At 43.8% G+C, this 144,179-nt stretch overlaps 2 protein-coding genes across 2 annotated transcripts; one reads left to right on the plus strand and one right to left on the minus strand.

Annotated features, from left to right (window-relative positions):
- The first annotated feature begins 23,337 nt into the window (after positions 1 to 23,337).
- CCKAR (cholecystokinin A receptor) lies at positions 23,338 to 47,701 on the plus strand. The gene is made up of 5 exons (XM_066632616.1): positions 23,338 to 23,458; positions 25,329 to 25,580; positions 40,923 to 41,184; positions 44,962 to 45,089; positions 47,178 to 47,701. The coding sequence occupies exons 1-5, from the start codon at positions 23,338 to 23,340 to the stop codon at positions 47,699 to 47,701; spliced, it is 1,287 nt and encodes a 428-aa protein (XP_066488713.1).
- Positions 47,702 to 59,737: 12,036 nt separating this feature from the next.
- RBPJ (recombination signal binding protein for immunoglobulin kappa J region) lies at positions 59,738 to 99,749 on the minus strand. Its single transcript, XM_066632199.1, has 11 exons — positions 99,718 to 99,749; positions 79,121 to 79,159; positions 75,644 to 75,739; positions 74,868 to 75,033; positions 72,519 to 72,693; positions 70,983 to 71,120; positions 70,730 to 70,842; positions 69,191 to 69,331; positions 68,172 to 68,327; positions 66,945 to 67,048; positions 59,738 to 65,969 (listed from the first exon to the last, which is right to left on the minus strand). The coding sequence occupies exons 1-11, from the start codon at positions 99,735 to 99,737 to the stop codon at positions 65,654 to 65,656; spliced, it is 1,464 nt and encodes a 487-aa protein (XP_066488296.1). The 5' UTR covers positions 99,738 to 99,749; the 3' UTR covers positions 59,738 to 65,653.
- Positions 99,750 to 144,179: the final 44,430 nt, after the last annotated feature.

A 144,179-nucleotide genomic window follows, 5' to 3' on the forward strand; every position in this document is an offset into this window, starting at 1 on the left:
ACGAAATGACGCACTGCCTGGTGCGTAAGATGCTGGGATTCTTCCCCCACACTCCGACTCCGTGGTTTTGGTCCCTAGTGACGTCACACACACACACACACACACACACACACACACGTGTCAACTTACTAACACCTTATTGCAGCAGTTCTCAAACTTTGAGCGCTGGGACCCACTTTTTAGTATGACAGTCTATCCAAGTCCCACCAGAAGTGATGTCATGGTAGAAGTGTCATCATCAGGCAAATTAAAATAAATAAGTATAAAACAAATAATTAAAGTATAAAACAAATAACAAGTAAAACAAATAAACAAGCAGAAGCCAGCAAGTGAATTTCCTCTGTAGCCTGCCTGCAACAACACCCTCTCTCCAGAACCAGTAAGGTTTTCAGCCCTACCCAGTGCCCAGTTCAATTTAAGAACTTCTGCTTAAACCAGATCACTGTCAGAATCCACCTGGCTTTGCAAGTCTCAAAAAAGTTCACCTTATCAGCGGAAGCCTCTGTTTTGATCCTTTTTAGTGGGGGGAGGGGAGGCTGCCTTCTGGAGCACTTGTTTAGCTGCAGGTGCATAGGATCAGGACCATTCTGGTAGCCTTGCGCTCTCCTTCACTTAATCTTTCACACCAGCCAAGGCACGTTTGCTTACTCTTGAGCAGGGGTGTCCAAAGTTTTTGGCAGGAGGGCCACATCATCTCTCTGACAGTGTGTCAGGGGCCGAGGAAAAAAAGAATTAATTCACATTTAAAATTTGAATAAATTTACATAAGTTTACATAAATGAATATATTAAAGATGAACTTAAATGAATGAGTGAAGGTCTTGCAATAGCTCAAGGCCTTGCACAAAGCAAGGCTGGCCTTTCCTTTGCTGCTGCTACTGCATCACAGATGTGAAACAACAATCAGTGGAAGCAGCCCTCATCCCACAGCTCACGTGGGAGATCAAACAGTCACACTCACGCTGAGAGCAGTTGTGTCGGGCCAGTGAGGGCTCCAACAAATCTCTGGAGGGCCAGAGTCTCATTGGAGACTGTGGGCTCCCTGAGGGCCGCATTGAGAGGCCTCGAGAGCCGCAAGTGGCCCCAGGGCCGGGGTTTGGGCACCCCTGCTCTTGAGTAAACGCAACCATGAGGCTTCGTTTCCATAGGGCTCAACGCATTCATCTGCTTGGAGGCAGGGACTTCCTTCTCAGGTGTTTTTGGGGGCTGTATTCATTGGATCAGGACCATTCTGGTGTCATTGGATTCCTCTCAGCCTGCCCTTTCCGACGGACTAAGGCAGGTTTGCCTATTCACGGTAAACGCTTAATACAGCTCACTTTCACTTTCCATAGGGATCCATGCATTTTTTGTTCTCCAGTTTTTTGGCCATAACTTTTGATAGAAAGGGGTTATTTCACTCTGGTTTTTTTCATTGCATTCCACTCAAAATTCCACATCCAACGGTATATAATATGATGGGGTTACTCCTAAACACCGTGATCTTAGTGCTTCAACCCCCCAGCGCACGTCACACACCCCCGTGCACATCACCCAGTGCGGCCCGCACCCCCCTAGCAATGCCACTGCCAGTGATATTTGTGATACTTGCTACCCAGCAGCCACACCAGGAACACAACATAACAGCAGTAGGAGGCCACAAAGCATCCTTTTCGGTGCTCAAATAACCCCTCCTGTCCACCTAAAACTCTTACTGGTGTTTGTCGTGGTGCATCTGGCCTCCCAACCCAGAAGTAAGGAGCAAAGACACCACTGCTAGTTATTTCCAGTGGTACTTTAAATAGGTGGACCATATGAAGTGGTACGGTGGAGGACAAATGTTGAGAAATAGCTGCTCTAGGAAGATTTCCTGCCAGGGGCAGAGGGTTGGACTACACAGCCAATATCCAGGAGGCATCACAGAATAGCCCACCCACCTGCCAGGTGCTACAGGGTGTGATTTCAGCAGAGTTTAATCCATATGCCACTAATACCATCTTGCTTCCCTGAGCTGAGCCACTCCTGGGCTCACTTAGCCCAACAGAGAGAGAGGGGTAGAGCTCTGGAGAAGTTAGCAATATGTGGTAGGATATTTGGCCATTTGGGACACTCTTTCTTAGGCTCCCAGAGACACTCAATGTAGGCAGCATGGCCAAGGATAATCAGTGCACAACACTACAAGGGAAACCTTTGCCCCAAAGAGGCATTCAACCATGCTCACATTGGGGTGGTTAGTGGGAAGAGTGGCAGATTTGGGGTGTCCTTCAACCCAAGTTTGCCACTCCCATTGCCTCCCTCCAGCTCACCAGAGATGTGAGCTACATTGTTCTGTTCCTTACATTCCTCCATCAGATGGTTCTTTCCCAAATCAGAGCATCAGTTTGCAAGTGTTTGCGCCATCTAGCCTTGACCTCAGACAGAGCTGCTCATTGTGGGTTTGGGGTCTTCTGTGTGTAGGACAGCAAGCCCCTTGCAGACAATGCTGAACATGCAGCCACCAAGAGGTTCTTGGTGTGGAAGCAAAAGTCCACACATACCAATCAAGTGCAGGATGCTGACACAATCAGTAGGTAAGCTATCATTTAGCTCCCAAAGTGTTCTGCTGCTACAGCCTTTTTCTTTAAAAAACAAAAACAAACAGAAGTCACAGCAAGTTCTCACATTTCACAGCTTAATCAATAGTTTCAGGATCACAGCTGTTAGTGGGCAATAGGTCTTCTGGGTATATTTTATTTTAAAGATTGCCTTTTGTTCTTCAGCATTATGGCACCATAAAAGAGTTTCAAAATGCCTCCATCTTTGCAGTGCTCCATAGAAAAGATTCCAAAGGTCAGGACGACTCTTAAGGAGATGTGGCAGATAAAAAGTGAAGAATTATGTTGCTAGAGCAGGCAGTTCTGACACCAGGTTGTTAGTGGCTCTGAGGCAGAGCCCTGTATGGGCTATCTGATGCCTGATGGCCCACTGGGTACTTTCATTGGTACTGGAGATTCAGAGAGTAGTGGGTAGCCACTGTAATAGGTATGTACCATAGGAATCTAATCAGTCACATAGAGATTGCTACAAAGTGATCCTGGAGATTTTAACAGGGCCTCCTTAGCTTAATTATATTGTCATACTGGGAAAAAAACAATCTTCAGGAATAGTTTCAGACAGACTTTCAGTCGGAGTTGGCAACCCTGATGGGCCCTCAAATGTTGGCCAATCTAGCCTACATCTGGCACTGCCCTTGTGATCAGGCTACAGGTTTAGCATTCTTGTCTCCTACAGCAGCCAGACAAGATGCCCCTGGAGACTGAGAAGCAGCACAGGCCCTGTATGTGACCATTCTAAGCTGTGACAATTCTCAGTTATTTGTCCACAACATGTGCCTCTGAACATGAAAGTTCCTGCTTAAAAGTCATCAAAGTCCTTAGACATCCTCCGTGTACTCGTCTAACCCTTTGGATGCCACTACATCTTGCAGAGATCAAGTTTACTAGTTATTAGGCAATATGTGAAGAAGTGTTAGAAAACCTAATACGCCTATTAAGGCTGCAACCGATACACACTTTCCTGGAAGTAAGCCTCATTGAACTAAAGGGGGCTTATTTCTGAGTAGAGATAGTGCTGTAAATTTCACTGGATGACCCCAAGTTATAATATTACATGAACAAAAAGCACTAACTTTATTCAGTCCATCCCATTTACTATTTTATTAATCTCTATCATGCCCTCACTTTAGTTGCTACCATCCCAAACTTTAAAGTCCAAACTTCATTAATCTTTCATTGCAAGAATGATTTGAGCTGCCACACTACATACTTACTAGCCCATAATTTTTATACTGATCTCTGCTTAACACCCCTTACTCGTCTGGTGATGACACCATCTCTCCTGTCCAAATATTCGAACTCCCTTCTAATGCTCACTTTTTGGCTACTTAATAGCCTCCTTTTCCAAGAACAGCAGCTGTGGTGTGCAAAGAAATGAACAGAACTCCTTATCAGTTGAGCAATTAACAAGAATTTATTGCTATAAACACATACACTCCCTGCAAGTCCTCTTGTCCAGAGGCTTTCCCTCCCCAAAACTCCACTTAACTCAGTGGGTAAAAGTCTGAAACCTCCAGTCTCCAAAGCACAGTCCAGTCATCAGCAGAGTGTCTCCTCCAGCAGAGTCCTGGCAGTCCCCTTCTCTCTTAGGTCTGGGTCAAGTAGCCTCTTGGGTCCCTCTGGTCAGATAGGATTTCCCTCTGGGTCAGGGTAGCCTTTAGTCTGGTCAGGTTTGTGCCTTCTGAAGCTGCCTTTTATCCTGCAGCCCCTTGTTAAGTCCAAATGCAGCTCAGCTGTGCACTACCTCCTTAGCTCATTCAAAGTCCCATCAAGGTCAAATGAAGCTCAGGTGTCCATCCAGGTCTCCATTGGCCTTGATTGATTACAGCTGTGGAGCCAGCCCTGCCCTTCCCAGAGCTGTCAAACAGCTGTCAAAATATGGAATTGCTGTCAACACCACATCATCCACCTGATGATCTTCTGATCTTCCATTACACATCCGATACTATATCATCTTCAGCTGTGGTGGCACAGAAAACAGGAGGCAATAAAAAATAACATTTCCAAAATCTGTTTTTACTGTGAACATTATGTTTCTGAGCTTTTTAAGCATCTTATAACAAAAAATGAAAAGCAACATACAACATGATGTTAAAATGGTGTTTAGAACAGTGGTTTCCAAACTTTTGAGCATTGGGACCCACTTTGTAAAATGACACTCTTATGACCCACCTAGCTTTACAAGACTTTAGAAAGGATCTAGAAAGAAGTAGTCTTTTTATTTATTTACTTTCAAATAATAATATTTTTATTTGTTTATTTATTTATTTACTAAAAACTTGATCCATTTCTCATAATGAAGCCCTAAATAAGTTCAACCCTAATGAACTTTAATGAATGCTCCCCTTCCTTTCTCACATTTTCTCCTAGAAAAATAAAAAATATATAAAATCTTCTGATTTAGGGGAATTTTTTATTAGGAGGCATCAGCTAAGACACATGTATCTCCCTATATTTACACATGCTTGCAAAGGAGCTCAGCTCCTTGCAAACCCCAGGAGCTGAGCACATTGCAGGGAAATTAGCAGCTATATGATTTTTGAATAGTCTCAGGACTTGAGACTATCTGAACTTGCCACTGCCTCTGCTTATATTGGAGACTCTGCCCAGCCCTTCACAACCCACCAAAAATCAGGTTACGACCCACAGTTTGGGAACCACTGACATATAGGATAAAGATGATTGTTAGATTAATGCACCAATCCTATCCCTTCCCTCCCTCACTGATGCAGCCGCACCGCACACTGTATCATGTGGGAGGGCAGACCTGCAGGTTTTCTCTGAGTAAGTGTCTGATGCTGGGGGCATATCTACTCAGACTTGTGCCAGCAATTTTGCTAGTGCAAGTCCACATGGGCCTGATAAGATGGATCAAAGTCTGGAAGGAGGATAGGATATCGGCAGTGCCACTACCACTGATACCATCTCCTTCCAGCCCTCATTCCACCCCCCATTCCACCTCATGTCCTCTTTGTTCTACCCACTCTCCACCCCATTCCTCCTCCTCCACTCCTCCCTAATGTGAGATTAGATTGTTAACTATCACTATTAACAATATGGATTGAGGCATTCTGTTCTTAGCTGTTCATATGGAAAGCAAAACCAAGCTATTGACATTTTTTGAATTCATACTGTAATATAAGACAACTGATTGTGATTATTTCACGATCTTGGGCAGTCCATGATAGTGGAGTGCCCAGAAGATCAAGGAAGAAGAGGACACTGAGAAGGGAACAGGAGGGAGCAAATTTGGGAACCACTGCTGTAAACATATAACTTTCCTATGAGGGCTGGTGTGACATAGTGGTTAAGAAAGTGAGCTATGTCTCAGGACTTCACTGATTCAAATTTTGCCTCTGCTATGAATTCAGTAAATGGCCTTAGGCAAGCCATTTCCTCTGAGCTAAAGGCTGCATTACTAGCCACACTTACTTAGGAGTAAGCCCCATTGACTATAATGGGATGTCTGAGTAGATATGCATGGGCTTAGACTCCTAGCTTCCCAACAGAATATGGGAATAATAATATGTTACAATGTTGTTATAAAATCAATGCCTAGATAATAGATGTGATTCACTTGCATACTCAGAAAGTGCTATACAAATGCTCAGTATGATTATTAAACAGTTCTTGCACCAAACTCCCCTCCATCTCCACCATGCAATACTGCCAATGAACAAGTACAGACTACAAGCATAAGGTATGAGACCACTGCCATAAATTATGAGCTTGAGGGCCCAAGCCTATCCAACTTGCCAGCACTGTTGCAGCTGCATTAACAGGGTATGCGCTGCATCCTGCGATGGGGGGCAGGGTGACCCAGATGTCATAACTGCAAAAGAGGACAAGATACCCAAAATGTAGGACATCCAAGAAAAATGTAGGACGTGTCAAAATAAAGCTAAAAATACTTTTATTTTGATTTTATGTGGTTAATTTAAACACTATGTTATTTATTATTAAATTTAAAACAATATTACATATAATTTATTACATATAAATAATTACAAGAAGGCTATGGAAATTTAGACAGGACTGGGCCCTAAGATATTTCTAGGGAAAACAATTCCCTTTGTCCGGATGCCATTATCTCTGTGGTCTGGCTGGAGAAGGCACAGTTCCATTTTTCTTATTTGGAAGTAATAGAATTATCTTCAAGTATAAGATAAAAGATGGAATGTTCACAAATGTTCCGTCTTCTTGCTGGGTTGGAACAATCTGTCTTCTCAAGGAGCAAAATGTCATAATGTTTACAACCCAATTTCCGTGATGGAAGAGAAATATGTAAGTTTACTCTGAATTCAAACCTCACACAGACCAAAGAGACAAGAGCCACTTGGGTAGGATGGGCAGAAGACTGGAAAGATGTCTCAGTAAGGAGGGAAGAAAGAGGCAAGGAGTCAAGAGGCAACGTATCTGAAGGAAGGCTACAGAGTAGACCACATACAGGAAAAGAGAGAATCTGTGGGAAGGGTAGATAAAAGAGGGTAGTGGTCTTGGTAAGAGAAAAAAGGAGACAGAGAATTGAGAAACAGAGGGGCTGATGACAAAGAAAACAGTTTACAAGTGAGGGCTCAAAACAGTAGGTCAAGGAGCATAAAGTTCCTATATATAGCAATTTTTAATGTTTTTCATCTCACAGCACACTGACAAGGTGCTAAAACTGTCAAGCCACACCATTAGTTTTTTGACATCTGAAAAGGCACACTGCGCTTCAAGTAGGGAGCTGTCATCCCCCAGTACCCAGGGTGACCAGATACAATGGAGGACAGTGTGCCTATACCTTTAAACATCGTATAGGAGAGGGGATGTTAGCAGGTGCAGCTCAACATGGAAGGGTTTAAAAAGTTACACCTGCTAAAATCCCCTCTTCTACACAATGGTTAAAGGTATAGGCACACTGTCCTCCATTGTGCCTCATCACCCTGCCAATGCCTGACTAATAAATGACCCTCCCTCAAGCATATGAGCAAAGATGGAAGTGTTGTTAAATGGGTGTGGCTAAGGACGCAGTCCTAACACGGACTTGGGCAGGTGCAAATCCCTTGCACCAGCCCAAAAATGTCGCAAAAGTGCCATAAAGCACTTTTGTGCCATTCTGCTGGGAGTTGGGCCAGCGCACAGATGTGTGCTGGCCACCCTGCACTGCCATGGGCCCCAGGATGAGTTGGGCCAGCCGAGCTTGGCTAGCGCAGGGGTCTGAGGGGGACGTGGGGAGGGTGGGGAGGAGGTGGGAGGGAGGAGTACCAGTGTGGGGGGAGGGTAGGCTTCCCAGGGGTGGGTGGGTGGGTGGGGAGTGCAAGGCAAGGCTAGGAGCTGGCAGTTATACTGGATCCTGACTTCTATTGCCAGGCAGTGTGGAGCAGCCTCTGGCTGCTCCATTCTGCTTGGATCTATGCCACCTTCTGAGATGGTGCAGACCGGATTGGACCAACTGGGGCTGCTACAGCACAACACATGGTAAGGGGAAGCGATTTCCCTTGCCTTGAGCTGCGCTGCTTTCAGTCTCAAACTTGCACTAGATACAGTGCAGGCCCAATGGCCAAGACCAACAGGACTTGCAAAGTACAGGTGTGCGTCACTTGAAAATGGTGATGTGTTCCCTTATCCATGTTGTTATGTGATTAGGTTGTTAAGCAAACATTCAGCCCAATCTAGTGCTTTTGTTATGTAAAAGACACTCCCTGCGAGACACCAGGTGGCTGCACAGGCTACTGGAGATGGATGCCTCTTCTTTGCATTAAGAGCCTCTTTGTTATATAAACAGACACTCTACTGCAGGCTATGGAAGTCCTGACTGCCTCATTAAGAGCCTCGTTGTTGTGCTTTGACCACCGCATATATATGCGGTCCATCATTAAGCCAGTGGCGTTGCTAGGGGGGTGGGCTGCACCAGATGACACACACTGGGGGGGGGGGAATGACATGCTAAAATCGCAGTGGTTAGGAGTAACCCCATCTCTATGGAAAGCGAAAGTGAGCCGTATTGCGCGTTGACTCACGAGTAAGCAAACGTGCCTTAGCTCGTCGGAAAGGGTAGGCTGCGAGGAATCCATCAGAATGGTCCTGATCCAATGAATGCAGCTCCCAAAAACACCTGAGAAGGAAGTCCCTCCCTCCAAGCAGATGAATGTATTGAGCCCTATGGAAAGCAAAACTAAGCATCACGGTCATGTTTACTCATGAGTAAGCAAACTTGCCTTGACTGGTGTGGAAGATCAAGTGAAGGAGAGTACAAGGCTACCAGAATGGTCCTGATCCTATGCACCTGGTGCTAAACAAGTGCTCCAGAAGGCAGTCTCCCCCCCCCCCCCGCCCACTAAAAAGGATCAAAACACAGGCTTCCGCTGATAAGGTGAACTTTTTTGAGACTTGCAAAGCCAGGTGGATCCTGACAGTGATCTGGTTTAAACAGAAGTTCTTAAATTGAACTGGGCACTGGGTAGAACCAGCTTTGTTCTATCAAAAAGTACAGCCAAAAAATCAGTGGGGCGGAGTGATGGTACATCACCACGCCCACCACCTGGGGTGTTGCCCCGCCCACTGCATGGGGGGTGACATGCTGGCATCCCACACCAGGTGACGCAAACCCTAGTGACGCCACTGCATTAAGCAGAAGGTTGTTAAGCGATGCAAGCCTATATTTTTTTTTCTACATATACCACTAACTCCATTCCACACCCTAGTTACCCCCGAATCGTGGTACAATCCTCCTGTCACTGTCAGTGAATCTGGGAGCTACACCATCTCAACGAGACATTATTAGTGCCCAGTGTGAGTCACAGTGCTTTACTGTGACTAACTTTTATGTCTGGCTGCTCACTACAATCCTAACCTTGTTTGGCATAACAGTTTTATTATCTTGAAGAGCCATGGCTTTAGCCCAAAATAGCTACAACAGATCCCACTGCAGATAACACAACATCATATCTTCTTAAATTCTAATACCTTCTTTAAAATAACCAGTTCATAGGTATCAGTGTAATGAAATTTTTATCCTATCAGTACAGATGTAATCTGCAAAGTATAGGAGGAAATGCATAACAAATTTTGACATATCAAAGCAGGAAAGATCTGTCATTGCCTGTTATTCTTTGTGAAAAGCAATACATATTTTATTAACAGTGGGATGCATTTGACAGCTAAACTTCACGGCAAAATACTTCTATAGTTCTTGAATTTAGAGAATTATTTTGCTTTAATTCCAGATTTTGAAATAAATAATAATTGTTGTATTCAGTGTTGTATTTTTTACAAAGTTAAGGTTGCAGCTTCCTAATGGAAATAAACTTATGGCTGTAGTTCTCAGTGTTTTGTCTGAAAAAATTTAATATGAACTTCAATTGGATTAGGAGAATGGTGATCAAAGACCACAAAGAGGTTAGATATTGGACCATTTTGCCTTGATCAATTGTACCATTTCAGATTTTAGTGGGGTGGAGGAAATAGATTTCGGTTTAAGAGAGGGACAAAGGAATATAGAATATTCCTTGTAGGAATATTAATACATATATTCCTTCAAGGAATATAGAATAACAAGAATTTCCTATACAAATGGTTGATCTGACATAGGATTATAAATATTCAAACTGCTGTCATATTGTAACACAGGGAAGTATACTGGGTCATAGCGTAGCAAATCACTAAACAATAACTACCAGAAGTCTTTTAGGTCTTTGATATTTCCAGGTTATTGAGTCCTCTCTGCTTAGAAAAGGGAACCATTTTTCAATAAAGTTTTTTCTTTATACCTATGGTTTGCTGCAGTTATGTCGCAAGAAAATATTATATTTTGCTATCTGAGCTTGCTTCTCACTGAAGACGTGTCTGGGCTCTTCCATCTCCAAACTATTTAAAATTTTGCAGGTGTCAGAAGCATATTCAATTGCCATTTGATTGATGGAACAGTGTCTTTGTCACGCTGTTCAAATAAGAGGGTCACAAGGTTCAGAGTAGCTTGATTTTCTGTAGCTGGTGATTTTCTCAAAATGTGTTGTTATTATAGGCAAAGTGACATATTTTTGTACGACACCAACAATGCAAAGGCAGATGATTCTGGCAAAAAGACTATCTACAGGAAAAAGCTAAAAGTTGTCCAAAAAATATTGGCCCCTCTGATAAATGGACTCTCTGACCACCACCCTTTCAGTAGCATCATTTCTGCCAAGATGCTAGAAGGGAGAACCGAAAGGAGCCCTCAGAAGGTGAGAAACAGTACAGGGGAAGAGGCAGAATGGCAAAATGGGTGAGAAAGGGGGAAGCTACTGCAGTGGTGTCACTGGGGTTTGCGTCACCTGGTGCGTGTCACCCCCATGTTGGGCCCCCTCCCATGCAGTAAGCAGGGCAACATCCTGGGCAGTAGGCGAGGTGATGCACCATTGTCCTGCCTCCACTGATTTTTTTTGGCTATAACTTTTGATAGAATAGAGATATTTCAATGCAGTTTGTTTCACTGCATTCTGTATGAAATTACGCATCGATTGATATATAACATGTTGGTGTTATTCAAAAATACCAAGATTTAAATTTTTTTTACCAGTAGTGGTGTCACTCTCATGCATGTGTCACTTCATGCAGTCTTCACCCCTGAACCCCCGTAGTGATTCCACTGCATTAGGAGAGTCCAATTATCACACAGGTTGCCCTTTCAGCAGCACCGATTCTGCTGAGGTGTCCCTTTACAGAGCACCTCTCAAATGCTAAGAAGGAATGCCTCAGCAGAAATGTCGCTGCTGAAAGGACAGCCTCATATCTTGAAAATATGATCAAGATTTGCAATTTTCACTTCTGTAATTTACAGTGAATGAATTCCTAAGTCAGGGGTGCCCAAACCTGGCCTGGGGGGCCGTCAGGGAGTCCCCAGTCTCCAATGAGCCTGTGGCCCTCTGGAGACTTGCTGAGCCTGTGCTGGCCCGACACAACTGCTCTCAACGTGAGGGCAAATGTTCAACCTCTCATGTGAGCTGTGGGACAAGGGCTCCCTCTACTGCTTGCTGTTTCATGTCTGTGATGCAGCAGCGGCAGTGAAGGAAAGGCCAACCTTGCTTTGTGCAAGGCCTTTTATAGGCCTTGAGCTATTGCAAGACTTTCATTCATTCATATAAGTTTCATCTCTAATATATTTTCATTTATGTAAATTTATTCAAATTTGAAATGTAAATTAATTCTTTTTTCCCCCTGCCTCCAATACAGTGTCAGAGAGATTATGTGGCCCTCCTGCCAAAAAGTTTGGACACCGCTTCACTTCAGCCCTTCACTTAGCTTTTCACACTAAGTGAAAAAGTGCTTATTTCTGCTTAATGACATCAGTTGCTGCTTGATGACATCACTTTCAGCCCTCAGCAGCTGCCATGAATGCTATTTTGCAGGATGTATGAAACAAGTTTGACACCCCCATCTTAGAGAATGCAGTTCTGGATGATAGATATTTCCACGATTACCAAGATTCACCTTGAGTAAGGATATATATATATATTCTAGAGCAGCCATTTTCAACCTTTTTCAGCTCACGGCACACTATCAAGGCACTAAAATTGTCAAGGCACACTCCCAGTTTTTTACTTACATTAAATTACTATATTACAATTAATTTTAATTAATATAATTAATACAATTAAATCATTACATGACAAAGGGCACAATCCTAACCAGGTCTACTCAGAAGTAAGTCCTATTTTGTTCAATGGGGCTTACTCTCAGGAAAGTGTGGTTAGGATTGCAGCCAAAGACTGGGGGGGGGGGAATGTGCCTGTGGGACTTACTTCTGAGCAGACATGCCTAGGATTGGGCTTTTGGTTGCACTCTTCTTTCTCAAATATAGGAGCAGGCAATTGGCACTTCTCTCTCCTCCTCTCCCCCACCCCACCCCCTCCCTCAGGCACATTCCCCCCCCCCCCCATCTCATAACTGCAGTTAGCACATCTCCTACTGTCCCTCCCCTCACTGGTCCATACCTTCCACAGGTTCAGAATCACTTGCCTCACATCCCCCCCCCCCAATTGCCTGCTCCTGTATTTCAGAAAAAAAGTGTGACTAGTAGACACTCTGCCCAATCCTAGGCATGTCTATTCAGAAGTAAGCCCCATATAGTGAATGGGGCTTACTCCCAGGAAAGTGGGGCTAGGAGAGGAACTTGAGAGCCCAGCCCAGCCCAGCTCAGGTGTACCTACTCAGAAGTAAGTCCCATTATAGTCAATGGGGCTTACTCCTAGGTAAAGGAGGATCGGGTTGCAGCCTTCCTCTTGCTCACAGCAGGAGATGCAAAGCAGCTACTTCTTCGCTGCTGCTCCTTTTTCACAGCTGCTTCTTCCGCCCATGGCTGCTGCCTGCCTCCTCTGGCCCCCGCAGCACACCTGAGGCTGCCTCCCAGCACACTAGTGTGCCACGGCACAGCAGTTGAAAACCGCTGTTCTAGAGGCTCTCAATCATAGCAAGCCGCAAGAGCTAATCAGTTGCTTACAGATTCACAGAAGGAAAATTAAGACTGCAATTCTATGTGTAGTTAACTGGCAGAAAAACTCATTGAACTGAATGGGATTAACACTTGAGGAGACAAATATAAAGCAGAAATGGATGTTTTGTAAGCAAAAGTTTTTCCTGACATGGCCGGCTCACCTTCTTTTCCCAAGATATTGGCTTTGTACATGTCAAGGTGATCTCAGTTTTCAGAGAGTAAATAGCGTTGATTTCCTACTTTTGTCTCAGTATTTGTCTAGGTCAGAAGCTCTGGAGAAGGGGTTGCTGAATAAGCCTTAATACTTTCTGACTGCTCTAATGTCAGTGCCAGTAGAGGTGTAAGGCTCTGGTGTCATTTTTGCAGACAGCACAGATGATAAATCTCTCCTGATACATGCGTTGGAAGAATCCCATAGCACCGTCTGACATGAGGTTGTGCACAAACTCAGTGGAAAACCCCTCAGCTTTCTTTCACCTATTGATTTCTAGAAACTTCATCTTTTAAAAGAAAAAGATGTTTAATCTGCAGGTTGATTTAGGGCACAATCCTAACCAGGTCTACTCAGAACTAAGTCCTATTTTGTTCAATGTGGCTTACTCTCAGGAAAGCATGGTTAGGATTGCAGCCTTAGTAGAAGGTTCACTTGTCCAAGCTGAGATCACTTTGTTTTGTGCACGGTATCAGTACTATCCATCTTCCACTCTCCATTACTTTCTACAAGGACTTTTGATGCAATGGTTACTTCCAGAAGAAAGGAATATTCCGTCTGCTTAGAGTTCAGCAACTCTCCCACAGAGTCCCATTACAGGATTAGGCTTTATGCTGAGCCTTTCTCGATAGTGGAAGTCGCTTCCACTGTCGTAAAATTAAGTAAAATGGCTGTCAGTAGAGCACAGCATTCTATCAGTGGCCATTTTGTGAGTGCTGCCCAACAGGTGGCAGTGCTGCAGCTTGGCCGACAGACCCCCCCCCCCCCAGACCACGTAAGAGAGTAGTGGGGGTGGGCAGGGAGAGACAGACTGGGGCAAAACTGGGCAGGGAGGGTGAAGGAACAGCGATAGGGGACAAAGCAATAGGGTATGGATCCAACAGCAACGGCATGTACCACATCCTATCCTCTCCATTTGGAAGCTCCCTACCCTTTTCTTCTCCTCGGACATGCAGCAGCAAAAGAGCTTGCTCAGGTCCAAGGAGACCCATTGGCAAGCAAGAGGCTTATGGTGGAGTAAGTGAAAATAATTTCCTTTTCCCCTCCTAAGGCTCTTTATCTACCTGCCCCCCTGCTGCAGTGCATGCCTTTTTTGGTGCAGCCGCATTGGTGGAGGAAGGGGAAAGGATGGGATTGGGCTGTCAATCTACTTTCTCCTGGTTTTAGAGGTGGGCTGCCTCTGTTTGCCAAGTGCAGGGGAAGGCACCGGGATACAGGTTGTGTCTGTTGTCTTGTGTGCTCCCTGAAGCATTTGGTGGGCCACTGTGAGATACAGGAAGCTGGACTAGATGGGCCTTTGGCCTGATCCAGCAGGGCTCGTCTTACGTTCTTATGTTTTCTAAATTTGATTTTAAATTTGCTTGGGACTGTGTTCCAGTCTGTGAATAGATTGAACATTTCATTCCAACCCCCTGTAATTTTTAGTGAATTGTGCAACATGGTTGTATGTGTGCCTTCAGACCATACATTGGGACAACTGAATGTACATTTTCATGACAATATTCTGCACACACAAAAAAAAGATTGTGAGTTTAGAAAGCAAAGCGCACAGGAACAGTTTGCATGTCACTTAAAAGAATCTTTGTTCCTTTGTGACTTAAAAATAAGCAAATAATCTGAGTTTCCCACAAGATTATGCTTTAGACCAGTGATTTTCAATCTTTTCCATCTCACGGCACACTGACAAGGTGCGAAAATTGTCAAGGCACATCATCAGTTTTTTGACAATTGACAAGGCACAACATGCTGCTGGCGAGTGGCTCACATCCCCCAATGGCTATACTGATAAATGACCCTCCCCCAAAGTCTCACGGCACACCTTTGACCAATTCGCTGTTTTCGACAGTAGGCACGCTAAAGAAGATTTACTTTTCACTGTCCAAGAGAAAAGAAAACATACCTGGAGAAAAGGCCAAATTAATTAATATTCTGGGTTGTTCTCAGAATATTCCTGATGAGAAAGTATCAAGGAAATGTACACCTTGAAAAATGACAGGATGCTGGCCAGAAATGAGAGTTATTCCATTTACATCTGTTAACCAGTAATCACCATTGCCAGACAGCAAGGAATCCATCAGTCCTTCAAGGAATCAGGTAAGACAATACATTTTGTGTAAGTCACTAAGATTTTGCATCTGTGAGAGGATGATAGGCCCACGTGCAGGTGCAATATCATTGCCTCAGTTTTCAACTGTGAATATATATGATCCACTGATACTTAACCCTTGCCCATGGACTAGTTCATACAGTATTTTGAATTTATGACTAGTCCACTTGGGTTGTTATTTTTTTTAACTGATCTGAGGAAAGAACACTTAAAGAGTTTTGCAGCGACACCTGTTCGCTATTACTATATCACTCTATCTGAGCTGGAATAGCAGACTAACAGCCCAATCCTATCCACACTTTCCTGGGAGTAAGCCCCATTGGCTCAAATGGGACTGGCTTCTGAGTAGACATGCATAGGATTGGGCTGTAAGATTGCAGTCCTAGACACATTTACCTGACAGGGCCGAACAATCCTACCTAAATCTCCACGTGGTGATGCAACAGTCCCCATGCTACCTCCCACACGGGATTTTTGGCTGTTGGAGGTCTCCTCAGAGTAAGGTGACATTTGTCCCCATGTCCAGAGGTAAGCCCCAGCAGCTGCATTGGGTCAATTTGGCCCTGCACCAGTGATATCACGTGCATTGCTCCACGCAGTCAAATCAGGTCTGGGGAGTCAGAATTCAGTATCCACCACTACCACTGAACCCATCACCCTCCCAGGCCTGATCCATCCACTCTGCCCCCTCTCCCATTCCTCCCTCTCCCTGCCCCTCTCTGCCCTCTGCTGGCCCGATCCAGCCCTGCACAGGGCTTACCTGGTCTGGCATGCATGGGAAGGTTCCAGCCTTCCCACCAGTGTGCCTACTCTCGGCACTGCCTCAAAGCACTTTATGGTGCTTCTGTGGCAGCCTGCACCATTGGAACATATGTCCTGCTAGTACAAGCCTTTGTTCGAATTGTGCCACTTGTGGGCTTTAGGCACCTCTCAGAAACATTTCTTCATACAATAAATAATAAAAAGTCTGAAAGGACACTACTGGCCAGTGTGGGTCACTTGGCCTCACCTGAACAGGGAGCTGAAGGACTATGTCACAAGTCCTGTCTTTATCATCTCACCTTCCGTTTGCTAGGTTTTTTTCCCCTATGCGTAAAAATACCAAAATATTCCCCTAACATTTATTAATGCTTATTCAGTTGGCAACATAGGAACTGCGAGATGGTAGATACTTCACTTTTCACAGTGTTGCTTGGAGAATTACCAGTCTCAGTAAATATCTGAGAAGCTATATATATGATGGGTAAGAAAAATATTTGTTCTTGCAAGCAAGTTTTTTCAGACATTCTCTGCTGCAAATCTAGAGTTAAAGTTGGACTTTCAAAAGGCATTAGAAACATGTGAAAGATTAACTTAAAAATGGAAACTCTTGGTGAATGAAATATTAGATATAGTAGTGTTTGCTTAAGGTGTTTTTGTTCCCTTCTTGGGAAGAGTGCTGTAGTGCTGTACAATGAATACAGCAAGTTGTCAGTGCAGCCAGTGAGCTATGACCTACAACACCCCTGGTTGCCTGTACTAAATCCTTGGACCAGTTCCTACAGCTAGTACTGCCACCCAGTGGCTTATGGAAGCACCTGGGGCTACTATCAATTGTATGACCTAGCTCAGATCATGGAGAGGCACAAGCTGTAGTTAACTGGTGCCTCTAAGGGATGATGATGAACAAGTAGTATGCCATATGCCAAGGGATGATGATGAACTATGTCGTTGCCATAGTTTGCAGGTCATTATAGTAGACTTTTTAAAGCTGATTTTGAAATATGAAAATTTTGAAGTTATATGAACCTGCTTGTTATCTTGTCCCATTTCTCTGTGCCTTATAGGCTACTATTAGGGCTGTGGACAATTTGTCTTCCTCGTGAACATCATGTAATAGTCTGCAGTCCACTCTACAATTCGAACTTCTCTGCCATTGCGGGCACCTGCTGGAACACCGTGACCAACAATTCAAGAACCGAATCCAACAAGACTCATTAAAGGAATATATCCAATGGAACAACTGGAAAAGTCCACTGTAAAAAGGAGTCCTTTTAACAGAACAGAAAAGAACAGCTGAACATCTCTACATTGTTCTTAAGTCCTGCTTTTCTTTTGTCATTGAGTGATGTGTATACCATTTTAGCAGCTTTAAAGCAATGTTGCTAATGGAAAGAAGTCAAAACTTGTGTCCTTTCAGTCTCGTTTATTCCCAACACAATATAATACTGTATAAACACAGAACACTGTCCAGACTATACTATATACTACTTACCCTCATTCTTCTCTAAAATGCATTTTCTTAAGGATAACGTAGACAAAAGTATTACTGTGAAGACTAATGGTTTAATCTGCAAAATTTATCCATAGTGAGAGCCTGGAAACTTTTGTTCTTGACAATTGGCAGAGAAAATTCTTTTATGATGTTATATGGAAATAGCTTGGTCTAATTTCTTTTTTTTTTTTTATTCCTACGTCTAGGAAACAGGCCCCTTTGTAGGACTAATGAGATGGCCATGAAATGGTGAAAATCCTTATAAATCCATAGCCTTAAAGATGGGCTGTGGATGAGTGGGATGGTATATCGATCCCTTTGTTGTATGTTAGTTGACAGTGTTTGAAAATTAATTTTTTTTTAAATTGTTGAATAAAAATGCAAAATGTGGTGTTTTGTGTTTTTGTTCAAATACAACTTAAAAATGCCAATTACTAGAAAAGTAATCTGTTTTAACCAGATGCACAGCTCAGTCCTAAGCTGCCTGGTACATGGGGCTGCCGCAGTGCCGAAAATGGCTGCCATGGTATCCTAAGTGCACCAGGCAGCCACAGACAGCTCCTTAAGAGAGGGGGATGACTTGATTCTGCAGCAATGGGGCTACTTGATTCTGCAGCAGCCCAAGAACCTCCATGGCGGGCCACAAGGCCCAACATGGAGCTCAGGATCCAGTGGAGCTGAGCTTCACTGGTTCTGCCCTCCTCCCGCCCTCTCCCCGCATCCCCCCAGAATGCCTCCTCCCAGCCTTCCCCATGCCTCCACCTACCTCCCTGCCACTGGGCTAGGCTCTGGCACTGGACCAGTGGTAAGGGCTCATGTGCTAAAAAGCATGTTTGTGAAAGTGTGTGCCAGTGGTGAACCGTTCAGAATTGGGCTCACAGTCCACAACCAGTAGAATGCCTTCTGGTTCAGACCGAGGCTGGAAGCTGCCTCTGTGGCCTGTGCCTACCTGCAGAGTCACACCTGAGCAGGCCTTGCAACCGCCAAAGCCAATGGAAGTCACATGGAAGAGGCCAAGGTCGGCACAATGTAGGGTAAAATTGGTAATATTTAGTGATATCCAAAGAATAGCTTTATTTTGTTTTATTTAGTAAAATCGGTTTTATTTGGCTTTATTTCACAATTACCAAAAACAAACTCTCTTAGACATACATGTTTACAGTATTAGACACAGAGCTGAATGCATCTATATCCTGTTCTTCCTCCATACTATTCAGGATAATGCACCTGAGTCCCCTCATTTCCCTTTAATCCTCACACTGACCTCACAACAGCTGTGAGAGTGATTGGCTTGAGTTTACCCAGTGAGCATGACTGAGTGGGAAATTGAACTTGGATTTCCTAAAGTTTAAACCAAGACTCTCACCAGAATACCACATAGCTCTTGGTTGCTTTGGACGCTCTTCTAATCTGTACATTCGGAATATCTGGATGTCATTATATAAGCATTGCTTTAATTTAATGGATCATAAGACCAGCAGTGGTCAGAAAATGTTTCCTGGCACTCTGAAGCAGGGCATGATGGCAGCAGCCATTCTCTATTGTTTCTCCAAAGTATTCTGCGTATGGAGGTTCCATTTAGCTATCATGGTTAAGAGCCTTTGATGAATTGATAAGATACATTTATCAATGTCTGTTAGCCATAAGAACATAAGAACAGCCCCACTGGATCAGGCCATAGGCCCATCTAGCCCACCAAATGCCCCAGGGAGCACACCAGATAACAAGAGACCTCATCCTGGTGCCCTCCCTTGCATCTGGCATTCTGACATAGCCCATTTCTAAAATCAGGAGGTTGCACATACACATCATGGCTTGTAACCCGTAATGGATTTTTCCTCCAGAAACTTGTCCAATCCCCTTTTAAAGGCATCCAGGCCAGATGCCATCACCACATCCTGCAGCAAGGAGTTCCACAGACCAACCACACACTGAGTAAAGAAATATTTTCTTTTGTCTGTTTTAACTCTCCCAACACTCAATTTTAGTGGATGTCCCCTGGTTCTTGTGTTATGTGAGAGTGTAAAGAGCATCTCTCTATCCACCCCCTGCATAATTTTGTATGTCTCAATCATGTCCTCCCTCAGGCGCCTCTTTTCCAGGCTGAAGAGGCCCAAACGCCATAGCCTTTCCTCATAAGGAAGGTGCCCCAGCCCAGTAATCATCTTAGTCACTCTCTTTTGCACCTTTTCCATTTCCACTATGTCTTTTTTGAGATGCGGCGACCAGAACTGGACACAATACTCCAGGTGTGGCCTTACCATCGATTTGTACAACGGCATTATAATCATGCAAATACTGAAAAGAAAGGGTGTGTTCCTCCAAGAAGCTCAGGAGAAAGCGGACTTTTCACATTTTCTCATAGCCATCACATTAAAAATAAAATAAAATGTGAAGACTAGACCAGAAATAGAATTGGAATTGGGCTCCAGGGACCAGTGGCATAGCAAGGTCATTTGGCACTCGGGGTCCATAAATTTTTGGCAAACCCCCCCCCCCCCGTGACAAAATTATTTTCAGCAATCGTTATGACATGAAATAGAGAATAATAATGGCCAGAGAATGAATATATATACACAGAAAATATATACACAGGTGTGCCCCCATATCTGTGGGGGTTCCATTCCAATCAATCAATCAATCAATCAACAGTATTTATATACCGCTTTTCAACTAAAAGTTCACAAAGCGGTTTACAGAGAAAAATCAAATAACATAAATGGCTCCCTGTCCCAAAAGGGCTCACAGTCTAAAAAGATGCAAATGAATACCAGCAGACTGCCACTAGAACAGACAGTGCTGGGGTGAGGTGGGCCAATTACTCTTCCCCTGCTAAAAAAAGGAGCACCCACTTGAAAAAGTGCCTCTTACCCAATTAGCAGGGGTAGAACCCCTGCTAATTCCAGAACCCTCTCTAGTAAAGTGAAACCATGGATACAGGCAAATGACTCCCCCCCTACCCTCCGGAGCAGAGGGGAGCCCTGGTCCCCTCGCCTCTGGAGAGTCCTCTAAGCCTTAAAGTAAATTTTAAAAAAAGACCTCTAATTTCTCAGTGAAACTGGAAGTGATATTTTTAAATCCTTATAAGGCAATAGGAGACCCCCAGAAGCCCACTGGGGAGAAACCAGAAGTTGCTTTTTTTAAAAAAATAAACCTTAAGGCCCAGTCTGAGCTTGGCAGAGCCCATGGATGTCCATCCATGGCTTCTGCTGTGCTCAGCAGACCCTCCCAAGGCAAGGGGAGCAGAGGTCCCATTAACTCCAGAGTGGGTGCATGGGGGGAATGCGCTGGGGTTCCCGCAGACCCAATCCTAATCATACCAATAAACAGGCTTCTCTTTTGGGTGGCTGCAGTCAGCACTAGCCAAATCGCATCTGCAGCGAGGGTCACTCCTGCTGTCACTGCCATCTTGATGCTGCCTCTTAGACACCTCCTTGCAGCTTGGCACCTACAGCTAGTTCCCCCCTCAGGCCACCCTCTTCATATGCTACTGCCAGGGTCTATGCAAGGGCACAAGTGGTGCCTTTCTGTGGATCTCTGTGTGCCAGTGTGATTGCAAAGAGGACCAGAGTTATTCCACTGATGAACAAGGAAGACGTTACTGACCCCTTCACATCAGTTAATACATTACGAAAGCTGTCCAGTTATTTGGAGGTATTTTAGTTAATAATCTGATGTTTAAACAATTAAATTTAAATGTAGTTGCATATTAAAGGTTATTGAAGTTAGTAGGAGATCCAACTTAATGAACAAATAGCTTTTAAAAATGTTAGAAGCAAAGGCTGCCTGGTATTGTCTATTAGATCCAGAAGTCTCCTCCCTCCCATTTTTATAGCAAGACTGTCCTCCAGTCTGAGCCGCACCAGGTACAGTTGGCTCTTACTTAAAGCTTTAGTGACTTACAGCACAAATCTGTGACTCTCTGCTTGAAAGTAAGTCCCATTGTATTCAGGTAAGGGCACAACCCTAACCAGGTCTACTCAGTAGTAAGTCCCATTTTGTTCAATGGGGCTTACTCTCAGGAAAGTGTGGTTAGGATTGCAGACTTCCAGCCCAAACCTAACTCCCTGCACAGCAGTGCAGCGGCTCCAGTGTGGCATCAGTTGCATCCTGTGGGGGAGTTTTGGTCTCCAGAGATCTCCTTGGGACAAGGGATCTTTTGTCTCCAGAGATTTAAGGAGGCTCTTGCCAGCCCAGTGGGTCTGCTTGGACCTGTACCAATGATATTGCTGGCACAAGTCCATGCAGACCCGTGAAGGCACATCAAGGCCAGGAAGAGGATTCAGCAGACGTAGCTGCACCTGTCCCTTTCCCAGGCCCAATCTGCTCTCCTCCCTGCCCCATCACCTCCCTTTTCCACCCACCCCTTCCCTGTCTCCCTCCCATCCCCTGCAAGTCCTACCCGGGGTGCCCAACTCATGATATGCCCCTGCTAACAATACAGATGAGGCTGCTTAGCCCTGGCGTCTCCCACTTTTTACCTGCTTAAAAATCACCCTTCCAAAGCTGCTTCACTCCCAGCAGGATAAAAGACTGGCAACTCTGATCTTTTTCCACTGCAGTTGGTGAAGCAGGTTGAGAAGAGAAGTTCTGAGGAGAAAATGGCAGGAAGGGTCAGTAGTGTAGCTGGAGGGGGGCCACGGTATGTACTGCAGGTGCTGTCCGCAACATGCCACTTAAGAGGCCCCTCCCACTCACCATCACTGTCAATGCCCCGAACAGCTCTGATGGTGAGTGGGAGAGGCTGTTCACATGGTGCCTTACTCTGCCTGCAGCACTTACCGTGCTGCCCCCCTCTGGCTATGCTACTGGGAAGGATTGCACAGCCACCGCCCTTCCTTCACTTCTCACTGCAGCATCTCTCAGCTGCTTTTCATTTAAAAAAAAAACAAAAAACAAAGACAACAGGAGATTGTTCACACATCTCCCATGCATCATCTGCTGTGGCCCTAAGGCCCACTGTTTTCTCTGGGAACAGAGTGAATCTTTAGAATTAATGCTAGCCTTAATCATTGTCCCTGGAGATCTTGGCTACAACCCAGCTCAGAATTAGGATTCTAGTATTCAACAGAAACTAGATTCTAGTGTGTGTTTTAAAAGCGACTTCACATTCGAATAGTTCACAAGCAGAAAGGGCTGTGAATCTCTGCACACTCCCTGATAGAGTAAGCCCCACTGAGCAGAGTGAGACTGACTTCTAAGTAAACCATGCTGCTCAAGTCTGGTTTGTTCTGAGTTGCCTTGCCGTTGATTTGCTTGATTCACGGCTGATAAATTACTGTGCCTGGGAAAGTCCTGAGCCTGTGAGCTCCGAACAACCACGCAAGGGTTAATTTTGTAATCATTATCCAGTATAGTTATGATCCCAGTGCTGGCTCGGTCAATAATAGAAAGGGGAGGAACTAGAAAAGGGGAAACAGAGAGAGCTGGGGTGAATGCATGCATTTCTGCCTGCAGCATCCAAACAGTTTCATGCCTTCTTAGCATTTGTCTGCAGCATCCAAATAGTCTCATGCCTTCTTAGCTACCGTCGTTCCCATGCTTCAGAGTGTTCTGTGGATGGAGCACTCCCTATGGGTGGCTGAAACAGCGCTTCCTTGGACAGCTGAACCTGTCAAAGCCACCACCACCACCCCCGCTGCAGGGTTTCTTAAGGCCCGTCTGCGTTCATCAAAAGAATGGACAGATAGTGCCCCGACAACACTTTTCCTCTTAGAAATCAACCTCTGGAGGGTGAAAGATGGATGTGGTTATTAATGACAGCCTACTTGGCATTAACACCAGCATTTCGAATTTGCTGTGTGATCTCGTGGGAAATGATACAATCTTCTGCATTGATCTTTCTTCTCCGTCTAATAAAGGTAAGTGCAACTTTCAAATATTTCCTTTTTTGAAAAAAATCAATCCATTTTACCTGCAGCTCTTCGGCAGAAAAACCAGTGGTCAGGAGCTCTGTGAAAACAGGCATTAGAGGATAAGTTCTGATGAAAGAGGAGAGCCAGAAATTAAATGTTCTGACTTTCTGATTATAGCTTTGCATCGACATGACAACGTGCAGGTTGGCTGGGAAATTAAATCCTTGCCATGCAGGGCAGAAAATGTTAAAGGCAGGAAGCTAAAAGAGTCCTAATCATTAAAGAAAAATTACTTATGCACCATTGCAGCTGATAGAAACGGCATGCAAAGGAATTAACAACGCGCCTCTCATATCATAGGTGTCAAAGCGTGCTGTGAGATATGAAGCGAGACGCTGCCACGTTGCCTCCCGCTGCCTCACAGAACGGGGTGAGCTTAGAGGTTGACAGGCGTCTTCACTCAGAAATACCATTACTGGGAAAGAGTACACAATGATGCTTTTGGAAGTGAATGTGCCAAGTGCTTCAGTTCGAGTCGTGCAGGTTCGATGAGCTATTTGGAGCTCTGTTCCTTCACTCTTTTCGGGCTGAGCCTCAGATCCAGCAGCAAACATGGGATTCTCCACTCCATCTTTGTCTCAGATGTGCAAAGTAGGGAGATCCTGGGAAGGAGCAACAGGTGGGGGGAGGATTGCTGAATTCTTCCCCCACTTTTTGTTTTTCCTGTGCTGCTCCATCATCACTACCACCCCTGCACCAAGCTTTTCCTGACTTGCCCATTATGCCACAGAATTGACCAATATGGCACAGGGGAAAAGTGGCCTAAAGTAGGAATTCCTGGCGACGGCCGATTGGGAGGAAGACGAATTCAGTACTCCTTCTCCTGCCCACCACTTCTATTCTCTTGCCCTCCCCTGCTATTGCTTTGCACGTCAGCAAACACGTATGGGGCATCACAGACATATATGTCCAAATTAAATGTTACATGAATTAAGAGTGTGCCGGGCTCCCATTATGTAAATCTTGCCTGTTGAGGCAAATAGCAGCTTGGGAGGGAAATGGAAAGGGTGAAGAGTTAAATCCAAACCTCCCTATGCTGTTTTGTCAGTCTTCGCCATCCTTCCCACTCACATGGTGAGTGCCAATCATGGGATTTCAACGTGCTCTAGTGGCATCTGGTTTGGCCCGTGGTTCCAGCCATAGTTGAAGGGTGTAAACCAACAGCCAGGAGGCTCAAAACTCCTGTGTCTTTCTCAGGGTGTAATCCTGAGGTGCCCTTGGGCTGGTGCAAGTCCCTTGTGCCGGCCCAGGAGGGTTGCAAACATGCTGCAAGGCACGTTTGCACCTCCTCATGAGTCGGTTAGGCCAGCATGCAGAGGCCACACCAACGGAGGTACAGAGCCTTGTGTCGGCCGAGCTTGGCCGCCGACCTTGGCGGGAAGCAGGAGGCAGGGCTGGGACCCAGCAGTTATGCCGGAACCCAACCTCGTTCCCCCGAGCAGCACAGGGCAGCTTCAAGCCACTCCACTCTCCTTGGACTTGCACCACCTCAAGACAGGTGGCACCCCCCTGCACTGCATGACACCCCCATACTTACCTGGAGTTACATGCGGTACCTGGAAGTAATTCGGTGGTGATGTAATGATGTCATTCTGTCCTTGTGTGCACTGCCAGATTGCTTACAGGGTGCCCATTCCCAGTCTTTTGGAGTCTTGGGGAGGGCTGGAGGGCTAAACATGGCATAGGCCTCTGCTTGGCGATGGCTGGGGTCATGTACCTGTCACCTCCCCACAGCATGTCACCTGAAGCAGACCACCCCCCTCCTGCTTGCTACACCACTGCTTTCAATGATAAGCTTTTCCATATTTGTTTTTAGATTTGGACCAGACAGTTCGGATTCTGCTCTATTCCCTGATATTTCTGCTTAGCGTCCTGGGGAACACCCTCGTCATCATCGTGCTAATCAGAAACAAGAGGATGAGGACTGTCACCAATATATTCTTGCTGTCACTGGCCATCAGTGATCTTATGCTTTGCTTCTTCTGCATGCCCTTCACCCTCATTCCCAACCTCCTGCAGGATTTTATTTTTGGCAGTGCGATCTGCAAAATTGCCAGCTACTTCATGGGTGAGTCTGTGAGCCACAACTTTTCTATTTTTGCTTCTATTCCAGTGGTTGTCAAATGTCAAACCTTTCAGTGAATCATTTCCCCATTGACTTCTCTGATGTGAACATCTCTGGATATTGCAGAGAACTTAGGGCACCTTTGAGAGTGCTCCATTGACATGGAGGTACTGACTAGGCCCATTGGGCGATAGCCTTCTCCTTATGTAAACAGAACACATTTCCACACATGCTGTACTGTATATAGTAGGGAAAGATCACTAGTGATGGGAAAGCTGCCCTTTGAAGGAAACCTGTCCACCATTAGTGATCTACGAATTGAGGTACCACTGATGTGTTTTCAAGGGATCCCAGTGTTCCCCAGAACTCAGTTTGGAAACCGCTGTTATATACAGTACCCTGTTTGCACAAGATGAAAGGGTGGAGTTGGAGAATTTCCTTCTAACTCCTGTGGTGTAGTTGTGTGATGTTGTTTGAAAGGCAAATACACCTGTATCCTGTTCAGAAAACTTATTTCTATAGGCATCCAATTGCCTGCTGATTCTCGAAAAGAAAGGTGTTCTGCATATCGTTCAGAGCACTTCACTCTTAAAACCTGATTAGCCTCTCTCTCTCTCTCTCTCTCTCTCTCTCTCACACACACACACACACACACACACAAGTACATTTCTGGGACTAAGTTTCTGTATTTATTCATTCAGCCTGAGGAGCCAGAATTTTTGAACAAAAATGTTTGCATTTTTTTTCCTGCTTTCCATACTAGCATGTCTGGAAAGGGGGAAGACAATGCAAAATGTTTTGTGGACACAAGGATTAAGACTTTTTAAAAAATGTTAAGATTGCAGTGGGAGAGCATAACTTGCTTTATTAAAAAGAAGAGATAATTTATATCTAAATGCATTTTAGGTATCTCTTCTTTAAGGAGCATGGGGATGTTGAATATCAATGGTAACAATATAAATGGTAGCAATTTTGGATTATATTGTCATATCCACCAAAGATAAAAGAAAATCAACATAGGGTGCAATCCAGAGGCGTCCTTGGGCTGGCCCAAGTCACTTACGGCACTCCTTGGGAGTTGGCAAGGCTGGCACGCAGAGGCATGCCAGCCTGCGGAGGCTAACACAAGCCTCCGTGTCGACAGAGACAGCGAGCCATCCATCAGCCCAGCTGGGCCGGCAGAAGGCTCTGGGGTGGGCAGGGAGGAGGCGGGAGGGAGGCGTTCCGGGGCGGGGGGAGGACGGGCAGTGGGCAGCCCTGGAGACAGGTGGGCGGGTGGGGAGCAAGAGGCAGGGCTGGGATCCAGCAGTTATGCTGGATCCCAACCCCCGTTCCCAGGGAGTTCGGAGCAGCTTCAAGCCTCTCTGCTCTCCCCAGATTTGTGCCACCTCAGGAGGTGGCATGAGTCCAAGGAGACGCATAGGGGCCAGTGTGCCTTACCCAGAGGTGAGGGGGAAAGTTTCCCCTTACCTCTGGCTGAGCCACTTTGGGCCCCTATCCTGCGCTGGATATAGTGCAAGCCTCTTGGCTTGCCTGTTCCAGCGCAGGGCAGGATTGCGCCCATAGTCAATCTACATACAGCCCAATCCTGAGCTTCCCATTGCGCCGGGGCTGCTGTGGCACTGAAACAGTTTCCACAGCATTCTGTGCACAACAGGGCAGCTGCCAGTTGCTTCTCAGGGGAAGGGGACTTCCCCCGGATAAGGGTAGTAGCCTCACAATGGAGCTACTCGATTCTGTGGCAGCCTGGTGCAGAATGAAGAAGGTTCCACCTCCTCCCAGCCCTGCTCCCTCCCCCAGCACGCCTCCTCCCCATCCTTCCCCCGCCTCCTTCTGCCCCGGAGTGCCTCCTCCCTGTCTTACCCCACACTCCTACCCACCTCTCCACCACCCTGCAATCCGCGCAACTGCCAAGTGACGTAGCACCAGCGATCCACCGATGGTAGCCCAGCGATGGCTGGCACTGAGCTACCTCCATTGCTGGACTGGTAGTTAGGACCAGAAATGTGCTTTATGCACATTTGCAACACTCGCCACTGGCAGAGTACTAGCGGCGGTACTAGCTCAGGATTGGGCTCATAGTCTCTACGGTATGTACTTAGACAACCACTGCACCTGCCTGGCTGTGCTAGATTGATAAAATCATGCATGGGATGGAGAGGGATTTTTCTTCCATTCTCATAATGCTAGAATGGGGTCCCAATGAAATAAATTGCCAGTATGTCCAAAATGAATGAATGAATGAATGAATGAATGAAAAATTAGTTTTCCAAATTCAGAAAGATCTCAACAGTCATTAGTCATGATAGTGAAATGAAGCCTTCATGCAGTGGCATAGCTAGAGGGGGTGCAAAGCGTAGCTAGAGAGGCTGCGAAGTTTTGTAGGTGCCTGAAGGTGCCGTGCCAGCGGCCCATTCCACCTCCGTTTTGCTCCCACCACCAGAAAGGCTCAGAAGGGAAGGGGCCGCTTGAAGGATGCATTCAGGCACATTCAAAGCTTACTGCTTTGCACCCCTTCTAGCTACAAGACTGTCTCCATGTTGCAAAGCAGAATACTTCTGAAAATCAGGTGGTAGGGATAAACAGTACTGGAAGACTATTGACTGTATGCCCTGCTTGAAAGCTTCTCAGACGCATCTGGCCGCTCACTTTTGGAAATGGTAAATGGTATACTGAACTAGATGGACTTTTGCCTTCCTGGAGGAAAGACCATTTCCTGCACTCCTTGGATGAGGACCACAATTATGTTTTTAGGTGTAGCAATTTTGGCACTGCTGCACCCTTCGGGGCCGGGGAGTTTAGGATTGGGCTGTCTAGCTATTCACATAGCATTGTGGGCGTCTGTTAACATAGTCTAAGTTTTTAATCCATAATAAAAGGAAGTTTATGCCAAGGAAGTTTATGCCAAGTTTAATCCACAATAAAAGGAAGTTTATGCCAATGTGAATAAGGGAAGAGTTGGGTTAGAGATGCAATCCTATATGTACTTACTTAAATGTAATTGTACTTTATTCTGAACAAAAATGCAAAAATGGATTGGCCAGTCAGCCTCATTTTTAAAAAGATGCATTAATTCTCACAACAGCATACAGATTTCTTTATAGAAAGAACAGCGCTAATAAATCAGATTTTACAGCACTTTAACTCTGCTCTGTAATAATGTCAATTGATTTTTATGGTACTCACTTCTAAGTAAATATGCTAAGGATTATAGCAGAAGAATCTAGTTCTCAACTGCGGCGTGCTGAAGTGATTGAGACTTAAAGTTGATTAATGTGCAATCTTATGCACATGTACTTGGGAGCAAGCCACATTCAATTCAGTGGGACATATCTGAATAAAATAGATAGGACTGGGCAATGGACCATGAACAGTTCTGTATTCTTGGGGGCCATATTATTCTCCAGTCAGGTCTCTGGGGGCAGGGGTACATTTTTTTTCTGCACAAACTGACCTTTCATTAATGGTCAGACTCCATAATAAAAAGTTGGTGCCATCTCACATTAAATAACTCAGTCATAGAGTCAAGGCATAGCATTTCATACAAATATATCTTAACTGACTGTGAACAATCAATTGAATCAAATATATCTATTTGTGTTTTGCACATAAAAATCCATGGATGGAACATTATGGAGTAGAGTCTATTGCTTACAACCTGAAAAGATTTTCTTCTTTTGAAATGGTGGAGAAATATTTTTCTCATACTGTAACTAAAATTTGATAAGGGGTGTTAGGAGTCCCATAAAATTGCTTTTAAGAGACAACTCTAGGCTGTGGGTTCTATCAGGACCATTGAGAAGAGGTGCTGGGGTTACATTGTACCCAGGCTCAGGGTCAAAAAGGGGGCCCATGACCCAAATGAGGGGGCCTGAAAATTTCCTGGAACCTTCCATTTTCCAATCCCTCTAGGGCCCACGAGAGGAAGTGCAGGGGATACATCAAACCTGGGCACAGGGTCAAAAAGAGGTTCAGGAGCCAAAGAATGGGAGCCAGAAATTTCCTGGGATCTCAAAAACATTTGCATATGTTGTGTGAAGATGAGCACTCACATTTTGTGTAAGCCTACATAATTTTATATACTGTGACTCATAGAAATTATGATTGAATGATTGTACAATCCAATGATGAAAAGAAGGGGCCCCAAAGAATTGTTGTACCCCCTAATAAAATTTCTCTCAGAGACCCTGAGTTCCATAGTTCTGTGCCATTGACACCCTTAGGCCAGGATTTTCAACCCTGGCACACTGGTGTGCAGTAAATGGTCCGCAGGTGTGCCATGGGAGTTTAGGTGAGGGTCATTTATTAGTAGGGCCATTGGGGAGTGTGAGCCCCCCCCCCATTGGCAGTGCAGTGTGCCTTGTCAATTGTCAAAAAACCAATGTAATGCCTTTAAGATTTTAGCACCTTGTCAGTCTGCTGTGAGATGAAAAAGATTGAAAATTGCTGCCTTAGAGCCCAGTCCTGAGCTTGGCGGTCCAGCTTTCCACCGGAGCGCATTGTCGCAAATGTGCCTGATGGCACATTTGCAAGGCTTACCGTCGGCGCCAGTTGTCCGCTACTCGGCTGTCTCATGGACTGCCGAGCCGTGGCACGGTAAGCGGAGTCGGGAAGGAGGCATTCCGGGGAGGGGGCAGGTAGGCGAAGGGCGGAGAGAGGGCGGGCAGGAGGCGTGATGGGGAGGTGGGGGCAGAGAGAGGGTGGGTGGGAGGCATGCCGGGGGGAGGGAATGGGGAGGCAGGAGGCGGGTCTGGTAGAGCTCCGCTTCTCCGGATCCTGTCCATGCAGGGCTCGGCACCCTACCTGAACACCTTTACTTTACCACCGACCTTCTGGTCGGTGGTAAAGTGAGTAGCCCCATTGGGTTCTGCTTCTCTTACCCGGGGGAAGGGGACAAAAGTCCCCTTCTCTTGAGGCACCCCCCTTGGTAGGCTGAGGAGTGCAGGATGCAGCAGCAGCTGTTCTTGGCACCGCTGCAGCCGTGCACCCCAGGCAATTCAGGATTGGGCTGTTAGGCTCACACTCTACTCCTAAATACATGGGCTTAATACTGTTTTCATTTCAAACACCAGCTTACTTTGAGGTCCACATCTGAGACATTGGGGATTTCTTTCACATGAGAAGCTTAAATTGGATTTTTCCTAAATCAGTCTAAGTGCACATGTAACACTAAGAACGTACATTAAATTTATTTTCTGCATGCTGACCTCCATTAATAAAGTTCACACAGTGCAAAACAGCCCCAGAGAGGCTCAAAGGCACTTTTGGTGTCTGGTGGGAAAGCAGTCAGTGTTTATAGGACTGCAAGATTTATAGGCTTAAAAACAAGTTGCTTTGGTTTAATGGAGTTATGGCATAACATCAAATAAGGACATCATCACAACTGCACACATGAAAATAGACTTCCAAACTCCTGCCCAAATGGTTATTTTTCACAGCTATATTTACAGGTACAATTAATTTATGGGACTGCCTCTTCCTCTAAGGTCTGACTCTCGCAGAGATGATCACACTGTTGGGCTGGGGCTTATGTGCTTGAACGTAGCTCTAAAAATATTTCACACATGGAAGGTGGAATGTCAGAGAAAAGAATTCAAACCTATTCTCCTGACATACTTGGTTTCTATGTTTAGGGAAGTGGCATGGTTTGTTCTCCAGAAAAGGAGTATTATGTCATACAAAGCTATAGTTGACATGGTGTAACCAAGACCAGGTTTATAGTAAGAACTAGGCATAAGGGATGAAACTGATATAGTTTTAGGGATCAGAAATTAGGTATGGATCTCTTACACAGGTTTAAATTTTTTGTAATTTTTCCCTGCAGAAAATGCAAAGAACTGTTAATGTAGCAGTGGGTAGTTTCTTTTATATACAACCTCCTCCTCTGTAACGATTAATACTCAGAATGGACATTAATTTTCTCATGGTATTCTGTTTCCAACAATAAACTGAAGAACTTTCTTTAAAAGGAAAGGACAGAAGAACTTAGTTTAATACTGCAATTCTAGCCTCAGTTTGCAAAACCCATATATTTGGACGTAACCCATAGTGAAATCACTCGGACTTACTACATCTAATTAATGTTTAGGATTAGTGCACAGATTTGACACGCAACTATTGCCAATTAATGCTATGCATTTTGTAAGGATCAGAAAGCTTGGATGATCACATCGCTAGAAGTAAATTTGAAGGATGAACTCAGTTTCTTTACTGCCTGCTGTTCATAAACATTTAGCACAGTGGTTCTCACACATTTAGCACCGGGACCTACTTTTTAGAATGAGAATCTGTCAGGACCCACCAGAAGTGATATCATGACCAGAAGTGACATCATCAAGCAGGACAATTTTTAACAACCCTAGGCTGCAATCCTACCCACATGTACCCAGGAGTAAGTCCCATTTTCTGTCATTGTTAAAAGAATATACATAGCAGCTTGTTAAAAGTACAGGTCTGTAACATTTCCCCAAATGCAGTCACATACCATGGTAGCATCGTCTAATATATATATATATAATATTGCAATGAATGGGGACCCAACTGAAATTGGCTTGTGACCCACCTAGTGGGTCCCAATCTACAGTTTAACGAAACACTGATTTAGCATGTATAATCATACATGTCTTTCTCTGTTGGTTTCTGAATTCTTTGCACCTAAAAATTTGTCTTATAAAAGCAGGCAGCTGAAAAACCAACATTGATCAATGTGTTCCTTAAATGGGTTCATTGGTTCTGCTGAGCAGATATGGCCCTGAAAAATGTCCAGGATAAAAAATAAGAGCCAAAGTTCATTTTTAATCACTCTTGATTCAATGATCAATAAATCACAGAAATATATATACAGGGTGACCCAAAAGAAGTGTGAACTCTTGTCTTCTCCCTTGGCAATTGCCATCATAAAGAAATGTCAAGGGCCTGTATCTGTGTGACATTTACAACCGCATCAATAACCCCTTGGGAATTTATACTGTAAGAGAAATAACGCAGTTGTGAAAAGTTACAGTCACAAACAATATGCTTTTTATCCCAGCACGTTGGTTGTCTCTTAAAGCCTGGCTTAGATTATATGGTAGGTGAAGTTAGGCAATGATAAATCACATGCTTCTCAGATGTTTTACATTTGCTGTTCCAAAACTTTACAGAGGCAAAATTGCAGTTGAAAAGGATGAAGCACATACCGCCTGACAATAAAAATCAAGAAACGGTTATTTGGGCCGTTCAGCAAATGCAGCACAGAACTGCAATCACAGAAAGGATGCTTTTCTCTCATAAAAAGATGCTTTACTCTCAGCAGTGGTTTTCAAATGGTGTTCTAGGGAACTGTGATATTCCTATAAACTTCTCAGGGTGAAGATTAGTAATGGCAGACCATTTTAAAAAACACTTGGTAATAAACGGTAGGATAATGTTGAGACCCAGTAGGCCTGGCTAGTACCTTGTGCTGGACTCAGGAAAAAGGCTTTATACCAACTCTGCTGGTTCATGTAACTCCGTATTACCTACACAGACTGGCAAAGGTTCTTTGGTATTTCTACGAGGGTTTTTTTCCCTAGCCTTACCCTTGACATGGCAGGGATTGAACCTGAGACTCTTGATATGCAAAGCATTCTCTCTGCCACTGAGCTACAACAAGAATTGTGTTCATGTGTAGCCTGGGGTGTACACTCTTCTCCATACACAGAAATGATAGATGAAGTCAGTGTAGAAACCAGTGTGTGCAAAGTAACCCTCGAAACACTGGAATTCTGCCCTCAGAATACTTTGGTTAAATTAGCAGGTCAGCATATGCATCTCATTGCACACATGGATTTATCTGTCAAATAGAGGTGAAGGGGAACTTCAAGGTTTTTGAGTCGTACCATATGGGGAAAATGAGCAGAGGAGAGGTCACTGATAAAACCAAGAAGGCATTCAGAGGCTAGTGGTCCTGCTTTTTATCTGAGGAGAGCCCTGCAGACATCTTCCATCAGTTGCTGACCGCATATTTTCAAGCTTTATTTCCTACCTCTGCGAACTAGGAATTTGGTATTTTAGAAAAAAAAAATCAGAAATTATCTGGGCTCTGTTATTGCATGCTAGGCATCTGTGGTTTGATCACAACTAAGTAATGTTACTTTGTTCTTGATGATAGCCTGTATTTTTGGCATTGTTTGTCCAGATTACTCCAGTGCAAGCAGACCACTGTACATAAGAAAAAAATTCTGAAACCACACAGTGACAATGTCTTCAGCCCAAAGAGGGGCAAATCTACCAGGCCCTCCAGGATAAATGTACAGTCAGTTCTTGTTATCAGCTAGAGTAAGGTTCCTGGAAAACCTAGTGGATACCTAGTTAGCAAGAGGGATCTGCAAGAGGGATCTGAAGGCCTTAGGGATGGACCTCAACAAGTGGGAAACCCTGGCCTCTGAGCGGCCCGCTTGGAGGCAGGCTGTGCAGCATGGCCTTTCCCAGTTTGAAGAGACACTTTGCCAACAGTCTGAGGCTAAGAGGCAAAGAAGGAAGGCCCATAGCCAGGGAGACAGACCAGGGACAGACTGCACTTGCTCCCGGTGTGGAAGGGATTGTCACTCCCGGATTGGCCTTTTCAGCCACACTAGACGCTGTGCCAGAACCACCTTTCAGAGCGCGATACCATAGTCTTTCGAGACTGAAGGTTGCCAATACAAAAAAAAATACCTAGTTAGCAGATACCAAATCATTGAGCCTATGGAGAAAATAGAGTTAGGTTCCAGGGACCCTCTTCACCATACACTCTACAAATATTATGAACCTGAATCTTAACTTGAAGTCTATAGGGCTGGGTAATAGCGAGAGCTCATCAATATCTCCAGCATCTGATGCTTCCTCCTCCATGCTGGATATCCCTCAATGCGTTGAAGGTTGCGACGTTGGCAATTTCTCCATACTGGCTATCCCTTGACTCACTGAAGATTGCTGGCCCAACAACAAGGCCTCAGAGTTCAGCACTGGGGAAGGGGGTTGCTTCACCTGTCCTCCTCCTCCACCTGTCTCTTGGCTCCTTCCCTTGGCTTGTAGCCTTTCAGTGACCTTTCGTCATTGTCTCTCATCATCTACAGGGTTGTGAAGTTTCAGCTGGAGTCCCTGAGATGGTGCCCAAGATGGTAGGGCAAGTCTGGAAGTAGACACAAATGTGTCCAACGATTGCCCGCAGGCCAGAACCAATGCCCGTTTGATGTCACACTGGCACAATATTCACAGATAAAAAGAACAGAGATAACGGGAGCTAGGTGTCGATTCTGCCCTTGCAGATAAATAAATTAGCTGATAGCAAATTTCATATAAAGAGAACTGACTGTATTGACTTCAGAGTGACCTGCTCCATTTCAATGAGATAATTCTGTGGTAAACCTGGAATAACAGTGATGAATCTACAAGGTTGCATCTGTGACTGATATTCTAATTTTCTGCTCTGTTAGCCACAAATTTTAGCTGAATTATGCAAGCATGCATCTGGAGAGTTACAGTAGTAAATCAGACCAGCTGTCAAAAATGTATCGACTCCTTCCCCATAAATAAGATGGAAAAGTTCATCTAATTTTGAAGGCAATTTGCTGACTTTTCATGAGTGTTGATATTGGTGAGAGCACCAAAATCTTTATCTCTCAAGAAAAGGAAAAACAGCTTACTGTTATTTAACCAATTAAGTTGTAATAAACATTTCAAAATAAAATTAAACAGCAAATGGAAACTTCCGCCCATTCAAAAAAAGCTAAACAATGTATGCTTGTACAACACTACATTTGTTTCAATGAACTTTGATCTTAGTTCTACGCAGCCAATGCACTTTCTTTTTCTCCCCCTCACAACAGCATTTCTCAAACTGTGGGTTGGGAACCACTAGGTGGGTTGCAAGCCAATTTCAAGTGGCTTGCAAAATGAAGCCATTAAAGAAAGCCATTTATTTCAATATGCATTGTATTTTTAATATATGACACTTGATGCTACCATGGTATGTGACTGCATTTGGAGAAATGTTACTGATCTGTACTTTTAACAGGCTACAATGTATATGCTTTTAACAATGATAGTCAATGGGGCTTACTCCCAGGTAAGTGTGAATATGATTGCTGCCTTTGGGATGTTTGGAGAATTTTTTAAAAAGATCAGTGACTACTTGGGAAGGTTCTTTTTATTTTAAATAAATATTTAAACTTAGATGTTGTAAACCACTTACTTAATTGATTTGATTTTGTTGTTTGTGGGTGTTAAAAAGTTTTTTCCTTGATGATGTCACCTCTGGCCACGCCATCACTTCCAGGCTAACTGCATCACTTCTGGTGGGTCCCGCAGGTTGCCATTCTAAAAAGTGGGTCCCGGTGCTAAAAAGTTTGAGAACCACTGAATTAGACCATTTATCCTGATAGGCAGCAGCAAAACAATTTTAAACAGATTGTCTGAAACAACTAGCTCAAGGAACAATTTTTCCATCAATGTCACTTGACCAAGTTCCTAGATGTGTTCTGTTAGAATGTGCTGGAAATTCCCCTCCAGATACTGAAAGGGCTTTATTTGGGCTCATGCAATCTAATGCTATATGTTATCCATGCATAGTAAGCCCAAATAATTGTGATCAAAATTCAGCTTTAATGTTAAAAAAAGGAAGTATGAATAGGAGAAAAATAATGAAAAAACAGCCTTCTAGGTGATGGTTAAATTTGGGGGTGGGGGAATTGATGCATTATTAAAAGAATAAAGTTCAGACTGTCTCCCTGCCCAGATGTCTGTTTTAATACCTTTTTTAATTACTCAGGGATCAAAAGTGTTGAATTCCAGGTATTGATATTAAGGGCCTGATTTATTTTTAATTCCACTAAATTATCCAGTTAATGAAAAGTTTATCATTTTCCTGTTCTAGGAAGTATTTTCCTGGTCATGCGCTCTCTTTGATTTTAAGCACCTTACAATAAAACTTCAACATGAGCATCAGAAAGGAACTCTACAGGCATGAATCTTATCTCTGTTTGGACGTGTGCTGCTGCACAGATTCCTGGTGGAGCAGATTGCAGAATCTTGTCATGCTGCATTTTTTTACTGTTTTGCCATCATCAGTGCCAAGAGTTTCAGGCCTATAAATTAACTGGAGAATGATTTTCCCAACGCGCAACTCTAAAAATGGGGAAATCAAATTTCCCACTTTGCTTCTCGCAAAACCAATGCCTTGCAAGGATGGCATAATTTTCAGCTTTTTTGAGGCTAAATAACAACCCCATTTACCTCCTTTTGAGTAATAATGGGAGTGACCTCACTGAATGTCCTCGAACAACAGAAAGTGTTAAATTGTCCAATAACTTACTCATTTAGGTTATTGAAACCAAATCACAATGCCAAAGACAGTTCCCAAAAGCAGCTACTGTAATTCAGTTTTATTCAGACATTTCAGTTTATAAAACTTTTATGCTGCCCTTTTCTTGAAAGACCCAAGGCGGTGTACAAAACAAACTACCACCATTACAATTAATTTTTAAAACTCAGTAAAAAACAAATCAAACAGTAGCAACAACGAATCAATTGCAGTAACAAAACATAGCCAACCAAGAGAACTAAATATCAAAATGCTTTCCAGAACAGCCAGGTCTTCACCAGCCACTGAAACATTTGCAGAATGGGTGCCTGCCTGGCTCCCAAGGGGACAACATTCCAAAGAGCTGGTGCCACTGTTCAGAAGGCCCTGCTTCTTGTGGATGCCTATCACATTTCTGATAAACCAGATACCTGAAGCAGAGTCTCGGACAATGACCTGAGTGTGCAGAGAGGAACCTATGGAAGAAGGAGGTCCTTCAGAGACCCAGAGCCCACTGTAGTCAGTGGGGCTTACTCCAAGGAAAGTGTGGATAGGATTGCAGCCTTAGAACCCAAACAATTTAAGCTTTTAAAGGTCAAAATTAGCACCTGGAGGTAGTGCATTACTAGAGTTGGTGTCACCCAGCGTGGTAACTCATGGTGTCACCCCCATGAACTGTGTCTACCCCCGGAGCTCTTGGTACACCCAATTTGCCTGGCCATCTCCCCCCCCCTTCTGTTGGGTAGACCTGACTGCAAGGAGAACAAAAAACAGAGGATGGGTCAACCAAGGGGGGGCAGGTCTACTGGATGGGTAGCCCTGGGCTTTACATTGAGAAGCCTGGTAGACCTGGACTCCAGAGACAAGTAAACCTCAGAGGAAAAGTCTGACTAGGTGGCCAGGTCCACCAGGCAGGTAGAGCTGGGCTGTAGGCCCCCCTGATAGTGTCACTTGGTGTAGTCCACACCCCACACATCTCCCTAGTGATGCCACTGCCTGAAAGTGAGCCCAAAAGCATACAGGTAGTTGGTGCAAACTAAATATGGTCAAAACTCCAGCAGCTGAAGCTGTTTTCAAGGTGAGCATTGTTTTCTGAACTGAACACTGTTTTCAGTTTTTGCATTGACGTTGGGTTGCTCTCAGATTAATAATCTCTCTCTTAATGACCATATCACTCTCATAGAATGGAAGGTTTACTTTATAAGCCAAGATAAAATTGGCACCGGAATACAGGTGGTGTTTTGTAATTCTGAAACCAAATTATTAAATGGAAAGAAAGCAATGGAATTCTTTAGGTTGTCCCTGCTTGGTTTGCCCTGCTTTGTAACAGGAATCATCCTAGAGGGCCGGCTCACTGTAATTCTTTCGCCTGTATACATTTTCTAACCAAGGCAAAGAATCATCCTGAAGCTTGTGCTCCATAATTTCAACACAGTTTATCCCAGTTAATCTCATCAAAGCCAGCAGCCAGTCTGACAAAAGCCATGTCTAACTGTTTCTTTGGGCCTTGAGTGCATTTGTTTGTAAATCGAGTCACCAGGGTCAATGCACTGACCCCCTTATGCTTCTCCTTCAGCCAAATCTTACATGCTCTTCTGATAGGTACTATTTAAGATAGGCCCATTATTCCAGTTTATGACAAAGAAACAGGGGATTATATCATCAGCAATTTACATGCCTGTCAGATATCTGAGGGTTTGAGTGCTCAGATGAGGTAAGACTGGGCCCTAGATCAGGGGTGTCAAACGTGTTTCATCCAGTGGGCCGAATAGCATTAGTGCCTGCTGAGGAGCTGAAAGTGACATCATTAAGCAAGAAGTAACACCATTAAGCAGATGATGCTTAAACAAGGCCAAAAACAAGCACTTTGTTCTCACACAGAAACTCATTTGCTGCAAATGACAGAAGAGAAAATGCGCAAATCTTGTTCATAATTTCAAGACTTGAGAGGACCCCATTGTCAAACTGGGAAAACCCAATTTTAATGGGGGGGGGGTAGGATAAATTGTTTCCAGGGGCCACATCTGGCCTATGGGCCAACGTCAACCCATGCCCTAGACTGTCTCCTGAGAGGTGGCCTTCCTCTCCGGGGCTTGTCCTTTCCTTGTTTGGCAGGCACGTTTAGACATAGGAAGACTACCAAAGGAAGAATGGTAGCATTGGAGAAGAGACTAGTGTGGCTTTTGCTATGGATAAACCCTCAGATGGTGTGGTTGTAAATCCCACATGGATTGACACCCATGGAACGTGACTCACAGATGTGACTTCCCATGAAGGTACTGCACATTTGGTCAGAGCCTTAGACTGCAATCCTAACCAAGCTTTCCTGAGAATAAACCCCATTGAATATAATAGGGCTTACTTCTAGGTAGACCTGGTTAGGATTGTGCCCTTGGGCTGAATCCTGTATATACTTTCTTGTATTATTGTCCTGAATACAATAAGACTTACTTCTGAGTAGACATGCATGGGATTGCACTGTTATATTTGTATGATGAATCTAAGTATTTTCTCCAGGGATTGGCATTAAACCAAAGGGGTTTACCGCAATGGTGTCACAAGGGTTTATGTCACCCAGTGCAGGAGGCCAGCGCATCACCCCCATGATGGACCTCCTCCCATGCATTGGTTAGGGCAACATCCCAGGAAGTGGGATACACCACACACCATCACCCTATCCCTGTTGATTTTTTGGCTATAACTTTTGAAAGAATTGAGAGTTGCATTCTATGTGAAATTACGCATTGATTGATATATAACATGATGGCATTATTCCAGAATACCAAAATTTAAAAATTTTTGGCCAGAAGTGGTGTCACGCCCCCCCCCCCCGTGCACATAATCCAGTGTGTCCCACACCCCTAGCGACACCACTGACTTACTGTTCCCTATTTTAATGTCCTTGGGAATCAAGAGTTAGTATTTCTTAACATTTTTCTGGTATCTTTCACCTTCATAACAACTTCTGTACGAACTTCCTTGTCTATATACAGTGTTTTGCTAGCGTCTCAGATGAATTATTTTTATCATTCTTCCCAAAAGCAGAGCCGCGCAGATGGAGGATATGGAAATTGCCCAACAATTAGGTTTAACGCAGGGACTGCATTCCTAAAAGGCATCTGTCTCAGCAATAACTAGATTAATGGACCAATTGCTATTGACTTTAAGCCCTAAAAGGTATTCAACAAGTAGTTTATTAGTGATAAATGTCTTAGGAGGATTCATAAAATGCCATCATTAAGGTTTGTATGCGGTTTGAGAAACAATCTCTTTTTCTCTCCAAAATTTTAGCCCCTGCTTTTTAGGCTGTCTAAGTAATTACCATATTAAATAAGGACAAATTCCCCAGGTATGAATACATTATGTCGAATTTTAAACAGTGCAAGCTTTTAGCACAGCTAAAAATGGTGTATGTGGCTCCACAGTTACATTGCAATATTTTGAAATAATGGGCAGCCTAATCCTTACCTGTGCTGGCTCAGCCAGGCCATATATCCTGCACTTTATCCAGTGGTTAGGAGGTGACTGGAGATCTCCTTGGGTTAAGGGGATATTCCCCCCCCCCCGAGTAATAACCCAGCCTGCCCTGTGGGGCTACTCGGATCAGCTATTTAGTTGGCAGAAGTCAGATTGGCCCTATGTAAACCTGGAAAGGAGACCTCTGCCAATCTTGCCCCCTTGGGCCTGATCCACCCTCCCTGTTCTGTCCCCTCACCCAGAAATGCCTGTTCCCTGCCACTTACCTCCACTGGGAACCAGAGCTTCAGATCCATTGCTGGCAGGCCATCCTGCCAGTGCTGCTTGCTTGTGACTTGGTATTTAGCACCTTACAGCACTTTTACAACGGCTCAGAGTTAGTATTTAGTATTGCTCTGTTATAGTGGTTGGACTGTGGGTGGGTGGACTGTGGGAAAACAGTCTGGATGAATTTGCATCTCTTGCTTTAATCCATCGACTTGATCCACCATCTACTAAGAATCAGCAACTGTCTGAAACAATAACCATTTGGTCTTCTGCTCTCCTTTCCCCCGTCTCACGCATAGGTGTCTCAGTCAGCGTTTCGACATTCAACCTGGTTGCAATCTCTTTCGAGAGGTACAGTGCTATTTGCAGACCATTGGAGTCCCGAGTCTGGCAGACAAAATCGCATGCCTTGAAGGTGATTGCCGTGACCTGGTGCCTCTCCTTTACCATCATGACGCCATACCCAATTTACAGCAAGCTGCTTCCCTTCACCACACGTCACAACCACACCGCAAACATGTGCCGACTCAGGTGGCCCAACGAACTGACACAACAGTCTTGGTAAGAACAGGTTGACTCTTTTTCTAAAAGTTAAGTAATGGGATTAGACGGTATTGAGTTGCCACGTTTTACTTACCCATTTCTGCCCAACGTTGCATATACACAACAGGGACCAAATGTGTACACCTGTGGGCTGGGCGAAAATGTGTTAATCTGCCATATTATGAGCAAGCCAGCCATTCACCTTGTCAATGGGGCAAATTAAGTGCAATACTAATGCTTACTGCAAATAATTATAACAGATCACCTTGAACATATTTGCCATTGGCCCATGGGAGCTGAGCTCTGTAATGATGGATATCAATCCAGATAAGACACAACCCATTTCGGCATGCACAGCTCCCAGAGTTGCACTCTAAGAATCAGTTGAACCATTGTGCTCCTTCCCATTGGGCTTGGGGTGCACACAGTGGCATCACTAGGGGGGTGCGGGCCACACTGGGTGACACACATGGGGCAGGGGGAGTGGCACAAATTTTTAAATCTTGGCATTTTTGAATAATATTATCATGTCAGAAATCAATCAATGCATAATTTCATGCAGAATGCAATGAAACAAACCGCATTAAATATCTCTATTCTATCCAAAGTTATAGCCAAAAAAACCAGCACAGGCAAGGTGATGGTGCATCATCATGCCCACTACCCAGGGTGTCGTCTCACCCAATGAATGAGAGGAGGTCCATCATGGGGTTGACGCATTGGCCTCCCACACTGGGTGACTCAAACCATAGTGATGCCACTGGGTGCACACACTACCATGGACTGACCATTACTAGCTATGGAACACTTGCACATAAGCGGACCTAACTGGCCCTGTCCTCCCCACAGCTCACAGATTACTCATGCTCCCAGCTCCTAGGAAGGGGAAGAGCCACAGGAAGCAGAGGTGGGAGATGTGTGCAAACCACCTCAAGTAGTCAAGTGTGCAGGAGAGCAGGCAAGGGATGCAGTTAATTGTGAAGGGGAAAATAGGCTTCACTGAATAATAGAGGAACCTCCTGCTCCTTCCGAGAGCATACCACTGGGATCTGTGCGCACGGGAGAGGTTAGAGGTAGGGACCATGTCCAAAGCTTCTGCTGCTTTAACCCCTTTAATGCTGTTTGTAGAACTGCTGGTCGCTTGATTACTGCAGTGCCTTAACTGACCTTTTATTGTGTTAATGTATTCATTTTGTCTGCCACTTGGGTTGCATCTGCAGAAAAGTGGGAACAAAAGAAAAAAAAATTCAAGGGCAACAGACAAACAAATGGTTGGACTGCATGTATAAATAGGGGTGCCACATAAATCCCCATGCAGAAAGCATGTATTGGCAACCTTCAGTCTCGAAAGACTCTGGTATCGCGCTCCGAAAGGTGGTTCTGGCACAGCGTCTAGTGTGGCTGAAAAGGCCAATCCGGGAGTGACAGTCCCTTCCACACCGGGAGCAAGTGCAGTCTGTCCCGGTCTGTCTCCCTGGCTATGGGCCTTCCTTCTTTGCCTCTTAGCCTCAGACTGTTGGCCAAGTGTCTCTTCAAACTGGGAAAGGCCATGCTGCACAGCCTGCCTCCAAGCGGGCCGCTCAGAGGCCAGGGCATGGTTCATAGCTAAACTCAAATGCTTGCTTTACATTGCACATCTTCCAAGAATAAAACTGTTTTTACGGCATTTGTTGTGGCGATGTTTCTACACCTCCTAATGCGATCAGCAAAATTCTATCATCCTCTCCCCACATATCTTTTTTTAATAAAAAATAAATAAAGGGATTTATACCTCTGACACACTCTTAAGGGATTTATAGCTCTGATAGGGATGTGTGTCAGATTTATACCTCTGACACACATCCCTAGTACAGAAACTCGTTTAATCATGTCTAAGAAGAGTCACTAGATATGTGGAACCAGAGAACTGGCACCTGTGGAACGATACCTTGCGGTCTGAAGCGCAAAGGAGACACAACTTACGTCACATGGCGTCTCTAGATGGTGCCCTGGTGATTTCAGCAGAAAGGTGGACACCAGGTCACTAATGCCTAACAGTTATTGCTGTCTTTTATTGTACCCTGCTGCAATTACGAATTGCCAAATGGGAATGACAAACTAACAACATGTTCCAGAGGCAGAATGATGTAAATCTATTTTAGCAAAAATAGCAGAGGGACTTGCTGCACTTAAGGGTCCACGAATAGTTTATTGAGGCACAAACTTCCATGGACTAGAGCCTATATGGGACTCTGTTGTTGTTTTTTAAATAGGCTGTGTGTTTTTAGCCACACACCCAAACCTTTTTAGCCTTTAGGATTTTCTGTGAAAATAAAAAAATAAAAAACAAATAGCTTACTTGATTTCATGCTTGGTTCCTCCCCCCAAGCCAAACTTTAATCTTTTTTTATCTCAAGCACAGCTCTTTGAAATGGGGAACAAACACTAAGGCTACAATCCTGCCCACACTTACCTGGGAGTAAGATCCATTGGCTATAATGAGACTTACTTCTGCATCCACCTCTGTTTTGCTCCCACTGCCCAGAATGACTCCCAAGGGGAGGGGCAGCTTGCAAGGAGCATTCAGGCACCTGCAAAACTTAGTGCTTTGCACCCCCTCTAGCTACACCACTGAATACAATACAACAGCTAGAGCCAACTAAGCAAGTGCATTTGAAAATGGACCAGACAAAAATGAACAAGAGCACACACACAAAAAAGACTGCCCCCTCCAAATAGTGAGCAAAATTCACAAACTGATGTTCAAGAAACTGAAATGTATTCTGGTGGTTGATATGCCCAATGTGTTTGAAAGGTTGTTTTGGAGAACAAAGAATTCTTTCACAAGCAGTAGAATGTTGCCTGACTAGCAGCACTACACAACAGGTTGTAAGTGAATTATTGCTTTGAATTAGCACAAGCTGTGACAATATAGCTGGCTGGCAGTATGAATCACCTGTACTAAATTGCTCAGGTAACAAGAGGCATTGGTTGTTTGGCATGATCTTTGCTGTCCACAGACATATTTGCTGCTCAACACATTAATTGGATTTTTCACCCGTCGCTCAACAGACGAGGCCAGCAGCTAAGGTTCTTGAGGAAAATAGCTCACATGCAACTGCTTGAATCTTGTCTGTGGGTGTTCATGGTTAGAAGAGGGCTCTGTGCCCGCACTGAAAGATTCCTTCAACAAGACTCAGGTCAGCTGATTGGATCTTTTTTCAGAGAACATGGCATGCTAGAGATGTTGTCCATTGTGTGCCCCCACAATTGTTTCTAGTCAAGCAAATATTACAGATTTTTGTAGCAAGCAAAAACCTGCCAAACCTATTGGACCCAAAACAATAGAGGGCCTAAAGAAATGAATGGCACACCATAGATAATGATGGAAGTGATGGAATGTCAACTCTGTTAACAGTGCAATACTATGTACATCTTCTCAGAAGTTAGCCCCATTGTCCTCAATGGGGCTTCGAGTTGGGAAAGTGTGCATAAGATTGCAGCCTAAATACTCGTATATCCACCTGTCTTTAGCCTGAGATACCAAAAGTAGTGGTGGCTCTGTGGGTTTTTGCTCACATTATGGGGTGGCAAGCACATTTATGGTGCTGAAAGTAGACTAGATATGGTCTTAGAGCAATCCTGACTCCCTACTGAGTATACATGCTTATTTTAAAAAGTCAAACTGAGAGAACGAGATGAGTCACTTCCTTGACAATCAGCCTTACCCTGCTCCTGTTTGGAGGCAAGTGAAAAGCTGGTAAGTACATGTAATGTCTTATCTGCTACTCTAAATCTCTCCTGTGGCTTCTCCAGGTACATCTTCCAGCTGCTCATTCTCTTCCTTATCCCAGGGATTGTAATGATGATTGCTTATGGCCTGATCTCTTTGGAGCTCTACAGAGGAATTAAGTTTGATGTCAGTCAGAGGAAGTCTTCAAGAGGTAATCTTCACGATTGAACCCGTTTGTTTTATGGCGTCTTACAATATAGAATGGTCAGTGGAGGTTATTGCGACTGTACCCTCCACAATAAACACACATGATGCAGATACTGAAGAAAATTGAAGGGCATGTTTATTGAAGTCTGTATGTTGGCTGTGTTCAGTTTGCAGTGGGTTCTGCCCAGATGGTTAACTTCAGCTGTGCAAACACCTAAATTGAAGGAGGCTATGAAAGCCTGAGTCAGGCTGCAATCCTAGACATACTTTTCTGGGAGTAAGCTCCATTGACTATAATGGGTCATGCGCTTCTGACATGCGTAGGATTGGGCTCTCAGTCCTTAGGCGTAGCTGTCCTGATTCAGAATTTAAGATCACCTCAAACAAGGCTGGTTTTAGCCCAATTGGACCAATTTGGTCCAATCAGGCCCTGCTCTTGGGGGCAGTGGCATGCTGCAGTGGAGAACAGATCTGCAGCCAGCACTTCACATGGAGGTAACCTTCCATGCAAGCAGAACTCTCACAGAACCCTTCTGCGCACCCCTGCTTCTTCTTGGACTGCAGTTGGGCCTCTCCTGAAGTGAGAGTGACATTAGTCCATCACCATCAATCTAGTTCCAGGTGCTGTGCTGGCACCCGGTGCCGCACCTAGCCCTGGCTGCCACTCGTCATGGTAAGCTGTGCGGGAGTGCACAAAATAAATGAATGGGGCCCTGCAAGGACCCACTTCCTAACCTGAGGCTCTCTTAACTTCTTCACAGCCAATCCCTGATAACAAGAGGGTAAGGAAGCCAAAATGCCTGGCCAGCCCGTTCAAAGTCCACATTGGACTGAGCAAATCTTCAGCATATTTTTGCAAGCCTCACGAGTTTATTAATGACTCATTGAATGATATATTTGTAAAGAATGACTGTAGACATTATTCCTAATATACACTGTTACCCAGCTACATAATTCTTTTTTCCCCTCCGCTATCTGTATTCAGTTGTACAAAGAACAGGTACAAGTTACAAATGAAATTACAGCTGTAGCCAAAGATAGCCATTAGAAACTGTCTCCCGTGTCCAACCACTTTGTAGCGCATCTGTGATACATAAACATATCCTGTTCCAGTTTGGGATGTCAGAGATAAGAATTAATGGGTCACATGCATAAACTATTTTGATTGGAAATTTCCTGAAAGTGCAGACTAGATTTATACAAATTATGACTGGCTTTTCCATGTTGAGAATACGATTATTTCCTGACTAGTGCAGGGCAGAATGAGATATGCTGTTAGCAAATACACATGCCTTATCCTTGTTTAACAATACTTAGCACTGAACTGTGTTTTTCACATGTAGTTTCTTGTTATAAAAACTATGACAATCACCATCCAGTAAGGAAAGTTAAAAGCATTATTATCCCCCTATCGTAGATTACGGGGCTGAAGTAGAGATTATGGGGCTGAAGTCTTTCCTAGGGCCACTGAGGTTGCTTGGGAGTAAGTCCCATTGAATTCAATTGAACTTCTTAATCAGTGGAACTACATGCTACAGGACGTGGTGGTGACATCTGGCCTGGACGCCTTTAAAAGGGAATTGGATAGATTTATGTCCATCACATGGCAATATACAACCTTTGGGTTTTAAGAGAGAGCCTATCTCCAAATGCAGATGTAAAGACACAGGTATCATCTTATGTCTCAGCTTGTAGAAACCTGAGAAACACTCTACTTGGGTGATGCTGCATATTGGTGTCCTGCCCATATCTAAATTCCTTCATGGGAGACGTCCAGTGATCGTTACTAGTCATGATGACTGTATACTACCTCCAGGGTCAAAGGCAAGATACCTCTGGGTACCAGTTGCTAGGGGGCAACAGTAGATGAGGGCTATTTTCCCAACATCCTGCTATCCACTGAAGGAAACAGGATGTTGGATGATAGATTTGGAGTCTGATCTAGCAGCTGTCAGACAAATATTCTTATGATGCATTTCTTTTGGCAGACTTCTGGTGAGTTTTGTGCTTCCTAGTAATACATATCACGAAAGCTTTGTCCGGGCATATTTCGTTACATGTTTATGTGGTCACTTCTGTCCTGTATACTTAGAAAGGAAAGCTAGCACTAGCAACGGCAAATATGAAGATGGTGATGGATGCTACCTGCAAAAAACCAAGAAGAAAAAGATGCCACTTCAACAACTGTCGGCAGACAACAGCAGCACCAAAATGGAGAGGCCCCGAAGCAGCTGCTCCACTGCCAACTTGATGGCCAAGAAGCTGGTCATCCGAATGCTGGTCGTGATTGTGATCTTGTTCTTCATCTGCTGGACTCCCGTTTTCAGTGCCAACACCTGGCGTGCCTTTGACCCCGTATCGGCAAACAGGCTGACGGGAGCCCCCATCTCATTCATTCATTTGCTGTCCTACACCTCTGCCTGTGTGAACCCCATTATCTACTGCTTCATGAACAAGCGCTTCCGCATGGGTTTCTTGGCCACTTTCACTTGCTGTGCCAAGCAAAAACTGCCAGTGGTCAGAGCAGAGATGGCAGAGGACGAGGAAGGGAAGACCACAGGCGCATCGCTTTCCAGGTATTCTTATACGCACATGAATGTGCCTGCTCCTCCATAAATGTTCCCAGTGGAGAAAAAAAATCACACATTTTCTCTCCTACTGTTATCTTGACTTGCATCTAACCCATCAAAAATAGCTAAATATGAAAATACTTCAGTTATGCAGGTATATGTAGATCTCTGGTTCCCAGATTTTCAGCATAGGATCCCCCTTTTTTAAAATGAAATTCTATTGGGACCCACCTACGTTTACTAGACTTTAAAGAAAAGATCTAGAAAGAAATAATATTTTTATCTATAAGTAATAATAATAAGCAGAAAAAAGCTCAAACACTTATCTTCCTATATTTGCACAGACTTGCAAACTGCAGGAGCTGAGCTCTTTGCAGGCCATTTAGCAACTATCTGATTTTTGAATAGCCTCCGGGCTTGAGGCAAATAGTTATCTGATCTTTCCCTCACTCATGATTTCATTGGAGACTCTGTTTCGCAACTCACCAAAAAAATTGGGTCATAGCCCACCGGTGAGTCCAGACCCACAGTTTGGGAACCACTGGTATAGATGAACAATACAATAATTTGGAACTCAAAAACAGAGAGATGATATCTCAGGTAGCAAGGAAAGGCTGGTGAAAATAGCCCTAAAGCTCCATACAGCTCATTCAAAAACACATCTATCTGTAAACTTACTCAACAAAATCTTCATGACCAGCAACAGTGAATGCTCTTCTCATAAGCAGGTTGACTTATATTCCCAGGCCAAAATTTTTGTACTTTTTGTATACTCCATTATATCGAGATCCTTCAAGGACCAATCTATGAGTTCAGGTTAGTATTGTCACATGAAATTGTTCACATGAAATTTACAATGAAATAAAAAATCTATTAGTCGCTTTGCTGCTGGGTTCAGTGCCTTGGAATCATCAACACAGTCGTGATGTAGCAGATTGGAAGGGTCATAACTATTTAGCACTTTTTATTTTCTTGTTTGAGGAATGAATAGCACAGGCCAATACACATTTTACTATCTTAAAAGTTACACCTATTCCTGGGTATTTTTGGGGTGCTGATTCCAAAAATGGCATCAATTTTGCCTTGTCATGTATAATTTCAGAGATATGCCATTTCCTCATTAGTGAATGGTTCAAGCAGCTTTCTCATGAGGAAGACTATGCCATGGTCTCCTCAAGAGGAAGCTGCTTGAGCCATTTACTAATGAGGCTATGCCATATCTCTGAAACTAGATGCAATAGGGCAAAACTGATGCCATTTTTGGAATTGGTGCCGCCAAATTAAAGACCATCATAAATGTTAAAATGTTTTTCTGACCCTCAGTTTTGCAGACCATTGATTGAGATAGCAGAAATCAGAGATGGGCAAATAAGGTCCAGGGGCTAAATCCATAGCAGCCTCAAGTCTAGTCCAGCAGTCTCCAAACTGGAACATATTTATTGGAACACGTATGCATTCTGGACCCGCATATTATTAACAGCATTTATATACCACTTTTCAAAAAAAAGTTCACACAGTGGTTTACAGAGAAAATCAAATAACTAATGGCTCCCTGTTCCAAAAGGGCTCACACTCTAAAAAGATGCGAAAGAACACAAGTAGACAGCCACTAGAAAAGACACTGCTGGGTTAAGGAGGGCCAGTTACTCTGCCCCTGCTTTCTAGCCATCAGCCCTAGTGAAATCACATGAGACTGGTCTGGGTCATGCTCTCCTGGCAATGCACGCAACATGAACATATGTAGACAAAATGTAATGAGTTTTTCATCCACAACCCCACCCCCCTGACTCCCAAAATGCTCTCCCTCTCGCCCTCTAACCAAAGTGGCTCAAGAGGACCATCACAAAAGCTGTGGGCCCTTATGCCCCCCCCACCATGTAATTTGAGCACTGTGCTGAATTATCTTTCCAGTAATTGGGGGCATGGCTTCAGGACCCACATAGTGCTGCGTTTAGCAAATACAGAAAATCATGTGAAATACAAGTTACATTTTGATTTCTTCATTCTGCAAGACATTATGAAAATGTCACATTTGCATGTGTTATAAAGATCATATTATCCAGCTTTTTAGAACAGAATTTGAATTGTCTAGGTCAGTGTTTCTCAAACTGTGGGTCGGGGCCCACTAGGTGGGTCATGAGCCAATTTCAGGTGGGTCCCCATTCATTTCAGTGTGCATTTTAGACTCAGTGTATGATGCATTTGGGGAAATGTTACAGATCTGCCTGGTCCACAGATGTACACATTTGGTCCCTGTTGTGTATATGCAACATTTGGCAGAAATGGCTTAAGTGTAGATAGGATTGCAGTGTTTGGGGATTTTCTTTTTATGAACAGATCTGCAATTGCCTGGGAGATTTAGGATGATTCTTCTTTGTTTTAAATAAATTTTTAAACTTATTGTAAACATTTAATTTACTTAATTAATTTGACTTTGTCATATGGGGGTGCTAAAATGTTCCTGCTTGATGATGTCACTTCCAGACATGACATCACTTCCAGGTTAATGACACCCCTTCTGGTGTATCATACTAAAAAGGGGGTTCCGATACTAAAAAGTTTGCGAACCACTGGTCTAGGTACAACATGGAAAAGAAAATTAGCAGAAAGGATACATACAAGGAAAGCAAAATACATCTTACAAGAGAAACCATTCAAAGCATAATGATGATCCCAAAAAGAGGGGGCAAAGGTGAAGACGGCAAGATGCAAACCCTCTGTTTTTTATGTACATTATTGACATGAGCGTATGTGTAAATATATGAATATACAGTTGTGTCATGGATTGTGTACTTACTTGTATTTTCTTAATCATTTTGATCTGTCTTAATTATTCTATGTTTTGGATATGCCGGGTAGTTTTCAAACAACGTTCTTCATTTTGCAGAAGACCACAAGGCATTAAGTGATCTGTTTGTTTTGTGAAAACTCACTGCTGAACATCAAGGTTTAAGACAATGTAATTTTAATATGCTTACTTTCATATTATGACTGAAAATGTGTTTATTAAAAAGAAGTGTTAAGATATTTCATACAATGTCACCTATTATTCCACTATAGATATAGTTCTTTTAACCATTTGACAAATAATTCTGATGTGTTATTTTAGTTAGATGTCACTGACATCTTATTGATTACTTTTGAGAAAACATGCCTGGATTATGCATTACCTGTGGTATGATAATAAAGCAGCCAGCAGGGGTCTTGTCAGGGGTTAGCAAAGCTGGACATAGACAGAAGGGATCCTCCTCATTGAGCCAAGGAGGCCCTGTTAAAATCTCCAGGATGGTTTTCATTGGTTAGCTTGGGATTGATACCAATTCCTGGAGGCTTGGCAATCATACCCATGGCCATCACAGTTCAAATGGTTGACCTCTTGCACCCTCAGTGGTAGCACCCAATGCGCCATAAGGGGATGGTTGCGGGGGGGGGGCATCACAGGGGTCGCAATATAGGACTTTGCACCAGGTAAGTCTGCGCACTGGCACCAGAATTGATAGCAAACATTTACTTTCATGTTATGTTCAAACAGCATTTCATTCCATAATGATTTTTGGTTGCTTATGAAACCACTTTTTAATATCCCATATTTGCTCCAATCAAATTATATAAAAATCAGATGCTAGATTTGATTATTCAGATTAGTGTTGGGGAGATTAATTCATATTCTTAATATTTACTTGAGTTTGGTCTGATAACAGTAACTACACAATTTTGTTTATGACAAACTGGTTTTTAAATATAAGCTGAAATTTAAATGGTGAAGATTTATATAGCACATTAGTATATATGACACTTTACAGAATAAAATAAGCTGAAGACAGGCCCCTGTCCCAAGGAACTTACAGTCTAAATCAGGGGTGTCCAAAGTTTTTGGCAGGAGGGCCACATCGTCTCTCTGACACTGTGTCGGGGGCCAGGGGGAAAAAAAGAATTAATTTACATTTAAAATTTGAAATAAGAACATAAGAAGATAAGAACAGCCCCACTGGATCAGGCCATAGGCCCATCTAGTCCAGCTTCCTTTATCTCACAGCAGCCCACCAAATGCCTCAGGGAGCACACCAGATAACAAGAGACCTCATCCTGGTGCCCTCCCTTGCATCTGGCATTCTGACATAACCCATTTCTAAAATCAGGAGGTTGTGCATACACATCATGGCTTGTAACCCGTAATGGATTTTTCCTCCAGAAACTTGTCCAATCCCCTTTTAAAGGCATCCAGGCCAGATGCCATCACCACATCCTGCAGCAAGGAGTTCCACAGACCAACCACACACTGAGTAAAGAAATATTTTCTTTTGTCTGTTTTAACTCTCCCAACACTCAATTTTAGTGGATGTCCCCTGGTTCTTGTGTTATGTGAGAGTGTAAAGAGCATCTCTCTATCCACCCCCTGCATAATTTTGTATGTCTCAATCATGTCCTCCCTCAGGCGCCTCTTTTCCAGGCTGAAGAGGCCCAAACGCCATAGCCTTTCCTCATAAGGAAGGTGCCCCAGCCCAGTAATCATCTTAGTCGCTCTCTTTTGCACCTTTTCCATTTCCACTATGTCTTTTTTGAGATGCAGCGACCAGAACTGGACACAATACTCCAGGTGTGGCCTTACCATTGATTTGTACAACGGCATTATAATACTAGCCGTTTTGTTCTCAATACCCTTCCTAATGATCCCAAGCATAGAATTGGCCTTCTTCACTGCCGCCGCACATTGGGTCGACACTTTCATCGACCTGTCCACCACCACCCTAAGATCTCTCTTCTGATCTGTCACAGACAGCTCAGAACCCATCAGCCTATATCTAAAGTTTTGATTTTTTTGCCCCAATGTGCATGACTTTACACTTACTGACATTGAAGCGCATCTGCCATTTTGCTGCCCATTCTGCCAGTCTGGAGAGATCCTTCTGGAGCTCCTCACAATCACTTCTGGTCTTCGCCACTCGGAAAAGTTTGGTGTCGTCTGCAAACTTAGCCACTTCACTGCTCAACCCTGTCTCCAGGTCATTTATGAAGAGGTTGAAAAGCACCGGTCCCAGGACAGATCCTTGGGGCACACCGCTTTTCACCTCTCTCCATTGTGAAAATTGCCCATTGACACCCACTCTCTGCTTCCTGGCCTCCAACCAGTTCTCAATCCATGAGAGGACCTGTCCTCTAATTCCCTGACTGTGGAGTTTTTTCAGTAGCCTTTGGTGAGGGACTGTGTCAAACGCCTTCTGAAAGTCCAGATATATAATGTCCACGGGTTCTCCCAAATCCACATGCCTATTGACCTTTTCAAAGAATTCTATAAGGTTCGTGAGGCAAGACTTACCCTTACAGAAGCCATGCTGACTCTCCCTCAGCAAGGCCTGTTCGTCTATGTGTTTTGAGATCCTATCTTAATTAATTTACATAAGTTTACATAAATGAATATATTAAAGATGAACTTATATGAATGAATGAAGGTCTTGCAATAGCTCAAGGCCTATAAAAGGCCTTGCACAAAGCAAGGCTGGCCTTTCCTTTGCTGCCGCTACTACATCACAGACGTGAAACAACAAGCAGTGGAGGGAGCCCTCATCCCACAGCTCACACAAAAGGTCAAACAGTTGCCCTCACACTAAGAGCAGTTGCATTGGGCCAGTGTGGGCTCCAACAAATATCCAGAGGTCCAGAGGCTCATTGGAGACTGGGGGCTCCCTGAGGGCCACATTGAGAGGCTTCGAGGGCCACAAGTGGCCCCAGGGCTGGCGTTTGGGCACCCCTGTCTAAATGTATAGTGCCATGTTTTCAAGCTGATTATAAATATTTATTTGCCACCCTTCCCTTGTCTATTAAAACATTCAAGGCGGCTGACATCATAAGATAAAAAAAGACATAAAAGTAACGTTATGCAGCCCATAAAACAAAAACTGTGAAGAGAACTGCAGCAATAAAAATAGCAGATTAAAAAACCAACCAACACAAGAATAATATTAAAATAACATCAAGTAAAAATAGAAGATTAAAAACAGCAAATAAAACACAATCTTAGAAGTAGGGTAAAATAAATCAATAAACGTTGCCCAGAGCAGGAAAGAATTGCAAGATAGAAGGAAGGCACATGTTTTGAAGCAGTTGCCAGCACTCAAGGGTAATACAGAAAAGATGAATGACAAAGTGCACAGACATAAAGTGTGTCTTAGTAGAAGCATAGATTCTGGGCAGGAGGGGCTTTATCTTTGAATGCCATGATGTACCATTCCATTCTTACCTGGTGTGCATCATCTATTGGGTGCTTCCCTGCATCTCAACTTGTATACACACTGCTATTAATGGTTTGGAGACAGGACAAAAAGGCTCCTTACCGCACCATTTGCCATGGTCCAGATGTCTTTGTTTGCTTTTGCACCAACAGAAGAGGAACTTTTCCATGTCTAGTTCTAACCGTCACCTTGTGGGGCTGCATAATGGGAACGTGTGTCCCTGCTGGTGTGGAATTCGTCTAGGTCTCCAGAGATCGGTTACTCTATGAACAGCATCTGGCATCCAAACCATGTCTGCGACAGAAAAACACAAGTTCCGAGGGAGCACTGCAGGACACCAGCAAAAACATACTCATTATAATCTGCAGGTAGCAAGATGTCCATGTGTGAATGGCCACCTGTCAGTTAAGTGCTGACCACTTTAGTTGCCCTTTAATCCATCACTAAGACCATGTCCAGGAAAAGCAACGATAGAGAGATTTGGGGGGCAACTGAGGTCGAATTTAAGAACAAGTGCAAAATTATAAGCCTGAAAAACAATAAGTTCAAGAAAATAATGACATTTGTAACACTTGAACGACTGAATGAAGAATTGTCTTTGGTTTGACTCAAGAAGACACTCTAAGTGTCTTCTTCTAAGTGCCCTTCTCTAAGTGGGGCATCCACATGCAGACATTCCAAGCACCTAATGTAGAGAATGCAGGCAAGGTAAGAATCTTTACTAACTGGGGAAGTTGTAATCTTTACCTGCCCTCTTCTTGGGGGGGGGGGATCAGATCCCACCCTCCCCAGTCACTGGTTGTGCATATGGCCTTCCTTGAGATCATCAGAGAAGATCCTCTGCAGCACAGGACAGGGACTCCACGATCTCATGGTCCTTCATATGCTGACTCAGCATTTTTTAACCTTTTTCATCTTGTGGCACACTGACAAGGCACTAAAATTGCCAAGGCACACCATCAGGCTTTTGACAATTGACAAGGCACACCATGCTGCCAGTGGAGGCTCACAGCCCCATTGGCCCTACTAATAAATGATCTTCCCCCAAATTCCTACGGCACACCTGTGGACCACTTGTGGCACGCTAGTGTGTCACGGCACAGTAGTTGAAAATGGCTGTGCTGACTGGTGGCAGGGTATCTGTTCCCCACTTTCATAGGCCCTGGGCAACTGGTAGTGGGCTTTCTGGCAGGCAGGGGCTTTCAGACGCCCCTCCAGCTGCCCCTCCCCTCGTCAATGGCCGGTACTGGGTAGGTCTTCTTTCTGTGGCATTTTGCAGAGGAGGAAGGGCCAGCTTTAGCCTGATTTCACCAATGGAACCCCACGCTGTGGTAGATCACAGATCTCCTGCAGTGGCAGCTGGCACTTTGCATGGAGGTAAGACTCCATGCAGAGGCCAGCATGGAGGAGCTCCCATGTTGCATGCCCCCTGTCCCTGGGTCCCTGGGCCAAAATCAGCCACCTGGAAGCAGTTGGTGGCGTACACATCATATCACTGCCATTACTTCTGGATTCTGCACTTTGTTCGGAGCGCCATCTAAGCTTACCTCTGCTCCACCGGCGGCTAGGGCTTCATCTGTGGCATTGACAGCGTAGGCCTCCCTGCAGGCAGGGGTGGCGCAAACGTGCCTTATGGCCTGGGGCTGCAGCACCAGTGGAGGGGCGCCACTGGATTGGGCTGCGAGCTGGTGTTGCAGCGATGCAGTTTTCTAACCAAGATAGACCCTGTGAACAAATCAATGTGACTAAATAAGATACACGACTGCTTCACAGACACTCACACTCGCTCCCTTATACCATAACTCAACCTGGGCAGTTTCCACCACAGAACTTCTCTTCACCTGCTGTGATTGCTCTCCAGGGGTCTCACTGAAGGGAGTGAGCTGTGAATGCAATACTGTCCTTAGCAAAGAAAAAACACAGAAGTGTTTTTAGCCTAAAATGTACACAAACTATAATGCTGCTTTAGGATCAAAATGATTTATCTAGTCATTTTCTATAAATCTATCTATTTGGGTTTTACCTATGTGACTAACAAGAAAAAAAAATCCTTTTATACACTCTGTGCATAGGGTGGCTATTTCACTCCCAGTCCCCTCTTTAGCTAAAGGCACCCACCTGTTTCATCTCAGCTTCTGCCTCCCAGCCAAAACTCCTTTGTTTGCTTTCGACTGTCCTTGGAGTCTTGTGCAAAAGTCTATTTGCACTTCGGTTTGCTTCCAGAATCTCCTCAGCAGCGGTGAGATTCTCCCCACCTGTGTGCGCTTTTTATCTCTGATAGCGGTGAACCACCATTTTGAAGGAGGTATCAGATTGGCTAAGTCAGACATTCTTTCAACATTTCTGCGGAAACACCTGCTTTAAAGCAACATGCTGGAATTAAGTTTTACTCCTTCTTTAGTAATTATTTTCTTTCCCATAAATTTATTACATTCCAGGACTCTCCTAGCTCCATCACTCTTCTCCCCTCATCTTACACATTCCATTCTTTCCACTGTCTATGATCTCCATCTTAACAGTGCCTGGGTCACAAGGGAACACTAAGCAAGCAATGGAGAAGTTTCAGCTCATACCCTCCAATATTTCATAGATGAAAAGCAATGCATCAAAAAAGAAAAAAAATCTGCTTGCAACACCCCCATGGTCACATCAAGGGCAATTGCTCACACCAGCATCTGCCCTCTGCCTTACACTGCTCAGCCTGCTTCATTTACTGTGAAAAATAACCTGTCTTGCACAAATTTAAGAACAAAAAGGGAATTTCTCATTTCAATTGTAAATGATAAGATGTATATAAAAACCTAACAATTCAAATTAATCAGACTGGCTGCAATGTGTAAAATGGGAGGCTCAGTGAGATGCAGTACAGGCATGTGCCACTTAACAAGCATCTGCTTAGTGACGGACCGCATCTGCAATGGTGGTCAAAGCACAACAAAGGGGCTTTAATGAGGCAGTCAGGTCTCCCATAGCCTGCAGCAGAGTGTCTGTTTATGCAGCAAAGAAGCTTTAATGCAAAGAAGAGGCAATCTATCGCAGTAGCCTATACAGCCAGCTAGCCTCTGCCAGGGGGTTATTTACACAAAGGCCCTAGATTGGGCTGAATGTTCACTTAACAACCTGATCACATAACAGGGATTGGAGAACATATCCCCGTTAAGTGGTGCACACCTGTACTTTGTGGTTTTCCTGCATGTGTGTTTATACGCATGTGTGCTTGAGCCAAAAGGAATCCACGCCACTTGGAGTTGTAAATTGTGAGATACAATTTTGGAGGAGATTTGGAGGAGAGAGGAAAGACGACCAATACCTGGAGAATTGCAGCTCCAGCAACTCACACTAATAATTTTCAAGAGGCACCCTGAAAATATACCAAGTATAACAAGGCAAAACAAGGACAGTGACTGCCCAGGAACAGATAACAGAAAACTGTCCTTGGTAAACATCGCTAGAACGTCAACCCAACTGGTCATGGTGTGCATGTAATCATGTCCTAAAATGGCCAGCTATCACCTCCTACCAAGCAGTGTAGAGATCTGACAAACACCATTCTGCATGTGCTGTGACAAAATTTCTCTTAACATTTTCATACAACCAGCCTCAGGTCTCTGTTGGGATGGTCTACAAAGTCCAGGTGAACACCCTTAAGTTCTTAAAAACCAATAAAACTAAGACAGCAGAGTGTATAAACTCAGACAGCTTAATTCATGCAAAGATAAAACATCAAAAGGAGTCCTCAAATTATATCTCCCCTCCCCCAAAAGTTATGACACAATGACCAGATGTGCTGTCAGATATGCGTGTGAGAGTATACGTTTTTCTTGGCACTATTCTGTCTAAAGATAGCCGTGTGTGTGGTGAAGTGGTGTGGTGCGATTCGAATTGAAGGTGGTGGTCATAGTATGGCATTGTGGAAATAACCCATTCCTCCTTATACAACACCCCAATTCAAATCCCTTCTTGAATGCTATTAGCCTTGAGCTGAAAACATTCAGTCACCCACATTCACTCCTTCACAGTTAATATTGCATAACAGCAACTCTAGAGGAGGCAATTTGAATCAGGGCTAGTGTGGAAAGGATTAATTCCTGTGTGACCATGATGGAAACAGGGAGTAGTCTTCCTTCCTTTGGTCTACTAAAGTGGAAAAATTCTGTTTGGAAGTGTTTGTTGAGTGGCATAAGGGAAGTTGGACACTGCTTCCTGGAGACTTTAATCCATTATGATTTTTACCTCATTGCTGTCCATGAGTGTTGGCAACCTTCAGTCTCGAAAGACTCTGGTATCGCGCTCTGAATGGTGGTTCTGGAACAGCGTCTAGTGTGGCTGAGAAGGCCGATTCAGGAGCGACAATCCCTTCCACACCAGGAGCAAGTGCAGCCTGTCCCTGTTCTGTTTCCCTGGCTATGGGCCTTCCTTCTTTGCCTCAGACTGTTGGCCAAGCATCTCTTCAAACTGGGAAAGGCCATGCTGCACAGCCTGCCTCCAAGCGGGCCGTTCAGAGGCCAGGGTTTCCCACCTGTTGAGTTCCAAAAATAGAAAACCGTGGCATCCTTTTATCACGCGAGTGTGCTCTATCAGTGTGGCACTGTTAAAAACTACCACTGTGTTACTTGTTTGTGGGTGAGTAGGATGTTGGCCTAATAGGGACCACTCACTGGACACTACCTTCTGCTTGGTACATGTTCACCATACTCCTTATGGTGGCCTCCACCACTTGGGGGCGGTACCCTGCAAGTCTGTGTGATGTGGGGCCACTACCCCATGACTGGTGGATATTAGTTTCTATCAACATTAGCAGAGTAATTACAAGGGCTACATTACCATGGAATTATTAAGGTTCATTTCGTCCTCTCCTTGTGTGCTGGTTGAACTTAGATATGATTGACATTGTGCAGCTTGTAACAGGGTCACCAGTGCTAGCAGGGAATAGGATCACACCCTTTGCCTGATCTTCGGTAATGGATGGTTAGCTCCACATTTCTAGACCCTTTTATTGGTCATCCTCTCATTACACCTATGTGCCCAGAAATCTGGAGATTTGCCCAGAAATCTGGAGATCAGAACAGCTTGCTCTCAGCAGCCCAGTGCAAATGCACCTGCGCAAAAGCACAATGGATGAACTGTGTCTATGCGAAAGCACCAACATGGCCAACCATGACTTAGAGACCCACTACAGAAGTGAAAATATAATTGGGGAAAGGAAAAGAAGTGAGACCAGAACTATGTGAATGCACTAAAATAGTGTATTTATTCCTGCTATGAAAATAGTCACAGAAAAATTATTGGGAGGATGGATGAGAGGAAGGGGGCAAAAATTCAGTCTATCTCCAAATGGTCTGATATGAGCCTGCAGGATGTGACACTAGTGTACATAAATCAAAGCCTAAGATCCATAAATCTCTTAGCATATGTCCATGTGGTTCACCAGAATTTCCACAACTTCTCCCCTTCCAACTGTAGGCCCTCATTCAGCTATTGTCAGAAAGTTCCCTGGTCCTTAGGGAGCAGGTTTGAGGATGACTTCAGTGCCAAGGAAGAGAAGGTGCCCCTTGGAGTTCCAGCCTACAAAATAGCGCCCCCCCCCATTAAATAATCATCGCTTTCTTTCTGAAAGAACTGCAGTACAAGAATAAGAGTAGATGATATTGGCCATCATTGTGCATGATGCAAATGTAATTATGTATCTTCATCAAGTGTTAGAACTGGTTACTAATCCCCCCCCTTTTTAAGTTGGCACCTGAAGTTGGAAAATACTGATGAATCCAACCCAGAACTAAACATTTGGTTTCAACGTTTCAACTACTTGAAGCTGACTAATTGCCTTCTGATTTAAACAAAATTAAAACAGGTCATTTTTCCTTATTTAATAAATAATATCAAAAAGTGAACTAGGTCATATTTACAATATTGGAATAAAAAACAAACAGTCTTGTCTAACTTCTGCAATTTTTTTTTACAAGTTGCAATAAGAGATTCTGTATCCAGTTTGTGTGGAGTCCAGCATGCACAACCGCACAGCTACTGGTGATATCTTGCAAGAGGCTTGTTCTGCTCATCCGGGTTGCTCAGATGCCCTCACCGTCTCCGGTCAGGAAAAAAAAATTCAACTGACTGCTTATGCAGAAGTGCATCAAAATCTCAAACCAGTTTGTTGTATCTCATCAACATACAGATGATTTTTTTTTTATGAATTAGTCACATGAGGAGTAACAGGACATTTAATTCAACCTTGACAAACTTTAGTGAAACGCTTTAAAACCAAATATTGAATGCACTAATTACACACACACAGTACACGTGACAACACAGTTAACATGGTTTACATTTCACCTTTATTTATTCCTGGAAACTGCTCATACCGCAGGCTTATTTGGGGGGTGGGGGAGAGGGCATGAAATATGGAACTGAGCAGATTCGTTTTCCTACAAAATTATGGTAAAGACTTGCTCAGTGTTCTATCTTATTGCTACGAAACCTTTACAGGTGTGCGGTTTGTAAAATATAACCCTTTAAGGACTGACTGAGCGCGCGCACACACACACACAGAGAAACCCGAGACCTGCAATCAATGGTCACTTCACCACCACCACAACAGCCTGGTGGTATGCAAGTTCACTTAGAAGTAAATTCCACTTAAACCAACAGGGCATACACTCATTTTGCAGCTTAAATGGATTACTCCTCATGTTCAAAGAAAACCCATCACAGCACTCTAGTTGCCTCCCCCTGCTCTTCCTGTTAGTGAGAAAGAAACTGACACTATCCCAATTTCCTCTAAATTAAATGTTCTTCAGCTGTTGCAGAGAACCTGTTTGCTTCAGTATCAGCCACTTTTAGAGAAGTTGCTGGCAGAACTAATATCTTTACAAAGAAAACTACACCCGCTGAGTGCTAGACAGACTGAATGACTGAAGGGGTGTACAGCAACAGTCAAGATTCTTTTTCGTCCTAGAAGAAAGTGTAAGCCAACATCCACACTTTGTGAACCTACATCACAGCGAGAACAGATCCAACGAACTCCGTAAGACTTACTTCCCAGTTGCATGTGTAGGCTTGAGCTGTAACTGAATCTCTGTCTTTCCTATCCAGTTGACCCATATGCTTTTCTGTGGCAAGGCTTCCCCACCAGTGGTGCAATACCATAAGGGAAGATTTACAATCCAAAGCAAAGAATGAAGGGAAGGTAGAAAAATCATTCACAATCCTGGAGGCAGTTACTCAGTACTGCAATTTCAATGGAAAGAGAAAAATGTTTCAGTCCTGAAAGGGTATCTATCACTGTTTCTAACACAAAGCTGCCACTCAATCCCACACTTACAGTGTTTGAAAACAAGTTAGTACATCTGGCACAGGGAAGTACACACATTCTGTACTCATCAGATACACAGCTGCTTTTGAAAGAAATAGTAAATGGCATGATAAAATAACTGAAGTAAGCATTTTGTTCCAGAATGGAAGCCGCTATGAAACTATTTTGTCTGAAATGGGATCGCACTGGTGTCAGAGGTACACTAAAATCATTCTAATTACCACTGAGATGCATTGAGCTATAGGCAGACAACCTGCACGATCCCCGATGACTCTAAACTGTAGAAAAAAATTTGGAACTGGGCAGTTTAGCAGTGGCTTAAGCTATTTCTGCCCAATGTTGCACATACACAACAGAGACCAAATGTGTGCACCTGTGGACCAGGCAAAAATGGCTTAATATGTAATCGCAATACTGTTTTCAAATTTCAGTGTATTACTATTTGCTCTTTTAGGATATCAGGACAGCTATTTAAAAAGCATGCTGAACCAAATCAGAATGCAGTATCCTCCCATCTCACTTGAATACACTACAAACTAAATCACTCAATTTAGGGGAATAAAGTGTTTTTCTGAACTGAGCCACTGCAGGTGGGAGGCTGTACATGTTTGAACGCTCTCCCATGGAAAAATCTTCTTGCACAGAGATACAAGTATGTCAGGGAAAAGGTTAAGCTGAATCCTTTTGCCAGACAAGGGAGTTTTCTAAATCTACATGCCTTCAGGTTTTAACACGCAAAACACGCAACCTCTCCCACTTGCCGTCTCCAGTGGTACAGTCTAGAAAAAACTTTAAGTGGATAACCTTGTCTGAAACAAGGTTCAAGAGCTACAACCATCTCACCACCTGCATGAACTGTTGCTGAAACAAGTCAGTTGCAATTCTCAGGCTTATTCTGAGGTAGCTCCATTAAGCAGGCTTATTCCAGAAGCAGTTTCAGAAGCGAAGCTTAATTTTCTTTTGAAGGACTTTACAAATGACTGCATGGAGGACCTCAGATTAGCTTACCTGGGCTTTTGTTATGGGCAACATATTATTGGAAATGTTCCTTCAGTTAATGAAATATATACGTGGCTAACAGCAAAAAAGAGTTAGAAAAGGTAACGTTATTCCAGCTTTGAGAACATTTCTCAGAAAGATAATGTTCTGGAAAACTACAGGTATTTCCATTTTAGATGTTCCTCATGAAGACAAAAAAATTACTAGACCAACAAAGGCTTCAAAAGCAAAGCATCCCAAGGTTATAAGATAGTGCTGAAAATTTAAGCAGCACTCTCCTCCCACACCACCCCTCTCATTAACCTGCAGCAAAGAGAAATGCCAAAATCAATAGGTTACTGTCCAGATTCCTCAAAAGATACAAATATGGAATATATGCAATTTGGGAAACCTGTGGCAAAGAAAGCAACTAACTAGAATCAGATGCAGCTATAAGCAAAAATGTCAACCTCCTGGACAAAAAATTTGCTAAAATATTCTTTGAAAATTGACTGGTTTTACCAACTGTGTATGTGATGATTTTTTTTAACGTTACTGAAAACCCCAAATGCTATCACTTTTCAATCTCCAAAGGTAGTCAGTGAAAGGCCTATAGTCCACAAGTTATTCAGTACTGCACAATACTCTTTACATCTTTAACATACACTGTGAAGTTATTTCTGCTACTGCACAGTAAGGAGAATGTTAAAGACAGAAACTTGTACAGGCTTGCAAGTAAAGGCCAGTAAATAGCTTAAACCAGAGATAAGGCCACAATGAATCCTGCCCTTGGTCACTGAAGAGGGATGAGGTGAGGCAGTAGTTGGCTAGTATTAAAAATCTGCAGTTTGCAAGGATGTTGCACAGAAATGGTTATATGGTATGAAAAAATAGCTGGAAGGCCAATAGTGGAATATAAGCACATTTTAAGACAGTGGTATTGATTTAACTGAACGCGTTAAGCAGCTGCTGTCTTCTATGAAGCATATAGCCTTCAGATGAACAATAATCTAGTGAGGACAAGCAATGGTCAACAGTATGCTGCTGATGCTGATGGAAACTGAAGACTAGGTGGAGGCTAGTGGAACCCATTCATGTTGCTTATTTATGAAGTCAAAGGCTGCCTGGCAAGAAGCCATGGTTCACACGAGTCACTGCACACCTGTCTCTTGTATACTGAACAATAAAGATGCACACAGAATGCAGTATTTCTCCTTTGGGGGAGCGGGAGGATTGCACATTGGGACTGCATCCTACTCAATTTATCGGTAGTTCGATGCTTGCAAACAGATCGGTGGTTTATAATAAAATTAAATTGTCCAAGGGGGGAGGGAAGGGAAAGTATAAGACATTGTACATTCCAAATAAAAGTACCACTAATATTCATCTAGTGCAACTCAAGGCCTAAATTAATGTAACCACTTTTTCTCTTCCACTAATGGGGTTTAGCATTCAACCCATGGCAATCCATGTGAGGGGAAACTTTGTGGCTGGGTCCACTATACATTGGCCTTCTGTACTACCTCATTATCCAAAAAACCTACTAAACTTCACAGAGATATAATGGCACAAAAACAAAATGGTCAGGATCGTGAAGGTTTGAGAGCCTCCACTACAGTGTTCAACCTGGCATTGAATCAGATGCCTCCCAATGCTTATGCAGAAACACTCTGAGCTTGTTTGGGTATTTTATCTCCTGGACCCACAAAAATTAAGTAATTATATGCTCATGACCTGATACCTCCCCTTGCTCCTCCCCACTCTCCTCTTCAATCTCCCTAATTGCACGGGGGGGGGGGAGAGGCTCATCTAAACTGCTCTCTTACACACAGGTTGGCATGTAAGAAAGTAGTTTGGACAAACTACCCTCTGCCCCACCAAGCAATTAGGGACATTAAAAGACCTGACAGATGAAGCAAGGAGAGGGAACAGGACATGCAAATTTCATAAATGCATGGGGCTGATCCAAACTTAAAAGTCTTCTGAATCAGCACTACAGACTATTTTGATCCTGGCCAATGTATACTGGACTCATTCACAAAGCTCCCAATGGAGCTCTTCACAACATGGAGCATTGAATTACTCTGGGAAGGAGAAAACAGCAGTGATGTAAACTGGCCCTCTGTTAATGTGCAATTGGGAGAAGATTTGTACATTGCACTAGGTCATTAGCAGGGAAGCGAAAGAGGGAAGAGTAGTCCACATCAGTGCTTTTGCAATCACCCTTTTCTAAGTACTATCATTTAACTGTACAATCACTTCACACGCAAAGAAAAAATATCATACAAACACTAGTTCAAGGGTTGGCCTAGCCTGAGGAAAGCCATGGTTAAGTTTGTGGTGGCTCCAATTAATCACAGAGAGATGCACCTACCAATCCCATGTGTGGCTAATGCTTCTCAAGAAAAACTGTGTCATTGGATAATGAGACAGAAGACATGCTGCCAAGTGAAGTTATTGGGCACAGTCCACTTAAAAAAAACACTCACACATATAACACATTAACTTATACAATTGCAAATTATGTACAAGATTAGCAATAAAAAAAATAAAAAAGCCAACCTGAAGAAATCCTGAAAATATTTTCTGATGCGCAAGCTGACTGTGAAGGAAAGGGAAGAACACCAACAGTTGCCGGTAATGTGAGCAGTCAGGAGAACTGCACAAGAGGCCACGTTTGTAATGTTAAAAAACATGAATCAACACTATAAATACATTTTTAAAAGGAACACATAGAAAGAACTATCCACAATGACCAAATAAAAGGAGCTCTAGAGTTAACATACATTGCATGTATTGCAGGCAAGGCAGAGGCATTTTTAAAGCTTTTGCACAAACTTCATATAATCTTAAAAAAAATATGCTGGCCTTTACAAGGTTCTACTTGCTGAAAATAAAAACAAAAATTTCAGTTCATAAAAAGTCACAAGACTTCAGTTTAAAAAATGCAACAGTTCCAGCCACAGACCAAAAATATATATATATATATTTTTAAAAAACTGGAAGAGTATGGTAGATTATACAAGCATGGTCAGGCTTGGAACCTGAATATACTTCAGAGCAAATGCTCAGAGGAAAAAAAAAATAAACTATTTGGTAACAAAAGCGTACTATATGTTGTGATACAAAAAGGTATGGTGAAAATGTACCTTTTATACTAAAGCATTCCTTGGTCCATAAAAACTATGCTATGTCCACATTTTCTAGTTCAGCTTGCATCCCAGCCACATTTTTATTTCGTGCTCATTTTTAAAGAGACAGCTAAAAATAGATTTTGAATAAAGGGGCAAACCCCTGTTTCGATTTTATTTTTTTGTTTTTTTATTGTGGCTTCTACTGAGATCAGCACTTGCAGGTGATAAAGGTTCAAAGCGTAGTGAAGAGGTGTTTTCCCATGAAACCACAAAAATTGTTCAATTTCATTGTTTGAAGCACTTGAAAGTCAGTTTTTAAAGAAGTTCCACACAAAAAGCAGTGGTTAGGAAACTACCGTTGCTGCTGATGACGTGACATTGGTCGGGTTTGTGCTGACACTTGTGTAACTTCCTTCGCTGTTTGTGTTTGTATCGCTGGATGCCAGGAGGCTTGAATTGGCTCTTAGGATTGCTCCAGCAGCGCTGCAGTGGGGTCGGGGCCCTGGCTCTGGTGTGTATGTAAACGTAAGGCTGGTGGAGTAGATGATGCCATCGCTGCGGACCAACGTGACGGGAACCTGTACCGGCTGACGAACCCACCTCCAGCCTTCCCGGAACGCAGAAATGTCAGGAACGACACAAAGCATGCTCTCTGCACATCTAGCGAAAATGGAAGAAAACCCATTAGCTGCCAGATACTTTTACTTCCAAGGCAGAACACATGTATTTTGCGCTGATCTATGTAAAAAATTAAAATTCTAAGCTCAGGCAAGTCAATTCTATGACCAATATGAATTACGCATACAGGTGGGGCCTCGGTGTCCGCAAGGGATCTGTTCTAGGATCCTCTGTAACTGAAGCTTCTGGTCCCTTAAGCCCTCCAAAGGGGACTGGAGCTCTGCTCCTGTTGCCTCTGAAGGGCTTTCTGAAGCCTGCAAAGGCCATGTGCATCCGCACAGGAGAAAATGGGCCAAATTATGGATTCAATGAGTAAATAATATATAGATAATTTTTTTCTTTGTTCTTGAAAATGCATTTTAGAATAATTAGACTGTTTAAGATACGATACCTAGTAATTTATATGATTATGCAGAATAAAGAAATGTAAGTTTAGAACTCCGCATTTGACAAACAACTTTCAATATCTGTTTTTATTTTCATTTATTCTTATTTTTTATTTCCAGCTTTTTGAGTTTGTATGTGTTGTTTTTTATTGTATTTTAAAATTAAAATTATAACATAAAAAAGAAAACCCTCTGGAGGCTGGTCCCCTCTGGGCCCCTTCGGAGTATTCAGGTTGAACCAGATCCACAGATGGAAAATCCATGGATAAATATGTCCAACTTGTATCTGCAAAATTCCACATGCCCACACCGATCCCACGTACATTATTGTAGTAAGGAATGAAACAACATTTTAAAGATGGCTTTCTAAATGATCATTCAAAACAAAAAATGTACTTATTCGGAGGTACACAAGTTATTTAAATTTTGATTCATTAAGTCAAAGTTAAAAGCCTGATAAGCTTATAGTGATTGACAGCCACAGTTTAGAGAGTAAAAGAAACAACAACACATAAAGCAACTTGTTCCAAAGGTATCACATAAAATAAAAGTCCCAAAGACTGTACTATACCTGTACATGGTTTCAGCTTCCACATCCCCAAACCAGACGCGTAAATTTGGAGTGAAGTTCTGCCCAGTTAGTTCCAGCATTGCTACGTCCCCACCACCGTTCAACTAGTGAGGAAAAGGAGATGTAAACCCAAGAGAAATTCACTGGAGCGCTATCATTCAAAAAACAACACACACACACAGCCCAGTAATATAATCACATTTGAAAGATGCCTCTAAAACGGTTTGCTATATTGAACTAGAATTGCCACCTAGCTCTCATTATCTGAAAATCAGTTATGTCATCTTCGAATACTGTGCCAGTGCCACTTCAAATGGGCATTGGTATTGGCCCATGGAGAATCTTCAAACACATCTGTGTCCACTTCCAGACATGCCCCACCATCTTGGGCACCATCTCAGGAACTCCAGCTGAGCCTTCACAACCCTGGTGATCATCAGAGGCCGATGATGAGAGGTCTCTGGAATGCTGTTGGGCTGGGGCAAGCCCAGGGAGGTAGCCAAGAAACAGGTGGAGGAGGAAGACGGGTGAAACAAACCCCTCCCCACTGTTAAGCCAGCAACCTTCAATGAGTTGAGGGATAGCCAGCAAGGAGGAGGAAGCATCAGATGTTGGAGATATTGATGAGACCTCACTATCACCCAGCCCCACAGACTTCAAGCTAAGATTCAGGTTCATAAGAGTGTATAGTGAAGATCATCACCTAGAACCTAGGTGACCTATTGAGCCTATTTTTTCCATAGGCTCAAGTATTCAATATCTGCTAACTGGGTATCCACTAAGCTTTCCAGGAACCTAACCTCAGTGGATAACAAGAACTGACTTGTGTGTGTAAGTAATTTTTACCTGTTTGTGGCTGTGTTAAATATATCTAAATTACATCTACATAAAAACAATGCAAAAGACACTAGGGAACATATTGTATTATCCTATGCAACTGAGAAACTGGAAGTGGGTCACAATCGATATTTTCCAGACAGTGCACTTTGGGGGGGGGCCTTGCGGAGGCTGGAGCGGGGCTCCCCACACCTCCGGGAGGCTGCAGGAGGCTCCGGTGAGCCCAGCAAGTCCCTGCACTCCTTCACAGCGATGCGATCCTGGCGATCATGTTGCTGCCTCCCCCATCCTCCACAAGGACTTACTGCAAGGCTCAAACTCCCTTGGAATTTGAGAATCACTGGGTTAAGGAACACATAAAATAGAAGCACACACAAAGAAATCACTTACTTGAAGACTTTCCACAACAGGCACAGGCGTTACTGGAGCATGGACCGGTCCCATTCCCTCATAAAACGTATACTCTGCCTTATCTGTGCTAATGATTGTCCAAGAAGCTCCATCATTAATCATCTCTTTATTTGGTTCTTTAGGACATGGAGTGGCCTTTTCAAGAAAAAAAAATATCAGAATTTTGATCAAATGTTGACAATGCCTCATGTAAAAAATACAACTTTGTTTTAATGTGATGAATATGTAAATTTTCCAAACTAACAAATATAACATATTGCCAGTGTCAGGAAGCCTTTGGTGGTCTTTTGGAAGGTGGAAGGTGGAAGATATTGCTCACTTCAATGTCCCACTCATTACACAAACACTTACTTTGGTTCACTCTGCTACAGGATTAGCAGGCTAGGGTCCTCAACAAAACATTCGGATTTACAGTACCCTCAACTGCCTTTCACAGTCCCCAAAATTAGACTGTCAAGCATTGTGTTGTACTGTACGTTAAAGATTAGACCTAATGTGGAATCACAGCAGTTTACACCATCTCCCCAATGTTCACTTCAGCAGGCTTTTCCCAATCAGGATCCCAAATCATCCACGTATCATCTAGACAGCTAGAGCAGCTTCTAATCCAATACAGCCCTGTATTACCCTGGTACCTTCAGGCAGTAGAATTAGTCATATTATACAAAAACCTTTCTACAACTACTTCTGAAATAGTTCAAAGAGCCTGAAATGAACTGAGTGTTATCAAACGGAGGACTCTATCTACCATGAAACAGTATGATGATACAAAGAGCTGTTCAAACACATATCCACTCTTGGTCTTCTCATAACTGCACACACCCTTGACAGATCTAGGATCCAAAAACTGCCTATGCCTGCTGCCATGCTCCCTGCAATGACAGTATTGTAGACAAGAGAAGCAGTTTCAATTATTCCTGGTCAGGAGCTTAAGCATCGTGCACTCTATTCCCTAGCTACGAATTGTTGTAATGTTAATGGTCTGTCAAATAACTCACTTGAAACTGAATAATTCTCTCCTGGGAAAGGCACAAGTACATTCGTTCAGTATCTTTAAGGTAAAATGCACACTTGTGGAGCTGCGACACAGGATCATCTGCATCTAGTAACGCTGTCTGTTTGTCCACTTTCCGAATTATCTATGAATGAAACACAAGCAAATACACTTAGAATTCAAACATACTGTATTTGCATTGAAATGTATGAGTTTACCACTGCTAGTTTTCAGTATACGATGCAATAAATATATTTGGGGTCAGTATAGAACAGGGCTCTCCAGACCCTGTCCTGCAGGCTGGATCTGACACCCTGCATTTTCCCTCCCCCACGTGAATGGCGCTTACTATTCCATGGGGAAGCTGTCCTTCCCCACAGCCAATCTCCCCCCAAATCGAGCTCTGGTTCGCTGCTTCCAGGTTCCATCACACCAGCAGCCACTGTGCCCAGATTTCTGGATAGGCACAGCAGGCTGGAGCTCAGTTTGGGGGGAGATTGTTGGTGGGGAACAATGGCTTCCTGTTGTAACAGTAAGCGTCAATCATGCCGGGAAAGCCTTTCCACTGTTTGGAAACTGCTGGTATAGACGCTGAGGGATTCTTGACCTGAACTGTCAGAGGCATTCAGCGCATATTCCTGTTGGTGTGCCTTAATACAACATCTGTGTTTATCTGAAGCTTTCAGACTTGGAATTTCAATATCTCTTTAAGACTTTCAAAGTGCTCCACATACATTATAACAGTAATATCTACAATAGTCTTGTAAGGTGGACCAACATTATTCTGTATTGCCGATTGGGCTGAACTTGAAATGTAACCCGGTGATTACCTTCTACTGTACCAGACCACTGGTCCATCTAGCTCAGTACTGTTGACAAAAATTTACAGCGACTCTTCAGGGTTTCAAACAGGACTTTATTTTTATTTTAATCTGCCAGGAGATACAAGAGATTGAACCTGGGGCCTTCTGCATGAGAATCACGCACCTTACTACTGAGTTATAGCTTGCATTTGGTTCATAGCAGAGACAAGGTTTTAACACTAACCCCTGTTAAGAAGGCAAAGAGGCGTCTTTAAATTGTGGTTCACTATTGAAAAGGCAGTCACTAGAGTCACCCTTATGGCTTTTTTTATGTGTGTGCACACACATGTGCACTAACTGTACCCTTTGGGACAGGAAACTTTTTTCACATCTTTGCTATGCTAACTCTTTTGTGACCTTGTTGAAAAGCAGTATACATAAATTCTACAATAGTAGTAATAATTGAGGTTGCCTAGTTCACAACCCATTTGAACTTTTAAACAGTGCCCTCTACTATTGTATGCTGATCTCTCTTATGCAGAACTGTGAATCAACATATAGAAAAGCATTACCCAATCTAACAGCAGCAACAGACACGAACAGTTTACTAGTTCTCGGAGTTACATTACCAAGCAAAACAAATCCAATATTCCTGGGATCACTATTCTTTAATAAGGTAAGTATCTCTCTTAAAATAAATGATTAGAAGGGAAGTGTTGCACCGAGTGAGTTAAATATACCAGTCTTGGGAGTGCCATGCCAGTAACTGAACAAACAAGTTTGACCGTCTGCCCGTAATGAATGTAGCCATCTCGGACTGTGAATTCTTCTCCTTCCGATTCATCATCATCCACTGAACAGAAAAGAAAGTTTTCAATATGTTACAATACCCATCTTCATACTGAATTCCAAAAACAATCATGCAGCTATGTTTTTTTCATGCAGATAGCAGAACTAAACCTATGGATTTGCAATAGTTTACAATTTACTTACAGAGATGAATGTAAAACGCTCCCCACTGCTGTGAGCTGGCATGGAAATTTCCTCCTTCTACATGCAAGTATCTGGTGCTAACTGTTTGTGACCGAAGTCTATTAAATAGTGCCACTTTTGTCCCTGATGCAATGCATACTGCAAGAAAAAAAAAGTTTTAATATTCCAGCTTTCAGAACAGAATAAGCATCACCTAGAGATAAAAAGTCTCAAATTCAGAGAAGAAGCCTCTTAAAAAATGCAAAAAACCTATGTACTCCTTGGCCAGATGGCAAGCTGCTCTTAAAACTTGTAGTTAATGCTTCTTGAAACAAAACACAAATAAAAATCCTTTGCATGTGGTTATAGCAACAGATTCCCAAAACAGCCACATTTTTTTAACTATGGACCTTCAGGACAAGGAACTGTGTTCTATTTTCCTTTCACTCCACATAAAGCAATCCAAACATAGACAATACTATGTAAAAAAATAATCTGCTGTTCATCATGGTAGGGAACTTGAAAACTGATTGCCATTCAGAGTTCAACACACTTGACATCTTATTGAAATGCCCAATAGCATAGAATGTAAACCAAGAATCCTGTTCAACTATCCTCTGAAAGTTTCACTCTTCATTTCCCTTAAACAGCACTGTTAAAAACTCCTATGTGCAGCTTTTCCTAGCTCTTTTCTCACAGCATCTGGGATCAACCAAGATAGAAATGTAACAGTATGTTACAATGTTTTGCATTGTATGACCTGGAATTTATTTCTATCCCACTTTAACGAATGCGAGAATAGATTCAGATGTCCACAGGCCTGGCTGAAACCAATTGCCCTTTTTTGCTACCCCTGGTTGTTATGTAACAGCAAGAATGTTATGGTACTTTATTTATATTCCTCTGCTTTCCCTTTCCTATAGTACCAAATATCTTGGAACAGAAGTTATGATGAAATGTAACCTGCCTTAAACGTTTCAACAAAAAGGTGGTATGTAAAATATAGGTGATAAGTAAATATACTGTATTAAAAAGCATAGTGGTTCTGCTTTTTTGCTTCTTCTATGCTGGAACTGAAGGAAGAAAAAAACCCAAAGCTCCATGAGATCATGATGCATGTTATCATGATGCACCATTTCAGACCAGGTAAGAGATCCAATGTTCTCCTCTCCCCTCCCTCCCAATTCTCCCCCCACACACAAAACTAGAATGCCAAGGAAAACAAGACTAGCCTTGAACTTTCCTTGTGCAGTTGTGTATGCGCATAAATATTTTATGGGGGAAAGCATTCAAACATCCATTTCTCACTGTAGTCTGGAAAGGTACAAACCAGGAACAAGCATGCATGGCTTCTGCTTGTCTGTTTCAGCCTTTAATTTTGACAATGTTGTAGCAGCAGCTGAAGGTGAAATCTCTTTTAACAAGGGAAAAAGTGTCACTGATGCAATTGTATGGTGCTTTATGCCCCAGACTAAAGGCATTTTTTATTCTTGTTAAAATTATGACATGTAAAGTTGACATTCTGTACAGAGACAAGACTTGAAAGTCAATACTTACAGTCTGCATTTTTCAGCGACTGTTTCTTTTTAGAAGGTTTGGAGATTACTTTGATCCGTTTACTGAGGAACACGCCAATATCATCGCTATTGCCATAGAACATTTTTACCGATAACATGAAGTGCTTTCGCTTGTCAGAATCGGATATGTACAAGGTTTTAGCTGTGCAATAGTTCTGTTGACAAGAACAGATTAAAAATAACAATTTCTCCTCCAATGAAACCCAAATATATGTCATTCTGTATCAGCCCATCAGAAGATTCCAGTAATAAAGATCAATGAGGGAAATTTTTCTAAGATACTTATACATCAGAATGTAATTAGAATTATACTAGAATGCAAAGCATAATACTAGCCTACAATCTTCTCCCTGGAGTTTTCAATCAAATTGCAATTCATTTCCCTCTGTATTTTTTTTTCCACACCACCCTGCCAATAGGCTTTCTTGGCAGCTATATTGGAAGGAACATTTAAATTAAAAGTATACTGCATTACTGAAGAAGTTACTGAGCAAACAATCATGACTATTCCATTCAAGCTAATTCATTCTAGGGAGTGCTCTCAACCTGCTATGAGTCTCAGGTGCTTACATCTTTCATGCTGGAAAGAAAATAATGAGTGAACTGAGAAAAATGCTGTCTCTTTGAATGTGATTTATCTCCTACATCACTCAATCTATTCCTCTAAAGATGGCAGGACTTCAACTGGGTAGTTATGTACACACCACAGCTATAGCAAGGCTAGAAAAAACTGGGGTGCCTCTTTCAATCAAGTGGCAATTCCCTTCTCCAAGCATGACTCATGGTATATTTATAATTTCCCATTGGATTAGAGCAGGGGTGCCCAAACGCTGGCCCAGGGCCACATGCAGCCCTCAGGGGCTCCCAATCAGGCCCTTGGGGAGCCCCCAGTCTCCATTGAGCCTCTTGCCCTCCAGAGACTTGCTGGAGCGCATGCTGACCTGATGCAACTGCTCTTAGCATGAGGACAACTGTTTGACCTCTCACCTGAGCTGTGGGATGAGGGCTCCCTCCACTACTTGCTGTTTCACATCTGTGATGCAGCAGTGGCAGAGAAGGAAAGGCTGGCCTTGCTTTGTGCAAGGCCTTTTATAGGCCTTGAGCTACTGCAAGACCTTCATTCATATAAGCCCCATCTCTAATAAATTCATTTCTGTAAATTTATTCAAATTTTAAATGTAAATTAATTATTTTTTCCCCAGCCCCCGACACAGTGTCGGAGAGATGATGTGGCCCTCCTGCCAAAATGTTTGGACACCCCTGGATTAGAGATAGGGGTAGGTCAAACAAGCATTGTTTTCTTTTCTCATTTTGATCTATTTTAGGCTTTGATCCCATTCCCCTCTTACCCTTTTATAAAGCGAAGTGTCCCTTCCTTTTTAGAGGAAGAGAATACGAATGAAGATGTAAACTGGAACATAATTGAGAGAGTCATTTCAACCAACTTCCATCTCTCCTTTGGAGCAGATCCCTAGACATGCACTGTACATTTACGAGCCCCTGCACATGCATATATTGCCAGAGCATGTGTGTTAACACAACTGCTTCAAAAACAAACAGAAAAACAAACTGGCAGGAGCAACAAGCAGCATCAGAGCATACTGCTCAATCTTTGCAGCATTCTAGTTCTTGGCCTTGTTTGAACAGTTTACTGAATAGTTTCCTCACCATTCCTTGTTACGCATACATCAACCAAGTATTTTTTCATATAGTCTTGTAGTCTGCTGACCTTTCAAAAGCATAAGGAAATCATATTACCCTAACTCTTAAAGAATTCCATATATTTATTGCTACTGATTCCCCAACTGATAAAAGCAACATCCTTATTTTTTTTAAATAAACCACAGTACAGCATGTTCAGCTGCATTCCTGTCTAAAATAGTAGTATTTAGAATGGTTTTAGAGGTAGCTAAACATAGAATTCTTATAATAATCAAGCTAATTTGAAAAAAAAAATTCACGCTCTAAGATTTAGAGGCACATATGGAGATTTTCAGGCAATGCTTTCAACAAATCAGGATCTGCACAAGCACTTGTCATAGCCACACATCTTTATACCCTGGAAATGTTAAAAGCAAGGCCAATAACTGCCACTTTACAAAGAAGGAAGTGCTAAGATAGTGACTTGCTTCAAGCACAGAATAATATTTAGAGATCTGTCCAATTCAATGCTTCAACCTCTCACTGGATCAGAGAATTACTCTTTCCCATCTCATTTTTGCGCAAGTTATTTTTATTTAAATACAGAAATCATATTTTAAAATAACTTAGATGGTCCTCGATACACCTGGACACTTGCCTATAAAATGCACAGTTCTGCTGAACTTACCTTTCCTTCTAGGTTCAGCTGCTGCATTTCTTGCTCACTATTTCCTATTCCAATAAAGGCGCATGGCTGGGACTCTTGTTCAGAGCAACCATCCCGTTCCATCTGTTCTTTTTTTTTCTTCCATCCACTCCCCATAAGGTAGACACATGGTGGAGGGCAAAAAAACCTGAATGTGAAGATTAGATTGATCATATAATAGATCATATTTCATGCTTTTTGTTCAGCCGTGTTCTATGCTCTATATACCCTATATTTTTGGGGGGGGGGTACATAAAGAAATGCTAGATATTTGTAACCTATATAAACTATGTGAAGGCAGGAGATTTGAAAATATTTTCTCTCTCATTCTCAGATGAGTAATGTCTAAGCTATGAATGGAAGCCATATAATGTGGACACTAGATGGCGCTCGAGACAAAGCATTAGAAGCAGGTTACAGACAAATTGGAACCATGGACATTTTTGCCTGGCGCACAGGTGCACACATTTGGTCTCTGTTGCATATATGCAATGTTGGACAGAAATGGCTTAAGCATGGATTTTTAGAGACACCTGGAACTAAAGTTACATTGCATAGAATCTTGAAGAAATTATTATTTTACATAATGTTTAATACTGTCTGACAAACAATACTTCAGAAATCAAGAGAAAATTAGGTTGCCTAAACTTTCAGGGTAGCAAAAATCCAAGGGTTGCTTCAAAGATGACATTTTTCCTACAACTGCAAAAACACCACAAAGTGCACAATTCCTTTAAAATGACAGTGGCATTCCTTACCTCTTTTCATTTCCATAGGATTTCTGTGCAACTTTTGCATGAAGAATTAGGACTGTTTGATCACCACGCTCCTTTAAATAATTTCTCATAGCTTCTCTATAAGAAAAACACACACACACACAAACATTTGTTACTAGAAATGCCCATCATTTTAAAAAAGTACAACTGAGGTTGGGAGAACAAATCTAAGAAGAATTCACACACTTAAATATCCAGCCAAAGTGACTAACTTCAGAAATATTTTGGAATAAAAAGCCCAAATGCTCAGACCACAATATATTTTACAGCCTAGTCTCCTCTAAGGTGCTTGGTTGGTCATTCTTACTGAATGCTGATTACAGATTACCTCAGACTTGATAGTAGGAAAGTGACATTTGTCTGTGGACTTGTTTGTGGGCGAAAGTACAATTCTTAGGTGTCCACTGAGCCAATGCAATTTGAACATGGAAGGGTGCTGTCATAAGTATGTTCATTTTAAGTCACATTCATAATAATTAAATTATGAGACTTAGACAAAGATTTTCTCTGTGTTTGCTTTTAAAGAGCATACACCACAGTTGAGAGCTGATGGTCAAGAATAAGTACAGGCCATGAACTTGATCCTGTGACATCAGCCACAAGGAAAGGTTTTATGATGTTCATCTACAAACAACACAAAAAAGGAATCTGACAACCAAAGAAAGTATGGAAGTTGAGCTAAACCTGCTTTCTCTGAATAACCTCACAAGATACTGACAACAGGATGTGGCCTTTTTTTTCTTTCAATAAAATACAGATTATTAACAGAATTGGCCAACAGACCTTTAAACTAAACTAATTGTTACTTCCTACTTCAAACTAGAATAGTCTTTCTGATCACTGAACTTCATTAGTATTTGGCAATAAATACAAATCTATGTTGACTGTGGTATATAAGGAAATAGTTTTCCACATGCACACTCATCCTATGATAGCAATAGAACAAATCATGTACACATAGATTCCAGCTCCCAGGTTCAGTCCAGACATATCCAATTAAAAAGGATCTCAGATTAATGCTGCACCAATTTTTGGCAGCCAGCATTATCACCAATTTTGTGGGGCTAATTGCAGTCCTCCCCCCCCCCCAAAAAAAAACACCAAAAAGAGCTGCTAAGAATTGGTGAAAATGCTGGCCATTTCAGAGAACTGGTGGGCCTACCAGCAGAAGCAGCAAACGTCTCTCCTGCTTAATATTTGAAATGCTGTAGCTTATCTGCTCGGTGCCATCTTCTTCCAGAGTACACCAGGACATCACACAGTCATGACATGCTGGCGTGCTCTGGGAACACTAGCTGGGTGTCCAGCACAGAAACAGCAATTTCATCACTACCGCCCCAGTGTCAAGAGGTGGCAGTTCCAATGTTAAGTAAGAGAGAAGGCCACTACCGGTGTAGCTGAGGGCGGGCCGGGGGGGGGTCCACTGACTGAGGAACTATGCCTTGACGGGGTGCCAAGGGGTATGCCTTTCAGAGGCCTTCTGAGGCCCTGGGAGGTAATGTATGCCCTTAGAAAGCTTTAGTTTAAAGTGAAAAGTGCCTTTTTAAGGTCTCCAGGGGAGGGCTTCTGAGGCCCAATGAGGTGTAAGGGAGTGTTAAAATTTAAGGGTGCTGGATGCCAGATGCCCTAGCTACACCACTGATGCCTATCATCACCACCCACTAGTAAGACATTCCCCACCTCCACTAAGAAACAGACTTTCATGGGGTACCAACAAAAATGAAGGTCCTCCTCACATGTTGTTTTCTCTGGAACATTCAGGGCTAAACAAAATGGTGGAGAATACACACACACACCAATTCAGCTGAATCTTAGGTAGCCAAGCTAGGCAAACTTCTTCCCAAGCCATTGGAGAACAGTTGCTGCTTGCAATAGATAGAAGTAAGCTAGTTGGACCAATGGTCCAATTCTAAAGACACACACCCGTAAAGTTTTGCCTGCCTGCAAAGCATTAGCTAGTAACATGATTAATGCAATATCCACTATTTATGTTCAAAAGCTAAATCTTCCTTTTCAAATAGCCTACTAAAGTAGGCTATTGGGGGGGGGGGGTAAGCTAGAAGGAGTATTCATACTTTATACAATCCTGAAAATGTCAAACTACTTAGTTTACAGATTTAATGTTACATCACTAGAAGATACCATTAAAAGAACACATGTGGCATTTGTCCAAAACAGGTTTTTTTGAAATGCATTAATTCAAGCCAAAACAGGAGAAGTGATTTAGAATCTAAAGTTACAGATGAGAAACTTTTTCCTGTATGTGGTATCTTTTACTGCAGGATTTAAATTCTGGATGCGAGTAATTCACTAGCAGAACTCTTGCCCATTGTCGATATTAGAGGCTAGTGTCTGAAATATGAATTTGTGATCAGCCATTTGTTACAGCTTTAACATATAGCAAACAGAAAGGGGGGACGACTGAGTATTTCAGCAACACTAAGAATAGAGCAGTAGCTGGAGTTTTAAAAATGGGTATTTACTGTCCAACTTAATGATAAATTCAGAAATTTTTAAAACTATCATTCTCATTGCCAGTGAGCACATTGTCGGATGACGAGGGTTGAACTGGCCTAGGAGAACCAGTATAATTAAGTTTCTCAGTTCTTGGAAGATTAGAATTTCAATTACATAAGTGCAGAAAAAACAGCCAATGCTCTGTGTGTTCGTCAGTAACTCCTCCTATGTGCTAAAAACAAACCCTGCTTTATACATCCTCAATGCAATAGGTTAGAACTGCAATGGCTAGAAACAAGGCTTTTTCCACTCTGGGCCTTGGATTATGGAATGACTGGCCTTTAGAGATGGGGAAAAGGCCTATCTATTTGGCTGGTTTCAATAAGAGTGGTAAGATGTAATTTTGGCAAACATTTGGCTAATTTAGTAGCTTATAGATGTTTTGTTTTACAATTTTATCATATTGTGCTGATTTTAAATGTCATTTATCACTCTGAGTATTGCAAAAGTCACCTAGACATATTTTCAACAAATAAATGTGACAGTTAAGTTGAAAAAAGACCCACTGAAAAAGTCAGAAGTGATACCCTATTGTACCATTTAATTCCTTGACTTCATCCCTCTTTTCATATTACAACCATATAGTACATTCTTAGTTGGACTTTTTTAATACTTTAAGGGTAGACAGCTCACATTAACCAAAAATGCACAATAAAGTTACACCTAGTTCATACAAAAACAAAAGATGAGATGAACACACCATACGTAGACTGTACCACTTCAGACAGCAGTTGGTCAACAGCATGACCGAATGCTTCTGGAAGGGGGAGGGATCCCTGCACATACAAAATTAGCATATAACTGAGATAGCTAAGCTAGAACTCTTCTAAACCTCCAGTTGCAATATGAAGTGCAACAATCCAAAAAGAGGGTTTTTTTTCCATCTTATCTATTGTTTGTACAAACTATGCCTTAGTGATCAATATAATAGCCAAGTCTTACCTGGTGAGCCGTTTAGGTTGAGGTCGCTCACCAAATTTCCTGCAAGCAAAGCAAAACAAACACAGTCATTTGTTTACAAGCTCATATACTGGCGTGCTGCAAGCCTTTAAAAAATATGTTTTTATAAGAGCAAAACATTTTTTTACACACACATGTGCATGTCAGGATAAACTTTACAGGGCTTTAAATCTTTTTTTGCTAGAAACAGAAGGCAATTATTTATTCACATTACTACTGAAATACAATTAAAATGCAGGTGTGTCTCAAGAAACTTCAATACTTCAGTTCATACTGAGATACAGCAATTACAATTTGTATTTTTAAGAATGTTTCATCATGGGTTTCTTTTCAAATCTATGAGGCTCCAGAGGAAAAAAAAATTCAATATATCCACAAAATTATTGGAAAAATTCAGTATTTTCAATATAAAACATGTATATGAGGGAATGCCCCCATACTAACAAAGCATGAAGCTAGAAAAAAAAATCAGCTGAGGACACGAGAAATGTGGTGTTGTTGGTGCTATGGGTGCCCAGACCCACAGATTTGTTCCAGAAACAGAACACCCACAGATGCATGACCATAATGTTAATTCAAACATGTAGCTAATGTAGCAAACATGTAGTTAATTCAAACATGTAACAAATATGCAACCCTTGAGAAGGTAGTCTTCACACACTTCACACACAGTTATATGGTAAAGACTGTTTCCCTTGGGGGGGGGGAGGAAGGAGTTTGATGGTCCCTGATAAAAGCTGTGGGGACAATGTCATGTTGAAGATGCAAGGGCAAGGGAAAAAAAAGATGACATTCCCTTCCTCCCCCAATCCTGCAATGGCCCCTGACTCAATAATTTAAATGCATTAAGTTAGATGGGGCGCAATCCTAACCAACTTTCCAGCACTGGCAAAGCTGTGCCAATGGGGCATGTGCTGCATCCTGCAGTTAGGGGGCAGTCACGGACATCTCTTCAAGGTAAGGGAATGTTTGTTCCCTTACCTCAGAGTTGCATTACCCTTACTTTGGTGCTGGAAAGTTGGTTAGGATTGCGTCCTAGGTCAGTAACAAACAAAAAATGATGTCAAGTCCAAGTATCTACTCTCCCCAGGGCTTTACAAAACATACTGCCAGTTCCAGTTTACAAATATGGGCTCACCACAGGATGTAATGGACTCAGTGAAACCTCCAGCCCTTGGCCAACAGGAACCCATGTAAACCAATAGGGCAATGTGGTTAAATGAGGCATGAAGAGAGCAGAACAAGATTTCCGATTAGAATTTCCAGGGAACAAAATTTTTGCATCTAAGATAAGGGAGCATGCATGTGTGACCTTGTGTGAGGAAGGGAATGCCACAAGTCTCTGGCCTCAGCCAAAGGGAAGGGGTCTATAAAATTTGCAAAGGAAAAGGGCAACTCAATTCATCCCCCCTCCTGCGAGCAATGATTATTCAGACAACCTTCACCTAAACTGTATCTAAGCTATGTAGGTGAATATGTGTATATTCATATTCTTCTCCACTTTATGCTTGCTTCCATTTTCCTCCTCCTCTTGTGTCAAATGTGAGCTCACTGGAACAAGAATTTGTCTTCTCATTACTTTAAAGTGCTAGATACACAAATAGCACTATATAAATAATACACCAATTCCCTTCTTCTCTTGAGCTCTTGCTTCTCTCCTTGACTGAAAGCCAGAGAGCTCCTACTTAGGATGGATAGAATGGATAGAAGAAAGTTATTTTCCCTCTCACACAATACAAGAACCAGGGACCATCCACTAAAATTGACTGGTGGGAGCGTTAGAACAGACAATATGAAGTATTTCTTTATCCAGAGTGTAACCAATCTGTGGAATTCCTTGCCACAGGATGTTGTGATACTACCTAGCCTAGATACCTTGAAAAGGAGATGGAATTGAAAATTCCATCACAGGTTACAAGCCATAATTTAATACAACCTCCAGCTTTTAGAGTTAGCCTATCTTTGAATGTCAGGTGCAAGGGAGTAACAACAAGATACAGGTATCTTCTTGTCTTGTGGGCTCACAGAGGCATCTGGTGAGCAACAGTGAGATACAGGAAGCTGGACTAGATTGGCCCTTGGCCTGATCTAGCAAGGCTCTTTTTAATTTTATTTCCTACTATTATGGGTATCTCCATGTCTGAGAAAGAAGTGACTAAATCTGCAGAAAATAAAACATACAGGCAGTTTGCAAACAGCTCTGTTGCTTTCTGTCTCAGTAAAAATGATTTCTTCTAATGCCTTTCTTCTAAAAATGACTCTTACTTGTAAAGGTTTTCTTTCATCTGTGCTCCATGGCTTCAAGTTAAGAGTTCGTTGTTATATGTAATTGAGGTCAATTACATACTATCCAAACAAGCAGAAAGCAGACCAGAAGTTTTTTTATTTAAGTATTTTAAAGCTACATACCTGGGTTTATAATAAAACTTAGTATTTCTATTAAACTGTGCTAACCTTTCTATGACCCTATCATCTCAGGGTCACTTCAGTAGAAGTTCATGGGCAGGCAAATGTCACATCACAGCACTTTGTAAAGGCAAAAAGGATAACCACCGTCATGACCCAGTTAACTTTTTTTCTTAATACAAACAAATTGTAAAGTCCAAGGCTCCATCTACATAAATGTCAGCTGCTTTGCTCTAGTCTACAACATCAATATTATGTTAGAGTTTATGGACTTTTACCTGACTTGCTTTGAGATGAGATGTGTATACACCTCCCATCTTAGTTCCATTATTTTCCATGCACCATAATTTTCAAAAGATATTTACCACAGACCAATAGTTTATATTTCAGTACACACATACACGCACACATACAAAAGACAAGCGGCGATCTGTGATCTCCGTAACTATTGATTGTTACAATCTAACTCAGTCGAAGTCAGGGATGAAAATAATCCATCCCTAGCCAATGGTTCAATGAAACATTTACAAGCATTCCAGCTGCTGAGAAGTCTAAAAAACTCAACACACAAGGTCTACAGATAGCATTATTTATCAAAAGGGCTCAGCATGAAGTATCTGTGTGCAGACAAGAAAGACACAGAATGCAAATGTGTACAAGTTTTTAAGTTGTACATGTAGACTTCACTCATCGGAAACGTTGAGAATGGGTTAGGAAAGCAACCCTCCTTGCTACAGAACAGAAAAATATTTAGCCAGTGAAACTACCCCACTCTCTCAGTTTATCCTGAGCACCTATACGTCTACCCTGTGCACCTATATTACCCTGTGCACCTATATTACCGGGTATATCTAAACAGACAGGTCCTAAAATACTTCCAACAGTCCAAGAGATGGGGCATCGCTCAAAAGCAGCATGCCTGCTACGTATGCAGAAATTCCAGGTTCAATCCTCAGTATCTCCACAGAGGTCTAGGAATTATCTATATAAAGCCCTAGACAGCTGCTGCTAGGGCTATGGAGACAGTACCAAGCTAGAGTGACCAGTGCTTTGACTCAGCAGAAGACCGCTTCCTATATAAAAAGTAGTATTTGCACATTATATCATAAGCGTTATGAATAAATAACAAACCTACTGTATTCTAGCTTGTTATGAACAGCTTAACATTTTGAACTAAATTGATCATAGGCAGTTCACATCTCCACTCTGACCAAACCATAACCATCTCATATCATATCAGTATATATTACACTTAAAAGATACATGTTTTACTTTTCACTTATGAATGAGCCAGGGCCAGGCGTTACAGTTAATTTCTCGTGAAAGGAAACTATTGCAATGAGTCTGGTTTTGCACCTTGTGTACATTCAGCAGATCTACTGTGTGCACAATAATGAATTTTAAGGTGTTTATACCTTTAACCAAGAATAAAGTCTAAAATAAAACAGATAGAAGATCAAAAGATTGACCTAAATCAGAGCTATTCAAACTGGGACATCGAGAGTTACAGCCTGACAGCCCTGGCCTCTGCTCCCTTAAGGGGCAGGGCAGGGAGAAGGCAGTGCCGGGATCCCTGCAGCAGCCTGTTGAGAGTGTGGGGAGCCCTGCGTAAGCCTCTACAAGACTCCCCGACGTTCCAAAAGTGGAACGATCGCACTCCACTTCCGCAAAACCAGAAGAGGAGCGCGATCACTCTGCTTTCACTTTTAGAAGGCTGGGGAGCACTGCAGACACTCGCGCAGGCTTCCCCACATTCCTGGGAGGTTGCTGCAAGGACTGGTGAGTACATCCCAGTCCCTGCAGCTCCCCTTAGCAATGCAATAAACATTTTAAAATTCATTATCGTGTGCACAGTAGATCTGCTGAATGTACACAAAGTGCAAAACCAGACTGATTGCACCCTTTCTTGAGAAATTAACTGCAACGCCTGGCCCTGGCCATTATGAGCCGTTACTTGCAATTAAACAAAAGATCTCTTACACACCCTTTACCATCTTAAAAAGTCATCTACATTGACGTTTGGTAACATGCAACTTTATTCAGACATAATCAATGGACTGTTTAAAAGAAAGATGATTATGCAGTTGGCAGCCCTAGTTTATCCAGAGATACCACTTATTTTATTCAATTTAGCACAAATCTACTCCATCACCTAACCACTACTTAAACAGCTGTGACATCGTAAATAAGGAATTTAAACCTACATATTATCCTTTATTAATTCCCCTTCTTATTTCCTATTCTAGAATAAAATGATGTAAGGTAGGATGGGATAGATTTGTGCATGAGGTGTTTAAACATCAGTAACCTACACAGAGACTAGGACAGAATAGTCTCCTTTTCTTCAAACGACTGGAACACCTCTGTACATCAACAATGAAAAAGATGCAAAGAATAAGTGTTCTCATTTCTTCCAGATCAGATTTCTTTTCTGCAGAGGACTTCCATCAGGTCCTTCCAGAGATTCACAATTACGACAGGCAAGAGATGTTACAAGAACAGAGTCCCTGCTTTTTCTTCCACTGGTACACAATTGTGCTAAAAGATGAAAGGCCCATTAAGTCAAGTGAGGTCAATACTCTCTGCTTGTTGCATCCCGACAAAGAATGAGTCTTCCAATACTCACCCATCCATCTCTAGCGTTTTTTAAAACTGCTGTTGATGCAAATGAGAGTAACTGAAAAGTGGGCAGAAGAAGGGACCTGAATCTTTCACCACTACTACTTAGGTAGGTACAACGGTTACTGCCCTCTTTTTTCTCTCTGTCAAAGATAAGAAATGAATCTAACTAAACTCAAATTTCAAGTCTTTTTTAACAAGGCAGTTAATGATCACCTAAATTAAATCTGTTCTGAAGAAGATAAAGCAAATGCTCCAATTTACTTCAAAGCATCGTCAGTTGATTCAGCCTGCTGCAAGCAGAAGTCATTACTGTACATTCTTTCAAAACAACAAAACAGGGTAGGAGTTAATGAAACAATCAATCTACATTCTTGACAACAGTTACTAAAAGTATAAGTGCAAACATTAGAATAGATGGGAAAGTGGCAGAGCTTTATCAAGCACAACAGTATACTCAATAACAATCCAGAGACTGAGCATTAAGAATTTCTAGTTCATGCTTTCCAGCTGGGCAATCATTCTTAAATGCTAGAAACAGTTACAAAACTGAGCCTGCAATCCTGTCCACACTTTCCTGGAAGTAAGCCCCATTAACTATAATGGAACTTACTTCTGAGTAGACAGGCATAGGATTGGGCTCTGAGAATATTTCACATATTCAACTTTTATTATATAAACTGACCTGAGCAGATGAAAAGGAAGTGTTGTGTTTAACATGAACACCAATGATTTCTATGCCCCAAGTATTAGCCTTGCACGCTCTTAAACATATTGACATAATAATGTTCTGTGCCAACTGACACATAGCCCCTAAAACAGAAAACCTGGTTCAACTTTGTAAAAGTTGAGTTATACATTAGCATTTCTCAACGTTTATCCCCCATGGTACCACTTCGCATGATTCTGGTTGAGAGGCCAAATGCAACATGACAAACACCAGTAAGAGGTTCAGGGTGGATAAGAGGGCTTTTTGGAGCATCCTGCCGCTGTTTGTGTCATGTTCCTGGTCTTGCTGCCAGGCAGTAGGTGTCCAGAGGTCCCACAAGTACCACCAGACACCACCTCAAGTACCACTGGTAGTACTCATACCACTAGTTCAGAAACACTGTTCTACACTGCAAAAATCAGAGATTACAACAGATCTGATGAACTGCACAACTAGTCCTACATACAGAAAGGGACTTTGGGCTGGCATTTCTGGAACAGTCTGCCTTCACACTAACTTGCTCTGAAACACAGGAGACTCTCAAAGCAAAAGACCAAAATTCAGTCTATGGCAATTTAACATGGGCTGACAAAGACCCCTGTCTGAAATCCTGCATAGACTCTGCTAGTCCGTTTAGACAACATTGAGTGTCAGGAACCAATAGCCTTACTCCAAATACATATATTTATTTCAAACACACACAAAATATCCTTGAAACTCTTGTTTCTGGCCAATGTCATACATCTCACATATATTCAATAATTAAGACATACAATGTATCGTTACCATTCTGAAATTATTTCATCAGAGGTGAGAGTGGGCAAAGAACAATCATTATAGGGTTTGTGTAGTCAGTTGACAATCTGCAAATAATCAGTAGCCAAAAACGTGTAGCCTAAATTCCAATATCTTTCTCTTTACAAGATCACATGAAGTCAACTATTAGGGTACAATCATTTACATTCAGGACAGCCATTCATATGCAGGGGGAAAGGAGCGGAACAGAGCTACACTAGCTTGGATAATTATTACATAAAATGCCCAAAGAAAATTATTTGTCCCATGGAAGTGATGTGGAAAGGCATCATTCAGATATTTATGGGCTGCAAGCCTGAACCAGAATGTTAACTTTTCTTCTTGAAATACAAGAACAAGAACAGAATCCAAGTTAGTTTTTTCGGTAATCATCATTTGCAGAATACCAGCTTATACAAAGAAAAGACATTCAAGTTATGTTCCTCCTTCAACATATGGTACTGTAATACCTCCATTAATGCTGGAGGCAGCAGTTCCTGAAATGCTGTTCCTGAAAAGCTGAGTGCTGCCTGAAACAACACTATAAGAGACATCATTGAAGGAAACTGGTACTGATTGACCAGAATGCCCTGCTTCCATTAGCTACAACAGACAATCAACAAACCCAGAATGGAAGAGTGCTATAAGAAAACCTCACTAGCAGAGGTATTACTGTAAATACAAGAATCCAAACACACAGGAAACTGGGAGGAAGACCAATTACTATTATATTATAACAGATGGTCATTCTGCAGTTCACATTTACATATGAAGAGGTGCTTTGTTACACAAATAAAAATGGATCACTCTCAAAGAAAGTCTAAGAGTAAAGACTTCAATGGCAAGAGATTTAAGTAAAAAAAATGGCAGTAAGATTTGTCATCTCTACCTCCTCCTACCAAGAGAGAAGCTCCAAGTCCAGGGGGTTCATGAAATCCCCAGATATAACAACAGAAACAAGGGGAACTGCTCTTCAGGATTTTATTTTGTAATGCTGAATGAATACAGAAAAATAGGGGCGGGGAGTTGTCCTTTCCCCCAGCATAGGTTTATCTTTATTCTTGGCCTTCTGGGAAGCTCAATGGAAGCTTTCTTCTAAAATGCAGTAGAGTCTCCGGGGTTACTTCGCTGGTATTTTTTAAAAAGCCACTTCAAAAATTAACAGAGTGACTACTGGAGTACAGGGTTTCATAACAACCATTTTCAGGGACACATAGCACCGTGCCTCTTCTAAGCAACTATCTCAGTGGAGGTTGTGCCACACAGACTTCGGAGCAGGAAACTGGTTTTGCTGTCAGTGCACTGTCCCCAGTTGCAGCACTCTGAGGTTAAAACTGTAGTTTCCCCATCAAAGGAAAACTATCAAGATAGCTTTAATGATTCCCAAAAAAGATCAACAAAAAAGAAAAAGTTGGGCACTTCCTACTACCATATTGAATGTTGGGTAGCTAGCCTTCATACACAGCCTTTTAAAATCAAAGGTTGAAGAAACAGAAAACTCAAAGAATATAAAGTCATTAAGGAGATAGGAGAAGCGGCCTGCTTGATGAAGCACAGATGAAGGCCTCAACATTACAGCTTAACACCAGGATGACCCAATTGGAAAAACATATCTCTACCAAAGTAAATCACTTGGGAAGCACTGAAAAGACTAAGCTGAAGAACACTCAAACCAATCCTAAGCATGTTTACTCAGAAGTAAGTTGCATTACAGACAATGGAGTTTATGCCCAGGTAAGTATGCATAAGTTAGTCTGAGATGTTTAATAAATCAAGAGATGAACTTATGGATTTGGAGGTTAAAAAGAGGCACAACAATTTATAATATCATAGGCAAGGGGAAGGAAGAAGAACAATGGGATTAATCAGGTTTATGGGTAATTGAGATCCAGTGTAATGCAATGGTCAGATTAGATCAGCAGATACTCAGGTTAAGGTTTTTGCTTAGACATAAAGCTTAGTGGATGACCTTAGCCCAGTCACTATCTCTCAGCACAACATACCTCACACAGTTGTAAGGCTAAAACGGGAAAGGGCAGGGCCATGTACACTGCCCTGAGTTCCTTGGACAAAGGGGAGACTATCCACATACATACGTAGGAGAGAATATGTTTGTACTTGGGGATGCAGCAAGAATGAGGGTTAAATGTGGGTTTTGGATCAACTTCTGTTTTTTGGGAGGTATCCAGTTTGAGTGACTGTCAGCTACCTACTTCCTGTTCCTTGCTGCTGAATTCTCTAGTCTTCTACCCAAAGTTGGTTTTCCAGAGATCTTGCAAAGCACCACATGGGTTCTTAGTCCAATTCAAACAGGATAGCTTATGTCTCCTACTATACTGGAACTACTGCATAATGTATTGAAATAAATAGAAAGGGGATTCCTGTCTAAAATATATTAACATCACAATGCAATCAACAGCTCTTCTTCCCATCTGAACCCAAGCACTAAACTCCTCAGAATCCTTGAAAAAACTGTTAAGAAAAGAATTAGTCTAATGGTCTAGATCAGGGGTGTCCAAAGTTTTTGGCAGGAGGGCCACATTGTCTCTCTGACACTGTGACGGGGAAAAAAAGAATTAATTTACATTTCAAATTTGAATAAATTTACATAAGTTTACATAAATGAATATATTAAAGATGAACTTATATGAATGAATGAAGGTCTTGCAATAGCTCAAGGCCTATAAAAGGCCTTGCACAAAGCAAGGCTGGCCTGTCCTTGTCTGCCACTACTGCATCGCAGATGTGAAACAACAAGCAGTGGAGGGAGCCCTCATCCCACAACTCATGTGAGAGGTTAAACAGTCGCCCTCACGCTGACAGCAGTTGCATCAGGCCAGTGTGGGCTCCAACAAATCTCTGGAGGGCCAGAGGCTCATTGGAGACTGGAGACTCTCTGAGGGCCGCATTGAGAGGCCTCGAGGGCCGCAAGTGGCCCCAGGGCCGGGGTTTGGGCACCGCTGGTCTAGATGCCAATTCCTTGCCAAAAAACTAATATCAAAAGATAATATCTGCTACCCAACAAGAGATGACAAAAACCAAAGAAAAAGTGCAACTTGTTACCAGATGGGGGAGCCTTGACCCCAAAGGAAGAGAGCATACTAGCAAATGCAATTCTTGGGATGGACAAAATTTTGAGCAAAAAGTGACATCTTTCACTACAGAAAACATTATTCTAATTGAACTTATTTCCTCAGTACTGGAATAATTTAAAAAACATTTCCCTAGTGCTGTATTTTAATAGCTCAAGTTAATACTGACAGTTTGCTGTTATTCATAAGCCACCATTCCACACTCAATCTTTCCATACCCAATGAAGTGAAGCCCTAGTCTCATACAGCACAAAACTGGATAATGAACTGCAAAGGTTTAAGACAGTGCTTTTCAACCTTTTTCATCTTGCAGCACACTGGCAAGGCACAGGTCAAGGCACACCATCAGCTTTTTGACAATTGACAAGACACAGTGGGGGCTCACATCCCCTAATGGTCCTATTAATAAATGATTCTCTCCCAAATTCCCATGGCACACCTGGGTACCATTCGCAGCACACCAGTGTGCCATGACACAGTGGTTGAAAACAGCTGGTTTAAGAGAAATGGTGGATAAACAACAATACATTTGAGATACTATCCACACTGCAGTTTACATCTGACAAGATAATTCTTTGTTGAACAATACAGGGATCAGAGCTCCAGCTGTAAATAATGAAAGAACTGAAGGTCTTCAGTTTCCACACCAAATGAAAGGTTAATTCTCTGACATGAGGTGTGGATCAATAGCAGAGTACAGCTTTGCAGCCATCTGGTTCAGTTCCCAGCATGTCTAATTAAGAAATCACCTGAAGACTGTGTATCCCTTCACACATGGCACCTTTCCTATGTGTGTGAAAGAAAAAATGCTTTACATGAAGCAGCTCTCAGAATCTGAGAGACATCTAGCACCCCAGATAAAAGGTTACTGAAAGTAAAATTTGGGAAAAAAATGGGTTACTGGTCTTGCTCAGCATAAGGGGGTTCCTTCTTTCCTTAAACACTGAGCCACACACTAAAATGATAGCAAAGTAGGTAAATAGAAAAAAGTTGAAAAAGAACAAGACAGGAATCTTTGCTTCCTTCAAGTTGTAAAAGAAAGGAGCCACTTGTGAGTCATGTAATCTGAGTTAAAATCGAATGAAGGCAAATCTGGAGCTTGGGAAGCAGAGCTTCACTTTTGGCAAGATTCTATCAACCACCAAAACCTAACCCTAAGGTGCCCAAGCTCTTAAGGCTTGCAACTCTTTTAAATGTCCTCCACTTTTTCTTCTGCAAAACAAAGATAAATTAGGTAGATGGATGACAAGCTCCTAGCTAGCCTACAACACACATTTTTACACAGACATGAAAAAGCACACCTCAGTGAGTCAGTTGCTAGATGCAGGTTGTTCAATACTGTGTAGACACAGAAATGTTGCCACTTTGCTAAAAAGTTCTTCCATTTTAAGGTTGAGCCAGGATGCCCTTTAGCTCACCTTTGACACTGATTAAGACCAGACCCTCTACTATACCATCAGTTTCAGTATTTCGGAGCTTTGGTGAAGCCTTGGTTCTGAGATAAGAGGGTCATGTAGAGGAAAGTGAAGGTACTCACCCTTTACCATCCGCAGCAGTAAAGTAAAGCAGATTCGCCACAAACACCCTAGTGTTATCAAGTTGCTGGTGGTGCTGATCTTCCAAATTCTACTTGTGATTTGGCAATGAGCAGAAAAACTCATAAAACAGGCCCCTTCTCCTTGGGACTTGAAAAACATCTTCAATGTCTAGCTCAGCTGCAAAATTTGTGACATTTCAGTGTAGCTGGTGGCAAATAGGTTCACAGCAGGGAAATCCCAATGGTAGCTCTGGGTGAAATCCCATAGGGCAAAACACTTCCATGATGAGGTTTCATATGTGAGCATTCATTTCATTTCCCACCCTGTTGAGGGCATCTGCCAAGCTGTAGGATTGTGCAGCAAGACATACAGCTCTTGGGAAGATATTGTGTTGCACACCCCAGTCCAAATTGTAAAAAACTTTTCAATGTTTGTTCATACAATCCTTTAGAATTTGTACTACCTGATCCTTCAAAATGGTGCAAGAAATTTTTGTTCTTTGAAGACTGCCAGCAGCTCTGAAAAGTTTATCTGGGCCTTGCTTTGTTGCGGTGACCAAACTCCAATGACTTTTAAGGAAACCAGTGTGAGATCCCCATTAACATATCTGTGTATGGTCTTGATTGGTGTGTTGATGTCTGGAAAGCTGTGCTGTGGAATATTATGACATGGCTCCTGAACCTTGGGACAAAAATACATAGAATCCAGCAGGACTCAACTAGCTCTGCAGATGTGGTTCTGGTCAAAATTTCTTGGTGGTCAACAGTTAGCCCTTGTGGTTGATATATAGGGCCAGATAAGTTTAGCAGGACCAGAGTGAAGTCCAGTGATGTTTGAGGAACATTCTGACACTGTAAGAAAATCCATCCAGGTAAGGAAAGAACTTATCCATTAAAACCATAGGTAAAGAAAAACCAATGCTGATGAAACGTAGCAATCACAGTCATATATTTGGTGAAAACCTTCAGTGCGAAGGAGGTGTCAAAGAATACTGGAAGTGCTCAGTGCTGACCAGAAAAAGTATAAATACTTCCATTTTATGTGCCTTCTGTCCCATTTGCCTTGAAGAAGCATTGATAGTAGCAGAGAAGTAGGTGTGATGGCAGATGGTTACAACATGACCGCAAAAGGAGCAGTGTGTCCCCTAAAGTGCAGACTGGAGGCAAATTTTCCAGTTATATCCTGTCTGGAAAACGTTTTACAGTGGGTGAAGGTGTCCATGAGGTGGTTTTCTCCCAAACAGAGAAGGCAGGTGTTGTCCAGCCAGGGAGGGAGTTTGCCCCATAATGGCAAAACATTTTAAAAATGACTCTGCCTGCCATCCAGTAAAGCAGAGTTAACCAATCTGCTATCTATGGAGTTGCAATGATCTTCTATATCAGAACCCGGAAAATGTGTTTCAACTGGAAAAACACATTTAGAGGTCTGCACTGTGTCATATACAGTCTGTTCCCGTTATCTGCTAGGGTTAGGTTTATGGAAAACTTAGCGGATACCAAATTAGCAGATACTGAATCATTGATCCTATAGGGAAAATGGGGTTAGATTCCAGGGGACTCTTTTCACCATACACTTTATGAACTTTATGAACCTGAACTTAAAGTCTATAGGACCGTATGATTGCAAGGGCTCATCAACATTTCAAACATCTGATGCTTCCTTCTCTATGCTGGATATCCCTTAATCATTTGAAGGTTGCTGGCCCGAGGCCTCAGAGATCAGCAGACAGAAGGGGGTTGCTTCACCTGTCATCTTCCTTCACCTGTCTCTTGGCTCATTTGCTGGGCTGTCCCAGAGCAGTCTCTTGGCTCATTTGCTGGGCTGTCCCAGAACCAGAGCAGCCCTCAGGTAGCCTTCCAAGAGACATCTCATCACCTCATCAGGGATGTGAAGGTTCAGTTGGAATCCCTGAGATGGTGTCCAAGCTGATGGGGCAAGCCTGCAAGCGGACACAATTGTATCCAACAATTTTCCACAGGCCAATACCAATGACTGTTTGATGTGGCACCAGCACAGTATCCGCAGATAACAAGAACAGTCACAGATAATGAGAGGTAGATGACAATTCTGCCCCTCGCTGATAAGCAAATTCACATATAAAGAGAACTGTAAACATAGGACTGCAACCTATGCATATCTACTTTAAAGTTCCACTATATTTAGTAAGTTTCTCTTTCATCTATAGGTTCAGGATACTTGTGAATATAATTTCTGTCAAGTATAAAAGAAGCAGGGAAGTTGCACACAGCTAGATGTAGGCAGTGGTCAGGTAACAAAACTTGCTGATGTGTAAATTGTAACGCTGGTCTAATATTTTTAATATCTACAATTTTACAACTTAGTTGTAAAGGGAAGTTTACACCTCAGTTTTCAAATACAGCCATCTTGCTGGTATTTGAAAAGGCTACCCTTCTCTTCAGTAGGGAAAAGTTCATCAATCTGCACACCAACAACAAGAAGTTAGCATCCTGCTGCTGCATAACAACGCTACCTCCAACAAGAATTTCTGTAAAATCTCAGTCATCTATTGTGGACATTAGCAAATAAATACCATACTGAACCATAGTGATTTCCACTGGTTTTTAACACAGCAGTTTCAACAGAAAAACCTCCTTTTGGCAGATTAATCATATTTTTGACCCTTGTTTAATCTGCACACTGAGGCAGATTGGTCTATCATGGTGTATCAAAGTGATATTTTAAGCTTCTAAATCTAAACCATCTCCTTGTGCCTCTTCTTCTGGTCATTTTCAGTTTTGTCTGAAACTTGATCAGTTACAAAAACTACTAGTACAGAACACTATAAAGTTTAAGAGAACTTAAGTAGCAACCTCACTACAGATAGAAATGAACTCAAAATCTGACACATGGCAGGTGGATTCTTTGATGGAAATTTCCATCTAGCAATTCATTCCAATGATAAGGGAGTGTAAAAATGTTTAAAAAGGTATAGTCATACTTTGCCATTCTCTTCCAGGCAGATCTTCCAAAAAAATCTAGGAATAGTTCTCTGCATTAATTAATTAATTAACTTCATCCACTTCAAAAGACTAGACTTCCTCGTACCTACTTGGTTATAAACTGACTACATGGGCTTCCTGTTCTTAATGTATCACACAGATGTTGTGAGGCCAGTACACTGTTCTGAACACCTTAGAAAAATGGCTGATACAAATTTAGTAAACCTTGTGAACACACAGCTTAGAAATATGGGGTTGGGTACAGAATGAAGTTAGCATTTTTCTGCAAGATTTTTCAAGAACTGAATAATTTTCATTAGAATAAAACAGTTTGTCAGTTAATAATGAAATACATGAAAAAATTCATTCACTTCCTGTTCACCCAAAAAATAGGCATATACCTCCAACACCAATATATCATTGCAATACAGAACTGAGTAATGACAAGTTTTGCAATACTGCACTGATAAAACTGTTGGGGTATCACATCAGAAGCATGTAGGACATGACTGTAAAATTGTGGTTCTAAGCAATAAATGTGTGGAAGGAAGAAGATTAGGAATCGATTTCTCTGATGTGCAGTCATGGGCTAAAACTGAAATCATAAACATAAAAATTCCTCTTTCAAAATATTGCACTGGATCATATTTGACACTTTTATTCTTTTAGAACTACCACCAAAGGCACACTGGTGACTAAATTTTACAAGTGAGAAGAAGATTGCAACTATGGTTTTTATATTAATTCCTGTCAACTTGACAACAACAAATTATTCTTTCTTGGGACTATCTACAGGTTTCTCTCACAGGAGTTGCACTCTACCCAGAGCTGACAAAGCTCAATCTCCCCCCTCCCTGTACAGCTCCCACACATTCAACTTTTATAAGGGGAATGATCATCAACCTATATGAGGACAGATGCAGGCAGTGAAAAGTTATGTGGCAGCATGCTCTTTTTGCTACTTTACTCAAGTCTCCTTCCACTGGAGAAGCTGTTTTTGTGTGGGTCAATAAGATAAGGAAGCAAGAGTAACCCAGTCTCGACCATGCCTCACCAATTGCACAGACTCCACTTTTTCTAGATATTGAAGACTAGTTAAAAGGGGGTGGTATCACAGGTTGGGCAGCATCTTGAAAAGATGCGGTGTCTACCCTCCCTGTCCCCTTCAAAGGTCAAAATCAGGTGCATACTAGCAAATATTGTGAGCTGCCCTATCAGCACATTATGAAGAGCTTTCTAGAAACCCAAATTTCCCTCTCCTGTGCAACTTGACAAACATCTTCTTCTAGGGCAGGAGGTCTGGTCTAGAGGGTAGAGCCTCCATTAGCCCAAAGATAACATCAGAAGGTCGCTAGTTCGAGGACACCGGCAGCTCCCTGAATGGCTGAGAACAGTGAGACCTTGAAGCAGCTGCCAAGCCAAGCTGAGTGATTCCACCTGCTCTTGATGTGAGCAAGAAGCGTCTTGGCTGCCCTCCATGTGAGAGATGGAGCTGCTTGTCAGCCTGTGTGGGAGAACTGGAGGCCAGAAGTGAGACCAAACCAGGAAGAACCATTCTGAAATGTTGTTGGTTCTTGAAAGAGAGAACCTCTATGATTGTAAAAATCCCCTGGAGGGATTTAGAAACGCCCGCCTATGTAAACCACCTTGAATAAAGTCAGAGGAGTAATCCGATGACCAGAAAGGCAGTATATAAATACCAAGTTATTAGTTATTATTATTATCTTCTCCATGGTTCCTACAAGCTGACAAGGGCCACAACATCCCAACAAGCACTAATTGGCAAGATGTGGCACCACCTCTTTTTAATTCTATCCTATGCATTCTGCTTGCATAGTAACCTGGCAATGCATCTTTTCTGCTGCTATCCTTGCTGGTGCCCATTCTTTCCCGTATTATGCTCCTATGTGATACACAAAAGTATGTACAGTACTACTTTCAATTAGTTGAAGGTTCTGCTTAATTTTCAGCTTCTGAAAAGAGAGTCTGGTGCCTCTTATGAAAACTCTTTGCTTCCAAATATTGTTTCTACTTGAGTACAAAGTTCTAAAAGACACTTAACTATTGCCAGTAATGTTCCAAACTACTTCAACACAATGCAAAGTACTCCATGTTATTCAGATGTTACAGCATGTATAACAATATTTTACAGTAACAAAAGCAGCAAACAAGATGGAAGAGAAGATTACATTTATGGTGCAAGCTTAAGCACTGCACTCACAAGTAGGTCCTCTAAAATTAATAGTATTTATTGTATAATAAGTACTGTATGTGCATGTTAGAAATTAAACTGAAGTAATCAGAGAACCACAATGTTCCAGACAATATTTACATAACTTCCTCAACAGAAAACTGAGGTCTTAAACTCAAAGTCGCTTCACACACACACAATTTCATAACTGGTTAAAATGTGAACACAAAATTCCGAGGTGAGAATATCATTAGCATGTATTCATATTCAACAACAAAAGACACAGAATTCAGTAACAGAATCAGGTGAATTTATATTTAGACCATACAAAAGCTAAATCAAATATTTCAAACCATGCTTTCATCTTATTTCCCTGACTTTAGGCTCTTAAAGAGTTATTCAGAATTTATAAGTAACAAATTCTGCTGGGAGAGAGGGGAGCAGAAGAACAACACCAAAACCTTGTCATTGGTGATAAATGGAGCAAACAAAGATTTCAACATCACCACAAGATCAGAGAAAGTGACTGACACAATATAAGTCACGCAAACAGCATATTACTTTACTATATTAAAGCACAATAGAATCAACACATGGCTGGCTGCTGCAACCAAGCAACTGGGACATTAATTCTAAAGACATTGTAAAGTAAACTCCATATTTAAAAAGGAATTAATGTGTTTTGAGAGGAAATGTAAGACTGCAGGCAAGGTAGCATTACCAGGAACAGCAAATTGTGACATTTGAAAACCAAGCATCTCTATATGATAAATTGCTGCCCTTTCACCAACAAGAATGTAATTTCAACACAGTTATAAGGTCTAAATGACATCTTCCTCATAGGCTAATGCCATCCTATAATACAATGAGTTTTATGGCCAAAGATGAAAAGCCTAACAAGTACAACTGAGATTTTGTAGAAGAGTCAACAATATTTAATGCTGTCTATACTGTAGATTGGAATGCATCACAAAACAACACAAAGATAGGATCACTAACGGCTACCATAAAAGAAAAACTAGAGGAAAAACTGGAGCATGTTATTTAATATGATGCAGCATAATGTTGCTCAGTATGCTAAGAAAACTGTGATCCAAAAAATTAGAGAAGAGCAATACTTTTATTAAAAACCAACTAAAGTCTCACAAAGTAGAAAGTTTCAGAGTGCTCAAGAACTCTTCTGCAGACCGAGAGTTAAGCAAAGCTGGGAGAGTTGGGCATGATGGAAAAGCCCCCAAATCTGCACTTCGTAACCATTCTGAGATGGACTATAGAAAGTTTCAGGCATAATTTATTAGATCAGCCTCTGCAAGTTGTACAACAGATTTCAATTTGCACTGAGGCCCAACCGACAAAAGAGCGGCTTCCTCACTTTGTTTTAAAATATAAAACCTTCAGGCCCCTTCCAGGGCAGGGGGTGGAACTAAAGATAAACAGTAGTTTAATATAAAAAAAGTTTGAGATTAATTTTAGGCAGTGCATTAGATAAAGAATAAATAGAAGACAAATTGAATTACATTACCTAGTGATCAGAAGGCATGCAAACCCCCAAAAATTAAGTTTGTGGGGTACACAAGTTATGCTTTATGACATGCCTTATGACTTAGCCAACCTCCATGAACATCTCAGCTAATGTCAATCACCAGTGTGTTGAAAGAAAATGAATTATATAATGCACATGTCAGTGTAACCACTTAGTCATAGGGATAAAATGACAGCTCTCACTTGAAAGAGCTGTGTCTTATTACAGATAGTAACATTTACGCCCTCAATGTGCCAGATGCTTCACCTCAATTACTTTTGGTGTTGTCCTTCAACACCTTTCCTTTTTAAAAAAAAAAAAAGAAGAAGAAGTAATAACACCCATTCTCAGACTAGAGGGGAGATGACACACTGACTTCCAAAGTTCCTATTATCTCCAAAGGGGATAAGAGGGGGAGGGGTCCATCACAACATCAGGTGCTGACAGCAATTTCTTAGATCACATCACATTAAAATTAAATTAACTGAGAGGCCAGGGGACAGCAGCGGTCACCCAACTCTGTTGCTTTACACTGCAATGCGCCAAACACAATTCATTTTATTTTTTTATCTCATTTCCTGGCCCAAGCCTCACAAGAGACAATGCTAAATTTTATGGGCAAGAGTATGGGATGTGTATACCCCGGGGAGTGTTTAAGATCATAAGAGCCCTCTGCATCAGGCTAAAGGCCTATTCTAGCCCAGCTTTCTGTTATCTCACAGGGGCCCACCAGATGCCTCAAGGAGCACACAAGACAACAAGAGACCTGCATCCTGGTGCCACTCCCTCATATCTGGCATTTGGAGGTAACCTACTTCTAAAACCAGGAGGTCATGTATGTCCATCACGGCCTGTAACCTGTGATGGGACTTTCCCTCCAGAAATCTGTCTGATCCCTTTTTAAAGGCACCTAGGCCAGATGCCATCACTGCATCTTGTGGCAAGGAGTTCCACAGATGAGTTATTCCCTGAGTTAAGAAACATTTTCTTTTTGTCTCTTCTAACTCTCCCAACAATTTCAGGGGATGTCCCCTGGTTCTGGTGATGTTTGACAGGGAAAAGAACATCCCTCTATCCACTCTATCCCATTTTATATGTCTCAATCTGCCCCCCAGATGCCTTTTATAATGAAGAGGTTCAAATGCTGTAGTCTTTCCTCATTCCTGGGTTGAGCCCCAATGAGCAAGTGAAACTTGCATAAGTAACACTGCAATCCTTTGCATGTTTACATAAACATGCATAGGATTGCACTGTTACTCATGCAGAACAGCGGTGTAGGGGATATATTGTGTATATTCTAGGCTGAATTCGGATTGCACAGGGAGACAGCTATGTCCTGTGGCAAGGTGTTCCACAGACAAATTACACAGTGGGTAAAGAAATATTTTTTCTCAAACTTTTCATTCCCCCCCTTCCACTTCCTCACTGGGTTTTGCTGCCCTGAGGTTGGGGGGCAAGAACAGATGCTCTGGAAGCAGATGCAGGCAATATATCTTTGGTAGGGAAAGCACGCAACTCACTGGGCTAGGCAAACTCAAGTGGTTGCATTGTGGCTTGTAACCTGTGATGGAGTTTAACTTCAAAAATCTGCCCAATCCCCTTTTAAACGAATCTAGGCCAGGAGTCATCACTGCATTCTGTGGCAATGAGTTCCACAGACATAATTACACACTGGATAAAGAAAAGCTTTCTCTTGATGGTACTCATCTCCTCAATCTGAGTGGATGTCCCCCTGGTCCTGGTGATAAGAGAGGGAAAAAGAACATTCCTGTATCTGCTTTACCAATCTCATGCCTCCATTTATACATCTCAAACCATGAGAAATCTCTCCCTGGTTCCCTTTCAAATACACAGAGACCAGATGACATCACCACATCCCATGGCAAGGAGTTCCACAGACAAATTACATGCTGGGTAAAGAAATGTTTTTTTTAATCTGTTCTGACTCTCCCAACACTCAATTCCAGTGGCTGTCCCCTGGATCTGGTGATGTGTGAGAGAGAAAAGAACTACCCACTTCACCCATCTTGCATCCTGTAGCAAGGAGTTCCACAGACAAATCACACTCTGGATAAAGAAAGATTTTCTTTCTGACTTTTCATTCCACCCTTTCCACTTCCTCACTGTGTCCCTTGGAACCTACCCCCATTTTCCCCACAGGTCCAATGAACACCCCTCCACCCACTCTCCCAGTCCCAAGGCACCCAGGCCAGCTGCCATCACCGGACCCTGTGGCAAGGAGTTCCACAGACGAATCGCACACTGAGTAAAGGAAGATTTTCCTTCTGACTTTTCATTCCCCCCCTCCTCACTGAGCTTTGTCGCCCTGTGGCTGTGGGGGGAGACACCTCTGGTAGCAGATGCTGGCAGTGCGTCTTCGGCAGGGAAAGCAGGCAGCCCACCAGGCCGGGCAGAGCCTGCCTGGGCGGAGGAGGCCACCCGACCTCCCCAGGAAAGGACCCTCCACTCCCAGCCACGGGCTCTGGGGTCGGGGGCTGCCCTCCAGGAGGGCCCCAGAGACATCCCCGCCCTCACGCAGGCCCCCCAGCCCTCAGTGACCGGCGACGCGGCCTCCCCCCGCCTCGGTCCCCCCGGGCGAAGTGGCGCCGGCGGCCTGGCGCCGAGGGGGCTTCCGCCCCCGGCGGGGACTGAGAGGCGGCAGGAGGGCGCCGAAGCCCGGAGAGCCCCGCTGAGGGCGCAGGGAAGCCGCCTTGAGGGGACTGTGCCGCGAGCCCCCCCGCACTCACCCTGTCACAACAGGCGCCATCTTCCACAAACTCTCGCCAAAACTCCTACTCTCGCGAGAGCGAGCCACTGTGTCCATACCGCGCGCGCGCCCGGCCCAACCGCTTCCCCCCTCTTGGCCGGCGACGCGCATGCGCAAAGGGCAGCCTCTTGTCATGTACACACAGGCAAGCGTAAGGGAGAGGGGAAGGGGGCGTGGCCGGACAGAAGGGAACGAACGAGCTCTGAGGGGGAAGGGGGCGTGGCCGGAGAGAAGGGATCGGCCCCGCTCTGGCCCCACCCACTCACACGCTTCACTTCGCTCTTCTCGTCTCAAGAGTCAGACACAACAGGCGTGGGAACTTAGCCCCAAATCTCGCGAGATTTCGCTAGTAGGCTAGGAAAGCGGTTAGTATCGCGAGAGGATAAAGATGTGTGTGGGGAAAGAAGGGATTCCCTTTCTGCCCGGCTAGATAGTGGAAGAAACCATTTCCTGCACAGGGGGAGGCGAAGGGTGGCTGTTGCTGCGTGGTTGGCAACCTTCAGTCTCGAAAGACTATGGTATAAGCCTATAGCACCTGGTATTCCTTGGCAGTCTCCCATCCAAGTACTAACCAGGCCTAACCCTGCTTAGCTTCCAAGATCAGACAAGATCAGGCATATGCAGGGTCAATTTGCTATCGTGAGCGCCTAGAATCTCTTGCTCTGGGGGAGTGGACGGGACCATTGCAGGCAGCGTGAGGGGGAACGGGCGCAGTGGAGAAGGCGGTGCGGCCCAGTGGGGAGAGCAGAAGCATAGCCCGCTCTTCTGCAGCACACTCTGTGTTTCAGTTTCATTCAGAATTCAGTTCATTTTAATTAATTAATTAACTTTACATTTTGAATTTAAATTTCAATTAATTAAATCAAAATGCTTAATTAATTAACTAACTAATTAATAAATTTAAACTCAATAAATTCTGAATTTGAACTTGGATTAATTAAATTACTTTAATTAAATTAAAATTAATTACATTGATTAATCGATGTAATTAATTTTAATTTAATTAAAGTAATTAATTAATCCAAGTTCAAATTCAAAATTTATTGAACTTTAGTTAATTAGATTAATTAACTGACTAACTAACTGAATGCATGTTTAGCACTTTTGTAGAGTTGGTTATGCTTTGGTTATGCTTTAGGCTGCAATCTTAACCACACTTTCCTGAGAGTAAGCCCCATTGAACAAAATAGGACTTACTTCTGAGTAGACCTGGTTAGGCTTGTGCCCTCATTTACTTTTCTGGGTGGGTGTTTTATAATTGTTTCATGTATCAGGTGGCCAGTTGCCACTGATGATGAAGAAGGGAGTATCCTTCCAATCCACACTTACCTGGGAGTAAGCCCCACTCAGTGGCCTCACTACAGTTTACGCCCACCCATTGCAGCACATCACCCCTAGGATGAACCTCCTTCCATGCATTGGGCAGGGCAAAGGATGTGGTGATGTGACCATATTTATATATCCTTCTCCCAAGGAGCCTCCAGCGCTGCCCACTGAGTTTGCAGGATGCAGCAGCAACCATTTTTGGCACTGCTGCAGCCCTGAGCTCTGCACAGCTCAGGACTGGGCTGAAAGTCCTCTTCATGTTTACTTGGAAGTAAGTCTCATTTAAATCAAAGAGACTTCCAGGTAGACATGGGTTGGATTGGACTGCTTTAGAGAGTTACCAAACTTGTTGTCGCAGAAGTGCATTCTATTAATGTCATTAAGTGTGCACACCTGTGCATGTTTATTCAGAGGTCAGTCCCAATAAATTCATTGACAGCCCAATCCTAACCAGCTTTCTAGCACAATGCATCTGCAATGCCACCCTGAGTTAAAGGAACAAACATTCCTTTACCTTAAGGAGGCCTCCATGACTGCCCCTCCCCACAAGATGCAGTGCACACCCCATTGGCATGGCTGTATCAGCCCTGGAAACTTAGTTAGGATTGGCCTTTGAGACTTATTTCCAAGTCAAGCAAGATCCACTTGAGTACAATAGGGTTTACTACCAAGTAAATGCAGAATCTGGCTGGAAAAATGCTTCAGTTTCATGCCCTCTTTGTGTACATGTGTGAATGTTATTCATAGGTGTTATTAAGCAAAAGTGAGCCAGTCTGAAATCTGTACTTTCTAGCAAATGTGAGTTTTGTCCTTTAGCTGCATTTAGCCCAATCATACACGTTTCCTCCAGTCCAAAGCAAGTTCTCATGTCCTTAGTGGAGTTTAGAGGGCACTTAGACAGGGTACTGGAGGTATGTGGTGAGGATCTCTCTGTTTTAAAGAAAAGCAGTTGGGGGGGGGGGCTTGATTCATAGACTGTCCTATACTGATTACGTTGGTCCATCAGACCATTGATAGTATTGACTGTATACAGTAGGTCAGTATACCAAAACAGACTGTCAGCTGCTCTTCTGTTCCCAGAACCCCCACAGATGCCAAAAACCATGGATAATAATATCCATGGTGGGGACCAGTTTTCAGAAAAAAAACAGAAGTGCATTTCTAAGACATTCTGAGGGCTTGGCCTCAGACCATCTCCTGGGCACAATCACAAGACTCTTCCAGTTGCGTCTGGGAGGTACAGGTCAGCCTCCTGTTTGGGACCTGCAGTGGGTCAAGTCAATGCGTCCAGAATCAGTTGAGAAGGAGATACAACCTTAACATTTGTAATACTATACAGGCGTGCACTGTTTAATGACAGACTACATATGACAGTGGCCAAAGGACAACAAAGAGGTTCTTAATGAGGCAATCACATCTCCCGAAGCCTGCAGCAGAGTAGCTGTTTACACAACAGAGAGGCTCTTAATGCAAAGAAGAGGCAGTCTATCTCCAGTAGCCTGTGCAGTCAGCAAGTGTCTGGCAGGGAGTGTCTGTTTACACATCAAAGGCACTAGATTGGGTGGGGTGTTCGCTTAACAACCTAATCGCATAACAACAGGGATCAGAGAACATATCCCCATCGTTAAGTGGCGTATACCTGTATTTCTACTTAGTCAGACTACTCATCCATGTACTCAGTATTGCAAACACTGACTGGCCATGGCTCTTCAGGGTTTCAGATGGGCCTGTTCCTGCCATACTGGCAGATGCCAGAGATTGAACCTTGATTTTTCTGCATAGAAAATATCAGTGTGCTGTACCACTGGACTAGGATTGGGCTGAGGCTGCCGCATTGGGGAGATGGGTTCACCTCTTTCCCCCTGAACAGTTTTTCCCATTCTAAATTTGCACACGCCCACACACAGACACTTCTGCTGTTTGTCTTCCTGGAATAGCATAGGCACCACACAAAGCTATCCCTGTAGAGCAGTGGTATTCAAACTGGGGCATCGTGATGCCCCAGCCTGTGGGTCCTGGCCTCTGCCCGCTTAAGGGGCGGGGGCAGCCAGGAGACGGGGGAAGGCTGCAGGGGGGCTCAGGGGGGCTGCAGGGACTTGGGTGCACTTGTCTCCTCCTGCAACCTGCGGCAGGGCTCCCCAGATCAGGGAAAGGGAGAGTGGGGCGATCGCATATTTTCTATGCAGAAAAATCAAGGTTCAATCTCTGGCATCTGCCAGTATGGCTGGAACAGGCCCATCTGAAACCCTGAAGAGCCATTGCCAGTCAGTGTTTGCAATACTGAGTACATGGATGAGTAGTCTGACTAAGTAGAAATACAGGTATGCACCACTTAACGACGGGGATACGTTCTCCAATCCCCGTTGTTATGCAATTAGGTTGTTAAGCGAACATTCCACCCAGTCTAGTGCCTTAGATGTGTAAACAGACACTCCCTGCCAGACACTTGCTGAATGCACAAGCTGTACACCCCAGTCCCTGCAGCCCCCTGAGCAATGCAATCCTGGGGATTGTGTCGCTGCCCGCCCCTGTTGCCTCCCCTCCACCCCCCGCAAAGACTTACTGCAGGTTTCAAACTCCCAGAGAGTTTGAAAACCGCAGGTGTAGAGTAATTGCTGCTGAGAGGCAATTTAGATTGGAAAAATCAACAATTCTCCTATCTGAGTTGTCTCCTGAAGCTGCTAACCTCCTTATGGCAGATAATGTAGAGGCACAATATTTTTATTGTATGTTTACCCCTCCCAAGCTAATAGGAACTTGAAAAAGGAATCATATGAATGAATGAATGCAGGGGGGATGGGGGAAAGATGAAACTCTTCCTGCCCCAGTCACCTGGCCCTGACTCATTCCTCCTCCCCCAGATGTTTTCAAGGTTTAAATCACACATCTCCCACGATTTTGTCTAGTGTGCCCTTGCATGTGAGGTGTGAGGAGCAGAAAACTTGAGTGTGACATGTGAAAAGCCCTTGAGTATGGGGTGTGAAAAGCAATGGAAAAACAGAAATATGCACAACCTGCTGTTCTATTTCTGAACAGAAGTCCTTTTATGTCATATAGCAGCAATTTTCAACCTTTTTCATCTCAGGGCACACCTAGCCTCATCAGTGGTCAGTCGCTGGTTCCTTAGGTCTTCCTCAATGTGTTTGATCCATTGGTGCTGCCTGTTGAACCCTCCAATAGGAAGGTTGCTTACACCACAGGCTTGTGTAGCAGCCAACTGGTGCTTGTGTGGCAGCTTGTGTGGAGCTTGTGTGGTGTTCATTCTGCAGATGTAGCCAAACCATTGTAATCTGCGTTTTTGGATTTGTTTGTTGACTGATGGCTGAGAATCTGGTTGAAAATCATACAGTAATCTGCTCAATTTTCCATTGAGATACAATAGTCATTGCACTGACATGACCACTATATTATCACTGTTTTACCTTTAAAGCTGCAATCCTAAGCACACTTACTAGAAAGTTACAGCACAAGCCTATACATTTTTACACAGAAGTAAGCCCCAGTGGAGCTTACTCTCAGGATTGCAGCCTAGCTCCCATGAATCTCAGTGGAACTTACTTCAGAGTCAGTATTCATAGGACTGCTATGTAAGATATTCATTTTGCCCGAAGTTTTACTTCATTGTCATGTGTGTTGGTTCCATTCCAGGCACATTCCTGCACTCCCTGTACATTTGCAAATCCCCTATACAAAGTTTGTGAGAAGCAAGTCATAATCCCTTTTAGATTGTCTTCCTGAAAACATATTTCCTTCCCTCTTTTCTCCTCCAAATGATAAATGATCTGGGCTCATGCTACTTCAGTTCAGCTATGAGTAGTTTCTGGATTTTTTCCCCATAATCTATCCCTTGATGGTAATTTTGAGGGGGCCTTTGTTTCATGCTTTGAATCCAACTGGATGCTTAAAAAAATACATTGCAGAAGAGAACAGGACCATCTTGATGTCCTTTGATATTTTTCAAAGGAGATTTTTTTTAAATGATAGATTGTATTTCATATACAATAAACATAGTGCTTTGTGTAAACCAATATAGTCATTTAAACTTGACCATTTTATAATGTGATTTCCTACCCCAGGAGCACTTTTTTGTTGTTCAAAATTCAAGATGGCAGCATTCTGGGGCTGTTTTAGGCAAGTGGCCAAATTTTGTCTGGGCTTGCCTGTCTGAAACCCACGGCCAAACAGTTTAGACCAGTGTTTCCCAAAAGGTGGGTCACAGCCCACCAATGGGTGGCAACTCCGTGCGCTATGGGCCCAACACAATGTTCCCTACAGTGCCGCAATACCTTATTGGAATGCCTGGAGGCCACTACCAGGTTGCACCAGGCCTGCAACTCACTCTATTTGCGGACCTCAGAATGTCCCATGGAAGTGACCAAAAGCAACTTCCGGTTTGTGGACACACCTTCCAATCTGACTGATCCAAGTTGCTTCTGGTCACTTCCACAGGGAATTCAGGAGCCTGCAGAGGCCAATATAGTGGGTCGCAGGCCTGATGTAACCCGGAAGCAGTCTCCAGGGCCCCTTCAAAAGGCATTACGGCACTACAGGGAGCATCGTGTTGTGACCCACCACAGAGGATGAGGTGGGTTATGGCACTGAAAAGTTTGAGAGCCACTGGTATAGACAATGCTGAGCTAGATGGACCAATAGCCTGCCAGTAGAAGACAGTATTCACATTTTTTGAAGCAAAAAAGTCTCCTTATTTTTGAATGAGGTAAATGTTAGCCCTAATTCATGTGCAGATTTTTCTTGTTATTCAAAAATGCTTTGAAATTAGAACTGTCATTCCCAAGATGTGTGTCACAAGACATAAATTAATTAGAGAAAAACTCCTGTGAACCTAAAGTCCCTACCCACCAAGGAGAATAACTGCTGGATTTCTGCATGATTAACTGCTTTCCTTCCTGTCCGGAGGCTTGCCCAGAAAAGTGACTCCTGCAGATGCCTAGTGCAGACTCCTTGGAGACTGGATCATTTTTATTTTTATGCATTCTAAAAGTAGACATTTCCATGGGATAGGAGTGTGAAGTGTATCTCCTGCTTTGACTCAGAGAAAAGTGTGCCTTATCTTTTCGCAGTTTGGCCAGTGCTAGGCTAAGATATGCTGGTTTGTCAGTGTGGGGAGAAAAAAATAGAAGGCAATTCAGAACTCATTGAAGCCCCCTTGGAGCTGTATCCATTGGCTGGCATCCATGTCTGCAAAGTCTGTCACTGTTTTTCTGTAATCAAGTGGCCTATATGTGGGTAGCTTCAGCTGCTTGGCAGGATACTGAAGTGTGCTGTGGTGCCTTTCACCAGCCAGTTCCCTCTGCAATGGGAGATGCTTGAGAAGCGACAAATAGGTACCAAGGTAGTGTACTCTCATGGCTTGGCAAGGAAGGCCCCTTCCAGGTGGCACAAATCCTCTGTGAAATGAGCCAGGATGCTTCTTTGCTGGGTCAGCGCACACATAAAAGCGAGTCGGCATGCTTCCCCAAGCCTGCATCCCGCTCTTGTTTGAAGCAGATGAACTCTTGGAAGTCCTGCCGTTCATCCTGCATCATTGCCAGAAGGCAATCAGAATCCTTGGCAGTTGCCGGATTTATAAAGCACCCGAGCGGCATTATTTCACCCTTGTATTTCTTTTACCGTATGATAGCAAACAGCCTTAGCAACAGCAAAAGCTGCAGCAGCATTTGCAAGGGGTGCTAAAAGGGTGCCAAATTTGGAGTGGGGGTGAATGATATAGTGCATGCATGCACACTCAGAAAGCCCCCAAAAGGGTGTAAATGCATGTAGTTACTCATTATTGGGCCGTAAATCAGATAATACAAATACATCTTCCAGTCTATTTTGAATTGAACTTTCACCACATCCGATGTTATGACAATCAAGTGGCCAAATAAAGCATCCATAAGACTGAATTAAATGTTCGCTTCTGATACCAAGGAAATTGTCTTCAGGAAGTTCCTTCTGGATACACCGTTTAGTCATTGCTCATTATTATTTATTATTTATTATTAACCCCTGCTAATTGGGTAAGAGGCACTTTTTCAAGTGGGTGCTCCTTTTTTTAGCAGGGGGAGAGTAACTGGCCCACCTCACCCCAGCACTGTCTGTTCTAGTGGCTGTCTGCTGGTATTCCTTGGCATCTTTTTAGATTGTGAGCCCTTTTGGGACAGGGAGCCATTTAGTTATTTGATTTTTCTCTGTAAACCGCTTTGTGAACGTTCAGTCGAAAAGCGGTATATAAATACTGTTAATTAATTAATTAATTATGCTATGTCATCATGTTATCCATGGTACTTCGCAAAGTAATGGCAAAGAAAGATTCCACATGCTGAGAAGCTTTTTCTCCCATTCAAGACCAAAACTCACAAAGGAACCACTACCCAGTGGAGTACATCTGAAAACTGAAAAAAAAGAGGAAAAGGTGGGTCATTGATCAGCATAGCACTGATAAGCACACAGGGTTAGTCAGGCAATTAGGACTGTAATCCTATACACACTTTCCTGGCAGTGATCTCCATTGAACCCAGTGGGACTTGCCTCTAAGTAGACATGCATAGGATTGTGCTGTAAGATGACCAGTTCAGCATCAGGACCCTGGACAGAAGGCCAGGCAGCCCATGGCCAGAGAGGAGGCTGCATGCGTTTACTCCTGTGTGTGTTATAAAGATTTACTGCTTCCAGCAGGTGGGTGTTCCTAGCCTCCCTCCCTAACAGAAATCAGCTCCCAGTTATGAACTTCTTCTATACTGAGGGAGACCATTTGTCCATTGCAATATTGTCTATGTGACTAGGAGTAACTTTCCAGCATATCAAACAGAGGTATTTCCTTGACTGGAGATGTCAGGGATTCAGTGAAGTAGCTAGGACTTCTGGCACCCTCCATACACTCCTCTGGGCCTCCAGTTTTCACTGAAAACCAGAAGTGCCTTTCTAAGGTCTCCAAGAGGCCTTCAGATGCTCAAGAAGGCCATGTGCAGTCTCCCCAGGTCTCATAAGCCCTCCGAAATGCACCCCTCAGGGTGTGGTGCCTGGAGTAATGGGGCCCCCTGGCCCCCTCCCTTAGCAACATCACTGCAGGGAATGGACCTGGAACCATCTCCATACAACACATGGGCTGCACCACTCAGCGACGGCCTTTCCCAAAGGTTAAAGATAGAAAGGTGGTGCTTTCTTTCTCTCTTTGGTTTTGAGATGTTTGCTCTGGCAACAGGGGCAGCCTTAGGACTTGTGGGACCCAATTGGAAACATTTTTGTGGAGTGCCCAGGTTCACAGCCAAGGTCTGTAGAATCTTTGAGAAATAAATACAGTTTATTGTAGACTTTGTAGCTCTATGGTAGAATAGAAAGCCATCAAAGCGTGCACTTAAAAAGTGCACATGCGTTAATGGACTGAATGGATTGAAGCACATTTTGATATAAAATTGCATGCAAGACTAGAGTGGATCACCCTAGCATGGGCCCAATTGGGAGCAATTGGTCCAGTTGGCCTAAAGTCGGCCCTGTCTGGCAATACTGGGAAATCTCCTCGCATATTTTCTGCACCCCTGGAACTAGTATGGTTGCAAAGATGGGATGCCAGTCGCTGAGGAAATTTCTGTGAGAAAAGCATTGGTATCTGAGGATATCAGGAGGCAATATTCCCAAAGGCAGGAGATGATCCCCGGGGAGTTCTTTTTAGTGTCAGTGGTGATGTCCTTGGAGGGCTTCCAAGAGGTTGTTTCTCAAGATTATCCAGTAAAGGCTGCAATCCTAACCACACTTTCCTGAGAGTAGGCCCCATTGAACAAAATATGACTCACTTCTGAGTAGACCTGGTTAGGATTGTGCCCTCAGGAGGAGGTCTCTCCCAAGTCCTTTGTTGTCCCAAAACTCCTCCACAGTTCAGGATTTTTCAGATCTGGACCCAGTTTAACAATCTAGTCTTTAGCAATCTGGTATCCAGCAACTGCTTGTAGCATTCTTCTGTCTTGCTGGGCTCTCATTCTCAGAAACTAAAAACCCGACACCAAAGGTTGCAGTTAATAAACATTAGTGAAGCAAATTTTAGATTTCTTTTTAAAGAGAGTCCCTACTTTTCTTTTTATTGCCAGGACAACAATAGATTCAGTGCCAGGGCTTTTCAAACAACTGTCCAAAAATAAATGGCAGAGCAGCAACGTGACTTCAGCTGAAACGGTGAAACGCATGTTCTTGTTTGTTCTTTTGCCACTTTCTTAAATTTGCACCTGAGTTGACAAGGGATTCCCTGCTTCCCCATTGCCACAAGTAATAATTGAAAGAACCATGTGACCTGCATGCCAGCTAATGAGTTTCATTCATCAAGATGTGCCCCCCTCCCCCGCTGTCCAGGACTTGTCATTACTGACGGAAGAGGTACCCTTGAAATGACAGTTTGCACTGCCAGCTTACATCATATATACAGCTGTTGCTGCAGAAAAGAGGGAAACACACAGCCTGGCTGTCTGTCAGAAAACAAAAAAGAAATAATGCAAGCTATTAGTTCCAGATCACCGGAGACCCTGTACCACCATCTGCTGGGGGCCGGAGCAGTTGTCCAGTTCAGCATCGGGCACAAACGCATTGCTTTCCGCTGAACTGCGCCCAGCAGTATGTATCTGAAAGAACAATGAAACAAACCTGCTCCCCGAACACTAGCAGCACAATGCCGTGGCACATTTCAGACAAAGGAAGCACAACCCCAAATTAATATGCATCACACACACAAAAATGGACTCGAGGAGGAGAAGGAATCACAGCTCCGTCGTGTCAGGCTGCTAAGGCAACAGGGAGATGAGGAAAGTGGAGAGGGGGAGTTATAACTGAGTGCCAGATTCGTAATACTGGTGTGTGTGAAGTTCTAGGAACACCACTTAAGAATTGCCAGATCTCCCAGTTTGTGACATAGGCTATGTGGAAATTTCAAAAGCAGCAGCACTGCTTCTAATTTAGTAGCACTGAAGGAAGAGCGGGCAGCTGCTCTCTACTTCCTGGTGTGCAGTGGCAGGTTCTCCTTCAAGTCCACCACTCGTGGCTGGAGTGGTGGTGCCAGCTGATGCTGGCAGAGTGAGTGGGGCACCTCCGTCACAATCTCCTGCCACCTGCCCCATCCGTGAATGGGCTTGCTCCAGAGACCTCTGCATCCTCAAAGGCTCGATTGGCCGGTGGAATCCAGAGGTACTCCATTACTCAGTCTGGGCATGCACACATGCTGAAAGGCTTGTGGTGCAGCGAGGAGATCGTGTTTCTTTTCATAGCCATGCTGAAGGCCTTTGTGCATGCACAGGTATCGCATAGCATGGGAAGCTGGCTCATAGGGTGGCAAAGCATCAGGATCCATTGTATTCAGTTATTGTCTACACGAGCAATTTTCAACCACTGTGCTACTGCACATTGGTGTGCCACGAATGGTCTGCAGGTGTGCCACAGGAGTTTGCAGGAGGGTCATATATTAGTAGGGCAACTGGGGATGTGAGCCCCCGGCCGGCAGTGCAGTGTGCCTCGTCAATTGTCAAAAAGCAGATTTTGTGCCTTGATAATTTTATCACCTTCTCAGTGCACCCTGGGATGAAAAAGGTTGAAAATCACAGGTCTGTAGTGACTGGCAGGGGATCTCCAAGGATCTTTCCCAGCCCTACCTGGAGATTTCAGGGATTTAATTTGGGGCCTTCTGTATGCAAAATATGTGTTCTGCTAAGTGATAACCTCTTGCAATTGCTTGGGTTCCCACACACTTCCTATGGTATGTATGTTGCACACTACCTTTCATGCTTTGGGGCTCTGCCGTAGCTAGGGGTCATGAAAGCAAAATATGCTGCGCTGTCGACCCCTGGTTATTTTGGAATGGGTCAAGAGCCTGCTAGAATCTTGGTTCTTTTCTAAAAAATGCTTTCATCCCAGCTGGCATTGGCAGTTAGGGAGCAATCCAAAGGTCGATAAGGCACTTTTGTGCCACCACAGAAGGGGGCATGCTGGTACACATCCGTGCGTCAGCCTCTGGAGCATGAGTGCCCAGTAAATTTATGCTGGCCTGCCTTGGCCACTTCAGGGGTTTGGGGAGGGCAAGGGGGAAGGTAACCTGAGGGCATTCCAGGGTGGAGGAGGACAAGAGGCAAGCGAACCCATTTTGGACCAGAACTGGGAGGAGGCTAGGGCCAGGATCCAGCACTTACGCCAGATCCTAACCCTGGGTGGCCCAGTCTAGTAACAGGTTGCTCAGATTTTCACCTCTCTAGGTGGCACAGATCTGAGAAGCCCTATTTGGGCCTTTCCCCCTCTACCTGGGGTAAAGTGAATCGATTCCACTTGCCCCAGGTTGTGCAGCAGCCAGCCCCAACCCTGTACTGGATACAGTACAGGCCAGCTGGCCAAACTGTTCCAGTACAGGATAGGATTGGGCTGTTAAATACCAGCTGGGATGACATTCAATGGCATCTTAAATCTACAGAGTACTAGTAAAGCAGAGTAATCACTGAAAAAGTCACAAGGAAAGTTCTTATATCAGATATGGACATTGGGAATAGTGTTATTTTTTCAGAAGACCTGCTTAATGTGTTCTGCATACCACACTGGTGTTTAAATTCCCTCTGATTCCTGTAGTAATGATCAAGCACTTCATACTGTGTTTGCCCAGCATGTACTGACTTGGTAAAAAGCATCTGTGCAGTTCCTAAGGTCATTTGTTGCTCTGCTGAGGCCACTGTGAATTGCTTAAATTATATTAATGGTGACTTAATCATTCTGTGTCCTGGCCACCTGGCCACTGGGAAGAACAATGACTCATACCTCCTAGGCTACTGAATAGACATCAGACATCAGATGGTAATGACTTTCAGTTTTAGTGCACTCTGGCCACATTTAGATCACTGACCTAGAGGTGAAAAGCTCTTTATCCTATTACCACTCCCCAGAGGAAGTCCGTCTGAAAGGGCTCCCTCCCCCCAGTTCAAAGGGGACGTCTCATTTCTTTGTTTCTATGCAGAGCATTGATCAGGATTTTTATATCACCTCAAGACTTTCCGTTCAAAATTATTTATGAATGCTCTGCAGGCTTTTAATGCAGGGAAATGTGGCCAAACCAAAACCTCTCTCGTTCGGTACACGTCTCCTCCTCTGATACTTAAAGCAGTGGTCTTCAACCCTTTTCATGTCACAAACCCCCTCCCCTCAATAAAATATGAGATCTTTCCTGTTTGTGACCCCCTCCCCTCAATAAAATATGAGACTGAAGACCCACCACTGATCCCAGGACCCAATCCACCCATCCCACCCATTTTAGACTGATGGCACTGCCAGCCAATGGGACTGCACAAAATTGTGTCTTGCAGTGGTGATATTGTCTGCCTTTGGGAGGCTGAAACACCCTAAACCCGAGTGGAGGGCTCCGCCATTTCCCATCCAGTGTACGGCAACTTGGACAGGAGGCAAAGCCTCCCGAGTCAAGCTCTGTGTAGACCATTTCCAGGGGCTCAGAAACCCAGAAGTTCAGCAGTGATGTGATGACATCACTGCGAAACATCTGACCCCTTTAAAGAAAAAGGTGGCTGATGCCTGCTGTAGAGAATGAGCTGAGTAAAATTTGGGGAATGACATCACACAGTTGATGACATGCAGCAAATGTGTATCAACTGACCCCATTAAAAAGTCATCATGTTTGAGGAAATGTGGAACAGCTGTTTATGATGTTTGATCTGTGGAACCTCATTCACATATGCAGGTAACACTTGAGGCACCAGTCATCAGAAGATAAATATACATGTGTGAACTGGCCTTAACTTAGTATCACATACAGGCGGCCCATCCTGGATCTGCAGATTTACTTAGCCACAGAACAGGTCCAGACCACCCCCAACGCACACCCCCTCTGGAGGCAAGGGAGACTCCGCTCCACTCACCTCTGGAGGGCCCTGAGGGTCCTCTTCTTATATTCTTAATATATGCATAAGCAGGGCTTTTTTCGTAACGGAACGCACCGGAGGCACCTTTTTCCCCCCTCTCTGCCCCCACCTTTTTCCCCCCTGCCTGCACCACCCCACCCCCTTTTTTCCCCTCCTCCTTGCCCCCACCTTTTTTCCCCTCCCTGCACCACCCCACTCTGCACTGGAGGGATTCGAACCTCCAACCTTGTGCTCCACAGCCCAGCACTCTCTCCATTGGGCTATAGGAAAGCCTTTTGTCAAAGTGTTCAGAACTAATATAAAAGGTCTTCAGCCCAGCTGGTGGCTATCAGTGCCTCAAGTATTAGTTCCAAACACTTTGAGCCTAAGAGCTCTGGTGGCTCAGTGGTTAAACTGTAGGTCTGTGGCTCGGGGTTCAAATCCCACTGAGGAATTTTTTTTTTTTAAGGTGGAAAGGTGCTCCATGGCTGCAAAATATAAAGGTTGGTTGCTAGTTGCCAAAAGGGGGGCCAGTTGAGGCTGCAAAACTCCTCAAAGTTCAGTCCCAGGCAGGCTCTTTTTTGACCTTTTTTTTTTTAAGTTCCAGTTAGGACTTAACCCACAGTTAAGCTCCTGGAGTGAGCCCCCTGCTGGAGGCTGTGGGTTAAGTCCTACCTGGGACTTTAAAAAAAAAAAAGTTCAAAAAAGAACCTGCCTGGGACTGAACTTTGAGGAGTTTTACAGCCTCAACTGGCCCCCCTTTTGGCAACTAGCAACCAACCTTTATATTTTGCAGCCATGGAGCACCTTCCCACCTAAAAAAAAATATATATTCCTCAGTGGGATTTGAACTCCAAGCCTCTGGCTTCATAGATCTACAGTTTAGCCACTGAGCCACCAGAGCTCTTAGGCTCAAAGTGTTTGGAACTAACACTTGAGGCACTGATGGCCACCAGCTGGGCTCAAGACCTTATATATTTGTTCTGAACACTTTAACTACTGTATAGGCTTTCCTATAGCCCAATGGAGAGAGTTTCCTATAGCCCAATGGAGCACCTCCCCACCTAAAAAAAATGGGGTGTTTCACTCCAGCTGTGGCAGGAGTGCTTTTGCTATCAGGGAGCTCACATGGGATAGAAGTGTGTCTGTGTGTCTGTGTGCGTGCGCGCGCGCGTGCGCGCGCATGTATAAAAAACGGTTTAAAAATAAATAAATAAATAAAAAGTTGTGAGTTCCTGTACCTATTTTTTTTACAAAAAAAGCACTGTGCATAAGATTGTAGCCTTACCTGAGAGCAGATCAAATTGAATTCAATGGGACTTACTTCCGAGTAGACATGCATAGGATTGGGCTGTAAGTTTGGGGGTGGCAAACAATATCTTTCAGGACATGTGAACAATTACTAGTCTTCTCATCTGGGAAACCCAATAATCTACTAAGGAACCACAGTGATACTAGAAGCATAGCTGAAAACTGTGGAATAACACCATAGAATATAATGTTCATTTTTGAGGTTTTCCTCTGAATATATTTCAACAAGATAGGAACATTTAGCGGTGATGCATTTAATGTATTATAGCCTGCTTCAGTGTCTGCTATTATTGCCTATCAAATATTGATCGAATTCTTAGTCATACTTTCTTATGAAAATATCTCATATTTTCCAGGCTCTCCAGAAAGTTGCACTGGTCAGCCAAAAACGGGCCAGAAGAAGAAACCAAGATTATCTCTTCATTGAGTGGTTGCTTAAATTTTCCATTTCTCAGTTTTTTTGAAACTGTTGTTTGCAGAAAAGACAACTAAGGTGCACAGAATAGATATGTATATGTAAAATTATTCATGGGAAGTGGATGGATAGAGATAAATTGTTATCTGTAGTTGGCAACCTTCAGTCTCGAAAGACTATGGTATCGCGCTCTGAAAGGTGGTTCTGGAACAGCATCTAGTGTGGCTGAAAAGGCCAATTCGGGAGTGACAATCCCTTCCACACTGGGAGCAAGTGCAGTCTGTCCCTGGCCTGTCTCCCTGGCTATGGGCCTTCCTTCTTTGCTCCCACCGTCGGAAGCAGCCCCTGGCATCATGCCCTACGCCAATCGAGCAAAGACTTACAACTGGTAACTGTTGCTTCCCGTGTTGTGCCGACGCCATATGGCGAAGTTGGAGTGTCCTCCCCAGTGTGCGAAGTCTGGGTAAAGAAGGTATGGAGGATAGGCTGTTATCTGACTCCAATAATATTGGATGGAGTGACTCTCCATTGAATAGCTCACCTGGCCACCAGCAATTTTGAGTTCTGCCAGCAGTGGGGGGGGGGGGATAAGATTGAGCTGTTAAACTAGCGAGTTTCAACCACTGTGCTGCTGTACATTGGTGTTCCGCAAACGATCCTCAGGTGTGTTGTGGGAGTTTGGAAGAGTGTCATTTATTGATATGGCTATTGGGGGATGTGAACCCCCTGGTCGGTATTGCAGTGTGCCTTGTCAATTGTCAAAAAACTGATGGTGTGCCTTGACAATTTTAGAACCTTGTCAGTGTGCCATGAGATGAAAAAGACTGAAAATTGCTGCTTTAAACAAACAAACAGCAGCTTCTTCCCAAAGGCACAAAAAGTGTTGCTGGGCATGCAAAATGCTAGAGTTAAAAATAAACAGCCTTTTGTGTATTTCTGTCTCTTGAGAGGACAGGGTAGGTAGGCTAGATAGAGAGATCTGTGTAAGCTCTTACAAGACGGAAAGATGGTGTCAGGTGTTCAAGCGGCCCCTAGACACTGAGCCTAGAAGAATGCAACACCCATTTCCATATGAGTGAACCCAGTAATTCAGAGGGACCCACCTTTGCCAGGGTCAGGAAGGACCTGATGACCTCTAAACAGCTCAAGTACTAGATAAAGCTGAACTGTCTGAAGTTGGAGGAAAAATGACCAGAGGCCAAGCAAAGGAGTGGAAGTTAGCAGTTGAATGGCAGGAGAAGTGGCTAGGGAATGCAAGGGATGGAAGGGAAAAAAGGATAACTGCTGAGAAGGAGAAGGTCCACGTGCAATAAGCCATGTCCACCATCAATTGGACCAAGCCTGTTTGATGTGGGTGATGAAGGCAGGAGTGAAGATCTAGAAGGGGTTCTGTCCCTAGGTAGAGCAGTTCATGCAGCTTCTGCCAGAGGAGATTCGGAGGTCCTGTTGGGCAAATGCCCCCAAACCATCCAGAAGCAGGAGAGATGGCAGAGCACATTATTAAGAAAGGGTTGAGCCCAAACATGTAGAGGTGCAAGTCCACCAATGAGAATAGGCCCCATCAAGATTTTGCGTCAGGATGGCGCAGCAGTTCGGGTGTTGCATTTAGTCCTGGAAGATCCAGGTTCAAATCCTTTCTCAGCCATGAAGCTTCCTAGGTGACTTTGGGCCAGTCACTCTCTCTCAGTCTCACCTACCTCACAGTTATGAAATCAAAAGTGGCAAGGATTATAACTGATTATTATCAGCTACTTGGAGGAAGGGTGGTATAAAAGTGTGAAAAATAAATAAATCTTGTCCCACTGGCCCCTGCAGGGAATGAGAGTCAAAAGCCTGGTAGGAGATGGGGCACTTGTAAAACCAGCGCTCCAGGAACAGCCAGGAAAGTCACTCCTGGGCAGAGAACCCCCATCCCCATTGCAGTCATTGCAGTCATTGCAGTGTTGCCTATAATGCTCCTCACCCTGCAGGGGCTCTCCTGCCATCACCACGTGGTGGATACAGGGTGGGCATAACATCCATGCAGAGCAACCTCATTCACATCTGCTGCTTCCTGGCTGGGCAGGGCAGTTAAAGAGCCACCTTATGAGTGCCATCCAGTTTCTCTTCTTAAGGCAGAGGCAAGTTTATATTGTAAGGGCTGGGTAGGAACGTGGGTGGCAACCATGCAACCCAAAAGCCCAGCACCTGTCATCCTGGGCAATGAGCACCATTATAGACCAGCATTCCTACCACTGCTCAGAAGCCCAAGTTAGAGCCTCCCATTGGGACAGAACGTGTCTTTGGAAGTCCTGCAGGGATACGGATTATCTGGACGTGTATTGTTTTCTATAATTATAGCTTGACTGCCTGCAGTTTTTCATCTTGAGCCACTTGAGGGTGTGCCCCATCTCCCGGTATCATGTTCCCATTTGTAAATCTGCCTCGTAAAAATGTCTTCTACTGATCAGTGTTGCTGCCCCCAGTGGGAGAGGTTCTGCTGGGAAGCTCACAGTGGAGATTAACAGCCTGGTTTTGATGTGCCAGTGACCTTTCACCTGTGTCCATTTCTCCCCAGTGCCTTCGCCCCAAAGGAACTATAGAAGAGAAAAACAAGTGTCAGCGTTATTTTATAGAAGGGTAGAGAAGAAATGGCTTGGCTGTTTTCAGTTCATTTGTCTGTGTTTGTGTGTGCATGTGCTTGTCTGGAGGACTGACTCATGTTATCCAGTCTTATTCCCTTAGGGAAGACACAAGGAAATGATGTCATTGGTCTTTGAGTACTTCGGATTCTTGGCATGGGTCTCATTCAGCCTGACTTATTTATTTCTGCTGCACAGACTACACTAAAGACAAGCTTCTTTTTGGCTGTCAAGTGCAGGAGGGAGAAACACTGGGGTTATACATGGAACCGAGCACCATCCAGGTATGCCCTCCCTACAAAGCATTCATTGGACACTACAGGGAGAATATAAGCCCTGCTGGGTCAGGCCAAAGACCATCTAGTTCAGCTTCCTGTACCTCACAATGGCTCACCAGATGCTTGCAGGAGCACACAAGATAGCAAGATTCCTACATTCTGTTGCCACTCCCCTTGACCTGGCCTTCTGAGATAGCCAATTTCTAAAAACAGGAGGTTGCATATACCCATCATGGCTTGTAACATGTGTTGAACTTTTTCCTCCAGAAATCTGTTCAATCCCCTTTTAAAGACATCCAGGCCAAATATCATATCCACATACTGTGGCAAGGAGTTCCACAGATTATTTACACACTGGGTAAAGAAATATTTTCTTTGTTCTAACTCTTCCGATACTCAGTTCTAGTGCATGTCTCCTGGTTCTGATGTTGTATGAGAGGATAAAGAACATCCCTTTATTCACTCTATCCCATGCATAATTTTATATGCCTCAATTGTTTCCCCTCATGTGCCTTTCAGACTGAAGAGCCCCAAGCACTTTCTTCATTCCTGGGCTGAGCCCCACTAAGCAAGTGGGACTTACTTCTAAGTAAGTATGCATAGGATTGCACTGTTACTCATGCAAGACAGAGATGTAGAGAATATACTGAGTATATCCTAGGCTGAATTCAGGTTGCACAGGGAGACAGCTAAGTCCTTCAGTCCTGGTCCACACTAACGTAATGTGGCCCCTCAAAGGTCTTCTGCAATGTGTAGGGATTGCACGTTTTTTTCATTAGAGAGATATTTCAAGAATGAGATTAAGATCATGGAGTTGAATTATATGTTTGCTGTGGTTCATAGGGCTTGGCCAGAGAGAGAGAGATACAGAGAGAGAGAGAGATACAGAGAGAGAGAGAGAGAGAGAGAGAGAGAGAGAGAGAGAGAGAGAGAGAGGTAAACTTTTAGAGTTATACCATGTTAAGCGTGCTGACATATCTTTTTAAAAAAGATAGATAAGAAATGAGAAAATTAAAGCCAGCAACCATTTGACTGATTTACAGGAAAAGAATTTTGCTTAAAACAATTGGGAATTGAAGAATGCAAGAACAAGCACAAAAGTAATATTTTGGCCAAGAATGTCTGAGCAGGGAGGAAAAATCAACCAAATGTCAGCAGCACATATTGTCTAAAAGTCAGCTGCAGTGGTAACAACAACAACAAAAAATCATTCTCAGCAAGAATGATTATAAGAATGATTACACTTAACATTAGTTTCCATGTCACCTATAGCTAGTTGCGGGAAAGATGGCTGTAGGGAGCAAGTCTTAATATATCAACATCAGATGGGTCTTGAGCAGAGTCTGAAGCAGTTTTCCACAGGAGATGTGGTGATAGAGAAGGGTTATAGCTTGATAGTATAATCCCTTCCCCTGTAGAAAGCCCCAGTGTCCAGCCCCAGCATCTTTGTTTAAAACATTGATTCCCAGCCTGTAGTCTACAGGTGCTTCTCAAGTCCCTGAGACGTGGTCCAATGAGATCTCTGAAAAAAAAAGTAATCTACAGCATCTCGCCAAGTGAGAAGTCCCCCACTGACCACCAGAGAGAGTGGTGAACGGACTTGCCTGCAGTTGGCACCAAAGTGTAGCTGTAGGTGTATTCAGGGTATTAGAGGGCAGGTCCTCTCCTGGATTGAGATCTGGTTGAAGACCAGGAAACAGAGAGTGGGTGTCAATGGGCAATTTTCACAATGCAGAGCAGTGTGCCCCAAGGATCTGTCTTGGGACCGGTGCTTTTCAACCTCTTCATAAATGACCTGGAGTCAGGGGTGAGCAGTGAGGTGGAAAAGTTCGCAGATGACACCAAACTTTTCCAAGTGGTGAAGACCAGACATGATTGTGAGGAGCTCCAGAAGGATCTCTCCAGACTGGCAGAATGGGCAGCAAAAGGGCAGATGCATTTCAGTGTAAGTAAGTGTAAAGTCATGCACATTGGGGCAAAAAATCAAAACTTCACATATAGGCTGATGGGTTCTGAGCTGTCTGTGACAGATCAGGAGAGAGATCTTGGGGTGGTGATGGACAGGTCGATGAAAGTGTCGACTCAATGTGCGGCGGCAGTAAAGAAGGCCAATTCTATGCTTGGGATCATTAGAAAAGGTATTGAGAACAAAACGGCTAATATTATAATGACTTTGTACAAATCTATGGTAAGGCCACACCTGGAGTATTGTGTCCAGTTCTGGTCGCCACATCTCAAAAAGGACATAGTAGAAATGGAAAAGGTGCAAAAGAGGGCAACTAAGATGATTACTGGGCTGGGGCACCTTCCTTATGAGGAAAGGCTACAGCGTTTGGGCCTCTTCAGCCTAGAAAAGAGACACCTGAGGGGGGACATGATTGAGACATACAAAATTATGCATGAGAAGGATTGGATAGAGAGATGCTCTTTACACTCTCACATAACACCAGAACCAGGGGACATCCACTAAAATTGAGCGTTGGGAGGATTAGGACAGACAAAAGAAAATATTTCTTTACTCAGCGTGTGGCCGGTCTGTGGAACTCCTTGCAGCAGGATGTGGTGACGGCATCTGGCCTGGATGCCAGGGGATTGGACAAGTTTCTGGAGGAAAAATCCATTATGGGTTATAAGCCATGATGAGTATGTGCAACCTCCTGATTTTAGAAATGGGCTATGTCAGAATGCCAGTGTAAGGGAGGGCACTAGGATACAGGTCTCTTGTTATCTGGTGTGCTCCCTGGGGCATTTGGTGGGCCACTGTGAGATGCAGGAAGCTGGACTAGATGGGCCTATGGCCTGATACAGTGGGGCTGTTCTTATGTTCTTAGGTGGTCCATTCTCCACCCTCTCTGGTAGTCACTTGCTCAGGAGATGCTTCCCCATGGATCACCAGAGAGGGTGGAGAATGGACCATCCGCAACCAGCACTGAAGTGTTTTCTGTGGCTGTGGGTGATTTATTCTCTGCCCTCTCTGGTATTCTGTGACAGATCACCTGCTCAGGTGACGCTTCCCCAAGGACCACCAAAGAGGGCAGAGAATGGATCACCCACAAGCTGCAACAAAAGCAACAACACACAAATGTTCTCTATAAATTATGAATCGAATAAATTTCTAATAAATCTTCTCTAATTATAACAAATTTCATTGTATTTTTTGTGTGCAGGTGGGGTGAGGTTGGGGAGGTTGCGTATGGTCCACGATGCTTCAAATTTTTACCTCAATGATCTGCAGGCTCCTAAAGTTTGGGAACCACTGGCTTAATAGGATGGCAGGAAACTGAACTGGGAAAGAGCATCTGCTGAAGAGCCACTGTCAGTTATAGTAAACAGGACTGGGTTACATCAGAAATGTCCAAACTGGGCGTTGGAGTACATTAGCGTGCCACCGGATGACTGGTAGCATGCCATAGCAAATTGATTAATTAAAGGCTTTTGCAAACCCAAAGTGCCCCCTCCCACAGAGGAGGGTGCTTACAACATCTGCACATGATGTGCTTGCCTCCTGTGAGTCAAGAGGCACACACCCAGAACAGTGACTCATTCAAAAGTAACATAGGTGATAGACTTCTCTGAGGGCAGGTTTTTTTATTTTTAAAACTTTTGCATGATGAGTAAATCTTGAAATGGGCCCTCAGTTTTATTTCAGGTGGAAAAAAAAGTGTGCCTTTGCTAGTACAAGATAGATAGTGCGATAGCTGAGGTATTAAATTGTGTACCAGCACAATGTCTGGGCCAGTACATAAGCACGGAGGCCCAGACAGCCACCTCTCTACACACCTTTGAGCACAGTATCAAAATGTAGCTTATTCCTTCTGTCTTTTTCGAAGGGTCTGTGGGTTGGGTGGAAATCTTCTCTGGGGTGGGCGTCAGTGGCTGTGGGCTGTGTTTTTGTCTTATCTGCCTTTTCCATTATGTTCTGATAAGGTTGTTCTGTTTCCTTCCAATTGTTTGCTGCCTTGAGTCACCTTTGGTGAGAAAGGAGGGGCATGTTTTAAAATTCAGAGAAACAAAAGGCATTCCTATTTTTTTCAGACCTTATTTGTGATCATTAGGATTATTAATGCAATTTCTGCACTGCTCTTCCTATACATGTTGTCAAGGAAGCTCATGCCACTAAAAAAATTACAACAATACACAATAAAACAGCAATGATTAAGATGGTAAAGCAGCAGCTAAGGGCCCAATCCTATCCAACTTTCCAGCACTGGTGCTGCTATGCCTATGGGGTATTCACTACGTTCTGTGTTGGGGTAGCAGTCACAGAGACCTCCTTAAGGTATGGGAACATTTGTACCCTTACCTCGGGGCTGTATTGCAGCTGCACTGCTGCTGGAAAGTTGGATAGGATTGGGCCCTAAGGCTGCTACCCTATACATCAATCCTATACATCATGCATTTAGTCGCCATAGAATCAAGTAGCCCCATTGAGGGGCTACTCACCTTACCCGGGTGAAGGAGACAAAAGTCCCCTTCTCCCAAGGAGGCAGTGGTGGCTGCCCGGGGTGCACTGGATGCAGAAGCAGCAGCAGCAATTTTTTGCACTGCTGGAGTCCTGCACGCTGGACAGCTCAGGATTGGGCTGCCCCTTACTGAGGGCGCAATCCTAACCCCTTATGTCAGTGCTTTCGAGCACTGCCATAAGGGCAATGCAGCTCTGACGTAAGGGAACAAACATTCTCTGACTTTGAGGAGGCCTCCGTGACACCCAGTGCTGGAAAGCACTGACATAAGGGGTTAGGATTGCACCCTGCCTTCTTTCCTTCCTTCCTTACTTAGGGCACAATCCTAACCCACTTTCCAGCACTGGCATAGCTGTGCCAGTGGGGCATGTGCTGCATCCTGCAGTTGGGGGGCAGTCATGGAAGTCTCCTCAAGGTAGGGCAATGTTTGTTCCCTTATCTTAGAGTTGCATTGCCCTTATGTCAGTGCTGGAAAATTGGTTAGGATGGCAGCCTTACTTACTTACTTACTTACTTACTTACAAAATTTATATACCATTTTTCTGGTACTTAAAGTATATTTATTATATGTTATTTGTAGTTTGAAACAAAAATTAAAACTCAGCCCCTTACCACTCTATCCCTAGATAACAATCACTAGCCAGAATGAAGTACAGTACTCTCATCCCACTTCTTGCATTTGCACAGACTGGGAGCCAGTTTATTCATGTGTATGAAACAACCTGGGTGAGTGATTAATTTCTATGAACAGTCTAACCCAAGAGCCATTTCAGTGAAAGAAGCCCATTTCCTTCATTTTCTAGTACCTGCCTATGCTTGATAAATCATGGACGCTATTGTGTCTTTGGGGGAATACGTAAAAAAAATATGTACTGTGGTATCATCAGGAGACTGATCAATTTGAGCAATGCGTCTGCTGGTCATCTCAAGCATATGGGCACACATGTCTTCCCCTATCTCATGCACCTTTCCTTTGTTGACTAAATGTGGGGTGTGGTTCATCCATCCTATTCTGTAATGCACAGATAAAATCTATTTTTAAGTAGCATTTAATCCATTAGGGGTGATTTGGACAAAATGAATTATAAAGTAGGAGTGAGACAGCACAAATGATTGGGAAGAGAGAGAGAGAGAGAGTTGTGCACCCATATGCCTCTTTGAGAGTGGCCAATGGAAGTATTGCCTAAACCAGTCCAATTGTGCATGAGAGTTAACAGTAGGAAAATGGTTATCACTCTTATCAGCTGCTTTTGCAAACAGTCACTCTTTGTAGTATATGCTATAGTTGCTATTCTGGAGATTTCAGTCCTGGCCTGAATATCTAGAAATTAACTCTTTGACTAGGGGGACAAATGCATCTTGTCTCTGGTATAGATGTGCATGAACAGTAAGGTATGGATGTGCATGAACAGTTTATAATCCTACTCAGTGGATTATAAACTGCCATTTTATGTACTGATGCAGCCACTATGGTTCATTTTGAGTTAAATATAATAATATATTATTCAACTCTTATGTTTTGCTACTGCTTGTGACCAGGCTAAGACCAGTGGCACAGACTCTGTTTTGCTCCCACTGCCTGGAATGGTTCTGAAGGGGAGAAGAAGGGGGCCCTTGCATGCTGCAGTGAGGCTCCCTACAAAACTTAGTGCTTTGCACCCCCTCTAACTATGCCATTGGTTAAGATTGTGTCTATGTTGTTTAGTTGTCAAAGTATGAAATGCCAGATCTCTTTCTCCTATAGGCACATCCCCTATCAAGAGCCAAACGTGTTTCAGCTGCACCTATAATGACAATCATACTGATTATGAGATTAGACGTTGTATTCAGTGTAATTTAGAACACATGCACAACCTCAGTTTGCTAACATACCTGTTTCCAGTGCTGGTGAAGGCCAGGACAGGCTGTTACAGAACAAATGAATGCAGAGGACGGATCATGTAAAAGAGCCTCTAGCAATGTGCAATCGTGTATGTGGGAGCAGGGAGGTGATGCTGACGTGAGAATGGGCAGGGCTCTGCAAGAACACAGGAGTGTCCCTCTTTTCAGCTGTGAATTGTGAAAGGGTACGATAGTGTTACAAAAGTGCCCAGAGCAGCTAGTTGGTCATATGAGGATCCCTTGACCGGTAGCAAGCCAGAGGGGGTGTGGCAGGGTAAGGACTGCAGGCACCACAACATTCCATGCAAGCAGCCCCTCCCACTTGCCATCAGAACCATTCTGGGCATAGGCGGCAATGCACAGGCAGCACCTACACCTGGAATGGCTCCAATGGTGAGTGGGAGGGGCTGCTTACATGGCGCATTGTGGCCCTTGCAGTACTTACCATGCCACCCCCCCCAGCTATGCTTCTGCCCCAACAGCCTTTCCAGAAGCAACATGTGTTAGGATAAAGAGAAAGAAATTAGCATTGGATATAGATTCTAGACAGAGGTGGCTTCACAAGTGGTATGTCATAGAGTATGTACCAGGGGCCCGAGACCATGCAATAGTCTACCATACCTATGCCTAACCAACCCCCTTAGGTAGTGATGGTCTACTGCTGCTCCACACCACCACACAGTAAACCAGGGCCCATGGGGACACAATTCCTGGGTGATTGTGGGGGAGCAGAGGCAGCAATGGGTCATCTTCTCCCCCACAATGCCATTCTACAATTTCCAGATGTCACACTGTGTTGGCATCAGGGGTATCCAGGAATTGCTAAATAGCACCAGGTGCTACACGAGCTCCCATCTTGTACAGCCTTCAAGTGGGCTGCCCTGATTTTGTTGTCTGACTGCTAGGTCAACCAGATCAACACCAGTAAGTTCTGAAGTAACTTTATTAGCTCATCAAAAAACAAGTTACTGTTACAAAGATCAGCCGAGAAGCCCCCACTCAAAAGAGACATGAGTCTCTTTCATACTTAATGACCACAACCATATATAGAGATGTCACTCTCAGTTCATGGTGTCATCTCAGCATGACCACATATGGGCAAGTTGTTCAACCAGATGTTACTTCAGACCAGCTTTAGCTGGGGCTATATTCCCTGCTCAGCCACACTACAGGCTTCTCACACAAAATCTTCACATAGTCCAACATGGTTGGCATATCAAAATGGAGTCGGTTCTGTCAACACAGGGGGAAAAAGAGGACAGTCTGTGGCTGTCTATGGCTGTGGCCTACTTCTCACCACCATCCAGGAAACCTCTCCATTGTGGCCTGGTCCCCTGGCTGGCTTATCGGCAAGCAGAGAGGAGCAGTAGCAGTGGACCATCCTCTTCCAGTACCATCTTAAAAGCTCTGGAAGTCTGATCCCTAACACAGCATCAGCGGCCAGGGCATCTGGAAACTGTGAAATGGCACTAGGGAAGAAAAAAGTAGAGCCTGTTGCTGTAGCTGTTCCCCATCATCGCTCAGGCTGGTGACAGCCTTCCTCCACAGCCACCATTATTGCTGAGGGCAGCTATAGCTGAGTACTATGAAGCATGAAGGACATCATGAAGGACTATGAAGCACAGAGGGCATAATGAAGGACTTCCATCTGTGTACTGCCTGGTTCCTGGGCCCCATATAGTTGGCATGTAGACACGCTTCCCAAAATGTGTAAGGAGGTTGCTGTTGCCACCCCCCCCCCCCACAGGACCAATTATTGATTTATTTTTCACATTTTTATAGCACCCTCAGGTGCTATAAGGAGCTCAGAGGCGTATATATGTCCTTCCTTTTGTTCTCACAACAACCTTGAGGTAGATAAAGCTGAGTGTGGCTGTCACCCAGAAAACTTCATGGGTGAGCAGGGGTTTGAACCTAGACCTTCCAGATCTAAGTCCAATTCACAAGTCACCACATCAGCCTGGCTCTCAATTAGGAGATGCACTGATTCAGGAGTCTAGGTGTGCCTTCGGTTGGGCTACAGATAGAGTGGGAGTTTTCCAGTGTTGCCCAAGATGGAAGCAGACTGTGGGTTTGGTGAAGCAATGAGCAATAGGGAAGAATGCCAAGAGACTTCATGCTTTGTAGGAACATTGTTACAGCCCTTACAACACTGTGATACAAGCACAGGGCTCCTGTGTCATATGGAATGCAGAAGGAAGAGCTGACAGTTCACACCTACAGATACTTCTTTTCCTTATGTTTCAGTTACCTTGACAAAAGCAAGCTTGGGACTTCACATTTGCTGAGGTTCTGCCTTTAGTTTGGGTAATAAGAGCAACATCTACATAATAATTCCTGCAGGATCAGGCCAAAGGACCATCTACTCCACCTTCCTGTATCTCACAGTGGCCCACCAGATGCCCCAGGGAGCACACAAGACAACAAAAGACCTGCATCTGGGTGCTACTCCCTTGCACCTCACATTCAGATATATTCTAATTCTAAAACCAGGAGGTTGTGTGTATGCCCCTCATGACTTGTAACCTGTGATGGACTTTTCCTCCAAAAATTTGTCCCATCCCCTTTTTAAAGGCATCTAGGCCAGGTGCTATCATCACATCCTGTGGTAAGGAGTTGCGGTGATGGCATCTGGCCTAGATGCCTTTAAAAGTGCTGCATCAGTAGTGAAGGAGGGAGCCTTACCCCCCAACTGACACCTTTCATTTATTTTTTTTAATGGTGCACTTTTGTGCTCTTGACTCTGATACAGGTAGGTGTCTGGAGAAGATGATAGACACTTAGATGCTGGAGAAGATGATAGAGAGGTGAATGTGGTTTATGAGAGGCATTGCTTCCCACAGGATACACACGTATTTCTGTTGCCTCACTCTTGCTTCTAGTCAAGCAGGGGTTTGAAACCATATAAAAGTCCGCAAAAGAGCTTGACCACAAATAGAAGTGGGACATTCTTTCAAGTTGCCTTCAACTTTCTGAGAGCTTCCACCTTTCTCCATGACAGTAACCTGTTACCTTCCTACCTGCAAAGGCAAATAATTCTTAATTTTTCACAGCTGGAAAATAAACCATTTGGTGATATCAGAATGACACGTGTCTCCAGTTTTAATTCGTGAAGAAAGTGTGCCTCAGCTCTCAGATATCTGGAGGACAACATACTAATTTATCACAAAGAGAACCATTTTAAAATCAAATGAAACAGGCTCGCTTTGGAATGAAGGACACAGGAAATGTGAAAAGTAATTTAAGCATCATGGGTGGAAATAGACTTTCACGGCTGTTTCTCTTTAAGTTCATCACTGGGCCTAAATTCAGCCCCACAGAATTTCAAGACTGGATATAAATTAGGAGGGCAATGAACACACACACACACACACACACACACACACACACACACACAGAGAGAGAGAGAGAGAGAGAGAGAGAGAGCAGTTTATTTGTATGTTTCTTTGCAGTGACCTTGCGTACCCACTGTGTCTGAAAGCGAGCCATCATTTTTTTGGAGAGCTCCACTCTCTCATTTTTAGAGTTTTGAAACTCCTTGGAGTGTTGCTTTGAACTTCCACCAAGAAAAATCCCGTCTTCTAAATAATGGCATTTGTTGATTGGCTGTAGGGCTGGGTCAATATTGGTTTTGGCAACTGACATCAACTGTGTGCACTTGGAGAAATATGCTGGTCACAGTGCTAAAAAGTTATGTCAGTATAAGCCTCTTTTTCTTGGAGCCATGCCGCTAAAACAGAAAAAAGTTTCCAAAGTTACTTCCAGAAATGTAACCTAAATTTTAGTCCAGCTGAGTAAAACACATTTGTGTAGAGCAGTGGTTCTCAAACTTTTAGCACCGGGACCCACTTTTTAGAATGAGAATCTGTCAGGACCCACCAGAAGTGATGTCATTACCAGAAGTGACATCATCAAGCAGGAAGAGTTTTAACAATCCTAGACTGCAGTCTTGGTGTAGTGGTTTGGGAGGTGGACTTAGACCTGGATGATCCAGGTTCAAATCACCCCTCAGCCACAAAGCTTCCTGGGTGACCTTGGGCCAGTCACTTTCTCTCAGCCTCACCTACCTCACAGGGTTGTTGTGAGGACAAGAAAGAGGGGAGGAGCAGCTATGTAAACTGCCCTGAGCTCTTTGGAGGAAGGGTGGTATAAAAATGTGAAAAAATGTGAAAATTACCCAGGAGTAAGTCCCATTTACTATCTTTGTTCAAAGCATATACATAGTAGCCTATTCAAAGTACAGATGTGTAACATTTCCCCAAATGCAGTCACATTCCATGGTAGCATCAAGTCTAATATATTAAAAATAAAATATTGAAATGAATGGGGACTCACCTGAAATTGGCTCATGACCCACCTAGTGTGTCCCAACCCACACTTTGAGAAACACTGGTATTGGAAATAATTATATGCCCCCGATTGCATATATTACAATTTTTTAATAATAAATAAATTTGGGTCCTATCAATAATAAATTTCCAGCGCTGATGCAGCCACAATGCAGCCCCAAGGTAAGGGAACAAATGTTCCTATGCCTTGAGAAGGCATCCATGACTGCCCACCCACCACAGGATGCAGCGCACACCCCATTGGCACAGCTGCATCGGCACTGGAAAGTTGGACAGCATTGGGTCCTTAATTTATTTTTATCTGGACATTTTTCTGCTGCATTTCCGCATCCTGAGAAGTCCTCCGGGCGGTTCATATTTGGTTAAAGACACACTGATAGACAGCAAGGGGGCAAAAGAGAGGTCAGGCAGGAATTCCAGTATCCAGAGTTTGTCCCTTTCTGTTATTCGTGTAAATGCACTGCTGCCAAGAAATATCTTTTGGCTGCTATAGTTCAAGGGAAAAGTAACAGCACCCTGCAACACAGGCAGACATGTAGAAGGACCACATGCCAAGGCACTCTCAAAGAAAAAGGTTCAAAGCCCTGGTGGGAAGCTGAAAGGGCAGCTGAAAGGAGTCCTTTTGCTAAGGGAGGGACTGGGATGAGCCAACTGCACTAAGAAAAGTCAGAGTGCTGGTATCCCCACACCACTTCCAATAGTGGTGTTTCAGAAGTATAGGATTGGGCTGCACATGAACTAGGCCTTATTCTTTATCTCTACCTCAGGATGTCAAACATAAGGCCTGCGAGCAGAATGCAGCCCCCAGAAGCAATCGTTGCTCCAGCCCGGGTTATAATTGGGCTCTCCCAACTTGATAATTGAGCCCTCTCATATCTTGAAATTATGAACAAGAGTTGCACATTTTCTGTCATTTGCAGCTAATGAGTTTCTACATGAGAACAGAGTGCTTATTTTTGGCCATCATCTGCACATTGTCGGCCCTCAAACCGTATGAAACGGGTTGAAACCCATGCTCTACTCAAAACAGCGGTGTAAAATGTCCTGCTTAGACCAGCATTCCCAGAAAGATAGTGGCCAGGTTATGATGAGATACTTTTTTTTTAGCCTGGAACAAACAAACAAACAAACAAAACATTAGATAGATAGATAGATAGATAGATAGATAGATAGATAGATAGATAGATAGATTTTTAACATATCACTTATACCAGCTCCTTTCAACCAGTGTGCCAGAGCACATTGGTGTGCTGTGAATGGTCCACAGGGTTTGGAGAGTTTGGGAGATGTCATTTATTAGCCATTTATTAGTAAGGCCATTAGGGTATATGTGCCCCCACCTGCAGTGTGGTGTGCTTGTCAATGGCCAAAGTTTGATGATGGAAATTGCTGTTCCAAAAACCATAGGACAAGCATACATGGAATTATTCCATTTTAACTGCACAACTCAATGAGCAAAAATAGACACCCTGAATAGACCAAGTCACGCATTCTGTTTCATGGCTAAGCAGAGGTTTGAACTCAGGTCTCCCCAACTTGAAGATGGGGAGGGGGTATATCACTGTGAGCCCAATCCTATCCAACTTTCCAGTACTAATGCAGCTGCAATGCAGCCCTGAAGTAAGGGAACAAACATTCCCTTACCTTTCAGAGGCCTCCATGACTGTCCCCCAACAACAGGATGCAGTACACGTGCTGTTGGCACACCTGCATCAGTGTTATAAAGTTGGATAGAATTGGGCCCTGTGTGTCCTCAAACTGAGGCAAGAGGTCTAACCAAATCCAAATTAAAGCCACCCTGCAACTCCTTTGGAAAGCAACAAGAAATAGAGCATTCCAGTGGGGGGAAAACAGCTGAAAAACATTTTGTTGCAATGCTAAATCTGAAAGAGGATATTTTAGGGAAAGGATTGTTGTTGGGCTAGCCACATGGTGTTTATTTTCCTTAACGTGTGGCGCTAACCTCTAGAGCTTTCAGGGACCTGGCACTGTCTGAGCGAAGCACAAAGCTAGCAAGAGACACAACTTTCTAAAGCAAGTGGCTATATGTTTGGAACCCCATATTTTGCTTCAGATATTTGCCATGTGGTGTGTATATCACATACAGGACTCTGTGCATAAAGGGTTCCCAACCCTGTGTTGTTCTTATAAGGCAAAAGTGAGAGTAGGAGCTTTCGGTAGCCACCTGGAGATCAATGCTACCTTAATTCTGGAGGGTGGGCAGTCCTAGTGACCATAGAAAGCAAGCCCAGGCCTGAGGAGAGGGAGGACAGGGGGCAAAATCTCAGGGGGCATTTTGGGGCAGGGGGAGGGGAGGGCAGGCAGCAGGTGTTCCCACCTGTAGGAGGGAGGGGAGCGGGAGGTGGGGCCAGGATCCAATGGTTATGTCAGATTCTGACCCTGTTCCTGGGCAGCACAGCTTGGCTCCAGGTTGCTCAGATCTGTACTACCTTGTCAGGTGGTGCAGATTCAAGTAGACCCATTGGGGCTGCTGCAGCATGACACAGGGTAAGGGGTAAGACATTGCTTTTGGTCCCAAATTTGCACTGGATGCAGCACAGGCCTCCTGGCCTGCCTACTTCCAGCACAAATTAGACTTGAGCCCTAAGTGGGGTATGAATTTTTAAATAAATAAGATTTTCTGACTGCTAGTTCACAAATCTGTGTCCTTCACTTGATGACTGAACCTTCAAAGGATGATACGCATATGTGGATGGGCCAAACACTGCAGACAAAACTTATGTTTCATTTCAGATGCAATGCTTTTTTCCAGTGGAGTCAGTTCACACACTTTCAGCTGTTCAGTCTTCCAGCATAGAGTAATTGAGGGACGGGAAATCAAGTTCTGTGATGTAAAGGCATATTCAGCTATTTTCAACATTTTCTTTGCATGGCAGCAACTGTTACCCTGCACATACCTGATCTTGTCTGATCTTGGAAGCTAAGCAGGGTCAGGCCTGGTTAGTACTTGGATGGGAGACTGCCTGGGAATACTGGGTGCTGTAGGCTTATACCATAGTCTTTCGAGACTGAAGGTTGCCAACCACACTGACCTCTATGGTCTTCTCTATGGTCTTTGACTCTTGTGATGTCACTTCTGTCTTCCAAGAGACTCTTCTGGGTTCTGCAGCGCTATGTTTAGTAGTAACCAATTGTAATCTGTAGTAACCAATTGTCTGTCCCTCACATCCTGTGAAAAGGGACAGACAATTTGTTACTACTGATAGTTATCCTAAAAACAGAGCCGCAGAACCCAGAAGAGTGTTGCAGCTATTTTCAACCCCTGTGCTCCAAACTCCCATGGCACACCTATGGAATTTTGCAGCACACAGCTATACTATGGCACACTGTTGAAAATCATTGGTATATTTGAACCAAGTGACAGCCTTCCAAGAGAAGTCTTCCACTACTGAGACTATTTCCCAAAAATGGAAAAGGTGCAAAAGAGAGCAACTATGGCCCCATCCTATCCAACTTTCTAGCACTGGTGCAACTGCAATGCAGCCACAAGATAAGGCAACAAATGTTCCCATACCTTGAGGAGGCCTCAGTGACTGCCTCCTCACTACAGGATGCAGCGCATGCCGCATTGGCATGGCTGCACCGGCACTGGAAAATTGGATAGGATTGGGTCCTAAGATGATTACTGGGCTGGGGCACCTTCCTTATGAGGAAAGGCTATGACATTTGGGCCTCTTCAGCCTAGAAAAGAGGCACCTGAGGGGGGCATGATTGAGACATACAAAATTATGCACGGGAAGGATAGAGAGATGCTTTTTACACTCTCACATAACACCAGAACCAGGAGACATCCACTAAAATTGAGTGTTGGGAGAGTTAGGACAGACAAAAGAATATATTTATTTACTCAGCGTGTGGTCAGTCTGTGGAACTCCTTGCCGCAGGTTGTGGTGACGGCATCTGGCCTGGATGCCTTTAAAAGGGAATTGGACAAGTTTCTGGAGGAAAAATCCATTATGGGTTACAAGCCATGATGTGTATGTGCAACCTCCTGATTTTAGAAATGGGTTATGTCAGGTGCAAGGGAGGGTACCAGGATGCAGTTCTCTTGTTATCTGGTGTGCTCCCTGGGGCATTTGGTGGGCCGCTGTGAGATGCAGAAAGCTGGACTAGATGGGCCTATGGCCTGATCCAGTGGGGCTGTTCTTATGTTCTCTGTGCCTCTGCACTATCACCCATACAGATGGAACATCAAGCAATTTGGGGCTCTGAGCTGATGTGCCTTGTGAGATTCTCAAAGGGGCTCTTTCCTGCTTCCCCAATCTGTAGGGGAAATCATCCACCATACTGCTTCATCTAGAGCTTTTAAATTTGTTTAGCAATTGGATCTAGGCTGAAGCCAAATGGGAGAGCACTGGGGTTGAAGATTCCCTGGTAGAATCCTTGGCCTTTCCTGGTATGACTGGGAAAAACCCCTCTCTGCAACCCTGGAACTGCTGACCATCAGAGTGGACAGTACCGACCTAGATAAACTTGTGGTCTGACTCAGAATACAACAACTTCAACCATCCCTCTCTCTTCCATGTTTAAAAAGCCACTTGTGTTGCAGGGTATAGAGAGCCCGTCTTTAAAACCCACTGATTCAAACTTCCCATTGCAAACTTCTCTGTTTTATGCTGAGAAATAATGCTATTTCTCTTCTGTTCCCCTTAATTTTCTTTTTCCTCCTTCATAGTCCCTGTTTATATTTTCAGTATTGTTCCTTATCCAAAAGTGCAAGCCCACGCATGTCTACTCCACTGAATTCTATGGGGCTTACTCCAAAATAAGATAAGTGCGTATAAATTTGCAGCCTAAATGTAGAGGCATATATAACATATTATCAGGGGATCCATCATTTGATCTGGGAGTCTGTACTGTATAAATGGGAAAGGTGCACACCATTTGTTTTTTGAGATGTAAGGCATTTTTGCTGGACTGGAGACTTGAGTTACAACAGTATACTGTAATTTGAATATTTACTCCCACCCACCCATACACGTTTTCAAAGCTGTCAGGATTCGTGGAACTGATATCTAGAGTACCTTGCTAATTATGAGATGGGGTAGCTGTGATTTTGTAGCCACAAGCTGAAAATATGGTTTATTTATTTATTTTTCAAATTTATATGCTCCTTCCTTCAAGGAGCTCAGGACAGTGCACATAGCCTCTTCCCCTCCTTTTTAACCTCACAACAACCTTATGAGTAGGTTAGGGCACAGGGTGCAATCCTGGAACAGGGAGACCAACTGGCCCACTCTGAATCCAGCACAAGGTAGGTGTGGGTTGGGTCGCAACTTGGAGAAAGGGGATTTTATTCCCCTTACTTCGTGTTGCACGCTAGCCAGCCCTATGGGGTTACTCAGATCTGTGCCCGCGATTTAATGGGTATAAACCCAAGCAGCTGATGTAATACTGTTCAGTTCAGGGATGGGGGTTAGAATCTGGCCTGCGCTGCTGCAACTAGTCCCACCCCCTTCTGGCTTGATCCACCTCCTGGGTCACCCTCCCCAACCAAAAAACACCCCTCCCCACCTCCAATGCACCCTCCCACCACCCTCTCCAGCCCCCTGCGCTGGCCTCTCTAGGCTGGCACAAAAGTATCCTCTTCCAGTTAAGGTCCAGTTCTTAGGTTGCTTTATAAGGCAAACACACATCTTTGTGCTGGCCTAGTCTGCTCCTGAGTAGCTGCAAACATGCTTTATTGCACATTCATGACACTTGGGAGATGGTGTAAGGGACTTGCACCAGCTCAGGGGGGTAAAAATTGCCCTGCCTGAGAGGATGACTGGACTGGGATCACCCAATGAGTTTTATAGCTGAGTTGGAATTTGAACCCAGGACTTCTTGGTCCAAGTCTGACACACTCACTATTAAAATCTATTTTATCCAGCAAAGAATTCTCTATAGAGAGAATTCTGCACAGAACATTAGGCACCAGAAAGAGGTTTTATGCCTTTTTAAAGCTGTTATTTAAAAAAAGAAAAAGAATGATTGTTGTTTATCAGAGCTGTGGATGTTCTCCAAGTAATTAGTTACACATGTTTTTGGTTGTGCCCCAGGGTAAACAAGTTCTGGGATGAGGTAATAAATAGATGGAGTGTGGCTTTGGAAACTGACAACCGCAAAACCCAAAACGTCCAGTAAGTAAGAACATTTGAATCTTTAGGAACTTAAACATCCAAAATGACCACAGAGGAGGAAAGCAAATCCTGCATTAGCTGTTACATAGCTGTTCTCTGAAGAAGTGAGAATACAAAAAAAAGGAACCAGGGCAAACCTTTTTCTTGCAGCTCTGAAGAGGTGGCAGTCAAGAGATGATTTACCAGCGACTTTTTCCCGCCAGTACTTCTTCCTAAACAATTATGAGCGCTTGTGTCAACCCAGTTCCCACCCGCAGCTAGAGAAAAACATTAATGATGATCAGAGCTAGGATTGCCCAGTTCTTTCCTGAGGTAGCCTCCAGTCCAGGGTCTTACCCTGCAGCTACTCCCTTATCTGGTGTTGCACCAATCTCTGCTCCTTGCACTCCCTATAGATGCTCTAGCCCAGGGGTCAGCAACCTTAAACACTCAAAGAGCCATTTGGACCCATTTTCCAGAGGGGAAAAAACCTCAGGAGCCACAAAATCCTTTTGACATCTAAAATGAAGATAATACTGCATATATAGTTTTTTTTTTTCACCTTTATGCTCTTATAGGTCCCATTTTAATAATGTAGCCCCCTCTTGTAGCTTTTAGTTAGTTTTGTCATACATTCTTGTCCTGTGTTTTCAGACGCCTGGTCCTCTATGGTGTTTTGCCTGATTCCAAGGCCATTCTCTGCCTGGAGAATTAGGCCCACTTTAAGCAAATTAGCTCCCCTTCTTTCCCCCAACAAATGACCCTGGTTCTACCCTGCAGTCCTGCTGGACCCCATTTCCAGGGTAGCTCGCCTGTTCAACCTGCAGAGGTCCTCTTTCCTGCCAGCAGCCTCGCACCACTACAGCAGACCCTGGGTGGTCAGCAGGTCTTGGGCACAGTAGCCACACACCAAACTCCAGCGTCTCCAGCAGTCCCTTAGTCACCAAGTCAGTCAGAGTATCCAGGGCAGAGTCCAAAGTCAATAAGCCAAGTCACAGTCCAAGATCAGATTCCAAAGTAAGTCAGTCAAATCAGTCAGAGTAACCAAGTCAAATAAGCCCAGTTCAGTTCCCTCCCCTCCAACCTGCACTCCTTCTACAACCCATACCCCCTTCCTCAGGTGCCATTATATCCCTGAGGGCCCTATTGCCTTCAAGTGGCTGCAGCTGTGCAGCACACTCTGCTGGATGCCCAGGCCTTACCCTTAAAGGGGCCACTGCTGACACCACATCTACCTACTTACCAGATCTTCCAGGATTCCAATACATATGACGGTTATGACATCTGCTTATCTTACATGGATACTAAAGAACTCCCCCCACCTTCCAGAGGCACCCTGCTGGAAAGAAAAAAGGACACAGACTCCAGAGAAGAAGCCAGAGCTGGGGGGGGGGAAGTGGGGGGGGGAACCACAGGCCGGCTTCTGCCCTGCCTGCCTGCCCTCCCTCACTCAGGCTGCAACCCTCTCCACACTATCCTGGGAGTAAGCCCCATTGGCTACAATGGGACTTCTGATTAGACAAGTTGGTTGGAGCTCTCAGGCTGCAGTCCTCTCCACACTTTCCTGGGAGGAAGCCTCACTGACTACTTGTGAGTAGACCTGCATAGGAGGGGGCTGAGACTGCAGCCCTCCACACCTTCCTGGGAGGAAGCCCCACTGACTACAGTGGGGCTTACTTGTGAGTAGACCTGCACAGGAGGAGGCTGAGGATACAGCCCTTCACACCTTCCTGGGAGTAGCCCAGGGACTACATCGGGGCTTACTCTGGAACAGACCTGCGCGGGCTCCCACTCACCCGTCCTTGCACTTGGCCTTGAGCAGGCTTCAAGGCTACCATCCCAGGCACCCTTTCCTGGGAGTAAGCTTCATCCTCTGTAATGGGGCTTACAACTGAGTAGACACGCATAGGAGCAGGCTCCATGGCTGCAATCCCAGGCACTCTTTCCTGGGAGCAAGCTTCATCCACTGTAATGGGGCTTACTACTGAGTAGACACACAGGATGTCTCCTCTGCTGTGGAGGAAAAGCCTCTCCTTGCACTGAGTGGGGACCTGCTCAGGGAAAGTCCGGCTGCAAGGGCTTGCAATAGCTGAGGAGGAGGGCGGCTCAGGATTGGCTGGTGGTCAGCCAGTGAAGGGCCCTGAGCCATTCCAACAGAAAAAGCCAGGAGCCTGCTGGATGCTGATTGGCTGAGCCTGCTGGAGAGTTGGGGAAGGGAAAAAGAGGGACCTTAAGCCTGCAGAGCAGGCAAAATTGAAAAGGGAAACCAATGCCGGGCAGGTGGGGGTGAAGGGAGAGGAGGGCAGTGAGTTCAGGGGGTGGAGGGAAGCAGCCTGCACTCCCAACACAGGTGCCTCCTGTTAACCCCTTTGCCACTTTCACCAGGAGGAGCCACATGCGGCTCTAGAGCCGCAGGTTGCCGACCCCTGCTCTAGCCCAAGGGTGTCAAACATAAGGCCTGCGGGCCGTATACGGCCCTCTAATGCTCCTTATCTGCCCCCCATGATAAATGGGCTCCCCCATACCTTGAAAATATTGCAAGATCTGCACATTTTCCCTTCTCTCATTCATTCATAGAATGAGTTTCTATGTAAGAACAAAGTGCTTATTCCTGGCCATCATCCGCTTTAATGACATCCTGTTTAATGATGTCACTTTCGGCCCTCAGCAAGTGTCATGAATGCTATTCAGCCCACTGTCTGAAATGGGTATGATACCCCTGCCCTAGCCCATCACTCTTCTCTCTGCCTCCCTTCCTCTTTGCCCCCCTCTACCCTTTCCAGTCCAGGAAGCAGGAGCAGGAAGAACAGTGGGGGAGAATGGGTGGACAGAGGCAACAATCTGCTACCTGAAGCAACCACTTCAGTTGGCCTCATGGATGGGCCGGCCCTGCTCTAGTCCTTGCTCCCCCCCCCCCCTCCAGCCCAAGCAAAATATTTGAAGTGATCTTAGTTAGATTGCTTCCCTGTGGTTGTAGGTCTGGGGATGGGACACTGGTCACTAGAATACTTTAAAAGGGGTCTAGACTAATCCATCAAGGGCAAATCTATCAATAGCTATGCAACCTCCAGTTTCAGTGTATGAATATCAGTTGTGGAGAAGCAACAGTGGAAGAGGGATAATTCAATTGTCCATATGTCCTGGGCTTCTGACAGGCATCTGATTGGCCAATATGGGAATTAGGGTTGGGTTTTGGTCTGATTTAGCAGGTCCCTTCTTATGCGAGCCCCTGGAAAAGGACCTCAGTTCCACTGTCCATTGAAGGGTGAGCCTCACAGCGGCGGTCCATTTCAATTCAAGAAGGCTTCTTAGTTGCTGAGTTTGGATGCATCCAAAAACCTGAGATTTCTGAGGTGGTTTTGGCAAGTTCTGGAACCATCCTGGGTGGATGATTCTGGCTTGATGTTGTCATCAGAGGAACTCCTGTTTGGGGCAGGGTCACAATATCATCTCTGCATCTAGTGGCATATCTAGGGTGTGGCAAGTGGGGACATCTGTCCTGGGCAACCATTTGAAGGGGATGCTGGGCACTGACTTACCCATATTCTACCAATGGTATATTTCTGCACCACAGCCAATAGTATGTTTTTACACCAGTTTCAAGGAACCTCCAAAAAGAGGTGAATGCCAGGAGAAAAAATATTCAGGGTGTTTCCATATACCTGCAAATGTGCAACTGAATAAATTCACTTGGTGGGAAAGGGCTGGCTTCCCACCCAGTGATCTCCTCCTTCTCTGTGAATAAATTCACAGAATAAATTCACTTGGTAGAACGAACAGGGCTGACTTCCCATCCATGATCACCCCTTCTCTGTTTGGACAGGAACACAATTTTAGTTCTCAGCATGGATGCCGTTTTCCCTAGATATGCCACTTCCTCCATCACCTTGCAGATGATACTGAAATCTTGCAGTTTCTGGGGGATACCACCACCCAGAAGTAGAAAGGAGAAAGGTATTGTGTCAGTAGGATTGACACAGATTGTGAGTAGGGCCTCTGAGATGAACAAGTCTAAAGAGCCAATGTGAAAAGGGAACACAAGAACATTGCACTGACAGCTCTCACTGATGTAAACCCATATAAAATGTGTGCAGTGAATGCATAATTGGAGAGAAATAAAAATGTTGTAGGACTGAGCAAAGAGAGATTATTTAACAGATGCATTCCGATTCCACGTGAAGATTTTTCAATTGGAGATAATTAATTCATGCAGAAGCCTTGCAAAATATGAGCATGTAGTAGGGTTTGTTTCCCAACATTAATTAGAATGGATTTTTGAAGGGAAAATGACAACAGCTAGTTCTCGGAGGAAGCAACTAGACTTTTCCCGGCCGTTATCACACCCATCTTGTCAAGCTTAAACAGATCCTGTACTTAAAAGTGCCAAAAAATTAGCCGCATTTAATAAACAAGGTTCAAAGAACACAGATGGAATAATACAGTCTCAAGATTCTCCTTGGGATAACTGAGCTACGTCACTTGTATTACCAAACGCATAAGTAGTTTTCAAGGAGATAAACTAAACCCACAAAGGTGCATTTTCTGAGAATTCCTTTCAATCCTGTCTTTTCCTTCCCTCCCACTGTTGCCAGTTTATCTAATTATTATAATTGATCACTGGTGCTCCCCATTTACATTATTTCTTAATAACCTTCCCAATTTGTTTCTGGGCCCAATTCAAGGTGGGCTAAAGTCCTGCATTTCTATATTTGAAGAAACCACACCTGGAGCAAGGTAAGAAGGCTACCTTTTAGTGGGTGGAAAGTGGGTCAGTGTGGGTTGCACTCGTGGCAGGTTGGAGGGAGGTGGCGGCAGTGGCAGCAGACTCAGGCTGAGGGGCACCCCCAATCCACCACCCTTTCACCTCCCTGCAATCTGCTGGTGATGCAACCAGCATCACCTTACATCAGCGGTGTCCAAAGTTTTTGGCAGGAGGGCCACATCGTCTCTCTGACACTGTGTCGGGGGCCGGGGGAAAAAAGAAATAATTTACATTTAAAATTTGAATAAATTTACATATGTTTACATAAATTAATATATTAACGATGAACTTATATGAATTAATGAAGGTCTTGCAATAGCTCAAGGCCTATAAAAGGCCTCGCACAAAGCAAGGCTGGCCTTTCCTTTGCTGCCTCTACTGCATCACAGACATGAAACAGCAAGCAGTGGAGGAAGCTCTCATCCCACAGCTCACGCAAGTGGTCAAACAGTCACCCTCACGCTGAGAGCAGTTGCATCGGGCCAGTGTGGGCTCCAACAAATCTCTGGAGGGCCAGAGACTCATTGGAGACTGGGGGCTCCCTGAGGGCTGCATTGAGAGGCCTCGAGGGCCGCAAGTGGCCCCAGGGCCGGGGTTTGGGCACCCCTGCCTTACATAATGGATGGGCCGGCCCTGCTCTCTCATAATTCAAACGTTTGGAAAGGCTCTCCTACAGATCTTAATGCGTGGACAAATTCACGTGGGAGATTGCATCCAGGTATCCTGGCCCCAAGAAATTTGGGGCTTTAAATATAAAAACTGGAAGTTTGAAAGGGACTCAGAAACAGGTTGGAAGCCACTGAAGGTGCTAAAATCATGAGACAGTCACCTGCTCCTGAAACTCAGCTCCTGTCTAGAGTGTGGCTGCATCATTCTGCACCACCCAAAATTTCAAAGGCAGCTTCATGTACCACAATTATTTTCAACCTTTTCCATCTCATGGCACACTGACAATGCACTGAAATGAGCCAGGATGGTGTCATAGTTCAGGAGTCAGACTCAGGGCCCAATCCTATCCAACTTTCCAGCACTGATGCAGCTGTACCAACAGGGCATGCACTGCACCCTTGGGGGGGGGGGTTAGTCACAGAGGACTTGTCAAGGTAAGGGAATGTTTGTTCCCTTACCTCAGGGCTGCACTGTGGCTGCATCAGTGCTGGAAAGTTGGATAGGACTGAGCCCATAGACCTGGAAGATACAGGTTCAAATCCCCACTCAGCCAGGAAGCTTCCTAAGTGACCTTGGGTCAGTCACTCTCAGCCTCCCCTACCTCACAGAGTTTTTGTGAGGACAAAAGGAGGGAAGGAACCATGTACACCTCCCTGCGCTCTTTGGAGGAAAGGTGATATAAAAATAAACTTAATAAGGGCACAATCCTAACCAGGTCTACTCAGAAGTAAGTCCTATTTTGTTCAATGGGGCTTACTCTCAGGAAAGTGTGGTTAGGATTGCAGCCTAAATTAAATAAATGTTCAGGGCACAGAATAAGGTTTTTGACAATTGACAAGGTGCACCACACTGCCAGCAGGGGCCCCACATCCCCAGTGACCCTACTAATAAAGTACCCACCTACGCCCCAACCCCCATGTCACACCTGCGCTTTTGCAGCACTTCAGTGTGCTGTGGCACACCGGTTGAAAATTGCTGAAGAAGCACATTTCAGGAATCTGATCAAGATGAAACTTCTCCTGGCTGCAACATGTTGAATTACCTGGCACATGCAGCTCCATCATCATGTTGAAAGTCTTCACCGTCCCCCCAGCAATTGACTGATTGAAACCAAGTCTCTATTCCCAACTTTCCAAATCATCTGTTTACTGAACCGGCACAAATACTCCTCGGTTGTTCTAACAGTTAAAATATTTCTGCTTGCTGCTAAATAGAGCCTTTATACCATTAAGCAGAACATCCTTCAAAAGCTCCGGCCTGCCAGCCCACATGCCTTTTCTGCAAGACAATGTCTACATGCTTAGGGCAACCAATCTGAAATTAAAGACTTCCATCGGCTTCTCTCCACTCGTGCTTCTGCCTGATTTGTATGGATTCCATCTTGCCTTTGCAGCCCATACACCACATCCTGCACCATTGCTAACATTCCCCCCATCTCAGGTGTGAATTTTCAGGGGATTTAGCAGGCTTCTATGGGCAGTGGGGTATCCAGGGGGGCAATGAGGGCAAATGTCCCCAGTACTAGGCTTGAGGGGACAGCACCGTGACCCACTCCCCCCACCACTGAATTTTTGGTGCAGTTGGGAACCACATGGACAGTGGCTACACTCCTGCAGCCACTGTCTGCGCGGTTCCCAACCGCATCTGAGGGCCACCCTCTTCTCCTTTCCATTAAAGAAAGGGGAGGAGAAGAGGGCAGCCCTCAGAACAGCTGGGTAGCCAGCCAGAAGCGGTGCTTGACTCCTTTGATTTTGGAAGAGGGATGTGCTGCCTCTGGCTCCCATTGAGCCTTTCATACCCCTTAGCAGAGCTTCTTCGTGTTGCTAGAAGTGGCACCCAGGAGGTGAGCACTGCTTCTAGCGGCCACTTCCAGGTGACTAAGTGGTGTCCACCTCCTGGAAGTGGCCACTTGAAGAGGTGTTTGTCTCCTTTACTAGCCACACAAGAAAGCTCTGATGGAGCCTTTCGCCCCATGGCTAGCAGCCATGCAGGAGGCTCCCTTGGAACCTGGGCCACTTCCTGCCTCCCCTCCTCCATTTTTAAAAAAAATGGAAAGGAGGAGGTGGCACGGAAGTAATTGTGGTGATGCGATGATGTCACCACAATTACTTGTTGGTGGGGGGGGCAGCAGATGGGGGGTGGCTCCTGGTGAGAAAAGCATCAGGACCACCACTGCCTATGGGGAGAAAGCTAGGGAAGATAGTCAAGTGAGCCCTTGGTACCCATGTGAGATTTGTTCCAGGATCCGCTACAGATACCAAATTCCACAGATAATGAAATTCGGGGGTGGGGGGGACGTTGACAAACTGAAAGTGCCTTCAGGTCACCTCTGGGAGGCCTGCTGATCTGCAGGGAGGCCTCCCCATGCCTCAGAAGGCCTCATGGACATGACTGAGAAGCACTTCCAATCGCGTCCTGGAGGTCCCCTGAGACCCTGCAGCCATAAGCTCGGCATCCATGGATATTCAAATCAGCGCATGATCAGGTGGCCCACTGAATATGTTTGCATCGCTCCTCCTCCAGATTCCACCCACTGATCTTTAGCCACCCAGATTATCCCACAGTCCTTTGGGTACCAGATTTCTTGAACCTTATTGGACACAGCAGCCATTTAATCTGCAAATAGTTACCTGTGGATATCCGTGTTTTGAAACGCAGGCTGCCTTTTATTTATCTTTACTGCTTTTCTTGGCAATCCTCCTGGCCTTTGCCACTTCTCACTATGCTCTTTCTCTATATTAATTATGAAAATATTTCTATGCAAAACAAGTTCTTTAATGTCAAGTTACAAGATTCGAATGTTTGCTTCCTTTCCAGTTGGAAACTCCTTGTTGGGACTGCATTGATACCTATCCCATACAAGTGTTGATCCTATAGACATATACAAGGATATTAAGAGGAGGGAAGGGTCAGCATATCTGAAGACAATAGAGCATGAGGATGCCATTGTCTTTGGGTATAGAAGGACAACAGCAGTGATTCTGACTAATCCTCAGTTGGTCAACAAAAGGCTTTGTTGAAATGATGCTGCCAACTCTTTCACTGTGATACTTGCAAATCATAGGCATGCAAGAATAGGCTGTATAAGATATATTGCAGAGCTTTATAGTGGAAATCCCCTGGGGGTTGGGGGATAAGAACAGGCCCTCAGTTTGGCTGTACATGTCGTAAGAGGCGACTAAACAGCCACCGGGTAGATGGGACTCGTCAGCCTGGGAAGGCAGCTCATCTGAGAGAAGGAAACCTCTGATCCCAAACCTCCACTGCCTTGTGGCTACATCCAGTTATGGAAAAGGCTTCAGGAGTCAACCTCGAGGCAAAATCCGGAGCCAGAGTTCCTGAGGCAGTTCATGGCTGAACACAGTCACGCTCTGGCAACTCCTGCAACGCCGCTGGAACCAACCGTATTGGCCTCTGCCTTTCCATTGGACCATTTCAGTAACGTGGAGGGGGGGGATTTGCTGCATGGGAAACAGTCTATCCTCCATATCTACTTTACCCAGGCTTTGCGCACTGGAGAGGACACTCTGTTCCAGAACCACCATTCAGATACCATAGTCTTCAGAGACTGAAGGATGCCAACAGCTATAGTGGAAGAATGTCTTGTTATTTATGTGAAACTCCTTCTATAGCCTCCCAAATGGAGTGGATGCCAATTCATTCTGTGTCCTGAGTATTCCCCAGTATGATGAATACCATATTATCCTAATCAGCTAAGGCAGAGGCAATATCATTCTGTTTCGGCTGCTCTGTTATTATCCATTATGTGGTAAGGAGGGAGAACAGAGGACTGAAAACCAAAATTCCTCTCCTCGTTTTAGCAATCCCATTAAGAATTCCCAGGCGTCTCCCGGCCAATAACATCTGATTTCACGTGCATCCATGTAATTTGGGGGAGAATCCTGCTGCTCACGCTACTCACTGGGCCGCTTTAAAGATATAGTTGGAAAAGACATTAATATAACAAATGGTTTACAGCCAGCATCTCAGACTATGAGTTGGGATTCAGTAGGTGGGTCACAAGTCCATTTCAAGTGGGTCCCCATTCATTTCAATGTGTACTTTATTTTTAATAAAACTTGATGCTACCATGGTATGTGATTGCATGTGAGGAATGTGTACTTTTAACAAGCTACTATGTTCATGCTTTTAACAATGAAAGTGAATGGGGTTTAATCCTGGGTAAGTGGGGATAGGATTGCAGATTTTGGGATGTTTTTAAACAGATCAGAAACTGCTTGGGATGATTAGGAGGGGTCTTATTTATTTTAAATAAATTTTTAAACTTATTGTAAACTTTTAAGTTACTCAGGGCACAATCCTAGCCCGGTCTACTCAGAAGTAAGTCCTATTTTGTTCAATGGGGCTTACTCTCAGG

The sequence above is a fragment of the Tiliqua scincoides genome, chromosome 6 (assembly GCF_035046505.1).
Source record: "Tiliqua scincoides isolate rTilSci1 chromosome 6, rTilSci1.hap2, whole genome shotgun sequence".
In the NCBI taxonomy this organism is placed as follows: Eukaryota; Metazoa; Chordata; class Lepidosauria; order Squamata; family Scincidae; genus Tiliqua; species Tiliqua scincoides.

Bases quoted from the DNA above. Each gene is read 5' to 3' on its own strand.
- CCKAR (XM_066632616.1), top strand. From the start codon at position 23,338: ATGGATGTGGTTATTAATGACAGCCTACTTGGCATTAACACCAGCATT. The intron at 23,459-25,328 runs GTAAGTGCAACT...ATTTGTTTTTAG, and splicing joins TTCTTCTCCGTCTAATAAAG to ATTTGGACCAGACAGTTCGG. The intron at 45,090-47,177 runs GTAATCTTCACG...CTGTATACTTAG, and splicing joins TCAGAGGAAGTCTTCAAGAG to AAAGGAAAGCTAGCACTAGC.
- RBPJ (XM_066632199.1), bottom strand. From the start codon at position 99,737: ATGGCGCCTGTTGTGACAGG. The intron at 68,328-69,190 runs GTGAGTTATTTG...TTTCTTGAAAAG, and splicing joins AGAGAATTATTCAGTTTCAA to GCCACTCCATGTCCTAAAGA. The intron at 67,049-68,171 runs GTAAGTGATTTC...TTTCCTCACTAG, and splicing joins CTGTTGTGGAAAGTCTTCAA to TTGAACGGTGGTGGGGACGT.